This window comes from Mesoplodon mirus, assembly GCF_964341445.2.
Source record: "Mesoplodon mirus genome assembly, chromosome: 10".
In the NCBI taxonomy this organism is placed as follows: domain Eukaryota; kingdom Metazoa; phylum Chordata; class Mammalia; order Artiodactyla; family Ziphiidae; genus Mesoplodon; species Mesoplodon mirus.
In genome coordinates, this window is record NC_138986.1 from 7,789,301 (window position 1) to 7,933,479 (window position 144,179).

The 144,179-nt window shown below is 49.3% G+C and overlaps 1 protein-coding gene across 1 annotated transcript; it reads right to left on the reverse strand.

The window, feature by feature from the left end:
* Positions 1–2,252: 2,252 nt before the first annotated feature.
* IGF2R (insulin like growth factor 2 receptor) lies at positions 2,253–111,822 on the reverse strand. The gene is made up of 48 exons (XM_082633713.1): positions 111,474–111,822; positions 90,914–91,053; positions 81,364–81,479; positions 79,667–79,765; positions 74,038–74,170; positions 72,996–73,125; positions 71,117–71,222; positions 68,446–68,608; positions 68,137–68,311; positions 67,195–67,298; positions 61,634–61,798; positions 59,052–59,192; positions 57,792–57,932; positions 56,577–56,714; positions 55,846–55,993; positions 55,165–55,342; positions 54,374–54,489; positions 53,760–53,928; positions 52,027–52,206; positions 49,579–49,680; positions 48,324–48,425; positions 45,561–45,756; positions 42,635–42,805; positions 41,693–41,836; positions 41,437–41,612; positions 41,114–41,201; positions 40,445–40,660; positions 33,313–33,443; positions 32,957–33,054; positions 27,188–27,324; positions 25,859–26,049; positions 24,260–24,386; positions 23,414–23,533; positions 22,865–23,121; positions 22,380–22,598; positions 20,227–20,376; positions 17,938–18,099; positions 16,611–16,818; positions 16,130–16,276; positions 15,159–15,393; positions 14,331–14,467; positions 12,024–12,138; positions 11,150–11,296; positions 10,391–10,578; positions 6,477–6,663; positions 5,850–6,002; positions 4,804–4,873; positions 2,253–4,079 (listed from the first exon to the last, which is right to left on the reverse strand). The coding sequence occupies exons 1-48, from the start codon at positions 111,620–111,622 to the stop codon at positions 3,681–3,683; spliced, it is 7,464 nt and encodes a 2,487-aa protein (XP_082489839.1). The 5' UTR covers positions 111,623–111,822; the 3' UTR covers positions 2,253–3,680.
* Positions 111,823–144,179: the final 32,357 nt, after the last annotated feature.

Consider the following 144,179-nt stretch of genomic DNA (forward strand, 5'->3'; position numbering starts at 1 on the left):
GTCTCCCAGCCCCTGGTCCAGGCACACATCGGGGTGGCCAGGTCCTCCTGGGCTCTGATTGCAGAGGGCAGAAGCGACCAAGGCCCGTGGGTAAGTGCCAGCTGGGAAAGGCCGGTGCCACCATCCGCACTGGCCTCTCGGGTGATGGGCCAGGGTCCTCACTGATCTGGATATTTACATGATCTTGTGAGAACCCTCGAGTTACCCACGTGTTAGAGACAAGAAACCAAGGCCCAGGAAGTCAGTCCCTTGTCCACTGTCATGCTGATGGCTCTCGGCCAACTCTCAAGCAATCGAGTCACCGAAAGCCCCAGGGCCAGTGACCAGGGACCAAGTTTCCAGGACTCTTGTGCTGCCACTCAACTTGCCCAAGGGCCAATGAAACACAGATTTCACGCAAATATGCTTCTTTTGTTCCAGGACAGTTCACCCCAGGCCTTGGGACCTCCTGAGGCCTCAGAGGTAAGAAGAGAGGCTGGGCTCCCCTCCGGGAAAACAGAGAAGGAAGAGGCATTAGGGGCAAGCCCAGATCTGCAGGTGAAAACCCGGCCACCAGGGCTCCCGAGGTTCAGGTGACCCTCACACAGTGGCCTGACTTCACCACGAGCGGGCTGACTTTCCAGAAGGGCTGTGGGAGGACGGGCCTGCCTGCCACCCTGCGATCCCGGTCCCCAGAGCTCCCGCCCCTGCCGCCACTGGGCGTCCTCCTCCCAGGCTGTGCTGCAGTGGGGCGGGGACGGGTGGGCCGCGTCCAGGCTTTGTGCAGTGGGCCACCCCGGGTCCCCGTCCTTCCAGGAGGCATAGCACGCTCAGCTTCCCTTGAGAGACGCCGGCCCCAGGTCAGCCACGTTCATTTGGGGAAATAAGAAGTCGTGTCACGACATCAGAGTCGCGGGGATTCTCCAAAGCTGGTGAAGGGGGTTTTGTCAATCTAAGCTGGCCAGTACCTTCTGCTCCAGAGGCACACCGTCCCCTTGTGACCTGATCCCCTGGAAGGGAGCTAAGACCTCCATGCCCACTTCTTGAACTGGTACAGAGAGACCAAAGAATTCCTTCTGAATGCCCGGGTGGCAGTTGGCCTCCCTAAAGGAATCGTCGGGTGATCAGCCTATGTCAGAGGTTGGTGGAGAAATGGATTCAGCTGCATTTAGAATGTTCTTGGCGGAAGTCGCGTTTCCACTCCCCCGTGGATTTCCTGGGCCCAGGGTTTGCCTATACCGTCCTGACCCTCCACTTATCCCCATTCCTCCGCCATTCAATGGACAGTCTCAAAAAAGCGGGGGGGCTTAAAAAATTTGGTTAAAAGGAAACTAACTAGAATCTTAAAAGATTCTAATTCCTATTTGCTATCAGGGAGCGTTTTCCTAAACTACCAATGACCACAGCTGGCACGGGCTGTTAAGTCTGTTTGCAGGGGCTCAAGAGCCTGAGCAAAAGCTTCACGCACATGGTCACTTCCCCATCCCTCTGCGGCCGGCACGAGCTGGGCACCAGGGCAGGTGGCCCGAGGTGCAGACAGAGAACTTCCCCACCATCAAGTTTACCAACAGGGCCAGTGAGCACCTGCAAGTGCCCCTCCGGACAGAGAGGGCCTCCTGCGTCTTAGCAGGAAGGGAGTGGCTTGGAGAATATTCCCCTGGACACAGTGTCCGAGGACCAGCAACTCTGGGGTCACAATGTAAACCTTTATAAGACCCCAGAGTGTCCGTCTCAGGAGAGACATTGTAAAATCCTTAAAAAAAAAAAAAAAAAAAAAAAAAAAAAAGTCACCCCAATTGGAAATAATCAGAAACTGAGGAGGGAAGGATGCTAACTCTGAAGTCTAGTCTGACATTGTAGTAACTCTGTTTGGTCTGCTTTCACATTAATATCTAAGACGTTCTCATCACTAGTCAGTAATTTCAGATGGAAACCAAATTTGTGCAAGAGAACCCCTCCTGCCCCCATGTTAGCTTGGGCTGCGCACCAGGATGCTTTCTCGTAGTATGGGATCTGCACGCACGGTGGTTGTTTTGGTAACAATACCCTTTCTCGGAAGGAGGAAGAATCAGGTGTGGATGAAGCTGACAGAAGCCCCAGGGGCCTCGGGTGAGCACCTACACGCAGGGAGACTCCAGAGGGAAAGCTGATGTGCTGCTCGTGAAGGGTCGGCTGCCATCCGGACATGTACCAGGAGCCACAGAGAGGGCGCTGGGCTTGGCGACTAACCAGGCAGCTTTTCACTCTCGTGGGGAAAAAGCAGGAACACCCGGTTAATAATTTATCTTTTATTCAAATTGTTGAATACTTCATATTACAGTAAATTTGATTGAAAAAAAATGAGGAAAGAAATCAATTTTTAAAAATACACTCATGTTGAAATCAAATAAGCCAGCCAAATGGAGTACAAACCAAGGAACCCTGTAGGTTGGTTTGCTTTCCAGGATATGAATACCACTGAGTCTATATACAGTTCTATAATGGAAGAAAAGTCATTCATTAAACACTTCAAGAAAGGAGCCAACAGCCGGGAAGGACAGTGGTCTCGCCCTCCCGTCCTGCAGACTGAGAGGCCGGCCTTGGCCGACCCCCTCCCCACCCCACCCCGAGCAGGAATCCAGGTGCAACGCTAGGAGCGAGAATCTGGCCCACTGGCTTTCATGCAATTTCCGTGAGTCACGCACTGTGCAAATTAAGGCTTCTTATAGGTCGAATGGTTGATAAACACTTTCTTAAAAAAAAAAAAAAAGCACAGTAAAGGTGGTATCATGTGAACCTGAAGAGGTGAGACCTACACCCCCAAGTCCGGAAAAAAGTCTGACATCTCAACTCCATTCTCTCTCTCTCTCACACACACACACACACACGCACGCACGCACGCGCACACACACGCACGCACACACACACAAATCAATCTTTGGGTGGGTTGTCTGACTTCACCAGCTGGCGAAAGAAATACTGATTAACTGTGCTCTGTGCACCTAGGATTGAAGATGTCATGCAAAAAGCTGCAGCCGTTACTGACCAGAGGCAGACAGCAGGCAGACCCTCCAGAGCCCAGGCACTCGGGACCCACACGCGTGTGTGTGCACACGCACGCGCCCTTACGAGACAGAAGCAAAAGGGAAAAGAGACAGAACGGCAGAGTCTAACTTAGAGGACGTGTCGTGGAGCAGTTCAAAGCCTCGTATGACACCACCCGAGCACCCCGACAGCCTCCCCGCTGAGGGATGGACAGATAGATTACCCCCTGCCGGCAGGAACTAACTGTTGTTGTTGTTTTCCTTTTTCGCAAACCTGAGTAATTGTCAAAGTCAATAAATAGGAGGAGAGAATTAAATGCTAAAATATAATGATCAAATACCCTACAGGGCCTAAAGCAGCAAGGGTTTTCCGCAAATGCAGCCCTCTGTTCCGAGACGCGTCTGGCCCGGGCGCGCTAGGAAGCGCCCGGCGGCCACGTTCTATGCGAGGACTTGGGACTAAACACGGGGCCCCGGCGCCGCCCTCCGGCAGCTGGAGCGATGCCCCATCCCGCTGACCACAGAGAGCGGCACCCACCTCCTCACCCTCTCCCCCATCACCAAAACTCTTCCCTTTTGAAACAGTTTTTGTTAAAGGCAAAAATGATAGAAGCATCACGGAGTCCAAGTCTTATTTGGTTGGAGGTGCCGGCGGGGTCGCCGAGCGCACCCCGCGGTCTAGATGTGCAGGAGGTCCTCGTCGCTGTCGTCGTGGAAGGAGCTCACGGGCTTCTGCGCGGCCCGCGGCCTCCCCCTCCTGGCCTGCTCCCCACTCATCAGCCCCACCCGGTCGTCTGCTCGCTCCCGAAGTGCCTTCCTCGGCGGGGGCCGCAGTGGGTGCACGCCTTCAGCCCCGGTCCCTCTGCCCAGGTGCACTTTCACCTCCGGGATGGTCAGCACCTCATCCTCGCTGTCTTGGTCGTCCCCGTGCAGGGAGGTGAGGGCTTCGGCTTTCACGGACTTGGTAGTGATGTGGCCATTCTCCTGCCCCTCCTTCCCGGGCCTCGGCGACGGCAGCTGGATCTCTTCCATCAGCCACTCAGTTTCGTTCTCGTCCGCCTCTTCCTCCTTGTTCACCTGCCGGGACACAGCAGAGACCGTGGGTCCGCCTGAGACCTCGTCGGCCTCCTCTGCCCCCCTCCCTCCATGACCCACCCAGAGTCGGGGCCCTCTTCCCAGCCCACCGCAGCCATCACGGTCCTGTGTTCCCCCTCAGGGAGAAGCGGACGGCTGGCGACTGCCGGCTCCTGCTGAGACCCAACCAAGGCAGACGGTGTCAGGAGGCAGGAAGGCGGCCAGCGACAAGGCGACAGTGCTGGGGGACGGGGCCCTGTGCTCCAGGTGCCCTCGGGCAGCAGGGAGAGGGGCCGTGCGGGGGCCGCGCGGATGAGTGTAGTTGAGGGAAGCCTTTCAGAAAGCAGCTGGCAGTACGCTCAAGAGCCACAAGGGCATCCAGGCACCCTGGCCTAAGTTTCTAGACATTTATCCTAAGGCAGTCATCCAAATGCCAGAGGCACAGAAACTTTCATTACCATCTTTTTTTGTAGAATAGCCAAAAAAGTAGAAGTAAGCTAAATACTAAACACTGTAAGAAATTAGCTGCAACCACAATGAGAAAAACTTGAAGGAAAAAGAACAAAAAGTGTGTTCGGGTTAAGAGCAGAGGGACATTTTCCCTTTGTCCATTTCAAACTTCCCGCGATGACAGTTTCCTTGTAGTCACTGACCAACATCATGACAACAGTTCAAGCGCGTGCGTGCGTGCGTGTTGAGTCACCCAAAGACCTCAGCAGGGAATTACCTTTGAGTATTTGTAGGACACGTTTGCGCTTCTTCGACAGCAGCTGGTGAGCTTGCTCATCACCGTCTCGCTGGAAGGAGACCCAAGTTACTCCAGGCTGCAGCCGCGCCCCCCCTCCGGCTCCCGAGCGCCCGCTACCGGGAGGCCGCACCCCCAAGAGCGCGCGCTCCCTCAACCCACGACAGCCGGGCTGTAAACCAGTTCAGCAGGAAGAACGCTTTACAGCCAGACGGACGCGGCTCCAAATCCTGCTCCCCGTTGTCACGGTGTAAGAAAGGCCAGAGTGAGTGGCCCAGCATTTGTCCTCCTGCTTTTCCACGTCAATATGACGACCCACACCTTCCCGCCACCCCGGGGCTGCGCTGAGATTACTGAGCCAACGGACGAACGCAGAGCCGGCCCACACCCAGACCTCCTACCCCAGTGCTGCGTCCCACTGACAGCCTCCCAGGGTCGGGATGGCTGCGGTCAGCACTCCCCGACCCTCTCTCGTTTGCCTCTGGCTCCTCGGGCAGGAGAGAGAGGCAACAGGGAGCCCCAGAGCTGGACCACCCCTGCGCTCTGGACAGGGCTGACTACACACAGAGCCCTGCGCCTCATGCATGTGTGACATGAAATCTGCTGGATGGTCATGCTGCCTGTGAGTGACAAGACCTTTCACCAGCAAAGGGGAGCCAATGGAGGAGGTGGCACACCCGGTACCTGACAAATGCTCCCCTTTTAAAGGGCAGACTAGTCAGATGATCAGAAGGAAGTCAGCTCGTGACAGGTGTTTTAACTCTCTGTCCATCTGTGGACATGTGCAGAGAGCCACATCCTGGGAACAGGTGGGCCAGGCCAAGGCCCACAGAGCATCTGCCACGTGACCTGACAGGGTCCACAGCCCTCGTCAGACAAGACACATCATCACAAGGACGCAGACGTTTACAAAACACAGCTTTGGGGACCGCTTCCACACTTTGGCTGCTGATGGGCTCAAAAGAAGGAGCCCAGATACCGACTCTGAACCACCGGCCTGTCTCCCCGGCCCACTCCCCTCTGCTTACCGTCGCTCCTTCTTATGGAGCAGCAGGGCGAGCAGGCAGCCAGTGAGCGCCACCAGCAGCAGGCTGAGGACAGCGCCGACGGCCTGGCTCCGCTCTGACAGCCCCTGGTGTTCCTGCGCGTCGTCCCCGGCACTCTCACCGTCGAAGCCCACCCTGCGGGGAGGCCACAACACTCAGCCACCGCCACCGCCGGTGCCTGGCGAGGCCCAGCTCAGGCGGTGGCCCTGCCTTTGCAGCCCCACACAGTGAGATGAGATCCACCAGAGGTGGAGGACAACAGCGGACAAACCCCTCTGATGATGAGACTAAGGCAGGAGGACTAGGAAGGGCAATCCTCCAGCACACGACCCTTCATCACTAAGAGAACGAGAAAAGCCAAGCTCTGGGCAACACGCCTCCCCCAGGCCTCTCTGACCCCTCTGCAGGGCCCGAAGAGCACAGAAGCACTTCTGGAGCAAAGACTCAGGGACACGCTGGCCGCCCTCATCTCCCGGGAACACAGCTCTCTTCTCTGGGAAGAAACTGATCACAGCCCAGGTGATAGCTTCTCCGTCTCAGCAACTCACCTTGGGACAGCCTCAATGCTCCTGGAGTTAAGGGAACACCGTGGGGCAGGACCCCACTTACCCCAGAGGACACACGGCAGAGGTGTACCAGGAGAAGAGGTACTGGCAGTCGGCAGTCTCGTGGCTGAACTCGGGGATCCCGTCCTTCACCAAGGGGTCACAGTGGAAGAAGATGGTGGAGGAGACAGATTTCGTCTTGTCTTTTCCACACTTGGAGGAAGAGGCAAACACCACATCCAGATCGCCATCTGTCAACAAAGCAGGCACACACACAAGCACGGCACCATTACGACTGGTGTTTCAGTAGTGGGCCAAGTTCACCTTTTCATAGCCTGTGAAAAGTTTGCAGAGACTTAAAATCAGACGCAAGGGTCCTCCATCAAATGTCCCAGATGAGCTCTCACAGACTGCTCAACACACATTATGGGGCCCCTGCCCTAAGTCAGAATGTGGGAAAGACTTGAACCTTGCCCAGAAAGAGGTCTGGCCTTTGTCCTCAGCTAACAATATGATCTGGAGGGGGGCGCTGTCTACACGGTATCAATCCACCTGGAGACAGAGGTTGACCAACCAATCAACCAGCCAGCCAGCCAGCCAGCCAGTCAACCAACCCACCAGTCAACCAACCCACCAGTCAACCAACGAATCAGTTAACCTACCAACCAGCCAGTCAGCCAACCCACCAGTCAACCAACGAATCAGTTAACCAACCCACCAGCCAGTCAACCAACCAACCAGCCAGTCAACCAACCCACCAGTCAACCAACGAATCAGTTAACCAACCAACCAGCCAGTCAGTCAACCAACCAATCAGCCAACCAACCAACCAGCCATGCAACCTACCAACCGAGTGATCAATCAGTCAAGCCTACGCAATGAAGCCCCAATAAAACCTCTGGACACTGAGGGATGGGTGGGCTTCCCTGGTCAGTTCCTGAGCTCTTGGGTGTGCACTGTCACGTTTATGCTGGGAACATAACACGTCCTGATTCCACAGGGAGAAGACAACAGAAGCGTCCGGCTCCCTCCCAGACCGCACCCTACACACTTCTCCCACCGGCTGATTTTACTCTGTGTCCTTTCATTGTAATAAACTGTACGCATGATTAAAACAGCTCTCGGTTCTGAGCATCCATCTAGGGAATTATCAAATCCGAGGCAGAGATGGAGCCCTCTGAACTTGCAGCTGGTGTCAGAAGTGAGAGGAGCTTGTGTGGACTCTGCCTAGTGTGGACAACTTGGTGGCTGGAGACTCAAAACCCTCACGAGCGGCCACCACTGGAGCACCAGGGAGTGCAGCGTGCGCAGCGACACGCTTGGAGGGCAGCCGAGACCCGGCCCCGCGGGCTGGGCTCGGGCATGCCCCGCACGTCCTCACTCATAACTGGCTGAGCCATCACCCGAGTGGGCTGTCGCCCAGGCTGGAACGAGGGCACACACTGGTGAGCCAGCGAGGGCCCGAGGTGGCAGCTCTGGATCTCAGCCGGAGACGGGCTCTGCGGCTTCCCGCTCTTGCCCACTTGGATGCATGCAGACTCGTGAAGGGCGTTAAACTGCATTCTTCCTGAAGTGTGGACGAAGGCTTCAAAGTAAACCTACTTCCTAGCACTGGTGAATGAAGGCAGTGAAGACGTCTGAAAATGATTTCGTTAACCAAGAATAAATAAATGCGCGCACACAAGTGTGTGTGTACATACGCACACCCTGAAGCTGGGGGGCCGCAGGAGGCCAACTAGACTAGACGCAGGCCTTATGGACGCGAAGGTTCTCGCTCTAGTAGCTGGGACCCTGACCTGGGCTGTGGCGTGGAGCCTGACCGCTGCTGCAGGCACACCTGCAGCAGCGCCCCTGGGTGTGAGAAGGAGGGAGCAGGGAGCTGGGACAGGCAGGAGGAGGAGGATGGGGCGGGCGGAGGCAGTCCAGCGGAAAGGCCTGTGCATGGGCGGCACGGGGCCTGCAGGGGCTCGTGAGTAACCTGATGGCTGGGTCTGGGTGTGTTTGCAGAACCAGCCGCTAACAAAACGGGAGTCTGTCAAAATCTTCCAGGCTGTGTTCAAAAGAGCTTGGACTTTCCTTCTCTGCAAAGCAGTGGCCTTGGAGGTGTTTAAAGCAGCCCTTCAGTCAGTCAACAAACATTTACCAAGCACTACAGGGCCAGGCCCTGAGGACAGCACCTCAAGAGAGGGCCCAACCAGCCACTGCACGACTCCAGTATCTGACCCAGAATCACCGGAAGAGAACAGGGGACCAATGGGCTGACCCCATGACAGGGAATCATGGAAGTGAGCCAGACTGACCTGGCAGGTCTCTGCCCGGCCCCCGGTGGGCACTGTCAAGTGCAGTGATCAGCTCGGTACCTGAGCATGGAAACGCCCTCTTCTAGGCTGCACCTACTCAGGGAGCAGCTGCTCCCCCCTCCTCACCGGGAATCTCTCTCTCAGCAGCCCTTTGAGGTCAAAGTCAGCTGGTTTTGTAAACACATTTCATTGTTTAAAAAGCAAGTTCATTCACCTGGTTCAAAAATCAAATCATGGGGCTTCCCTGGTGGCGCAGTGGTTGAGAATCTGCCTGCTAATGCAGGGGACACAGGTTCGAGCCCTGGTCTGGGAAGAAGATCCCACATGCCGCAGAGCAACTGGGCCCGTGAGCCACAACTACTGAGCCTGCGCATCTGGAGCCTGTGCTCCACAAGAGAGGCCGCGATAGTGAGAGGTCTGCGCACCGCGATGAAGAGTGGCCCCCGCTTGCCGCAACTAGAGAAAGCCCTCACACAGAAACGAAGACCCAACATAGCTATAAATAAATAAATTAATTAATTTTAAAAAATCAAATCATGAAATGGTATATAATGAAAGACTAGCTGTTTAAAACAAAAGCACATGAGGCTGCCTCCTGGAAATATTCTTTCAAGGTCAAGAAGGAATTAGGAAAGAAATAAGTGAGGGCAGTTAAGAGGTACAAACTTCCAGGTGCAAAATAAATGAGTCACGGGTATGAAGTGTAGAGTGTGGGGAATATAGTCAATAATCATGTAATATCTTTGTGTGGTGACACATGGTAACCAGACTTTTCATGGTGATCATTTTGAAATAGCGTTGTAGGTTAACTGTACTTCAAAAACAAACAAACTCACAGAAAAAAAAGATTAGATTTGTGGTTACCAGGGGAGGAGGCTGGGGGGAGAGGGAACTGGATGAAGGTGGTCAAAAGGTACAAACTTCTAATTATAAATTAATAACAGGGATATCATATGCCACATGCTACACATAATTAACCCTGCTGTACGTTATATTTGAAAGTCATTAGGGGCGTGAATCCTAAGAGTTCTCATCACAAGAAAAAAAATTTTTTTTTTTCTTTTTCTTTAATTTTGTATCCATATGAGATGACAGGTGTTCACTAAACTTGCTGCGGTCATCATTTCATGATGTATGTAAGTCAGATCATTATGCTGTGCCCCTTAAACTTATACACTGCTGTATGTCAATTATATTTCAATACGACTGGAAGGGAACAAAGGAAAAGCTCCGTCAGCGCAGCGGAAGGCCCTCCCCTCCACACCCACCCGAATACCTGGGTCAGGTCTCTCTTTTCTTCTCATCCTTCTGACAAACACGAAACCTCTTACTTAGCCTTCTACAGTAACATCTGAGGTCTCAAAATAAAGATGTCTTGTGACAAAAACCAAACCAAAGGAAATTCCGGACGTGGCCACGCACGCCCACCTCACCACCTCTGGTTTAGACCACGTTTTGCTTGTTTGTTTAGGAGGTAAATCTCCCCTACGGTGAACCGCTCGGGTCTGACACACGCTGCTCAGTCCGCTATGACAAGCGCGTGTCAAGACACAGGATCGGACCCAGGGCTTTTGTGCTAAAACTGATCTGACGTTTCAACCACAGGGCATTTGTTCATGAAAATATGTTACAGTTCCTCCAAGGAAGTTAAACGTGGCACCTGGATGGAGAGAGTTACCTTGAACGTAGTATTTGGTTTTGTCCGAAGTCCCGACTTTCCTACTGAAGTGCTGGTCGTTGGGCTTCACCTGACAGATGTTGGCCCCGGAGCACGCGGGGTTCGTGGAGCTGGTGATGGAGGACAGCTGGATCTCGTACAGGTACTTGTCCCCATTCGTTCTCATGTCCCCAGAGGCGCTGAATCGCCTAAAGAGACAGAGAAGGTCGGGTGACTCCAACGGTCCTTCAGGAGAGCCCTTGTCACCTGGACCCAAAGCCCAGGGTACGGGGCAGGGCTGCAGGATACCGCCGAGGGCACCACCTGCCGTCTCTCCGTCCGACTGCCCACCCCTCCGCACTCTGAGCTTGACTGCGCTGTTCTCAGGTGCTGTGCCCCGCACCACGCCTGCTTCCCCCTGCCCAGGCACAGCCCCGGACCCTGAGACCCACCCAGAGACACCGCTGAGCAACTGACTTTTAAATTCACAAACTAGTAAGCCCAGAAGTTCCTCATCAAAACTTGTTTCAGAAGGTTCCAGCTCCAACCCCTGGGCGAGGGAGGAGGGGCGACTTTATTTTTACGCTCAAGAGAACTCAGCATCTTTGGTGTTACATTCAGTAGCTGAGTAGTGCTTGCCCTCTGTTTGAGCGAAATATGACGACTACCTGGAAACAGTAACTAAAACCCACAAACACTTGGGCTTCTTTATGTCTCAGCCCTCGGCCGGGGAGAGATCTGAATACGTGGCAGCGCCCAGAAGGAAAATGCTCCACTGACTTGAAATAAATGTCCCCGAGGCTGAAGCTCCTGCCGTTGGCCGGGTTGGTGATGGTCCCGTTGACCATCTGCACCTCCTGCGGCTTCACTGCGCAGGCTGCGCGCGAGTCCCAGCTGAAGTGGTAGGCACAGCTGTCCACGTCGAACCTGCAGGCGGCACACAGACCACGGTCACGGCCACCCTCCCAAACCAGAGGACGCCACCGGGCCAGGAGGGCGACTTACGATCAGGAAGATGCCCATCCAGCATATCTGCCATGTGAAAAAGCAGGCAAGCGCTTACATGTATTCTTAAAATTTAGAAACTGTGCAACGTCTAGAAGCTGGAAAGATTTGCTCCTAGATTTTTGAATATTTGCTTTACAAGCACCTCAGACTCTCCACCTGATTGAATCCTTTGACAACGCCTGGGTCTCCCCTTTCCCAAGCCCAGCTTCTGGAAGGAATCAGTCGGTTCACAAACACAGCAGCTCACACGCTCCCTCTGCTGGCCAAACGGTCCCCCCCAGCCCCAGACACGGAGCTGCCCAGAGATTTCCAGGATAATCCAAGAGCAAGCATCCCAGGTGCCACCGTGCCGGCCACGGGTCCCAGACAGGCTGCTTGAACAGCTGGCCTTGGGTGGCACCAATCAATGCCCTTTCGGTTACACTGTGACATTCAAAGCCGGAAGCCGGTGAAATCCTGCTTTTACACCTGTCACAGCCCCCATCCAGGGACCCCTCCCCATGAGGGGCAACCCCAGCTCCACCAGGCCACGGGTCTCAGCAGCCGGTGCCCCTTGCCGCCCCCAAGGGGAAACCATGGGGAGGAATTCCGATGGGGTCCTGGCACACCCTGTGCACAGCTCCCCTGGGGGACGCCATCCCCTCACCTTGTGAACGAAGGCCGGCCCACTGTCTTCGCGCAGGTCAGCTCGATGACAGCGGATGCCGTCTTATTGTCACCACACTGATGGCCTTTTGAATAAGTCACGATGACTCTGTCATCTGAAACACAAACGACTCAACTGATGCTATTTCTAGGGCATCGCAGGAGCCCCAGTATCAGAAGTGAAACCTGTATCACGAACAAACAAACGTCTGTGCCTCTGGAGACTCATTACGCGGGTCATCAGCACCGCCAAGCCTGGTGACCGTGCCCAGCCCGTGTCGCTGCCCACACAGCAAGAGGAGAACGGGGTTCAGACCCCAGCCGACCCCCGCTCACCGTCTTCTCACCTGTGTGGCCGGGAGACCCCCGCAGCGTGTGGTCCGGGGCCGAGTGGGGAGTGCCCAGGTGCAGCGGGCGGCCGGGGCCCCCCGCCGTGCGCAACTTCTGTGCCATTTTAGGCGCTTCCCCACCCTGAGCCTCCCGGGCAGGACAGGGCAGGCGCCAGACGTCCACCCTCCAGCGTGACACTCCACACACACAACGGCTCTGGTTTCCTCAGGCCCCCTGGCTCCACGTGGAGCTCTTTCTGCTTCTGAAGATGACGTGGTCAAAGAACCAGGGGAAGCCCAGCCTGCAGGGGCCGCGATAAGAAGGCCACGCTTCCAGGGGCACGTCTCACAGGGGCCAGCAACCCCGACCGGCAGCCGAGAGCTGTCCTGGGGGTGCCCGAGGCCAGCCCGGCTCAGCGCACAGACGGTGGCTCTCAGTCCTCCGGCCTGACCCTCTCACACCCGACCCACGTCCTTCGAGGCAGGGGATGCGGAGGGGACGGCACCCGCTGCCCAGGTGTTCTCCGGGGCGTGGCCAAGGCACGGGGACCCCTCGACAGGAGGTGAGGCCCACTCTCCCGGACCCACCGAGGCTCAAGGCTGCTCTGGGTGAGTTTGTTTTAAATATTGGGCTTTGGTGAAAATTTTGTAAGAAAGGGTTTCACAGCTTTCAAGAAAAATTCTTAAACTTCTGGAACATGGAACCAACAGGTATAGGTCTTGATGAAGTGCCCCCAGTCCCATACTAGATGGACAACACACTCAACCTTCCACACCTCCAGTTACCCAACCTGTGAAATGGACTCTAACACCTACCTGGGCCACTGAGGACTACACGTGTACATACACATAAATCACACACATACACACACGTATAAAGCCTGCTTGCCGGGGACTGTTAATTCCTGGGACAAGAGTCCATCTCTTCACCCCACAAGGTCACACCCCCTAAATGCTCGTGGGGGTCACGGTGACTGGCCTTAGATGGTCGTCCTGTTGGGGCCTAAGGGTAAGACCCCACCTGGTGTGTCAGGGAACAGGTTTTACTAGCTCATCTTTTCCCGAGGCTTCCATGTTCTAGTTTTTCTCACCTGGCTGTGGGAAACCGAGGGAGAGACGGGTCAAATATCCACACGTGAGGACGAGACAGCAAGGACAGACCCACCCGCAGCCCCTGTGCCCTTCATGGCGGCTACGACCAAGATCTCCAACGGAGGGCGAGCCGTGGGCCAGGAGGTCTGGCCACTCCTGCCGGGGGGTGGGGGTGACCCGCCCCACTTCCAACCTGCAGAGTCGGGGTTTTTCTCAAGGGTGACAGTGGTTCCCCAGAATTCCCCTTCTCCCTGTCAACAGCTGGAGTGGACATAGGCTCCCCGTGTTCTAATCAGGACAGCTCACGGACCCCCTCCAGCCAAACAGGCCCCGCGAACGTTGTTTCTTCCTTGTCCTCCCAACGCACCTGTTCCTAAACTAAGAAAAAACCCTGCCTTTTCCTTTTACATGATGAAAGAATCTTTCAACAACCAACTGCAAGATGAATTTTCTATGAAAACTATTGAGACGAGCTTCATTTTGCGTTTCCGAATGAAAACATTACGAAAATGTACCCTGAATCGTCTTTACCAGGTTCTCATGTCATGGTTCGGCTTCCCCGGGTGAACACCTGCATGTATACACGGAGGCTGGAGCCGGGACTTGGAGGAACCCTGAACGTTCTCCCCTCCTCCTGAGGACACATACCTTCCCAAGGTCGCCCACACTCTAGACACACAGACTAGGGCCTGCCATCTCGGAGGACACAGAGCAGTACTTATTCTGATGCTCCGGGAGGCGCCAAGTGTCTGAGAAACAGTCACTGAAAATAACACCTGGAGGCTTCAACCAAAGCCCGTGCTGACCCTCTGGTCACAGGAAGACACCTCCACCTTCCCGAATCTGACACGACACCTGTGACCAGGCGACAAGGGCCCAGGCCTTACCTATGACGTCCAGCTTCTGCGTGTGAACGAGCCCCAGGACCTGCACGTCGCCGGAGGGGCTCTTTTTGCAAACGCTGGCTCGTTCAGAGCAGTCCAGGGGCCCTTTGTATATTTTCTGACACAGATTGATGTAGTACCTGTAAAACGACACAGAGAGAGGCAAGGTCAGTGTCTGTCCTGCACACTCGGGGGCAGCTCCTTCCATTCCTTTCAGAAAAGGTAATCGTCCTGATAGCCAAGGATTTCACAGCACCTCTGGACGCAGCACTGAAACAGGTCTCTGGGTAAAGAAAGGCCAAAGAGTGGCTGGAGGCTGAAGAAGCGAGTGTGTCAACCAGGCACACGGGGTGAGCCCCGAGACTCGGGTGGTTTAGAGTCAGGACAAGCAGTGGCTCAAACCCCAGCAAGTCGTTCCCTCGCTTACGGCTGCTTAGGCCCTCCAGGTCCACGCTCCCCACTGCCGTGTGGACGGAAGGATCCCGGAGCACCTGGGGGAAGGCTCTATGCAGGGAGCAGTCAGCCCAGCTAACCCACCGCGGGCCAGCACGGCCTAGGGACTTCGGGCAGCAGAGCTGGGACGGTTCACGCGCCCCGGCACACGCAGCCACGGACGGCTGACCCTCACAAACACGAACCAAACCGAGACCAGTTCCACCAGGCCCACAGCTGACCAGCGGCGGCTTCTCTGGGTTCTGAAGGTTTCTGTCACCTCTGCTTCCAAACCACCCGCCGTGCGTCAGAGGAATGAGGCCATCCCGCCTTCAGAGTCTGAGCTAAAGCACCAAGCACCCAGCCCGCCAGCACGCGGCCGAGGTGGGGGTTACTCACGAGGTCCCGTCGTGGACAAAGAACCAGGAGCCGGTGAGGGAGGACAGCAGCCGCAGGTCGTAGGTCTTGTGCTTCTGGATGAACTTGCACTCCATCTTCTTCGGGGGGCAGGTGACTTTGGTTTTCCACTCAAACGTCACCTCGCAGCCACGGATTTCACTGAAGACCTGTGGCCGCCCCACGTCGGCATCCTCGTCGCACTTGAAGATAATCGCGGACGTCCGGTGGCTGTTGGCTGGGACAGCACACGGGACCAGTCAGACCCGGCCTGTCCCTCGTTCGTCCTGAGGCTCCTCCCCGCCTCCACTGCGCTGGCCCTTAGGGACCCTGTCCATCCCTGGCCGCTCCCCACGCAGCCCCGGCCAGGTCTTGTTGTGCTCCATTCACGTATCTCAACCCTAGATAGACCAAGTTCCCTCGGGGCACAGTATCTCCTTCTGCACTTATCAAGCTCACAATAATAGCGCAGTGCCTTGCAGACAGGTATTCAGTGTTTGATTAATGTGTGAATGACAATGAAAAATGAAAACAGTAACAATAAGATACCTGTAATTCATTACCTAAAAACGTGTCATCTGACAGACCAGGAGAAAGGTCCTGCCCTAACAAGCCTCCAAACAAAAGCTACAGTAGTCCCTGGTAAACTTAACGTTTCTAACTCCTTAATTTGTATCATTTTGCTCCCTGATGACTTACAAACGCTAAACAACTTCTCGTGCATAAGCTGACTACCTCGAACCTGCCCCTCACCTGGCCCCGCCGCGGTGTACGTTCACGGTTACGCAACACACCCCACGGAACAATTAAAGACGACTTTTCTTTATGGAAAAGAGCCCTGGCTAGAAGATTATACGCAACAGAATCACTGCCGTTTACGTGGACGTCCAGAAAGACCTGAGCACGAAGCAGGCCTCCAGCGGGTACAAGGCTACCTCACGGGCCTGGCTGGGACCTGGCGCTCTCCCACTTACAGTGTCTGCAAAAGCCCCACTCGTGGTCTCTGTCGTAGTTTGCGGTGGTCGCACACCAGAGCCTGGCCCTGCCCTCCAGAACACACTCCTCATAGCTCTTCCCGTTGAACACGAACGGGAACACACACGGGTCACCTTCCTCAGTTTCTGGAAAGAGAAGAAGTCTGCGTGACCCTGATTATCAGCACCACGTTGGCTGTGCCTTACCAGGCGCCGTCACCTCAAACAAGGATTCCCCATAGAAATGGTAACGGTCACCCTCCGCCAACATGGGGACTGCCAGGCCTCCCGGCCACAACGTGACGAGCAGTTCGAGGGCCCGAGAGCTCACACCCAGGGCTGTTAGGATGGGTCGTCCCATGGTCCGAGCCAAGGTCCCGGTGCCCGCAGCATCTACAGCATCGTTCCTCAGTTCTCTCTGCTACCAGGTCTAGTTTCATGTTTCCTGGGAACGTAAAATTCACCCCCTGCGAAGATTTACCTGGAGGACAATTATCTCCGTTGGCGTAACTCAAAATGACAGCTTCGTCCTGGTGTCTGTAATCCAGTCTCATCGACGCCAGCCTCCCGAAAGACACCCCCTTGCTCCCGGAGAGCAGACAGACGCTTCCGTCCTTGCAGCCTCCTTGGTCCAGGCCCGCAGCCGCGGTGCACACCCCGACGCTGTAGGTGCGTGAGTCTCGGGTCACCTGGAGAGACATCACCCCGCAGCCGTGAGGGGTCTCCAGGTGCAGGGGGCCGGCGCTGCGGGAAGCAGGCGCGTACGGGCAAGCGGCGGCTGGGTCCGCGGGCTGTGCCTGGGCGCCTTGGCGCTCACCTCCTCCTCTGGGGCCCTGACCCCCTCCAGAGGGCAACGCCCTGCCCACTCTCTGGGCGCCTTCCGCACCGAGGCCCTGCCCTCCAGTGGCAGCCCTGCTGGCCATGCTCCTGCGGGCCCGTGGGGGGCGGCAGCTGCGAGACCCCAGGCGGCTCGCCCCCCTTCCCGAAGCCCGCGTCTCCTGCCTGTAACCTGGGAGCGCCGAGGACTCAGAGCTGAGCGCAGAGCGGCCGCAGCCTGACCGAAGGGGCCTCCCTTGCCGCCCAGCCTCTGCAGGCCGCACCTGCTGTGCACCCGTCAGGAGGGCCTGCACCCAGGCACGGTCTCTGTTACAGCAGCCAGGCCGCTGGCACCTGGGCACACAACTCGGAGCTCACCGCTCACCAGCTGCGATCCCCTGGGAGGCAGGGGATCTCGCGGGCTCGGTCCACGGCCGTACGACTCAGCAACACCTATGTCACACGGACGTAGGCCACGGCCCCAGCCACGTAACGAACAGTCCACAGTGCTCAGGCCGGGGCCGGACCAGCCCCCTACACACCCAAACGTGTTCGAGTTGGGGGGCCCACAGCTCCCTCCCCCCGGCACCTCTGTGGTCACGCCGGAGACGGAGGGGGGTCCACGTGGCCTCTGCCGGCCCAGCCCCTTACGGGCACGTGGTCACACACATGTCCACGTGCGGTCACACACGAGCAGCCACCTGCTCTCCATCTGCGACATGAAGAGCCCCCTGCCCCCTCACTGGGCCACGGAACCCTCCAAAACAAAGAATCGCTCCGACCGCGAGGCTCGTCTCAGGTGTGAGCCGCGACTGGCTTGCACACCATCCGAGCCCTGCCCGGGACGGAGTAAGGCCGCCCCCGGCCACGCACTGCCTCGCGGCCACACGTCCTCCAATGATCGCACGTGCCACGCTGCGAGATGCAAGCGAGCATCAGAAAGAACCCAGGCGGTGGCCCCGAGATGGCGGGCGCCAGGGGAGCAGCGCTACCTTGAAGGTGCTCTTGGAGAGGCTGGACAGGTTGAAGCTGTAGTGCAGCTGCTCGTCCGTCAGGGAGCAGCCCTCTGCCTTCACCTCGTCAGGACACACCAGCGGGGTCTCCCACTCGAACACAAAGTCGCAGTCGCTGGTCCTCAGCAGCTTCGGAGTCCCCTGTTTTAAGGAAGGGCTCGGGCTTGAACCCACGCGGGTAAACAAGCACAGCGTCCTCCCTGTTCCCCGACAAGTGCCAGAGACACCTGACCGGGGGCTGCGGGCTCCTGCACCGCCTCCAGACCGCCAGCGGCACGGGGCGACCCACGGTGGGCCCTCTCCAAGAGGAGGGAGGCATCATCGTTGCCAGCGGCAAGGAAGCAGCGCTGCCCTCCAAGCAATGCGAGGCAGGCCTGCCCATGCCCCAGCTCCTCGCTGCCCTGAGGCCGTGGCCCTGCACCTAGAGAGGGACAGCATCTCAATGCTCCACGCTCCCAGCTCAAAGGCAGAAAGGGAGGGATCTTTAGACGTCGTGACAGAGAAGTGTGTGAAACCAAGACCCTCCCACTGCAAAGGACGGACGCAGGTGATTCTGTATGCATCTCTGATCCACCGTCTCCGGAAACTGAGGATGTTTACAGTCAGGTAGAGAAGTGACCGGGCATGACATTCCACAGGCCAAGTATCGTAGATAAATATAAATCAAGGTGCTTTCTCCCTCCCTCATTCAGCAACAGCCACAAAAACAGATGAGGAATTTCATTTTTAGCTGTAGCTGAGAATCTGTTTTTCTATAAATGTAAGTGAATAAAATATCTCCACTAAAGATAAAAAACACAGGGAAATAAAATCTCCTCGAAAATCTTTCCAAACTTGACTGCACATGCAGCGTGAGATACCGTTTCTAAAACCCCAAATTACTGATCACCCTTAGCGCACCGCTGCTCCGAGACCAGCGCAAGTCCAGGGGTGCCTGCGGACGTGTGTCCCGACACCCCCGCTTGCAGAGACAAGGGAGCCGATGATCACGGCTTCCCTCGCCTTGATCACTCAGGATTATCCTCACACCCAACAGTCTCTGAACAGGGAAAGGTCTGTCTGGGAGCTTTGGGGCTCTATATGCAGAGGCCCCAGAAAGCAATGGTTTGTTTCTCCCCCTTCCTCAATGACTGTTCTGTCTGTCCCTCCTTGGCAGGCTGCTGCCAGGCCACTGTCCAGTCACCCATCTGAGGCAGCCACAGCCCCCTCACCCTCACAAACTTGCTATAGGACAAGGAATCAGAATGCCATCTTACTGAGATTTCATGTTACAGAACCACGACCTTTACTTGCACTCCTTCAGCCACAAGAGCCTTAGAATTCATCACCTTCAGGGTTTTCAGAGGCAGTTCAGGATATGCGTTTGTCTTCACACACACACACACACACACACACGGTCCTGTAATCAAGTACATTAACACTTCTACATATTCACATTAGTTGTGACAAATACAGACCATAAGTAGCCCCAGTCCACTCACGTCAAAGGATTTTAAGTTTTTGGAGTTTTAGAGATTTCAGAAGCACAGGTAAGGGGCTGAAAGCCAGGCTGCCTGGAGCAAAGAGCTCTCCACTGGAGCAGTGGGTGGACACCCAGCTGCCCCTGCAGAGTCATGTGACATCAAGTGGCCCTTCGGAGTCAGTGCAAAACAGGGGCCACAATCTACCAATTTATCTCCCATTCTCAGAGGGAGGTCGAGAGAAAACTAACGCAAAACTCTTTATAAAATAGCACCTTTTTTTTTTTTAATGGAAACCAGTTCTGTTTTTTAAATGCATGTAAAACAAAAATCAATAGCCTCCTTAAAAGTAGATTGTACAAATTTGTTGTAGCTATTTTGATTCCAGAGGTCTTCTTTCGTTTGCTAACTTCCAAAATTTGGATTCTGTCCTGAGTGATTACAGCTGCCAAAACACCTGACTTCCGAATAAGATCACTAATGTTATCATTTCTAAAAAGAAAACCAAAGTTGACACTTTTGTATGTTGGTAGGCAAAGGTGAAGGCCACTTCTATGCTCAAGTGTTTCACATTTTTAAATTACAACAGGCCTCTGTGAGCAAAATCTGCCCTGGCACCTCAGGGTGGGCTTACTTATTGTTAAATTAACGGCTTTAAGTTATTCCATGCACCACTGGCATATCACGTGACGCAAGGCAGGCGTTGTGAACACAGGCATCCTTGGTCCGAAACAGGCTTTACGGGTTTCCAGCTCTGGTTCGTCGACCCACACCTTGGCTCCTACCTTGTAAACAGGCGCTCACTTACCATGCTCACACCCCTCTTACAATGAAAGGCGATCAGCGAGGTGTAGTTGAAATGCTTGTTCACCAGGCACGGAGTACTACTTTCAAAGTTCAAGTAAACCTCGTTAGCCATCGGATTGAGTATCGGAGGTCCTGTGACTCGGCCAATATCCTAAACGAAGAAAGAAGCAATGTTTCAGAAAAGTAATTTTTTACTCAAGTTAGTGGAGTAACGGCTAGCAGAGAACTGCAAAAATTACATGCCATCTGTTTCAAAGACGAGTAGCACCTAAAGACGCTGGGTTAACAGCAGCTTCACCTGACAAGTCCTGACAATGAGGCGCCACAAAGAAACCTAGTTTGCCAGTGGTTAGCAGTTTCAGTCCTACATTAATAACAATGGTTCTACTTCTACTCAGGGTCAATTTCTGACGATTCCAGGCAACAGGCATTTCTCTCCCCAGTTACCCCAGGGCGGCTGCACGGTCTCTGGCTCCGGCTGGTGGGAAGCAGGAGCCCACGTGGCTGCCCCGACAATGCCCCGTCTCCTGCCCAGCACTGCGCTCGGACAGCTGCTTCCTCGGTGGTGCCCACAGCATGGCCTCAGAGGGCACTGAGCACACGCGTACTCACTCCCCGCCATCTTCCGCAGCTTCGCACAGCCCCTGGCACACACTGGCTGCTCAGCAAGTGTTTTCGAGCAAATAAACATGCAAGTGAAAGGAAAGTGACCGGCCAGGAACGGTGTGTACGTACATGTGTGTGATGAGTATGCGTGTGTGTGTGAGATGAGTGTGTTATGAGTGCATGTGATGAGTGTGATTGTGTGTGATGAGTGTGCGAGATGAGTTTGTGATGAGTGTGAGATGAGGGTGTGTGATGAATGCATGTGACGAGTGAGATGTGTGATGAGCGCATGTGATGAGTGCGTGTGTGATGAGTGTGCGTGGATGAGTATGTGGTGTGAGATGCACGTGTGATGAGTGTGATGAGTGTGTGTGTGATGTGAGATGAGTTTGTGATGAGTGATGAGTGTGTGATGTGTGAGAAGAGTGTGATGACTGTGTGTGATGAATGCATGTGACGTGTGTGAGATGTGTGTGATGAGTGCGCATGATGTGCGCGTGTGACGTGTGTGTGAGATGACTGAGTGTGACGACTGTGTGTGTGACGAGTGTGCGTGTGATGATCATGTGAGTGTGATGAGTGTGGGTGACGAGTGTGTGTGATGAGTGCGTGTGATGAGTGTGTGTATGTGAACGAAGCCACAATGTGCTTTGTTCACCACTGTGGGGCATGTTAGGTCCACAATGACACAACATCCTCTCTAATTAGTTCTCTGATTAGAGAACTTCCTGCATTTTTAAAATCTGAGACAGGTAGCCAGATGGGAAAAGCAGACTGGATCTGTCAGCAAGTGGTTCACACCCAGGCTCCCCCCTGCACCACTGGAAGGGCTGACACCACGGCACTTCCTGCCAACATCTGGCTGCTCCAGGCCCTGCACCTGTCACGTAGCTACGCCTCTGTCAAGTTCACATCACGGCCAACTTCCCCAGCCCTCCCAACGTCTCTCCCCACCAACGCCACACACAACATCCAGTTTTTAAAAGGACGTCCAGATACCTTATGACAGGACTCACTGTGTAAAGAATGCAGACAAACACACCACTTTTGAGATGCATTTCAATAAAACATACTAAGAATCTGACAAAACATGACTGTAACTCATGGAGACAATGTTTAGAGTTCCAAATCTATACTGGAAGGCAGAATACTTAGCTATTAGCAAACCAGCTTATACCCTTAATTACAACTCATTTACCAAAGAACCTGCCTGCACTTCACAAGCGTTTCAATGACACAAGACCCGCGTGTCAGCCAAGAAACCAAGTTCCATCAACGTCCTTGAGCCTCCTGACCTGATACAAAACAGTGTGTTTACACGTGTGTGTCCACGTTTTCTCCCATAACTGCTGACAACCCTCATCCGCCGGCAGCTCGACGCACAATTCCTTACAGCCCGCCTCCCCTAGTGGACTCAGACTCACATAGTCCTGGCTCATTTCCCCATTCTTTCTGCCTGAAAACTCTCCAGTGAAAGCCAGAAACACGGCACGAAGGAGATTGTTAAAAATCTTGCAGGATGGTCTCCGCCCTTGGTTCCCTACTCACTACAGGGGCGCCGTTGATGGGAACTTTGCACACAGCGGCGCCGGCGGGACAAGGCACCCCGTGCATGGGGTTCAGCGGCTGGCAGATGTTGATGTAGAAGTCAGGGCTGGTGTCAGAGGCGTCGTCCTCGCTCTCATCGTACGCTTCGTACCCCCCGGTGCGGTGGATGAGGGGGGACAAGTCGATGATGGAGCTGCCGTTCCTCACAGAACATTCCGTCTGTCAAGCAGGAAACATGCCTCGTTGGTGTCTGCAATACGTGTCCTGACCACCAAGTCACTCACGACAATATAAGCTGAACCAAAAAAGCACGAAGGGTGGACCAGTGTCCCCAAATGCTTGGTTACCTAACATCGGGCACTTTGAACCAGGTACGACTGGGGCCCCAGGAGTGGATGAGAAAGGCTGGGGGCCCGAGGGAGTCGCAGGAGAAGTGGAGCAGGGCCCCTGGGTGGGCCGTGCCACACGTGCCCAGCCCGACTCACCACCTGCTCGCAGGCCAGGGGCGTGTGCCAGTACAAGAAGAGTGTGCACGTCTGCTTGTCCAGGGAGATGAGCACAGGCCTGTTAGTGGGCCCGGCCTCGGGCCTGCACACGAAGCTGATCACGCTCTTGTAGCTCAGGCCGGTCTTGGAAGGACAGGGGGAGCCGTCCTCGTACACCAGCTGCAAGACCTGGTCCACGTACTTCAGCCTCTTGCTCGCCTTGCCCACGCTGATCCTTGTCTGTCCGAAGCAGGCCCCTGTCCCAAACGCAGAAGGGAGAGTGGAAAACACACAATTATGGATTCAAACCACTTGCTTTCCGATGAGAATCTTCTGCAGAACCAGACTTTGAGACTCACAGCTAACCCTCTGGAGGGTCCCGTGTGGTTTTAGCAAATGTTACACGTCTAGTATTCCATCACGTGGCCACGAAGCCCCCAGACCCCAACCAGCCCACTGCTGCCCACGAAGGAAGGCATCTGACCTCTTCGCCGGAGGGACGCAGAGGCCGAGGCTGACCTCGGGGCCGGGAGGGCAGGCCGCACTCACCTACGCCAGGGGCACAGTTCTCGTTGTCCCCGCACACGCTGAGGTAGACCAGCCCCTTCTCACTGTAGGCGGCAGTGTACCCGGCCCTGCCGCTTAGAGAGCTCAGGTCAAACAGGTGTCCTGCTCGGGGGAAGGGATGGGGACACGGTGACCCATCACCGGCGCTCACACACAGCTCCCGCCAGCCGTCGGGCCTCCTGATCCCTCGTCACGTGCCACTGCCCCCCTTCACTGACGTGGCCCCCAAAACCTTCCTGACAGCCAGAAAGTACCCAGGAGACAGCGGCTCAGGGCGTCCTGCGCCTGGGCCACAGCGGCCACGGCAATTCCAGTGGGGTTGGGAGGGCCCGCCGGCCTCCCTCCCGCTGCCAGTCACCCACCCCCAAACCTTTCCGGGCCCAGAGCTGAGATCCTGTGGTTTCCTCATTGCCCCACGTCAACTCTGAAAGGAACAGGAGGCTGACTCCAGCTCCGCCAGCCTAGAGCTTGGGACCAGCACCCCAGAAACAGGAGTTACGGGGAGCACGGCTTTCAGGGAGGTGCTCAGTCTCTTCTCCACTGAAGAACCACAAGTCAACAGGACCGGGCAGATCCAGCAGAAAAGGCCAGACGCGCACCCACAGGACAGGATGCTGCTGCCCGGGGTGCCTACCCCCCAGCCTCACACTGGGTCTCTCACCGCTTGCGCGCGTGCACACATGTGTGCGCACGTGCATGTGTGCCCACGTGTGTGCATGTGTATGCACGTGCACACATGTGTATGCGTGTGTACCTGCGTGTGTGTCTGTGTGTGCACGTGCACGTGTGTTGAGGGTGTGGGGATGGGTGGCCGGCAGGGTCCCTCACCCGTGGAGGGGTTGGTGACCTGGCAGTCGTCATGCACGTTGCTCTTCACAGGGCAGGCAGCGGCCGTAGGCCAGGAGAAGGTGTACTCGCAGTCCTCCACGGCGCTGAGGAACATGGGCCTGGAGTTCTAGAAACAAGCGAAGGGCACACAGCTGCTGCCAGGGTGCACTCCTGACGCAGGGAACAGCGCCCACGGGTGCCAAGCAGGAGCTCCCCGGTGATGCACCACAAGCCCGTGACACACCCGTCTCGGTGTCTTCACGGGACGAGGGCAGACTCGGGAGAAGCAAAGGGTCAGGGTTTGCTCCTGAGATACCCCTGGGGGCTTGACACACACAGGGGGAGCCAGGGCCGGAAATCCACTCGGGGGACAGGGACGTTTTCCTACAGCTGAGGCTTTTAAGGTGGGGTCGGGGACAGGGTGGCGAAGGACGCTCAAAGGGCTACTGTGAGGCGCGAATGAGGAAATAAATGACAATGTCCTGAAAAACGGAACCGACATCCGTGACGATGGACAAACAGGAAGACCCTCAGGGAGAGCTAGTCATGACCTAACCCATCCCTCCACCACCTGGGCTAAGGCTCCCTGCCTCTCAGACGTGTCTCGTCCACACGGCGAGGGTAAAAGGGTAAGGTTCGTGCAGCAGCGCCCTCCTTCCCAGACAAACCAGCCCCCGGCACCCGCGTGCAGAGCCCTCCACAGACCAAGCAGCTCTGCCGTGAGCCTCTCTCCTCAGATACACAGCTGAGCGAGTCTATGGGGGCCCAGGAGTCCGGACCCCAGCAGCGCAGGGGTCCAGGCTCAGCCTCTGCACAGCCTCCTGAGGGGGAAACCTCAGCTGCCACCCCGTCAAGGGGGCGGACCTCAGGCCCCCTCGCCACGGCCAGCCGCACGCAGCTGGACGGTGGTCCTCTGTCCTGACACCGAGGATGGGGTGCCCTGGGCCAGCCTGACCTCACTCCCAAATTTCACCAGGCAGCACACAGGCTGCACCTTAATCTCCGCGGCAGAGATGCTCCCGCGGTGAAAAACAGTCCAGAGAAACCACTGATTCAGCCCCCACCTGCTGCACTACGCGTACCAACCCGTCAGGGGAGGAATCATCCAGAGATGAGACGAGACCCCAGTTACCAGGCACCAACCGCATGCCAGAAACGGTGCCCGGCGCTTCCCGCCTCCTCTCTCTAACCTCGTGGCAACTTGGCAGCACAGGCTGAGCTCGTTGGTAACAGATGCCCCGTTTAGGGAGGCTAAGTGACCGAGGTACACGGCCAGGAAGTGGAAGAGCGACCTTGGAACCCGGTCTGCCCGACCTTCTGCTTTACCCAAGTGCCTCCGTGAAGACCAGGGCAGGTTACCAAATATCAGTTCTCTCTCCGGCCTTCAGGGATCTGAGTCAAACTCCAAAGAGAACCACCGAATCCTGGAGCAAGAACTGCCAGGGTGGACACCCCGGGGCCACGGGCCCGAGGCCACGCCGCGCATGCCCTTTGTTAGGCTGGGTCACCCCGAGCTCTTCAGCTCACATCCCAGGAAGCGAGACATCAGTCTCGCTGGCCCTGGACTCGCACTGGGGCCCAGACAGCTGTGTCACTTACGACTTGGTTCTCGCTGCACGAGAAGCGGATGGTGGTTGACTTCTTCCGGATCCGGTCCGGACACAGGTCACCATCGACGTACCTCAGCAGAGCCATGCCCTCGCTGCCCTGAGGGCCATCCCTCACTCTGCCCAGGTTCACGGGCTTGGAGCCACCCAGCAGACACACGGCCGCCTCCGGAGGGCATGGCTCTGCAGCACAAGCAGAGACAATTAGGAGTGACGTCAGCCCCTGGCCAGTCTAGGACTTAACAAGGGACATAATGTCCGGCACGCGACAGAGTTGATTCTAACAATCACTGCAAAAATATCAGCGATTTCTTTCACTAAGTCAGATGCCAGTGACACCATGAGTTCTCACTCCGTGAGACGCTGTTTGACCACAGATGGGTTGGGGGTGAGCATGGGGTGTGGGGAGAATTCAAGGCAGAACAGCCTCAGTTATTTCTGATCCCCAAACAACATGAAGCTGAAACACCCAGATTACGCCCATGGGACATTTTAAATGGCCTATATTCACATGCTATCTTACTTTAAGAAGTCACCAAGAACTGTGCCAATTTCCCAGTCCCCGGAATGTCCGAGTCATCTGCCCTGGGTAAAGAACGAGTCCCACTTCCTGGATTAATAAGAGCCTCGGTGTCACCAATCTAGCCCGCATACAAGGCAAGGGCAAGTGGGCCATGGCCTCAAACCACGCAGAGGAGAAAACTAACTTTCTGGGTTTAAAAAAAAAAAAAAAAAAAAAAAAAAAGACAGGAACAGCACCCGCTCTGAGTTGAGCCAGACGAGAGGCTGCCTCGGTGAGGCTGTGTAAAACTCTAAGAAAACGGGACAAGTCTCGTCCCCAGGATCCCAGGGGGCCATGGATGGCACCAAGGTCTCCATGGGTTGCTGCTCCCAGCTGCACGGGCACAACTGAGTTCTAGCCTCATCACTGGCACCAAGGGTCTGGGTGCATCTTAACAAGACCCCACCCACTCTGCACTCAAAGAATACAGAGGGCACATACCCAGAGCTCCATTTCCCACCCTCCTATCTCCTGCCCTGGCTAAGAATTACCTGCCACGGTGATTGTTTCTACCTACCCTCCAGCTCCCCACATTCAAACAATGGTTATAATGCTCCCAACAGAGCCTTCAGCAGTGATTTACCCTGGACCACGCCAGGGATGGGTCATCAAGACCCTCAGATAATTCCTCCTGCTGCTTCTTGGCAAAACCACTCATGTGTCAGAGAGCAATGCGCCATCGAAGAATCCGTTCTTACTTCCTCTTCACCCATAAATTCACTACAAGCCATGAGCACCTCCGCCAGAGACCTCACTCACCCGAGCCGGCCTGCGGAGCCAGCGACTTGCACACGTTGATGAGGTAGTGCTCAGTGGCTCCCGTCCTCGTGACGGCTTCCCAGTTGTCACTGTACCTCGACAGGGATGAGAGATCGAAGGTGTTCCCAGCCCCGTCTCTGAAGGAAAGAAAGCACCACGGTGAGGTTCGGCTGGATTCTAACAGGGTCTAGTGCTCCGACTGCAAAGGATCAGTATAAAGGCAGAGTCTACTCCTGACACCCTGGGAATCAGACCCTACCAGGGACAGAACTCGACACTGGACTCCCCCAAATCCAGGCGGAATCAGCAATAACACAGCTTGAGTTCAGGAAATGTCAAGCCTTAGCTCAACAAAATTATGTATTAACCAAAAAAAGCCAAGAGTAAGCGCCTGTCCTGCTCAGGCCAGTGAGAAGACAAGGGTACACAGACAGCTAAGACACGCAGCGCCCAGGGCAGCCCGGGCAGGCCACCAGCTGTCCAAGCTGGAGGACACCAGCAGTCACTGAAATAAAACAGGCTGATGTTGACCTTCTCAAGTAAAGGATTACTTACTGCATGAACCCCAAGTAGGGACTGACACTGAGAGCCAGCCCTACGCCAGGTGCAGAGTTAATGGTAAGAAAGACAAACACTCCCTCTGCAGGGCGCCAGATCCAGGTGGAGACAGAGGACAGCCACAGATGCCACTTCACCAGGCGGTATCCTCAGCACATCAGAGGGGACTGAGAATCACCCATTCATTCAAAAACTACATGCCAACTGGGGCTATTATGTTGAAGGAAAGAGATAAAAATTGCCCATTTTATGAAGTCTGCAGAAGTCACAAGGTAATATTATAAAACGCATAGTATGTCAGATGGCAATTAGAGCAAAGAGGGAAAAAAAGGCAGGGAAGTGGGTATGACGTTTGGGAGGGGAAAGAGGAGGTGAGATTTTAGACAATGGCCAGAGAAGGCCTTCCTGAGGAGGCCACCTCTGAATCAACTCAGAAAGACGCGGAAGAGCCAGCCACGCGGGGACCCGGCGAAGCATAGCACAGGCAGAGGCAGCAGTGGGAGCAAAGGGCCTGCGGTGCAGGGAGCCTGGCGCGCTCGCGGGAGAGCAAGGAGCCCCATGTGGCTGGAGCAGACCTGACGTGAGGAGTGACACAGCAGGGGCCGAGGGCGGCATCACGTGGAGCGCTCCAGCCAGGAGAGACAGGGGCTTCATCGCATGGAGGGGTCTCGCAGCAACAGCCTGGCCGACGTGCAGTCTCACGGGGCCACTGTAATCACTGTGCGGGACTAGCCCAGCGTGGGTCAGGGGACCCCTGAGGGGCCACTGCGGCGATGCAGGGGCGAGATGAAGACGGCCTGAGATAGGGAGGGAGGTGCTTCCAGAAGAGAGGACTCTAGGTATTTTGAAAGTTGATGGACCATAAATGGGATGAGAGCGAAAGGATGGAGCTGGCATTGATACCGGCCTATGTGGGAGACACAGGTATTTTTTTGCAAAAGCAGGTCCTCAAGAACTTCATATAATGGACCATCTGATAGAGACTTATTGTAAATGGTTAAAGACCTAAAAGAAGAAACTTGAAAGTATAATAAAAGAAGGGGGGTAGAATGGAGGGAAGAAATGATGAATTAGAGTACCAACAGGGACTTCCCTGGTGGTCCAGTGGTTAAGAATCCACGTTCCAATGCAGGGGACGTGGGTTCGATCCCTGGTTGGGGAACTAAGATCCCACATGTCCTGTGGGGCAACTAAGCCTGCGCGCCGCAACTACTGAGCCCGAGCGCCACAACTGGAGAGAAGCCCGCATGCCGCAACGAAGATCCCGCGTGCTGCAGCTAAGACCCGACACAGCCGAAATAAATTAAATTTTTTTAAAATTAAAAAAAATAATAAACTGTTTCTAAAATAAGTTTTAAAACAGAAAGAGTACCAAACAGAACTCCTAGCATGAAAAGGACCGTCATGAAAATTAAAAAGGGAACAGTCAAAACAGCAAATTAATTCAGCTGGTAAGAGAACCACTAAGTTGGAAATAGGTCTAAGGAAACAGAATACAGTCCAGAAACAGATAAATAAGATATTTACAAGACATGATGAGGGCTTCCCTGGTGGCACAATGGTTAAGAATCCGCCTGCCAGTGAAGGGGACAGGGGTTCGAGCCCTGGTCCAGGAAGATCCCACATGCCACGGAGCAACTAAGCCCATGCACCACAACTACAGAGTCCACACGCCTAGAGCCCATGCTCCGCAACAAGAGAAGCCACTGCAATGAGAAGCCCATGCACCGCAACGAAGAGTAGCCCCCGCTCGCCACAACTAGAGAAAGCTCGCGTGCAGCAACAAAGACACAACACAGCCAAAAATAAATAAATGAAAAAAATAGTTTTTAATTAAAAAAAATAATAAATAAAAGACAAGGTGGATAGAATAGGAAAGCCTAAGATATGATTAATACAAGTCCCAGAAGAAAAGAGATGGAATAGGTTAGAGGCAGCCTTCAAATATACAATCACTGCAAATATTCCTAAGTGAATAACAGACATTCATCTTTAGCTTAGAAGGCATCAACTTCCAAGCAACATAAATAACAAAGCCATACCTAACAAATCAGACTGAGACTGCAGAACAAACCAAGAGAAAATATACAGAAAAGGTAGGTTATCTACAAAGAAATGAAAACAGGACGGACGGGGGCAGATTCTCTAACAGCAATACTAAGCACCAGAAGATGGTAGATTACCTTCAAAGTGCTGACACACACACACAAAGTATTCACCTGGAATTCTGTACCAAGCTAGTGACCATAAAACTAAGCCTTTTCAAGTAAAGACCAATATTTAACTCGACAGAGTCTCTGTTCGAACCACCAAGCAGTGTGACTCACAGTGCGACGTGTACCCAGGACCAGTCAGCAACCGTGGAAGGAGCCAGCGCCACAAGATGAACCAGTAACGGACACTGGTTCCTTCGTTGTCCCTAGTGCAAGGTGACACAGCTCTTCACCCCATCGGAGACCAGAAGCAAATAGTTTGCAAACCAGCACTATGCATAGCATTATACTGAACAGAGTACTTAAAGAAAGAGAATTAAGTCAAAAGCAAGGGGCAGAATGCAAAGAGGAAGAGTAAGCCAAAGAAATAGAGACATCTCTTTTCCTCTTCAAAAGAAGAACTTTATATAGTCAAGCAACCAATGAATATCGTTTAAAATCAAAATAATGACTTATTCAAGAGGTAAGAAAACAAGTCAGAACGAAAGCACTCGACCACAATACCATGGAGGTGGGGAGAGAGTGTTGGTGCCACAACATTCTACGTTATTTTATTGTTGGAGAGATGGGTATAGTTACTAACTTTAGCCTTCCATTAAATCAAAAATACATGTTTAAGGCAATCATTAAAAGAAAATGAATTATAATTCAGGAAATGCATGATGAGATTTTTTAAAAAGAAACCAAAAAATTATAATTAGTATCCTCAGAGATGATTAGAAGGACTTATTTGAAATTCACAATAAATATCTCCAAAGGATAGCTGATTTTCTAAAGTTCAGAAAATATTCCAGAATGGAGTAAAAACACGAAAACAGAATATGAGCACTTAACTTTTCCACCAAACATACACAATTCTTGTAGGAAATGGGACAATGCCTTCAAAACTGAGGGGAAATTAATTTGAATCTGTAATCCTACTACAGCCAGTCAGATTTAAGAGCAAGTTATAGGCATTTTCAGACAATGCATGGGTTCTCTCCCATCCAACCTCTCTAAAGTATAGGAGGATGCACTCTAACAAAACAAAAAAGGAAGCCAAAACAAAGGACATGAAATGCAAGCAGCAGTGGATCCAAGCCAGGAGTGATCCCCAAATGAGCTCTGATCAAGTAGCAGAAAACACACGGCCCAAATCCGAACTGAGACGTTCCTGAAGGAGAATGGTGATTATTCATAGACACGGCATCGTGAAGAGCCCTGACAGTCTGAGATACAATGGGAAGGCATATTATTCTGCCAACAATAAAAGAGAAAGACAACGTAAAATGCCAAGATCTAAAACCTATTCAAGGTAGCTATGTTCCAAATATTAAGCAAACTAAATGTGGAATGATTTTTGGAGCAACTTATGAAATAGAACAAATGGGAATCTTCTGACCTGAACACTAAGCCTACCTTCCTTCAATAAGAGGAAGCTAAGAGACACAAGATTATGTCATTTCTCTGCAGATCCAATCAGACCATGTGATTTTGCAGCAAATGATGTTGATGCAATACTGTCAACGCCGCTTATTCGTTTTTAATTCTTTAGAACCACCCTCTGAATAAAGTAGGTAAGACCATTAGAGTTCCCCGGCAGGATACACATGTTCTAAACCTTGGCAATGCACCAGCGACAGCTTGCTGGCATTGAAGCAGTGGGGAGGGTCAGCAGAGGGAGAGGCCATCTGAGGCCCTCATCGTACTTAGTGGGAAGTCAAGAGATGTCGAAAGGTGATGAAACAAGAAACAGAGCTTAGAGTAGATCATCCCATATTCCAAAGGCGGCCAGAAGAGGAAATGAAAATGGAACTAATGAAAGTGGGGCAGGGGAGAGGGGAGAGGAGACCAGAATTACATTTCTGGTGTCTGAAGACAGAGTCAACCGATACCATCTGAGGTCGACAAGCACGGGTATATTGATCATTCAGAGTCATGCAAGGCTCCAGACAGAACTATAAGACATGGTAGAAAGTGGGATGAGGCTGAGGTGGGGGAAGCTTACTTCATCTGACACAGTTTTCTACACTTATGAATTCATACAATATACACGCGTAAGCTTTCATTTTAACTGATTCTTCAGTTAAGGATAAAAACTGGAAGGAAACAGGGAAATGATTAATTTTTCCCCAGGATGGAATGCTGTAACTCAGTGATTCTTTTCAGGCTGGGTCCTCATGAAACAGAAATGTCAGCATGTCCCTTAAATATCCAGAAATGTGTAGACCCGTGAAACCAAAATCTCCAGGGATGGAACCCAAGATGTGTATTTTGTAACAGTTCTGAGGGTGACGCTGATGAAATTCACACACATTGAAGACCTCCACCGTATCTCAGGAGCTGCCAACCACCTCATTTCAAGAGCCTACTTGAGCCACAGGTAACAGAACAAAGGAACCGGTGATGGCAGCTGGGAACCTGCAGGGTGGGTGTCACCCCCTGGCGCTCTCTCCAACCCCTCCCCCCAACCATGCAGCTCCACCATCTCCCTCTCCACGTCTTTTTCACCAGACACAGGCAGCATCCAGGGCGGAGCAGAGGCCAGGGGACACCCTGGTCACTCCAATCCACTCACACCCATGAATCATACAAGGTTTCCTGTTTCAACTCCAGTCACTTCCCTGTACCTTAACACAAGGTAATCAAAGAATATGAAAGTCGTGAAGGATTTAGCAGTTACCCTAATCCAACTCCTCAGTTTAACATGCAGGAACTAAGGCTTAGAAAAATCACCTGACTAATCTAATCCTGTCCCCCGCCCAGCCACTAACTTTTTCTTTTTTTTAATGTTTATTTATTTATTTGGTTGTGCTGGGTCTTAGTTGCTGCATGTGGGCTCCTTAGTTGTGGCATGTGAACTCTTAGTCACAGCATGCATGTGGGATCTAGTTCCCTGGCCAGGGATCGAACCCGGGCCCCCTGCGCCACCAGGGAAGTCCTCCAGCCACTAACTATTAAAGCAAAATATTATCAAGTACACCTGACTGCCCCAGGGTCAACACCCGCATCGACTTACTTGAATGAGCACTCGGTCAGGTCGAAGGGTGGGCAGGCATACTGCGTGTGCCACTCGAACAAGTAGGAACAGTCAGAAGTCTCCTGGAGAAACACCGGCTGCGGAAGTGGAGAGACGCGTCCGTGAAATGGGACATGTCAGATAGTCGGTGCTTTAAGGATGCAAATAGTAAGGGATGGGCCTGCTCGTTACACTCTACACAGACTGATCAAGGTGTGAACACAGTTTCTGTAAATAACGTACTTAAACTAAGCTGACCAGGAAGTTTTATGAGACTTAAGAGCAGATTCACTTTGTAAAGACAAAGGCAAAGGGGTGAGGGCAAAGCGGCCCCCTGTTGCGTTGAGCACACTCACCGCCTGGGTGCTGCGGTCACAGTAGAAGATGATGGTCGTGGAGCGCTGGTACACCTTATGGCATGTGTCCCCACCGGTGTAGTTCATCTTCAACACCCCATTCTCATAGGTCAGCTTCTGGGTAAGGAGACCTGCTCAAGAAGCAGCCAGTTCAACAAGGATCAGTTCAGGAAGCCCCAGGCTGGTCAACACAGACATGGTGATTCACACACGCTGAACAAACACAAGACCAAGTGTGCCTGGCCTACTGGCACTGGACCACCGGCTCCGTCACATGACACCGTAGAGACCGGAATCAGTCCTCCTCTCGCCCAAGGCTGCGACCTTATAGACTAACCACGGGATCAATGACGTACAGAGACCCCTGGCCTGACGAGCTCAGAGGATGTCACTTCCTCTTCGTAGCCCCTCAGGGAGGCCCATGTACTCACCCCATCACCTACTTCAACTTCTTTCTTAAAGATTCTTAAACTTATCATCATTTGCCCAGCTGCTGAGACAGCGTAAGGACCAACAGCCTGTCTTATACATTTTACAGCCCAACCCTACATGAAATGTGTCCCCTTTGTCTCAGTTCTAGAAAGTACTACCTCAGAACACCCATTAATAGTCCAGTGGGTCCCAAAGTTGGAATAAAAAGAAGACATATGATCTCAGAATTGGTAACTCGTACTGCTAAATAAGAATGAAATAAACACTAACAACACTTATCAGTACATGTCACGGTGACAAAAATCAAGTGAAATCAGAAACATCATTGGACGCGCGGGGACGGGGGGGAGGGCGGAGGGGAGGGCCGGGGGCGGAGTCACGATAGCAGGGTGGGAAGACACAGAGTTCGCATGTCCCCACAACTAAGGCGCCTGCTGGACGCTGGTGGGGGACCCTAACACCTAAGGAGATGGGAAGAACCCCCAAGCAAACTGGTAGGATGTGGGGGGCTACGGGGATTGGAGAAGTGGAGACCTGACAGGACCAGTGCCCCTGAGGGGTGGCTGAGGTGGGGAGGGGCTCCGATCAGCGGGGAGCAGGCCCAGCGTTTCCCCTGCCCAATCGGCCGGGGAAGTCTGCCCAGCTCCCAGACCGGGTCCTACACCCTCAGAGGTCCCCTCCAGGCCGGATTGATCCTAGGGACATAGGAGGGAGGCCAGGAGAGAACAGAAGAGGCAGGAGGGAGGTGGCTCTCCAGGACCAGAGGAGCTGGAAAGGAGCAAGGGCGTTTGCCCTGCCCACTCGAACCCAGGAAGGCTGCTGGGCTCCCGGGTGGGGTCCCCCGCCCTATGAGACCAGGGGCGGGAGGCACGCCTGGGCCCCTTTTGCTCCCTGAGCCTGAGCCGCACCCCCTACACCCCCCAGGGCCTTTTCCAGCCCTGTGGGTACCGAGCATAGGCCCCACCCACCACCCAAACCTCACCCCTGCTAAGGCCCCGCCCTTCACAGCCAAGGCCTTTTCCACCTTTTTTTTCTCCCCCTCTGTTTTTTTTACTATTGTGGTTCCTTTTTACCTTCCAGTTGTTTCATCTGTATTTTTATTTTTATATTTTTTCTAACATATCTGTTAGTTTCCTAGTCTAACTGTATTTTTTACTTTGTTATTGTTCTTTTTTTTTTTGCCACCCCTCACAGCTTGCAAGATCTTGGTTCACAAGCCGGAGGTCAGGCCAAAGCTCCGGCGGTGGGAGCTCTGAGTCTCAACCACTGGACTAACAAAGAACTTCAGACCCCAGGGAATATTCATCGGAGTGAGGTCTCCCAGAGGTCCTCATCTCAGCACCAAGACCCAGCGCTACCCGACAGCCTACAAACTCCAGTGTTGGAAGCCTCAAGCCAAACAACCAGTAAGACAGGAACACAATTCCACTCGTTTAAAAAAAGGAAAAAAAAAAAAATGAGACAGCAAAAAAGTATGTCACAGATGAAGGAGCAAGGTAAAAACCTACAGCATCAAATAAATGCGGAGGAAATAGGCAATCTACCTGAAAAAGAATTTAGAGTAATGACAGTAAAGATGATCCAGAATCTTGGAAATAGAATGGAGGCACGGATTGAGAAAATACAAGAAATGTTTAAGAAAGATCTAGAAGAACTAAAGAACAAACAGAGATGAACAACACAATAACTGAAATGAAAAATACACTAGAAGGAATCAATAACAGAATAACTGAGGCAGAAGAACAGATAAGTGAGCTGGAAGACAAAGTGGAAATAACTGCTGAGTTGGAGAATAAAGAAAAAAGAATGAAAACAATTGAAGACAATCTCAGAGACCTCTGGGACAACACTAAAAGCAACAACATTCGAATTATAGGGCTCCCAGAAGAAGAAGAGAAAAAGAAAGACTCTGAGAAAGTATCTGAAGAGATTATAGTGGAAAACTTCACAAACATGGGAAAGGAAATAGTCACCCAAGTCCAGGAAGCACACAGAGTCCCACACAGGATAAACCCTAGGAGAAACACACTAAAACACATATTAATAAAACTAACAAAAATTAAATTCAAAGAAAGAATATTAAAAGCAGCAAGGGAAAAACAAAAAATAACATACAAAGGAATCCCCATAAGGTTATCAGCTGATTTTTCAGCAGAAACTCTGCAGGCCAGAAGGGAGTGGCAGGATATACTTAAAGCGATGAAAGGGAAGAACCTACAACCAAGATTACTCTACCAAGCAAGGATTTCATTCAGATTCGATGGAGAAATCAAAAGCTTTTCAGACAAGCAAAAGCTAAGAGAATCCAGCACCACCAAATTAGCTTTACAACAAATGCTAAAGAAACTTCTCTAGGCAGGAAACACAAGAAAAAGACCCACAAAAACAAACCCAAAACAATTAAGAAAATGGTAATAGGAACATACATATCGATAATAACTTTGAATGTAAATGGACTAAATGTCCCAACCAAAAGACACAGACTGGCTGAATGGATACAAAAACAAGACCCATATATATGCTGTCTACAAGAGACCCACTTCAGACCTAGGGACACATACAGACTAGAAGTGAAGGGATGGAAAAAGATATTCCATGCAAATGGAAATCAAAAGAAAGCTGGAGTAGCAATACGCATATCAGATAAAATAGACTTTAAGACTATTACAAGAGATAAGGAAGGGCACTACATAATGATCAAGGGATCAATCCAAGAAGAGGATAATAACAATTATAAATGTTTATGCACCCAACATAGGAGCACCTCAACACATAAGGCAAATGCTAACAACCATGAAAGGAGAAATCAAAAGTAACAAAATAATAGTAGGGGACTTTAACACCCCACTTACACCAATGGACAGATCATCCAAACAGAAAATAAATAAGGAAACACAAGCTTTAAGTGACATAACAGACCAGATAGATTTAATTGATATTTATAGACCTTTCCACCCAAAAGTGGTAGAATACACTTTCTTCTCAAGTGCACACAGAACATTCTTTAGGATAGATCACACCTTGGGTCACATATCAAGCTTCAGAAAATTTAAGAAAATTGAAATTGTATCAAGTATCTTTTCTGACCACAATGCTATGAGATTGGAAATCAATTACAGGAAAAAAGTTGTAAAAACCACAAATACATGGAGGCTGAACAGTGTGCTACTAAATAACCAACAGATCACTGAAGAAATCAAAGAAGAAATTAAAAAATACACAGAAACAATTGACAACAAAAACACAGTGACCCTATGGGATGCAGCAAAAGCAGTTCTAAGAGGGAAGTTTATAGCAATTCAATCTCACCTCAAGAAACAAGAAATATCTCAAATAAACAATCTAACCCTACACCTAAAGCAACTAGAGAAAGAACAAAGAAAACCCAGTCAGTAAAGGAAAGAAATCACAAAGATCAGAGCATAAATAAATGAAATAGAAACAAAGAAAACAGCAAAGATCAATAAAACTAAAAGCTGGTTCTTTAAGAAGATAAACAAAATTGATAAACCCTTAGCCAGACTCATCAAGAAAAAAAGGGAGAGGACGTAAAATCAATAAAATTAGAAATGAAAAAGGAGAAGTCACAACTGACACTGCAGAAATGCAAAGGATTATAAGAGGCTACTACAAACAACTATATGCCAATAAAATGGACAACTATGAAGAAATGGACAAATTCTTGGAAAGGTACAATTTTCCAAGACTGAACCAGGAAGAATTAGAAAATATAAACAGACCCATCACAAGAAATGAAATTGAAACTGCAATTAAAAATCTTCCAACAAACAAAAGTCCAGGACCAGATGGCTTCACAGGCGAATTCTATCAAACATTTAGAGAAGAGCTAACACCCATTCTTCCCAAACTCTTCCAAAAAATTGCAGAGGAAGGAACACTCTCAAATTCATTCTATGAAGCCACCATCGCTCTGATACCAAAACCAGAAAAAGATATCACAAAAAAAAGAAAATTATAGAACAATATCACTGATGAATATAGATGCAAAAATCCTGAACAAAATACTTGCAAACAGAGCCCCACAACATATTAAAAGGATCATACACCATGATCAAGTGGGATTTATCCCAGGGATGCAAGGATTCCTCAATATATGCAAATCAATCAATGTGATACACCGTATTAACTAAGGAATAAAAACCATATGATCTCAACAGACGCAGGAAGAACTTTTGACAAAATTCAACACCCATTTATGATAAAAACTCTCCACAAAATGGGCATAGAGGGAAACTACCTCAACATAATAAAGGCCATATATGACAAACCTACAGCAAACATCACTGTCAGTGGTGAAAAACAAAGCATTTCCACTGAGATCAGGAACAAAACAAGGATGTCCACTCTTGGCACTCTTATTCAACATAGTTTTGGAAGTCCTAGCCATGGCAATTAGAGAAGAAAAAGAAATGAATACAAATTGGAAAAGAAGAAGTAAAACTGTCACTGTTTGCAGATGACATGATACTATACATAGAAAATCCTAAAGATGCCACCAGAAAACTACTAGAATTAATCAATGAATTTGGTAAGGTTGCAAGATACAAAATTAACGCACAGAAATCTCTTGCATTCCTACACGCTAACAACGAAAAATCAGAAAGAGAAATTAAGGAAACAATCCCATTTACCATCGCAACAAAAAGAATAAAATACCTAGGAATAAACCTACCTAAGGAGGCGAAAGACTTGTACTCAGAAAACTGTAAAACACTGATGAAAGAAATCAAAGATGACATAAACAAATGGAGAAATATACTATGTTCTTGGATTAGAAGAATCAATATTGTGAAAATGACTATACTCCCCAAAGCAATCTACAGATTCAATGCAATCCCTATCAAGCTACCAATGGCATTCTTCACAGAATTAGAACAAAAAATTTTACAATTTATATGGAAACACAGAAGACCCCAAATAGCCAAAGCAATCTTGAGAAAGAAAAACAGAGCTGGAGGAATCAGGCGCCCTGACTTCAGACTATACTACGAAGGTACAGTAATCAAGACAGTATGGTACTGGCACAAAACCATAAATATAGATCAGTGGTACAGGATAGAAACACCAGAGATAAACCCATGCACATATGGTCACCTAATTTACAAAAAAGGAGGCAAGAACATACAATGGAGGAAAGACAGCCTCTTCAATAAGTGGTGCTGGGAAAACGGGACCGCTACATGTGAAAGAATGAAATTAGAACACTCCCTAACACCATACACAAAAATAAACTCCAAACAGATTAAAGACTTAAATGTAAGACTATAAAACTCTTAGAGAAAAACACAGGAAGAATACTCTTTGACATAAACCACAGCAAGATCTTTTTTGACCCACCTCCTAGAGTAATGGAAATAAAAACAGAAATAAACAATGGGACCTAATGAAATTTAAAAGCTTTTGCACAGCAAAGGAAACCATAAACAAGACCAAAAGACAACCCTCAGAATGGGAGAAAATATTTGCAAATGAAACAACAAGTCAAAGGATTAATCTCCAAAACATACAAACAGCTCATGGAGCTCAATGTCAAAAAACCCCAAACAATTCAATTAAAAAATGGGTGGAAGACCTAAACAGACATTTCACCAAAGAAGACATAAAGATGGCCAAGAGGCACAAGAAAAGATGCTCAACATCACTAATTATTAAAGAAATGCAAATCAAAACTACAATGAGGTATCACCTCACACTGGTCAGAATGGCCATTATCAAAACTCTAGAAACAATAAATGCTGGAAAGGGTGTGGTGGAAAAGGAACCCTGCTGCACCGCTGGTGAGAATGTGAACTGATACAACCACTGTGGAGAACAGTATGGAGGTTCCTTAAAAAACTAAAAACAGAACTACCATACGACCCAGCAATCCCACTACTGGGCATATACCCTGAGAAAACCATAATTCAAAAAGAGTCATGTACCACAAAGTTCATTGCAGCACTGTTTACAATAGTCAGGACATGGAAGCAACCTAAGTGTCCATCGACAGATGAATGGATAAAGAAGATGTGGTACATATATACAATGGAATAGTACTCAGCCATAAAAAGAAACGAAATTGAGTTATTTGTAGTGAGGTGGATGGACCTAGAGTCTGTCCTACAGAGTGAAGTAAGTAAGTCAGAAAGAGAAAGACAAATACCGTATGCTACCACATATATATGGAATCTTAAAAAAAAAAATGGCATTGATGAACCTAGTGGCAGGACAGGAATAAAGACGTAGACATAGAGAAATGACTTGAGGACACGGGGTGGTGGGGGAGGGAGAAGCTGGGGTGAAGTGAGAGTAGCATCGACATGTATACACTATCGAATGTAAAATATTTAGCTGTGGGAAGCAGCAGCGTAGCACAGGGAGATCAGCTTTGCGATAACCTAGAGACATGGGATAGGGAGGGTGGGAGGGAGGCTCAAGAGGGAGGGGATATGGGGATATATGTATGCATACGCTGATTCACTTTGTTGTACAACAGAAACTAACACAGTATTGTGATACAATTATACTCCAATAAAGATTTTAAAAAAATCACTCACACACTGTTTTACAGGAACACAGCAGACATTCCTCCTACTCAGGAAAGTTATAATCTTTAGATCTTAAATCGTAAGATATAATCATAACATCTTAAATGTGGAATTCCATTCTTTTGCAAAAAGAGAAGAAACAACCATGGTACCTGCCACTCTCTGAAATCCGTGGGGTCCCCGCTTTGCCTGACAGGATGAGATGACTTTGGACTTGTCATCGGTCGAGCAGACACCTGAAGACAGCTTTCCACAGACCCGGAAGTAATAGGTATATTCGCCAGCGCTCACAACGGTGTCATTTAGGCCAAGAGGCTTCAGGTCATACATGTTGCCATGCCTTGGGTCTCTCACCTCACAGTTGTCCCCTTCAAGAACACGAGAAGGGAAGGGCAATTACACACACTTATACCTTGAGGCAAAAGTTCTGCACTTTTAATCAGCTAAGTACTGTCTTCAAAGAGGCATTAAACATCACTTCCACGTTCTCTCCTTTTGTCTGTATACATAAGACAAACTGCCTGGCAAACAGCTTTCTCGAAAAGCTTACGTCACAGGATGAAGATCCACTTAAGCAAAACCAAACCCCACATTCATATTCTCAAGCGTGAGATGCTGAGAGTCCATCAGTCTGGGCTGGTGAGGAAAACGTAGCTAGCAAAGTGAGCAATGGAGTGGAGTAAAAAAAATCAAGGATAAGCAGCTGTCCGCCCACTAATGGACATTTCATGATCACGCACGGGGTTTCCCATCTAAGATGCTGTTAGAACAGCCCCTACTTCACACATTCACCAGCATCAGTGAGCAGGGCCGGGTCTTACCTTCCACGCGGACGACGGGACAGGCTTCCACGGTTCTCCAGACAAACACATACTCACAGTCGTCCAGGAGCTGAAAGGTCGGGGATCCCTACAACAGAAACCAACAGCTCGCTGTGTTCTCATTTATTTAAAAAATGAGTCAAATGGTAGCTAGAACTAATACCCAGCTTTTAACCTCCACGAGAAAAGTACATGGCACTTATGAAACACATCACATCTGGGGGGAAACAGCACATTCTAGTCAAACTCCATGGCAAGTTCTACATCAGACAGAAGACCTGGAAACTGGAGGGGCGTGAGAATGAGGCACGACAGACACGCACCGTGGTGTGGGCGCACTCGAGCGTTATCCTGGTGGAGAAGCGCTGGTTCCCGCACTTGTCGCCGTTGACATAGACAATGCTCAGGGACCCGTTGGCGGCAACTTGAGGACTGACCTGCACGACGCCCAAGTTCCAGCTGTTGTCTTCCGACACTAGGCAGGACCCCACTGCGCTGCCTGGAAGGGCCAGGAAAGCCGATGAACTTGGGGGTGGGGGGAAAGGCAGGACGAACTTGAGTCCAATGCTCGGAACTCACCGTAGCAGCCGGGAATGTACGGGAGAGGATTGCAGACACTCAAGTAGAAGGTTCTCCTTTTTCCATCAGCCGAGGTGTCAACTGCAGTCCAAGGCTTCCTGGCTTTGCTTAGGCCACTCAGATCATACTCGTTCCCAGCGAGGTCTGAAACACATGAAAACGCTGGAAATCCCTGCCTTCCTGGCAGCTTTGGGCACCGCCTTTCAACCCCAAAGACCAAGGATGCACGAACTTAACATTCATAACAGGGACTCCCCTGGTGGTGCAGTGGTTAAGACTCTGGCGCTCCCAATGCAGGGGGCCCGGGTTCGATCCCTGGTCAGGGAACTAGATCCCACATGCATGCCACAACTAAGGAGCCCGCCTGGCACAACTAGGACCCAGCACAGCCAAATAAATAAATAAATAAATATTTTTTTAAAAAATAAAAACATTCGTAACAGAGAAATGACGAGATCCACAGGACGCCGAGAGGCTTCTCCTACAGAAACATACACCTGCCCTGACCCTCAAAACCTCCATTACAACAGGTGTGGAGGTGAGGCTGGGGGCCACCACAGAGAATGAGGGCTGCTGGAGACCCGGCTCAGCACCCAGGTGCACCTTACGGAGCTTTATCCTCTCGTTCTTTTCCTCTCTTACACTGTAAGAAGCTCTGACCGTGTACTTGATTTTTTTCCCCTAGTTTTCTTCTCCGTTCTTAACCAGCTTCTGATCCCAAACTATAGCTCAAAACCATCAATTATGTATCGAGATTCTCTGCAAGAGAAGCTTTACAATTCTAGTATCATTCAAAGAAAATATGTAACACATATATCATGCTGCCTGTAAAGTAAAACATACAGTACACAAGAGACACACGTGCGCACACACACAGACACACACGCAGGCAAAGACACACGCTTTTGACCGGCCTCTTAATTCCTGGTCCCCCGGCCTCACCCGTGACCTGGCAATCCACTGGAGAAGGTACACAGGCCAATGCAGTTTCAAACTCAAAGAAAGTGTCCCGGATCCCCAGGTCAGAGTCAATGTCTTGATGCAGGAATCTGGGGGTCCCTGGGTAAACGTCGTCATTGCAGGTGAAGCGGATGATGAAAGCATCAGCCCTCCCTGGGAACAAGAAGACCAGACTGTAGGAAACCACAGCGATCACAGTGCAGCCGTACACGCGCGTGGCACCAGCAGAGTTTGCCCGGGAACGAGCCTCCAAGCCACCCTCTAAGACGATCACGGCGAAGCGCCAGGTCTGGTTCAGGGACCCAACCTGAAGTACAAAGTGGCCATGTTCACTGTGATAGCGACCCACGTAAACCGTGAACCTGGTGTCTTGGCATTCTTCTATTCCAGGAAGTGTGCAAATGCTATATCCGTTTATCCATCCGAACATTAGAAAAATGTCACTCTCCTTTATGGGTTTATTCGACAATATCTACTAAGTTCCTACTACACACAGGAGTGAAAGAAACAAGAAAACCCGCCCTACTGGGAGCTGACACACCAGTCCAACGCCCAAGTAGTAAGCAAATTAAAGGCAACCCCTCACAAACCAGTTGGAAACAAAGGAAAACGCAGCAGGGACGGGGCCTAAGAAACCCCAAGGGTGGTGGGGAAGAGGCATGGCAGTTTCCAACGCAGTGGCCGGGCTCCCTGAGAAGGTGCCATCTGAGCCCACCCCAAAGAAGTGAAGAGAAGAAATGAACTGCCTGGCAGTCTTGAGGGGAGAGCACTGCGGACACAGGGAACAGCAAGGACGAAGGCTCAGGTGGGGAGGACCGGTGAGAGCGGGCCTCCACAGCTCCAGAAGCAGGAGGTCAGCAGGAATGAGCGCTAGCACAGGAGCGGGTGACCCCGTCAGAGGAGCAGCCAGCATCCCTCGGCCACTGCACAGGGCTGGCTGCTACTCTGGACGCACGTGGAGCCCTGGGGGGTCTGAGCTGGGAGAGATGTCGCCCAACACTTAAAACATCGCTCCGACTGCCCAGGTGAACACAGGCCACTGGGGTGGAGTGGGGAGGACGCAAAGCAGGACGGGCAACGCGGAGGCTCCCGCAGGGGAGGGGACCACGGGCGGGTGGTGAGCGCCGGAGGCTGCACTAAGGGAAGAACCCTAGGGTCAGCAACACGTTAACCCTCACAGGGGACCAGAAATGCCCGGCTAATACAGGAGGAAACTGAGGCAAAAAAGAGGGTAAGGAGCAAGTCCGGGGCAGCACGGCTCTAAGGGCTGGTTATACATGTGCTGCGCCCCTGGGGTTGCCGGTGCCTAGATTCAAACCCAGCACAATAAATGTCAGAGGCTGTCAGCCACACGATTAGGGCCCCCCAGAAAGCTATCTATAAATGCCTAATCTATTTCATTTTTAAACCGCACTCTGGAACTGGAGAGCAGAAGAATGATAAACAAGAATGAAGCACGCTGCTTTCTGGATACTGGAGTGAGTGAGCACCTGACTGTTCTGACCAAGAGTTGAAGAACTTGCCATCTGTAAAGCGAAGGATTACCACTCCCCCGGCTCTACTAAGTTCTCCTCCAACCAACTAAAATTATCTCAGTCTGTGGTCCAAACCCTCCCCGACAAATGATACAGAACAAGATCAATTCCCTTTCTAGGGCAACCCTTCCAGGATCTGAGAGCAGCCCCCAGGCCCCATGTTTTCTGTCCCTGAAGTTAAGAAGACCCCAGTTCTTAAAACCCCTTCACAGGAATCCTGAACTCATCCCTCCGAGCCCTAGGAGTTCCCTTCCCAGCGTGTTAATGGATCCGTCAGCTTGAGCGTGACGCACAAAAGGAGCCGATGACCGCAGGCTGTCACGGGTGCAGGAGGACAGGGTCATTCCCACTCCCTTCTGGATACTAAGCTCCTCTGACATCGACTCAGACATCCCACATATTTTCCGCCCCACACATCACACGACTGCCCCCTCCTGAGTCCATCCCGGTGTGGTGCAAAGAGCACAGGTTTAGAAGTCAGAAGGCGTGGGTTCCAACTTCAGCCCTGCTGCTCACTGGCTGTGGGTTTGACTGCACCTCTGTGGGCCTCCGATCCTCAACGCAAAACAGAAACGTGTTAGCCCGCAGAGCCAGGATGAGGATCGAGAGACCTGGCTGCCAGCCCTGGCTCCGCCCAGCGCTGAGCCAGTGACTCTGTCCAGGGCTCAGGGCCTTCCGGGGCCTTCGTCACCCGTGAAGCAAGAAGGTGGCTAAGCAGAGGGTGTGAGCGCAAATGAGGTGCACGGGGTTGGCGGAGAACCAACCCACTAAGCGCACACAGCACTCCACACGGGACCGGCACACACGGCGAGCATTCACGACGGTAGCTGTGACTCCACCACCACCGTCCTCCCGAGGCCCTCAGACTCGGCCTTGCACCTTATGACACCAAAAATGGCAACTTTCAGTTTACAGTCACAGCTGCAGGAAGGAGTAGAAATGTGAACCCACTGGAGATGCAAAACTGTATTTAAAGGTACAATAAAGACTGAGTAGAGGAACTGGCAAAAAGAAAGACATTTAGGAAAAAACAAAGCTGACTGCTGTTATCTTCACCCACCGCTTCTTCAATACCTGAAACACACAGCACAGAAGGCCGAGCGAACACACTCCTATCAGAGGAGCCGCTGGAGGTGCTGGGGGAGGACGCCTGGGGGCGGGCGCAGCAGAACCTAGTGGCCAGGCCCCCTCCGGCCGCGGGATGCTCTCAGGCCGCTGGGAGAGCACACCAGAGGCTGGGCACGTGGGGCTCAGAGGCGGGGAGGGTGGCCAGGACTCAGAGTCTACAGGCACTCCCGTCACATTCTGCAAGGTTTACAGTCACAGAACCCCCAGGACACCGGTTAGCTGCAAGCACAGGGACGTGAGCTCACCTCTGGGGTGGGAAGGAAGCCCCGTGTAGGTCAGAGTTATAAAGCCCTCGGTGGACAGCTGGAGGCTCTTCTCCAGTCCCACCAGCCTTCCTGGCTTCAGATTCTTCAGCTCTTCCGTCTGGGTCTCTGCCTCACAGCCGGATGCTGGCTTTCCATCCAAGGTGCCACAGACGGGCATCGCGCCGCACACGTTGAACTGCAGGCCAGACAGCGAGAACCACACACCAACTCAGGCCACGTGACTCACCGCGAACATAACCCCGAGCAACCCAAACCCTGCCCGGCCAAACAGCGTTGCCTGCTTGTTATCCAAACAACTGCATAATTTGTTCCTTATTAGGCAAATGACCAACTTTCCATGCCTGGGCAATTAAACCCTGAAGCTAGCACATAAAGCAAAGAGCAAAGTCCAAACGGCAATGCCCATAAATTGCCTGTAAGGCTTTATTTATACAGCCCTGTATCTCTAAATGCATGAGACACATTGCATATAACAATGCAGCATGTATAAGAGAGAGACTATACGTAGGCAGAATTTTACAGTATTTTTGATTATATGAGGAAAAGCATATATGGTTGAAGTCACATTAATTAAAAGTAAATATAATGGGACACCCCTGTATTTCTTAAAGCTGTTGATACCATTCGATTTAAATCCAGTGGTTGATATAATGAAGTAGGATACGCTCTTCGGTACGAGACACAGAAAGGAAAGACTTCTCTACAACTGGTATGCGTCCGTGGACGACATATAAAAAGTTAAGAACCACCTGTACAAAGTATTTTTCCTTCAGACCAAAGTTTACTACTTAAGAAATGGCCACTTAAGACTACACCCAGGCAGGTGCTCTGCAGCCACGTGGGCTGCGTGGTCACAGAAGTACGTAGTATGTAGGGGCAGCTGAGCCCAGCAGGGCCAGGTGATGAGGGAACAGTGCCAAGCAGCCGGCTGGTGGGCGGTGGTGGCCTGAGAGCCCTTCTGGCAGCACAAGGGCTGTGTCCTGACTCCGAGGAGCCTAGACACCCACTAATCAACTCCGCTTCCACTTGCATCGTCCACAGTCCGTCCCTGCTGTCCGCAACTGTGCACCTGCCGCCTCCCGCCCCTGCTACTGCACGGGCACAGCCTTTCTGGCCTGCTTCGAGCATATTGTCTACGGGGTCACCTCTTCCAGTATGTCCCCTACAGAGTTCCTCTTTGCTGGCATGTTCTCCCTGGGTTCGCCGCCTCTGGCATGTGCTCTGTGGGACTCTCCTCTTCTGGCATGCTCCCTGTGGGGCTCAACAAAGTTCCTGTCTGCTTCTCACACTCACACAGACAGCCAAATATATGTCACCTATGATAACCTGTTACAAGCCAAACTCCAGAGCAGCAACTTCTGAGAGGGGGTGGGGAGAGGGAGGGCTGCAAGCCACCGTGCTGCTGAGTGACGAACCCCGTCAGGTGCCTTCTGGCTCTGGAACAATCCGCAGGCCCTCCCGCATGCGCTGTGCCTGCAAAGTCCCCTTTGCAAAGTGCTATGACATTCTCACCCCAACTTCCTGCTTTCAAAGGGTATTCTCTTCTTCCACTGTGGATTTTGCTAGAAGAAGTTAAACCTCAATAAAGATTTTTAAAAAGCTTTCTCCCTATCTAGCAGCGCTTAGTTTATGACAGAACAGCATTAAGTGGAGATTTTCCTCCTCACCGCTCCAGACACCCTGTCAGGGCCGCCCATGAAGGAAGTGCTGTCAGAAGATCCCGGAGCACTGCCATCGGTCGTCTCCCTCTTATAGGCGAATATAATTTCCACTTGGCCAGTGGCTCTGAAACCCCAGTGGGCATCAGAGCCACGTGGTGCCTTGTCAGAACAGACTGCTGGGGCTTTGCTGTTGGCGCAGTGGTTAAGAATCTGCCTGCCAATGCAGGGGACACGGGTTCGAGCCCTGGCCCGGGGAGATCCCACATGGCATGGAGCAAATAAGTCCTTGCGCCACAACTACTGAGCCTGTGTTCTAGAGCCCGTGCGGCAGAACTACTAAGCCTGCGCTCTAGACCCCGTGCTGTGCAACAAGAGAAGCCACCGCGATGAGAAGCCCGGGCACCGCAATGAAGAGTAACAACTAGAGAAAGCCCGCGCGCAGCAACGAAGACCCAACGCGGCCAGAAATAAATCAGGAAATAATTTTTTTGTTTGTTTTTTTTGCGGTACGCGGGCCTCTCACTGCTGTGGCCTCTCCTGTTGCGGAGCACAGGCTCCGGACGCGCAGGCTCAGCGGCCATGGCTCATGGCCCCAGCCGCTCTGCGGCATGTGGGATCTTCCCGGACCGGGGCACGAACCCGTGTCCCCTGCATCGGCAGGCGGACTCTCAACCACTTCAGGGAAGCCCCCCTTTTTTTTTTAATAAATAAATTTTAAACAAACAAACAATCCAGGCTGCTGGGCCCCACCCACAAGACACTGCACCTCCTGCAAGCTCCCAGGCGATGCCCACGCTGCTGGCCTGGGACCACCACTCCAGACGCATGGTCACGGGTTAGGAATAGCCTATTTTCTAAAGAATGACACCCTCACATCTGCACCATAACAGGATGGGGCGACGGTTTCACCTCATTTCCCCTTCAATCTGGATTTTCTCATCTCCTCCTGGGTAAAAGCTGCCATCACAGGGCCCTGGGCAATTCCTGAGGGCACCTGCCTCCCCTGCAACCAGCTGCAGGTGACTTTCACGCATCCTCCCATCCTTTCAAGGCAAATTGGAAATCATCACACAAGCCTTACCACAAAAGTCTTCCCGATGCCGGAGACCACATATCCTTGGGAACTGTTTAGTGGGTTCAGATCAAACACATACCCACTGTTGGGGTCCCTGATGGTGCAGGCCTGCAGGAACAAAAGAGGCAAAGAGGCACATTCAAACCTGGTCCATGAGAACATGGCAAAGACAGAGCAGCTCCAAAGCCTGCCCCGTGTGGACTGCACTGACGCTAAACCCCGCCCGAGAAGCAGCCCTGGGAGAGCTCATGGCCCCTTCCAACACCGCATCTGAAGCACTCCAAGTGGGACACCAGCTCAGAGATGCTGACCTCATCTGAGCTCCTAAGGCTGCTTCATTTACCTGAACAAGACCACTGCTGACCCCCAAAGAAAAGTGCGGAACCGTAAGAGACCCAGAAATAATTACCTGTCTCTTCCCCTCTTCTAGGAGGGATAACGAGCCCCCCCTCTTCCCCCACTGCCTCGTGTCTTTTTTCCACCCCACCCGCCATATGCAGAGAATGGAGCAGTGGCCACAACCTCAGAAAGCACTGCCAGCGGGCCAGGGCGGCATGCCCCGACTCCCACCCTCCCTGGGTCCCACAAGCCCGGGACCCCGCGCCGGGAACATTCATCTGGGTGAGCCTGGGCTCTGCTGCCTGATGGAGCCCTGAAAAGGGAGGGAGGGAGGGAGGGAAATCCGTCCCATCATAAAGAAAAACACCCCGTGCTGTGAACACAAGGTGCACCCCTGGGAGGGCAGAGAACACATCTCAGAGCAGCTGGCTGCCACGTTCTGCAGGCAGGGGTTCACCCGAGGGCAGGAGCGCGTGCCAAGGCCGAAGAGCGGCACGAGGCCAGCACTGCAGCGGGCGCAGGGCTGAAGCAGGGATGTGGCTGGAAGCGGAGCACTAAAACCTTAAACATCACGTTAAACCACACGGGCTGTGTCCGACAGACGACGGGGCACGTTTTAGGCATGGTCGTGCTATTGAAGCACCCTTCTCTGCGGTGACGGAGAGCCCAGAGCCACTGCCACGCTGAAGGGACAGTGATGTGGAGAGAAAGGAAGGAAACCAGAGGAAAACTGAAGGTCCTGGGTCTCGTCCCGGGACTGGGAGCCGGGGCTGAGGGAGAGGTACGCGGGATGACTTCCAGATGCCTGCTGTCGAGGCGGAGGAAATGCAGACGCTGTAAGGGATTAAGCAGCACAGGGGGAGGGGTGCAGGGCCGGGACGCCCGGGTGGGCATGGCCAGAGGCCCGGGACCGCACCCGTACCTGGTCTGTGTCTGTCGTTACTCGGATAGGACAGGCAGCCTCCGTGTTCCACAGGAAGCTGACCACACACTCCCAGCTGAGAGAAAATATGGGATGGGTGCTCTGAAAGGACAAATCCGGGATAAGCGTCAATATGAGAAAATGGAACTGGCTCTAACCAGAAGAATACTTGCCTGATAAATAAAAAGAGCTAAAATCTATGGATTACCATGGGACAGTGCTAGGCTGGGTGCTTCACGTGCCTCATCTGATTATAACTTCATGTCCTCAGCGTTCCTACCGAGGACATGTTCTTGTTCCCTCTTACACTCGGATGCTGGGAAATTCACCTGAGGTCACGCCAGGAGTCAATGGTAGAACTGGGATCCAAACCTAGGTCTGAGTCCAGTCCACGCTTTTGAAAACAGTTCTACACCCAGATGCAGGACAGGAGCCAGAGCCAAAGGTCCCCGTGCACAGGATCACAGCCACGCGAGCGCAGACACAGGCGAGATTGACCTATGGGGTGAGGGACCGGCACGGGGCGGGCGAAATGGACCGGGAAGGGGCTCCAGGAGGCTCCCGGGCTCTATCTGCAGCCGTGGGTCTAGTCACACGGGTAGGCTCATCCCGCTGTGAGTCACTGACCATCTGGGCACTTTCCTGGGTGTGTTTTCAATAACAAGTGTGATGAGCATTCCTCAACTGAGCCTCAGGACAACCTCTAGCCGCCCTCTGTGTACAGATGAGCAAATGGAGGCACGGAGGAGGTGAGACGCCCGCCCAGACGCACGGCTGAAGGAGATGCTAGGCTGTCCCGCAGGCCTCACCCACCAAGCGCCCTCTGATCTGAAGTCCCCACCCTCTCAGCCGCAGTATCACCAACAGTGAACTGAACACACACCCAGCCCTCTGCCTCACCACGCGGCTGTGCAAAGTCCTGGGACTGCGGAACCCCCCGGGACATGACCCTCACTCAGTGTTTCCTGGGCCCATGAAATGCGCCACCCCCTGCAGCACCGCTGAGGGATACAGTAACAACGTGCATTCGCTCTGGAAACTGAACAACCCTGTCCAGATAGGATGTCACAGGAAAGCTGAAAAACTAAGGGTCCGAGAGAACTTCCTGGAACTGTCCACTATCTCCGTGGCAACGAGACACCACAGAGGGGAAGCGGAGTGGGATGAGGCCCAGGGAGGGGACACCCGGACGTGCCCAGCAGGAGGCAAGGGCCGAGGGCTGAGGGCCGGGCTGGGCAGCCAGCATTCCTTCCTGGGACGGAGAGCAGAAATCGGGAAGCCGACTCCGGCTTATCAGAGTGTGTGTTTACAGCTCAGTTATGCGACACTTTCCTTGCACAACTCAGGCTGTGCTCAGCCAGCTAACATTTTCCTTCCCTTATCAGAGTGACCTTAAGCTCTAATGACATTATCTCTTGGGAAAAACTCGTGTGCTGGCAAAGGACAGAGAAAACTTGGCGTCTGCAGGACGCCTAATATCTAAGTGACTGAGGCCCCCTGCCTGCGGAGAGGAGTGGACACACCGGGCCGGGTTCTTGTCTACGAAGTGAGAGGACGCTGTAGCAGACCCTTAAAAAGTATAACCAGCCCTTGGAAATAATCTGTTTGATAATAAACATGAGCTCTTTATTATTCCCACTCAGTGTTCATCTAAGAGTTTGGCAATTATCCAGAAAAACATGTGACCCAGGTATAAATGTAAAGCTCCAGGTTAAAAAAAAAATCAAATTAAGTTTAGAATAACAAAGTTCTGGAAATGGACACCAGTGATGCGTGCCCAGCACTGTAAATGTACTTAATGCCGCTAAACTGTACATCTAAAAATGGCTAAAATGGTAAATCTTACGTTATACATCTTCCACCACATTGTTTTTTAAAAACCAATGGGGACTATTCCCAATGACCCCGGAGCATTTTTATTTGGAGTTTTCTCTTCTGTTCTGCACTGGCTGAGGAACTCGGGCCCAAGTGCAATCTCCATCACCTTCTCCATTTCCCAGCCTTGATTTTTCATTCCTGCTTCTCTGACATATTACACACACCTCCCTCCGTGTTCACCCATTGGCCTGAGCTGCACCCAGCCTCAGTCTCCTCATCTATGAAGTCTGCTGTTTGGACTGAACCGTCTCTAAGAACTATTCTGCAGCCGTGATCCTCAGATCACCAACTCACAGGAACTATCAGGCAGGGCGGCGTCTGTACCACTCAGAGACAGAACTCAAGTCTACAGAAGACCATACAGTGTACGTCACAAACCAGCAGTAAGAGATCAGGCTTAAAGTTGAGAAAGGACAGCCACGAAAGCACCATTACCGTGCTCCTGGCCTCCTTGAGTTTGTATCACATGCTGACCTGAAGCAGAATTAAGATCAACCTTTGTCCCTGTGAAGAGACACAGAGGAACCCAAAGCAACCAAGGTCACAGGTGACGAGCGGCGCCTTCCTTACCAGGCTGCCCCTGGAACAGACGAGGTGGATCCTGGTGGTGTAGGTGGTCCGTCGCCCATCGCTGGTGGTACAGGCTGAGCCATTCACATACTCCAGGAGGAGGCTGCCGCTGTCCTCCACCGTGGGGCCCGTCTTCGCCACCCCCAAGTTGCTGATGGAGACGGTTTCAGAAAATGAACCCTGCAAACATGCAGGTCCGTTATGTTTCCCTCTGAAGAGAAAACAACTGATTTCCTCATTACTAACACAGTGGATTCTCATTATTCACAGTACTTGTGTTCTAGAAACTCGCCACAAATGCTGAATTAGTGAATACAGAACCACCGTTCGTACACAGAGGGGAAACACAGTCAGCCCTCCGTGTCCACAGGTTCCACCTCTGCAGGTACAACCAACTTCAGATCGAAAACATTCAGGGGAAAGAAATTCCAGAAAAAACAAAACTTAAATTTGCCACCAGCATCTATTAACATAGCATTTACACTGTGTTAAGTATTATAAGTAACCTAGAGGGAACTTAAGAGTGAGGATGCGTGTAGGTGTGTGCAAACACTGTGACACTGTATATAAAGGTCTTGAGCATCCTTAGATGTTGGCATCTGCCGAGATCCTGGAACCAGTCCTCTCCCCACACACCAAAGGGGACGACTGGAGGTACCTAAATGTACACTTATGTCGCACAGACTGTGATCTTGCATCCTCAAGATCCTGGTAGATTCTACTTTCTTTATTTTACAAAAGAGAAAACGAGGTTCAGACATGCTAAGTGACTGATCCAAGGCCACCCCACTAACGGGCATCAGAGGAAGGACTCAAACCCCGCCCACCGGGCCAGGAGCCAGGAGCTTCTGGCACCGCACCGCCCGCCCCTTGTGTCTCCACCCTCCCCTTGTGTCTCCACCCTCTGGCCATCTGGGTAGGAGAGCTGAGACGAGAACGCAGAGCCACGTCAGGCCACTCTGCGCACGTCCACAGAAGACCGTGAAAGCACCCGGTACTGATCTGGAGTTCCAAATCAACATGAGCAAGTAGACAACTTCGCAGATACAGAATCTGTGAATAATGAGGACTGACTGTCCTTTGAGGCCGTTGCCCCGACAAAGAGCACGCGCGCGTACGTACACGTGCACACACCGCGGGGCGCTCACCCTGAACCACCAGAGAGCGCTCGCCAGCTTCCTTTAAAACACCTCCAAGCTGCCGTGCAACAGAAGCCAGGAAAGTACATTCCCGACATGCTATTTTTAAAGAAGCACACATACCTCTTTATTTTAAGACGCACCGTGTACACGGAGCCCAGGGAAACATACCAGAGCTCCGGCAGTAACTGCATTCCATCGGATGACAAAGCGCAGTCTGCACCCTGGCGAGAGCTAACGCTTGGATCTAGTTCATCCACAGCAACTCTACCGAGCAGGTGGCCCCCTAATGAGTCCAGAAGTAAGAGCTTTTGGAAGCAAAAACTATTCTTTACAGATGTCTGCTGCTCACCCAGAGACACTTCCTCTGCTGAGTACTGTGAGCACAGGTCCCCGACACCCAGGCTTTTTAAAATTTTAAATCTGAACAATGACTCAAATACGACATCTGTGGGGGGAAGGAGAATTCACCCCGAGGCCCCTCTCCCACTCAGAGGGCTTCTCGTCAGCAGCCAGGCCTGCTTAGACCTGATAGTCCCGAAACAGCCCCCTCCACCACCAAGTCCTGGGCTCAGGAGGGGACGGCAGACTCACTTGGTCGTTTTGGTACTTCATCTGGCAAGCGGACGCGTACCGATCGCAGCCCGGCACTGGGTTCAGAGGTCGACACACATTTATGTAGTACTTCCTCCACGTGCTGTGTGCCCCGGCATTGTCCAGGGCATACCAGTTTCCTCCACGACCACCCTCGGATTTTGCTAGACTGAAATTTCAAAGGGAAATGCATGCTTTTCAAGCTGACAGATTTCGGTCCTACGATTCATTTCTAAGCAGTTAGAGAAATACTGAAGGAAACATGCCCCGCCCACCAAACTACCAAAGCCGGCACACCTCTGTTCTCGACCTCACTAAATGCAGCCCCCGGCACACCTGGAACTGGCCCCGCACCTCTGCACCGACAGGCATTGCTTTAAATGATGCGGTGAAGACTGAGGCTTTGCTGGGCGAAGACTGGTTAATCTCGCACAGGCTACAGGACCATTTCGCAGAACTCGTTCTGCTTAAAGCTCCCCACCTCGGTCCTGTACCGAGAACTAACGTGATTCCCTATCATCGGCTGAGTTGCGTGCTCACCAGCAGGGTCTAATCGACCTCAGTCAGCCCTATCTGGACTGGGGCCAGGCCAAGGGCTGGCTGACACGCCTCACCTCGAGAGATCGTACTGCTCCATCGTGGAGGGGTCAGTCACCACACACTCCAGGGGCTCCTCCGGGCAGGCGTAACTGCTGTACCACCGGAAGTTGTAGGTAGAGTTATCTTCTTCCTAATCTCAGGACGAGGGCAGACGTGGGAGGGGTGGCAGAGAAGAGTGATTGTTACACACAAAGCCGGCATTTCTAAACAGACGGGGCACAAAGCCAGCCTTTCTAAAAAGACGGGGCATTGTTTTCTAAATAAAAACCACAGGAAAGTTCACTTACTTTGCCCATCCCCTCTCATTTTATTAAAAGGAAGCTTGCCCAGCAATAAATTAAGATGCAAAGCTATCCTCTGTTAAACGGGAATATGGGATGGTTTTGATGCTTTTGTGTGTTTTGTACCCAAAACCAACAGTGTCATGGGCTGTGACTGAGGTGTACAGCCCACTGAAGCAACAGCTCAGAAAATGAATACTGCCCATGTCCTCTGGCAAATCATAGGAGATGACGATTTGCCCAGGAAACCAGACTAATAATAGCTCTCCTTCTAAATAAAAGGTCCCAGGACAGGCTCCTGTGTAAGTCCTGGGGAGCCAGATAACTTCACGGTTTATCCCCAGGGACCATCCCAGCTCCCACGTCACCTACAACAGAATCTTGTCTCGCTCCAGAAAAGTCACAAGCCCTGTCCTGACCGCTTTTTTCTCTTCCCCTGCCTTTACAAGACTGACGTTCTCTCCCTCCTTGCCCCCGTCGCTCTGCAGACACACACGCGGGCACACACACAGCACAACCCGTACCTGATATTCAGGGAAACCCACTCCAGCATCTCGATCACAGAGAAAGGTGAGCAGCGTGGATCTTGGCGTGTGCCTTTCATTATTATAGGGCGTGCCATCTTTGTAGTTCAGCTGGATCATCCCGTCATAATATGAAAGCTTAGCATTACTGCGTCCCAAGTTCCAAGACTTCTCACCACTAAAACAAATAAACAAATGTCTCTCGGGAAAGATACCAAGACCAGAAGCTCTGTGATGCTGCGATGCTGAAGGAAGCGCCGGGGACAGTGTAGGGGGTGGCAGCGCCGGGACCGTGGTTAGGATCTCAGCGCAGCGGTGGGGCGAGGGCAATCCCACCCCACACCAGACCCAAATCCACGCTCAGCGCGGCTGGTTTAAGGCACAGCTCCCTGGACTAACACAACGCTGAAAGGAGAAGCGTGTACTTAAGTCCATCTAACAACTGAGAAGTGCCGACTACACAGAAGTGAGGCGCTGCACGATTCCACTTCCTGTCCTGCTCCTTCTCTGCGAAACGAAAACCCCCAGCAGCATCCTCTGGTTTTCAGTCCAGGTCTTCCCAGAGTTTACACACTCGTCATAAAGCAAAGATGTCAGCAGACAACACACCTACTCCAGAATAAAATACCTGTGAGCACGAGATACCTAACGGAAGACCGGGAACTGGGAACAGTCACTTGCCTTTTTGACACCTGACAGGCTCCCGTGTCCGGCTGGCAGGAGCCCACGGACACCGCACCACACACGTTGATGTAAAACTCGTACTTCTCCGTCTCAACTTTGTAGGCACCATTCTTCTTTGTGAGAGGCGACAAGTCAAAAGAAAACCCTAAAAAAGAATCAAGACCATCCCAGGTCAGTGAGACCACAGCGAAGAAGAGCCCCCTCAGCTCCTGGCCTCCAGGAGAAGCTCGCGGCCAGGCCTGCCCAACGGCTGGGACGGGAGCTACCAGGACCGCCATCACCAACACTTTCCCCTTGGAGACAGGTCCCCCATCACCACGCCCCTTCTGCCGCATTCACCGAAGACCCACGTCAGAGCCCAGAACTCTGGGTGAATAAACAACCAGTGTGTTCAAAGTGGGACAACCACAATACAACGGCCGTGAAAAGTCAACGGTGCTGGGTTTCCTGGCCAGAAATTCATGTGAAAAGCCTTTTCAAACATGATCTACTTCCTGTGCTCCTCAGGTTTTGCGATCAGCAAACCTACCTCGACTTTGAATATGACAGGTTTTTCATTATCTCAGATAAGCCTGAAACACCAGATTTTCAGAGTTTTGGTCAAACAGTATTCATATAATTCGAACACAGATTATCTCTGAAACACTCATAGAAAATGTTAAGAACAAAACAAAAACAAGCTAAGCAGGTGCAGGCTCGCCTGCCCCACGAGGCGCTCGGACACACACCTGCCTGGGAGTCGAAGACGGTGCAGTTGTCCCCCTCGGTCCTGGACAGCACGCAGGCCGCCGCCGTGTACCACTCAAACTCGTAGAAGCAACCGTCCACCCCAGAAGTTCTCAGCACTGGGGCACTTTCTAAATCACCTGCCAGTGGGGAAGAAAGACCCATCACTGATCCGGTCTCAAAAAGCTTCCCCTGTTCTAAATACACTCCTACAAATGCCGATCTGACGCCCCTAGAGTGGTCAAACCTTTGGAGACAGAAAGGACAAGGCTGGGGGCCAGGGCTGGGGGGCAGTCTGTGTTTAATGGGGACGGAGCTTCAGTTTGGGAGGACGAGAACGTTCTGGAGATGGATGGTGGTGTAAACGTATTTAAGGTACAATGTAAATGTAAGGTGCTTAATTGCCACTGAACTGTGCACTCAAAAATGATTAAAATGGTGAATTGCATGTTACATCTATTTTATCGCAATTCCTTTAAAACGATAAATCTTATATCATGTGTATTTTACCACTTTAAAAAATTAAAAAAACAAAACAAAACAAAAAACTGTCCTGGTCCTTGAACTTATCCCACAGCTGGGAATTTATCCAAAGGAAATTTCCCAACAAGAGGTAGAGAGGATATGTCACAGCACAATCACCAATACTGGAAACATGCTATTAACCCAACAATAGGGAAAATGCTTAAAAATAGTAAAACCAAGCCATTCGCAACAAGGAAGCCCCTAACAGTTATAAACACAACAGTGAAACCTAAAAGAGTCTTCACAAAATACTATGTTTTGAGGAACATAAAAATGTGTGGATCTGCATAGACCTTGACCCTGAAAAACAAGGTGCATTGTGTGTATCGACGCCGAGGTCACGGACAGTGTTTTCAAGCACTTGTGATGCTCCCCCCTCGGAGGAAGTGGAGCGGCCTCCACAGCAGCCTGCACCAGGCCTCAGGAAGAGGAAGCCGTGCCAGGAGCATAACTCATCTGGAAAACTGCAGCACGACCCCCCTGGACGCCATATGGTTTCTCCATCGCTGCGCTGGGGCTGGGGAGGGGGGTCGAGTCCGACGGACCAACACTAATGCTTCTGGAGCCTCCGCGCTTGGCCCGAGCCCACGCTGCCTCGTCACCCAGGCAGGGGCCGGCAGCAGACCGAAGACTAAAGAATGCGGCTGCCGCTGGGGAAGCCCACGAAGGCGCCGCGCGTTTGTAACGTGTACCTGGCTTGCACACGAGTGTTATATTTGTGTGTATTTTCGTGCCGCCACACTCATCACCATCTGAGTAAGAGAGCTGAATGTGTCCTTTCTCTCTTGTGGGAGAAGAAAGAAATTTGCCCAGATTTTTACTTCCGTCCTTATCTGGAAAAGAGAAAAGAAAAGGGAAAAAAACAGGAGACGTGATTAAAAATGATAATGACACAGACGAAGAGGGACCAGAAATGAGCCGAGACCCCGCAGGTGTTCGGAGGGTCAGTGGGTTTCTCTCGAGTGACAAGTTTGGCAGGGCAGTCAGTGGCAGCCACACTGAGGACCCCAAGGGCACCTTCAGGCTTAGGAGGAAAGCCCGAGAGTGAATAAACAACATCCTCTGAGGGCACAAGAGGCAGAAAGGCAAGAACGCACGTCACACCACCCGGAAAACAACACTGTTCCCCCATTTGCGGGGCCCTCAGCTCTCCTGAGACACGAGGCCTGTCGAAACCGAGGGGGCAGCATTTATTTGTCCCATGACCAAAGCAGAAACTAATTAAACCTGTTCAGCCAGCCAAAAACGTGACCACTTATTTCTTGGTTCAGTGAACTTTTACTGAAGGTCTGTCTCAAGTCCTTCTTAAATAAAGGCAGGGACATGGCTGGACCTGCTTTTAAAAGACACACCACGCAGTCTGAATCCTGGGAGAATTCCTAAAATCCAACCTGGGTTCACAATCCCTCAGCTAATGCTTGTAACAGATTCCAATTACTGTCACCGCCTGTCGTTTTCCAGGGGAGTCTTAAGTGACAAACAACTAATATGCTATAAACACTTACATCCAACTGAGAAGTCGCAACCAACACAGTTACAGCAAAAGGAACCCAAGGGGTCCAGTGCTCTCACACGAGGCTACGAGACACCACTGGCCTGAAGCCGTAATGCTTGAACAATTCCAGGCAGAAAGGTTGTTAAAAATCAAAATCAGTTCTACACGAGCACGGGCAATGCTCCTCCACAGGTGACGGAGCGGAAAGGTAACCAGTTCCCCCCACCCGCTGCCTCCCGTTTCCAGTGAGGCCACATCAGAAGGCTTCAGCCAACTTCAAGACACCCGAGTGCACCAGTTCCCTACATTTGAGTCATTAAACTCTTTTCTTCACCATCCTTTATACGCTGAACCCACAGAAAGGAGGCTGAGATAAACCACAGGAAGAACTTCTAATTCACTCCAACCTGGGTGCAGCCGGGCTCCGCGTTACCTACAGGCACAGGGCGTCACTCACCCACAGCGCACACGGCCGCGTCCTCGGGGCAGCCCCTCGCCCGGCCCTTCTGCAGGACCCTGTGGCAGATGTTAATGAAGAAATGCTTCTTTTCTGGTTCCCTCTGGCTGCCATCCACGGCTTCCCAATTCTGTTCCAGTTCTGTAACCAAAAAAAAAAAAAAAAGAGTCTTCCAGCCAAAGGCAGTGATTATTTCTCTGTGAGTCACACCATAAATGGTGATTAAGCGGAAGGTAAAGGCCTGAAGCTCACCAGGCCTGTGGTTGCTAGACATCAGGCACTCACGTTTCTGGACCCAGCAGGCTGAGGGCACACAAACTCAGTGAAAATCTCAAGCCTGTCTTGAATGTGACAGAAACGAGCCAGCCCCGAACAGCTCCTCCGAAGAGGCTTAAGTGGGGGTGGGGGGGCTGCCAGAGGATTAAACAGCAAAATTCTCCCAAGCCCCAAAGTCTGAAATCAGAAACTGAAAAGCAAAGCCAGACGCCAGGCCGGACTTGAGATGCCACTGGTGACGCATCTGCCTCCAGACCACAGATAAGGCAGACCTGGCCCAGGGCTCAGTGCTCAGTGCCCCCGGAAGATAAACAAGATACGTGTGGTCCCTTAACTCAAAGCGTTCATGACTCAGTCGTGCATGAACAGAAGAAAATCCGTGGAAGGTAGAAGGAACACAGGCTGAGAGCAGACAGCAAGTCAAAGGCGGACCATCCCCAAACAGCCCCCAAAGGCATCACTGGAACCGCGTGGGAAGGTGGACACACAGATAGTGAGGATGCGTCTTGTGCGGACTGGACACTGGGGTTTAAAAGGAAAATCCCGCATCGCTGGTAACACAGCGACTACACACCGGTGTCAATAACCGGGAAGGACTCACGGCCGACCACGCAGTGAACAAGGACAAACACTGTCCTGAAAGCTGTGGCTGGGTTGGGGAGGGCTGAAGAGCGTTCAGGCAGGAGGACTTCTTTAAACTATCAGGGAAGGATGTGAGCTCTCACCTCACAGCTTCCTTAGATATCTGGGTGCAAACGCTACACAAATAACCTGGGTCCCAGAGAACCGGAGAGGTGGCCCAAGTCGGCTGAGTACGAATGCATCTCTGCATCCTCGCAGATCCTAGGATCTGAAACCACCACTCAGTTTACTGTAAGAAAATTGGGGGGCGGGGGTGTAACTTGCTCAAGTAAACACAGCTGGATGCGGCAGAACCGGGCCTCAAACCCGGGTCTGAGTGGAGGTGAGAGCTCTTCCCGCTCGGCAGACAGAAATCCAGCCTCTTGGCCAGGGCACAGACTGTAACCACGGCACCTGCCCCAGGGCTCAAAGGTGCTGAACCAGGAAAGCACCGAGACGGTTATTCCCCGGGCAATTCGCTGCCCGACAGCATCTATAGTGGGGCTCGTGTTCAAAGGAGAGCGTTCCAGCACCCCACGAAGGAGGAATTCTCCTTCTTATGTGATGCTTTCCCAAGCAGCTGGGACTATGAACACGTGAGTAATCGTTCCAATAGTAGCTGGTGACTACGTGACTTCAGGCCATTCTCCGTCTTGTGTATTATTCCACTTTACAGAGGCAACTTGCTTCTATCTATGCCCAATTCCAGGGCTGCTAAAAGGGTGAAACTAGAAATCCCCACCTAGATCTGGTTATCCCTGTTGGGTGGCCCCACGCTTTTTGTTCAGTCTTCTGTGCCCCCTGCTAAATTCCAAGGCCCGGGGGGTAGGGGTCGTGCTCGCCGGGTTTTGCTGCCGTATCCCCGACACCTCATCCAGCCCCCGCCAGCAACAAACACTCCGCAAGCCTTGGTTCACAGGACAAATAAATTAACCTCCACGGGTCTTCACCGTGAGCCAGCCCCTGTGACAGGTCCCACATCCCACCTCCTTTCAGCCTCACAAAAGAATCTGAGGTTGGTCAGGGAATGCAAATCCTGATTTAGAGACAGGAAAGAGGCAGTGAGACGGGGCGGGGGGCGGGGGGGACGACATACACCTGTCAGCCCAGGTGTGCAACCCTCTGGGCCTCACAGTCTCTGTGTTAAGTGGGAACACTGCCTGCTGGAAGGCTGTTCTAAGAGCTTAAACTCTTTTTAACTGAGCTGTGACTGACACATGACACGCAGCGGTTGTAGGTGTACAGTATGATTTGATGTATGGATATACTGCGCAAAGACTGCCTCAGCAAGTGCACTTAACGACCATTACCACACAGAGGCGCCAATCTTCGTGGGGATTTTGACAACTTTTAAGATGTACCCTCTTAGCAACAAAAGTTTAAAAAAAAATTTTTTTTTCCTAATCACAAAGCACAAGGCCTGGCACACAGAAGGCACTTGGCCGTTTTTACTGAACTACGATAAGATGAGCCCAAGGTATTCCAAGTAGAAAACAGTAACGCCGACCTCAAATTCAGATATCTCGCCTCCTGATCCAGTGTCCTTTCTGATCATTCACACTGCTCCGTGAGAAGCGGGGAAAGGCCACGATACAGTTAGTTGACAAGGAAAACAGGAACAGCATCTCCAAACGTACTCGTGGGAAAGAGGCGAGAGAACGTGCTCGAGCGGGCGGTGGGCCTACCTGAGTGCCGGGCCAGGGCCGACAGGTCGAAGCGCTGCTTCCCGTCGGAGACGCCGCAGAGCAGAGCCTCCTTCTCGTCCACGCAGGCATACTTCGTGTCCCACGTGAAGAAGTAGGAGCAGTCCACCTCCCCGGTGAACACGGGGGCCCCTCTCCCGTTGTTACCTGTGCCGCATCAAAAGGAAGAAAGCACCCATGATGTGACCAAAACCCAGGAACGCCCCAGGAGCAGAGACAGCAAACAGGCCACCCATAGCAGCTGTGCAGGCAAACAAGTTCCGGGCTCAAACCCAGAGATCAGAGTGGCTTTACTGCGCTTCACACAACCTAAACCCTGCAGGGCAGGCCTGTGTCCCTTTCATCTCGGTGGGATGGTCTCAAGAGGACAGAAGCCTGTTTGCAGCGGGGTGGGAGCCCCAGGCAGCGCCCGGCTGCTCAAGGGCTGCGGTCGGTCTCCGAGAGGCTCATAAACACCAAGCCAGAACAGGGAGTCACCCAAAGGGGGGCAGAGATCAGGGCTCCAGTTCCAGAGGAGTGCCACTGGCTTAATGATGTGAGTGTGAGCAGGACAAGTTCCCCAGGACTCGCCCCTAAAATGAGCACGGAAGAGGGATACGGTCTGCAGCCGCTCCCAGCTGAAGGGCGCTGAGGTTTAGTAACCTCGCCCCGAGAGGGGCCAGCATCCCAGATCCTGGGGACTCTGGCACGCGTGGGTCTCTGACACCCCACTCCAATCAGCTTGAGGGAGCCCCACGGGGTTCTCAACCGTGAGCCCTCCCGGCTCAGCTCCGCTCTGCAAGCCAGGCCTTCATGTGCGGCTTCCGCGTCCACGTAGCCTGGGATTCGGCAAACTCTGCTGACTTTTCCCGTGCCAGAGATTCTACCCCCTCGCCTTTCCGAGCTAGTGCACCGCTGGCACTTAGGTCCGTTTTCCGCCCCTTGATGGTTTAACGATCCTCCTCTGGACCTCCGACGTGATTTACCTTTCTTGGGGTTTAGGGCCCTGAAGTGCACATTGTTCTAACGGAAAGGGAAATAAGATTCTGTACCAAGGGCGAATGCTGTTTCAATTGCAACTTCTAGTGACTCTTTAATATTACAAACATCATAATTATAACACCAGCGACAGCGGCTAAGGCACACGGAGCACGAGCTGAGGCAGGCACCATGCTAAGCACCGAGCCCTCCACAGGGGCTGGATGCAGAGAACAGGCTCTGTGTTAGGTACTTGACATACATTCGCGTATTTCAACCGTGAGATCCTACGACACAGGGACGCTCTTAGTCCCATTTTGCAGATTTAGGGGGGCTAAATAATTTGCCTATGGCTTCACAGCTAGAGGGCAGAGGAGCCAGAAATCAAACCCAGACGGTCTGGCCCCGGAGCCAGACTCATAACCACAAGGCAAGACTTTCCTGCGCTACTGTGTGTCTTTGGTTTGTTTTCCTTTTTTTTTTTTTTTAGTAAGTCCTCTAAGCCATTCTCTTTTAAGAACCAGTGCTCCCAACGTCCCTTCCGACAGCACCCGCTCTAGCTGGGGGTCCGCCGTGCCCTCCACCGAGGGAGCAGTGAAGCTGCTTCGCCTCTTTTCAACATGCTCCCCACCCCTGCTCCTTCAAGCTTTACATACAGTTTAGTCCCATTGGATTGGTATTTCACTGTTCAGAAAAGATCTGTGTTTCCTGAAAACTTGATGCATTCAGTGTTTTTCTTTTACCAGATAAGTTTACAGACGATTAAATAATACTATGAATGGTTCCAGGGTCCATTCCTACACAGGAGCTACATTTGCATCTGAAACTTACTAATGATCTGCTGGGGGAGCCCATTTTAAATAAAAGGAGAGCCCATTTTAAATAAAATTTAAATAATCACTGGCATGCACCCTACCTGCATTCTTATTTAATTCCTCGAAGAATTTTCAGAGAATAGTAAAGGAAGTCTCCTCACTACCAAACCACGCTGTTTATTTAAACACAATGGCCTTGCCTTCAGGACCGCTATGCCCTACGGTTTCCACCCACCAGCAGGATGAGGATGACTTTCTGTAATCTCTCCATCAATCTCAATCCTGAAAGCTTCCTGGCTCTCCAGGCTCCAGCACGTTCCCCAGCACACCCTTTACGTGTCCTGGGGGTACGTGGATTCTGCGCCAGCTGAAGGCAAAAAGTGGACCCTCCCAGTGAAACCAAGCTCCTGCCTGAGCAGCAGGCGGCTGCCCCATCCCCCCACCGGCTGCCCCAGCCCCCCACCGCTCTGGGACAGAAACCCATGCTGCCTGCTCACCAAACCGGTTTATCTTTCCCTCTAGGCCCACGGCTAAACTGCACTTCCTGCCTCACTGCCTTTGAGGTTGGGCCATGCCTCTTAGTTCTGGTCCATTAAAAAAACTGCTGTTCCCATTCTGCAGAGTCCTTGGAAGCCACGTCCACAGACAGCAGCAACACGAGGTGGAAAATGCAAAGGTCCCCAGATGACCACGTGGAGCACAGCCCCCTAACGCCTGCACGGAATTAAAGAAAATAAGTCTTCAGCGTGATCATGAGTCACCTGAATCTGTGGACAGTTTTTTACTGGCCTATGCTAACACCCCTCTCCTCCCCGCAAAACGGTCTAATGTCCTTATGTGACAGCATCACCAATAATCAGGTATCACATTACATCAAACTAGATATACGTTATTGAAACAAATGGTAAAATATATATATATTATGGACAAAAAAATAAACTTATGCACCTCTGTGTCTTGAAATGCATGAAACCCTAGATTCAGAAGCATAAATAATTCCTGGAGATCCAAGTTGAACTATAAACCACATTTCATAATATTCCATAGCCAATCAACACCCAATTCAACATGCAAAAATACATTATTACATTGAGCCAATAAACACAGAATCCACCAAGGGGTTTTCTCTAAAAACTCTAAATTCAAATTCAAACAAGGTAATAATGAAATAACTTTAGCGTACATAGAGTATAGTACCTACAGTTGGCTCCAGATCACAGAGCTAGAGGAGTCTTAAATATTTCATAATCCAGCTCCAGCCTGAGAGTAGGCTCAAAAACATCTCAAGTCTCTGGATCTGGTCTCCGTGTCCCAATCACAATGACATGAGTCCTCAGGATTAAGGCCCTGGCTATTAGTTTTGCCAGGCCTGATAATGGCCCTGAGGTTACGTGAAGGAATGTCCTTTCCTGCCGTTTGGGTGGAGTGTTCCGATCCACTGGTAACGTGACAGAGCATATAAATATGAGGCAAGTTTGGTGAAACATTAACGGCCGTTAAGCCTGAGTGGTGGGTGTGTAAGTTTTCACTCTAACGTTCTTTCTACTTGTATATTTGAACACTTGTATGACAAAAAGGAATAAAGGAAAAACAAATGGCCTCCCCTATTTTTTCCCGCCTCAGCCCCCTTGGGCTCTAGCTTCCTGGCACGACTCCTGGATGTCCATCCCTCTTCCCTGGGAGCCCCTGACCACGGGCCCTTCTCAACATCCTCCTCGTCTGCTGGGATCTTTCTGGATCACTGTTCCATCCTCCCAACATGCCCAAATGAGATCAGTGCATTCCCAGAGATCGCAGCCAAGTCATTTATAAGAAGTGCAGACAGACCAGGGCCAAAGGAGGTGGCGACAGGACAGAGGGAGCCTCAGCCCACACAAGTCGCCCACCGCAGAGCAGCCCAGCAGCAGGGGAGTCGGGAGACCCGGGCGGCCCGAGCGCCTGAGGGTCTGGGGACTTGGGATGAGACGGAGGCTGCATTTCCCAGGGGCCTGGACACAGAGTAGAAGGGGTGGACTTCAGAGAGGGTCTCCTACGAGCCTGGAAGAGGTGAGGATGACGGAAGAAAGATGGAGAATCTGGGGAAGGCAGGGTGGGCATTCAAACCAAAGGGAGATGGATCCAAAGGCCACGCCCAAGCCAGATGCACGGCCACCCCTGCTTAGTCCCTTCACGCTGATCTCTAGATAAAGTCCAGCTCCTCCGCAGGACACACGAGCTTTGCACAATGTCGCTCCACCTCTTCCTTAGCCATGGCTTGGACACCCAGCTCTGACCTGCTCACAGCTACCCAAATTCCCACCTCTGCGTGAGCTGTTTGTTCCTCCTGCCACAGAGACCAGCCCCCATGGCCACACGGCTTCTGCGCCCGGCTTGCCCCTACTGTCCTGCAGGGCTCCCTCACCCAGCACCTCCTCTCAAGTGCCTCGGTCCTCGGGGGCACCCAGACCCCAGACCCCTGACCTCAGTGCCTCCCTCCTGATAAAGGCCCAGGTGACAGACCTGGCCAGGCACCCGCAACCTGCCCGTGTCCGCCTGCACTACGGTCATCACCGCCCTCACCTCTCTCTCTGCTTCTGGTGTGTAAATGCCCGGGGAGCTCTCCGCCATCACAGCATCCCTAGGCTTCGCAGGGTCTGAGCAAACAGGTACTAATAAAATGTGTTCAACGCATCAACTGAGAACATGCCTCCAACGTGGGCTCGGAGCGCACGTGGCGGGGGAAGGGGGCTGAGAACAACGGTGACGACGGCCGGCGGAGCCAGGAGTCAAGGGGCGTCCTGCTGTGAGGTGTCCCTCCTGCTTCAGCCCAGGTGATCCTCTGCCGGCTCTCCGGGCAGGTGACCAGCGCTCGGCGGTGGTCGCCACCCCTCCTGCCTGCCTCCACCACCAGACCCGCTTCTGGAGCACAGCTCCCGTCACGCACAGCTGCCTCCCCCAGGCCCCGCAGTGAGTCACGCAGGAACCTGCCCCGTGACCAGATGGTTAAGAGCTCTACCATAGAAACGCACAAAACAAACAGTGAGGGGCCAGGAGACCCTCAGGGGTGGGGCGGCCGTGCGAGGCTGTGCCGGCTGTGCGGAGGGGGCCAGACCCAGGCGGCTCCCAGACCAGAGCTCTGTGCAGGGGCTCGGCCGGCTTGCGGGGCACCTGGGGTCACAGCTTGGGGATCCACTGATGGGGCGGCTCTCTCACGATGTTGGGATCCCATCACCTCTCAAGGGATGCAAACCGTGCTCAGAATCTCTGAGATACAGACGGCAGCGCGGCTCTGTGAAATGCCAGTGCCACTGTGACTTCAAGGTAGCCTCTCCGAGTCACTCAGAAAAACCAAACATTCTACTTAAAGTTGCCCTGGGGTCTCTCGAGATCCCCAAATCCCACCTCTACAGCAGGGCCACCATTTGCAAAAAGGGTCACCTAGAAACTCATTTCCTAAAAGAAGAGTTGTTTAGTGACAACCCATCAGAAGGTGGTGAGTAAACCCAGACTGCCGGCTATGAACGCACTCCATGATAGCAAAAATTCAGGACAGAGAGGCTTTCCCAGCGAGCCTGATGTTGGGCCCAGTCCCCAAACAAACAGAAAACGGAAACAAGACGTGTGTGTCAGCCGTTGGCACGGCGGGGTGGGGTACTCCTACCCGCTACGACAGAGGGGGCCTCAAAGGGGCCATGTCTGCAGGAGGACGTGTGACCACCCCACTCAGCGCTCCACGTTTCCACGGACCCCGCCCACCCATGCAGATACATGGCTGACCCAGGGCGCACTCACCCGCAGTCTGATTGCACTCGAAGTTGATGATGCTCATCCGCTGGAAGCCGGAGCTGCATGCATCGCCCCCGAAATATACCAAGGTGAGGTCTCCGTCTGAGTACCTAGGTTTTTGTAATACACACACGCAGACGTTTGGTAGAACCAAGAAAGAAACTTGAATCTTTAAACATTTCTACAGTAAGCCTTCGCATACCGTGCACAGATCAGCACCGACACAGAACAGCGAGCCCTCTCATCGGCTGGGGAAGAACCGTCTACAGGAAATGAATTCCGAATGGACGGGCTTCTCGTCCTCTTACTTCAAAGTAAGAACTGGCTGGGGAAAGGCACTGACGGTTTTGCTAGGACCGTGAGGACTCTTCCGCTCTCATTTTTGGATTTTGTACAAAATAAGTCATGCCCAAGAAGACACAGCTTTTCCAGCAACTGCCATAAAAAGTCTGACCTGAGGGATCCTGGTCCCTCAGGTCAGAGACACTACATTTTGATAAAGCTTTTGTGAAGGTAACTACCGAGGTAAAGGTCACGAGAATTGTGATCAATGCGTTTTCCTAGTTGTTCAACACTTGTGTGTGATGCCAATGGTGTTTCAGATTCTCAAACCGCCAGAGAAAAATCAAAACTCCTCGGAAACGTAAATTGTAAACTACAAAAGCCAAATCAACTAATGACACAGCTTTCCTACAGTACGGTTCCCTACAAACAACAGATTATAAAGCGAACCATATTAAAGAAACATTCTTACTGTAAAGCCAGGAAAAACATCCACCTGGTCAGGGACAAACGGCACTTGCCTGACTCATGCAGGAAAATCATGCCAGCTTAACTGATTTCCCTGTGCTTTGCGGAAAATGGAAGGAGAAGGAAGGCAGGGGAGTATGTTATGTTTCACAGAAACACGCACGATGCACTTAAAGTTAACGTGAAGGCCGTACGCACCGAAGGGTTTGATTCTGGAGCTTCCCTGCCACTTTGACTTGAGTGTTATCTGACTTCTTCACTTGGCAAACTGCAGCATCTTTCTCACCACAGATGTGTGCTTCAGTTCCTCCACAGACATGCAAATGAAAGACATATTCCTCTCCCTCTGCAGTATAGTACGAGGAGTTTGAAGCTGAGGAAAGGGGGATAAACAAGAAGAGGCTCTGTTACGCATCAAACTTGAAACGCCCACCCCCGGGCAGGGGGAGCTCGGCCCCTGGACTCTTATTCCCTCTCCCACCTCCCGGCCCCCAGCCACCCACTCACCTCCGAGCTGGCTGAGCGGCTGGAGGTCAATGGCAATGTCGTGCTGCTCGCTGCTCAGAGAGCAGCTCCGACTTTCCAGGTAATCCCTGTGGCAGGCGTACTCGGTGATCCACTCGATTTCAAAGCGGCAGTTGGATTTCGCCGTGAGCTTGGGAAGGGTGCCCTATCATGAACGAGGTGAAAGGAACAGAATTACTTCTTTTCATGAAGCTTAAATGCAGATGTTTCTATGCTTCTGAAAAGCCAAAGGTATGTTATTGGGGTTTGACATTTTTCTGTTTCCTCCGACTGCATTTCCTTGGAACCCTTCCAGTCCCTTCCAGAGTCATACGCAAGCGTCAGCCTGTGAGCCCGCCCTGAACACGGTATCACCCGCCCACCACGCCCCTGGCAAGCAGTCATGATGTGTGAAGGGCCTGTGGTCCATGTACTCCTTTCAGTCACAGGTGAATCACGGTATCACCCACCCACCCCCGCCCCTGCCCGCTGGGTGGACATCACTGAGCCTGCATGCATCTGGGGAGATGGTCCCTAACCCCTTTCCACGGGAACGTCCATGGCTCTCGGGCACACTTCACCCGTATTCAAATCTGTTCCTGCCCCTGGGTGAAGCCAGGGTATCACCCACCGCAAACCCGGATTCTGGGAAGGATGCCATGAAGTCACTGTTCACTGGGGTGCAGTGCCATCTTCTAACCTTCCCTGGGAGAAAACGGCTCACTGGCCTTAGCATCAGGAGTAGCTGTGCTGATTCCAGGCCCCTCACTCTGCAAACGTCTACTAAGCACCTGCTACGTGCCAGGCACGGGACTAAGTGCCGGGTTTACCGTCACATGATTAGTAAGGTGTAGAGCTGCAGTCCAGCCCTGACTACTGACTCAAAATCTATGCTTTAACCCCTTGGCTCAGAGCAGTCAGACATGCATACAGTGATGTGGACCAAGTGCTGAGTGAGAGAAGCTGGACACCACACGCTGTGTGACTCCACTTGTGTGGGATGTCAGGAAAGGCGAGACAGAAAGGTGGTCCACAGCTCTGCCAGGGCTGGGGGGAGCAAGGGGGTGATGGCAACCGGGCACCAGGCTTCTCTGGGGTGACGGAAAAGTTCTAACACGGACCATGGCGATGACTGTGCAATTGTGTTAGTACACTAATAACCGTTAAATTGTACTTAAAACAGGTGTATTTTTATAGTACGTAAATTCAATAAAATCCTTTTAAAAAGATCTGTGTGGCAAGGTGAATGTTTCCTCAAGTTCCAGCTCCTAAAAGCATTCAACGAGCCAGTGGAAATTCTTCAGTAAACCTTCAAGTATTAGGGGGTCCAAGCCCACGTCACCCAAGTTCTTCCCAGGGAACAGTCAGGCTGGAAACAGAACCCTTAGCTCCACTGACAGCCACCAGCCCAACGGCCTCGCATCCCATGGAGAACAGAGGGGAACTCTCCATTCTCTCCCTCGTGAGAGTGTGAAATGATTTCTCACTGAATGCAGCCCAAGTAAGAAAGGGAAACACTAAAACCACTGCCGGCTTAGAACATCTCATCAGGCTCAAAAGATTTTGATTCACATCTGTAGGATGGATAGTATAAATAAACAGTCCTCAGTATCACGTTCAGGACTAACGCTGATTACTGGTCAGTCGGGTCTCTGCTGAGCTGACATCACGCGACCCTAGAAGTCTGGGGACAACAAATGGAAAGCTGGCTGGACTGCACTTCTGTCTCCATACACCACCCCTACACACGCGCACACACACACACACACACACACAAAACAGGCCAGTTGCCAGCCAGAAACCAGAGCAAATTCCACGTTTGTTTGGGGGGAGGGGAGGACATTCTTTGGCAAAAGAATTCAGCTCCTCCTACTTCATTCTACAAGGAGAAGGCAGAAATAAATTGGAGGAAAGCCCTACCCTTCCTCCCTGGGGATGTCTCCCCTCATCAGCACGGCATCTGCGAAGACACTTAAGCAGCAGTGGACCGGTGAGACACCACTGGGCACGGGGCCCAAGGACACCCCAGACGCAGGCCCTACCCTCAAGGAGTTTACAACCGCACTAGAATTGAGTAAACAGCCAGAGGACAGGGTAGTCAATCTGCCTGGGAGAGTGCGAGGGGGGAGGGGGCGGGGGGGGGAGGCAGGCAGGCGACGGGGTGACACGCTCCACTCTGAGTTGGCAGGAACCTCCCTTCTGGCCCTAATTCTCCTACACTGGTACCCATCCCCGGAACCTCAGCTGCTGGCCCGAGCCATTTCTGCCAGGTCTACATACCATCTGTACTACTCCTTTCTTACTATGTTTCTATAAACCAATTGGCTATTTTTACCTTGCCTCATCTGAAGCAATAACAGATGTGAAATCACAGGTTTAGGATGATACATACAGTCTTTTCAAATATTCATTCCAACCAGCATCGCTCTACAATTTTTTACAATCTGTCTATGAACCACTTAATATCTCACTTGACCCTTGAACCGAACACCATTCTCTTAGCATAGACACCCCTCCGGGTCGTTGAGAAACAGCAAACAGCAAGCCAAGCACGTGCGTCTGAGTCCATCCCGGGAAGCATGGCTGCCACCTCCACGGAGGCATCTGTCCTGCACCAGCCCCACCCTGACTTGTGCTCACGCCACTGGGGCGTCCTCTCAGACAAGCCACTCACCTCTCTGCGCTCCGACGGGCAGACAAACGTGATAGTCACTGCCGGGCTGTGACCCTCACAGAAGTCTGGATGAACTGGCCCTTCTTTCACATAACTCAGGACAAGCCTGGAGGATACACGTCGAGAAAAAGAGGGTTAGGGTTACAAAAGTACAAATTACATTCCAATTAGTCTGCTGCCTGAGCCTTCAGCTCAAGCTTCTGTTCTCCTTTTCCCCGGGTGTGCGGAAAGGGAGAACAGAAGCTTACAATATGAAAGAAGCCATAGTACGAAGTAACTTAAATTTATTTCCATTTGGGAAAAAAAAATTTTTTTTCTAAGTAAACTTCAATGAGTGCTTAAAAAAGATAAGTAGAACAACCAACATATAAACTTAAATACTAAGAAAAGCTGTTTGAGTACAACAAAAAAGATTATAAACAATCGAACAAAACAAAACAAACACAGCCCAGCCAGCCAACTGCATTTCAGCCCACAAGGCTACACGACCACTTATTCTCTAAACGACCACTTCTCAGGGCAAGTCAAAGATCTTTTCATTTTTTTTTTTAAGCCTGGAGACAGCCCAGCGCGCTGGCGACACGGCCTCCCGCGGCCAGGCAGAGCCTGGAACCGCCCACGGGGGTGCTGGCCTCGTTGTGGGTTGTGGCCGCGGCTCGCGGTGCACCGGCCACAGGACCACCGAAAACAGATGACCTTCCTTTCCTCTGAATACACGCTTAGGCTTTCGCTCGACGCCCACACTTTCCGAAGTCGTCTCTAGCCCTCCCAGTAGGGAAGGACACCCATTTATCACTTAGGACGGTGCGAGAGGCTGAACTGTGTCCCCGCAAACTTCGTATGTTGAAGCCCTAACCCCCAGGACCTCAGGATGTGACCGTATTTGGAAACAGGGCCTTGGAAGAGGTGAGTAAGTTGAGCTCACTGCTGTGGGCCCTAATCAGACAGTATGGGTGTCCTTATAAGGAGAGGAGATCGGGGCACAGACACACAGAGGAGAGGCCGTGAGGGGACACGGGGAGGTGGCTGTCTACAAGCCGAGAGGCAAGGTCTCAGAAGAACCCGCTGACAGCTCGGCCTCCAGAACTGAGAGGAAGCAAATTTCTGCTGTTGAAGCTGCGCAGTCTGTGGTACTCGCTGTGGCAGCTCTGGCAAACGAATACAGACGCACATATAGAAACCTCTCAGATGTTTTTAAATTTAGGTTAGGCTCCAGCTCTTTCTGGGGACAGAAGTGTGATCTATTGCACACGGTGACACACCCCTAGTTCCAGACGAGAACAGGTGCAGCGAGGCGTTTACCAAAGACTCCTGCAACAGGGAGAAAATCAAAATCCTTGATCCGAGTTCAGGATGTGGTCACGTGTGACACACTGGAGAAAAACCTCTCCCCGCCAAGAGAGGTACAAACGCATGAGAAGAATGTGTGTAAGCAACACAGCTTATTAGGAGAAATGAAACATCCCCACCAGGAACTAAGGAGCGCCCCCTCGTCCCAGTCGGGAAGCAAACTCTGCACCCAGAAGGGCGGTGGCAAAGCGGCCCTCCTGTCACTCGCCTCCAGGACGGTGTTTTTAAAGAACAGATAAAACCACAGACATAAAACCAACGTCACAGGTGACAAAGAGGGAAGATACCCAAACGCACCTTAAGGTAGGTGGGACTTCATGAAGTGGATACCCGTATGGATATGGGCTGGATCATGACATACGTTTTCCTGCCTAAGTCACCAAGCCTACATGACTCAAACAATGACCAATCACTTTACAAGCATATGCGAAGTAGCAACTCTGCAAGCCCTGTTGAAAAGGGATATTCTTGCAACTCCCTGAAAAGCCAGGCTCTTGCTGAAGATTACACGTGCCACCAGCAGACCGACCTGTCATTGCTCACGAGCTTCAGTCCCTCCTTGGGCCGGCCGACGTCGAATGCCCGGCCCCCTCTCACCAGGCAGGCGGCAGTGCCGGTGGGACAGGAACGCACCTCCGGACTCGTGGCCCGTAGCGCCCCTGTAAAACGTGTGACACTGAATCAGAGAATGCGTCAAGTGTAGCAATCACACTTAACCTTAGGTCCAGGGTCCCTTGTAAAAATTATCAAATTTTTTTAAGTCTCCATAACTGATATAAGGTAGCAGAGGTTTGGAAACCAAGAAGAGTAGGATCACATCCCATCCTGAGACCCGGGGCAAGCCAATGACCGATCTGAAAGTGGAAAATGGGAACAGATTTCCTGCTCTGCAGGGCAGCCGGGAAGTGAGGGCGAAACAATGTAAGATGCTCACCCTGTCCCTGGTACATAAGAGGTGCCTATAAAGAGGGACTAAGACGCTACTGGTAGTTAAGGGACACAGCCCTTCTCCTAGAGCTACAGGAACCTTAGAATCACCTACAGACAAGAAAATGCAGGGTCTCCATGGAGTGGATTGGTGGAAAGGTGAGTAGATTCATGGAAACAACCTACGGACAGCTCTGGGTTCGAATCTTAGATTCACCCCTTTCTGTCTCTATAACTTTGGTCAAACTACAGACGGATCCAATTGCCAGGGCGCTACCTCACCAGTTTGGGGGTTTCCATGTCTCCTCTGCCCCGGCAGCTCTCAGCACCCCCAGTACCCAAATCAGCCAATTCTCCCCTCATCGTGAGAAGGAAGGTTTACTTAAGAATCCTGAAACCCAAAGCATCTGGCAGGCAGAACACGCTGGCATGGCCAAGGGTCAGAATGGACTTTGCGATGGCATCAGAATTTCCTGGGGGCAAAGGGGAGGGGTTGTGCAGAGAGCATCTTTGGGGACAAGCTTTCTTAGGGGCCCAATAGGTGACAGGGTTATCCACAAAGGAATACGGTGCAAGGGCAAAGATACTGAAGCCTCCAGAGAAATCCTTCACCATCCCCACCCACAACGCCCCCAGACTCAGACCTATGTCTCTGCAAACGTTGATGAACAGAGAAGTGTCCAGGTCAGAGTCGTCCACCAAGTAAGCACCGCTGATCTTGATCAGTGGGTTTAAATCATGCTTCTTGAGCTCCCTGTCAAACACGTAGCACGGCACCTAGGAGAGACAGGAGAGAACACAAGTCTTCGACACACACCTTCCTGGGGGCCGCAGGCTCAGCAAAGCCTATGCCCCACATCATGGGACACCCGTCTCCACGCCTTAGGGTCTCCGGGCCGCGAGGTCCCCTGATGACCGCAAAGCCGAGGCCGACAGGGCTCCGGCTGCTTCCGCCCACCTGTTCCCTCCCAGCCGCGCCATCCCTGTCCCCCCCTGGCGTGCTGCCCTGCCGCCGCCCCTCACACACGTCCTCCCTTGTCCCCACACCCCCGCGGCCACCACGCCGCAGCCCTGCAACCAGCGCAGACGTTCCCGCCTGCCCACCGTCACTGTCCTCTCTCCCTCTCCGTCACCCTCTGCTGGACGCAGCCACTACCCACTCTGACCCCACTACCAATCTCGGCCTTCCCCCCGGCCGCAGGCCAATGGCCTTCCCCTGCCCAAAACTCTTTCTTCACTTGGCTGCCTGGCCTCCAGGGGCTCCTGGGGTCCCTCTGCCCACAGCCTGCTTTCTCAGCCTCCTGGGAATGTGCCTCAACTTCCTTTGAACGGACCCTAAATGCAGAGGTATCCCACGGCTGACTTCTCAGCCGCGTCCCTGTCTATGCTCATTCCCCTGGTGACCTTGTGCACGATGCACTAGATACCCGCCACTGGCTCCCAAGTGTATGTTTCTGGCCGTGACCTCTCCCCGCAAGCCCAGACTTCACAGCCAACGCCAGCAGAAAAGCGGTGCTCACGGGCAGGCTCTGCAGACAGAATGCCCGGGTCCAAACTCCGGGGCTGACACTTAGTATGACCACAAGCCAATCGAGCCTCTGTGCCTCGGTTTCCCCATATGTCAAGTGGGAATAGTTATAGTAACTATCGATACTTCATAGGTTGCTGTAAAGACTGAACGAGTTCACACACGTAAAGATCTTGGTGCGGGTGCTGGTGAGTCAACGTCAGTGTCATTTGTTGTTATTTACCGTTGTCACTTCGATACACAGAAGCATCTCAACTTTAGCATATTTAAAATAGGCCTTTTTTCCCCTCGACACCGGCTCTCATCCCAGCATTCCCCACCTCAGTAACACACAATCATTCAGCCCATTGCTCAGGGCCAAACTATGAAGGCCACGGAGAACCCGCACGTTCCACATCCAAACCATCGGCAAGTCCTCTCAGCACTTTAAACCCAACCCTGGATCGGCTCCTCCGTTACCACCTGTGTCCAAACTGATATCACCTCTCGCCTGCAACAGTCTCTTTTAACAGGACCCCTGGTTCCAGCTTCCATGTCCCCTACCCCCAGCCAGTGTCTCCACAAGCACCAGATCAATCCTTCTAAAATTCCACTGGGTCACATCACTCCCAGCTCAAAATCCACCAGTGGCCTCCCATCACACTGAGGGTGAAATCTCAGCTCCTCCACGGTCTCCAACCTCGGGGACCCTCCACGCAGCCACGCTGGCTTCTGGGTGCAGTTCAGCCCCATGGAAGCGATGCTACCTCTACCTGGAATGATTCCCTGATAGCCCCACGGCTCTCTCACTGCGTTCAGGCCTCAGGTGAAGTGTCACCTGCTTAGTGGGGCCACTTCTGACATCGCCAGCTCTCTTCTTCTTCACAGCACTGGTGTCTATCACCAGGCACCCCCATCTGCTAACCTGAGTGTAAGCTCCCGCAGGACAGGGGCCTTGTCACTGCTGTAGCCCTAAGCAAGGCTTAGGACAGTACCCAGAACCTAACAAGGGTCCGTTAAACACCTGTTCACTAACATGAAGAGAAGTTCCTCCTCTGGGCCTCTAGCTGGATTCTAATTTATGAGCACTCTCTCATCTCCATGAATGAATGGTCTTTTATTTTTTTTAAAGTCAAGGAGTATATCAAATCACATTATACACTTTTAAGTGTATGCAGTTTTATTTGTCAATTATACCTCAATAAAGCTGGCAGGAAAAAAAAGGGGTGTAGGAGGAATGTCAAGGAACCCATTACAGGTGGCAAGACCCTGTGCTTTCAAAGTTCCACCAAATTCGGAAGGCAAAGCATTCAAGCCCAGAGATGTGCCCCCACGTAAAGGCCCAGATCACCCAGTCTTTATGTGAAACATCCCCATATCATTCTAATCACCTCAGCCAAGGAATAATCTAAAAACTCATGTTCTCTGCAATCATTTCAAAACAGTTTGTTTCATCACTTCCTATGGATAATTTTCCTTAAACTGTCCTTTAGAAAACTGCAGCTATTCACAGGCAGGTCCATTTACAAAAGTTAACTGCTTAACGTTAATGTTTAGCTTTTAAATGTTTCTCGGAAAGATGCTATCAAACCCGCAGGAATGCGCTGACCCACTAACCCTCTTCCCCTGTCCTGTGTGCAGAGACTTCGTGGAGCGCAAACGGATGGAACCCAAGGACATTCGCCCCCTCGGAGCCCCAGGGGGGCACCTGAACTCACTTCAACCAAACCCTTAAAGCAAAGTCTCCCATTGCCTACAACGCTGACCAGAGATCCTGATGCCAACCAAGGAGGGCGAGCATGGGCACAGAGCAGGTGAGGTCAGGAGGCCAGAACCACGCCTGGCACTACGTCCTGCAGAAAGGCAGTGGAAGTGCAAGAAAGGGAGGACTGCAGACCCAGAAGAGGTTCTAGTAAAAGTAACCCACGTCCATAATCCTGCGAACCTAAAGCTTGTCAACCCCTAGCAGGATAATACAGAAAGCATGAACTCAACTCAGCGGGGCAGCAATTCAAGGAAGGAGACAAAGAAGCAACTCTCCAGCTACAAAATAAAGAAGAGGGAGCGGGACGGCACACAGCAGGAGGGAAGAGGGGGCCACGCTCCTGAAACTAGCTCCATGTCACCGAAAGGCTTGAGGGCTTCCAGTGAGCCACGCCTGCGGACACCCAGCTCAAGGCCGTGAGCAACTTCTGGCTGTCTCCCGACTCCAGGAAGGAACAGGAGACACGCCCAGTGCAGCGCCCCCCAGAACTGGAGGGAGCATCGGAAAAACAAGCAAGGCTCCTGGGGAAAGTCCTCCCACTTCCTGCTCCCCCGAGCAGAGCAATGGAGACATTCATCAGCGCAGGAATGCAGCGGCCGGGGAAGGAGGCTGGTGCCAGCTCCCCACACTGCACACTGAGTCACCCTTGTTAACGGTGTACGGCTGTACATTAACCGTATTTATGTAACTCCGGTAAGACCACTAGCTTGCCAGTTCTGCATTCTCTGTGTTCCCAAGAGTAGGAATGGTAAGGGATGTACACCCACGAGCTTTTACAGAAATTATGATCTAAGACGACCCCACCAGAATCCACTGAACAAGCACCACACCGGTGCGTTTAAAAGGCACTTTTTGGAACCACCGTGTTCTTTGCCCATCACACCATTTAAATCTGACAAAGCCAAACCAACAGAAGAAATGGGGAGATATAAATAAGGTGTGGAAATCAAGGCCACACTGCCACTAAACCAAATCTAGGTTTTTTTTAAAGGAATGATGAGCGTTTCTACATTTCATATAATTTTTGAAGTTATATCATAGCCTGTAAGGTTTAATCAAATCCTACTGAAGACAGAGAGAAGGGACCGTGCTTTATAGTCACCTGCTAGCGGTGACAGCTCTGCTTTTGCAGCAGCCTTCATGCTCTCTGGTTCTTCCTGTCTAATTCAGCTACACCTAAGGCAGAGCGATGCCCTCCATACCTTTGGTCTATGAGCTCCATGAATGCAACAACCCTTTCAAAATGTAATGAAATTCCTAATGCTTAGCCCACAACATGCCCTCAGTAAATGAAAACTCCATGAATAAAGCCCAGCTGCCAACCAGGCCCAAAGAAATGATCACTGGGAACATACCAACATTCCTCCTGCATCTTTGGATCAGCTTAGCTTCTAAGAGAAGTTAAACGTCACTTCTGAGAAAAACACAGACCGTATCTCCCCGTTCCCACCCCCCAAAAAGACTTAGAACAGGGGTCAGCACACTTGTTCTGTAAACATGTTAGGCTTTGTGAGTGACGTAGGTCTCTGCTGTGTATTCTTCTCTGCTTTCTTTTTTTACAATCCTATAAAAATGTAAAAACCATTCTTAGTTCTGAGGGTGTACAAACACAGGATGTAGTTTGTGACTTCTGACCTACAGCACAAAGAAAATCAAAAACAAGTCACTATTTCTTTATTTCTTTGGGGAAGCAATTATTCCCTAGGTGGTGGGAAACAACTGTCAGTTCAGCAAAGCAAGGTAAAAAGAACGCTCAGTTAAAACAGGAAAAGTGGGTGTAATAACTGTCAGTTGGAGAATCAGGGCCCAAGGGAAGGAAGCTCCATGGGGCCTGGAAGGCCTGGGGTCTCACAGGAGAGCAGAAGGTGTCTGGCACTGTGGTTCAGAGATGCTTTTCCTGCCGTTAACTGTACACCGGCAAACAGTTTAAGCTAAGTTTCAAAATGCAAAGTTTAAATTGGACACCATCTCCTACTAAATATCGGTGTCATTTCATTAGGCCTCATTTCTTTCCACGCTTTGAACTTTCTTCCCATTGAACATTCCTTACACTCACGGAGGCAGCATTCCGACTGCCTTTTCTTTTGTAGATTGCCACATCTGAAGAGTCGGTGATAACTTACTATTCGTAACTAAATTCGTTTTTGTTTTTGTTTTTTAATCTCCCGCTCCCTCCTCCTCCTCCTCCTCCGAATCCCTAAATTCGGTTTTATCTCTTAAGAACAAACATCTCTTTTTGCCCTTCTGAAATGACAACACTTTAGGTCCTCAGCAGAAGTGACTGATTACTCTCATCTGTCAGTTCCTGGTTCCTGAGAGTCTTTGAACTCAACCCTTCAGAACAGAAAACTAACAGAGAAAAGTGAGAAAACTCAACCCATGAAGACTGTTGTCTGGGTGGACACAGGAAGTCACCTTTAAGACCCGGGCTGGTGGGGGTGGGGAGGCGGCAGAAGAAACTGCCCTCCGGCACCAGGGAAAGTCAGAGGCTCTAGGCTAGGGAAGAGGGTGCTTCATCGATCACCAGGAACACGTGACCAGATACCAGAGAAAGAACGGAAGTAATGATGACAGTCGTCTAGTCTCTGAGGTGAGCTGGCAAAGAACTGAAGGGCCAGGCACACCTGACCTGGATCCACAAGGCGTCCAGAAGCCACCCCAAGGCTGAGGAGGTGCCATCTGTAGGTGGCATGATACCTAAACCCAAGCTCGACTTGTGACTTAGCTCTTGAGTTGCATGGCATCAGAAATCAAGAACTAACCTGCTCTACACAAGTGAGCCATTCCATTTCCAGTCCATCCTGTGTATTTAAGATGCCCTGTCGTAGAAATAAGAACCATCCAGGACAACTTAACAATTAAATCACATGGTATCTCTGCTCAAATGGAGTTTGAAAACCACAAAAAGATTTCTACCCCAAAAGGTTGGCATCAGTACTTCAAATCCTAAAGCTCCCAGAATGTATTTCACAAGCATGTAACCTTGAAGGGCCCTTGTTACCTCTTTATTTGCTTTAAATATGTCTTTCTTGCAGGCTGCAGTTGTCCTCCACTCGAAGTAATGCACACAGTCTGTTGCAGTTACAAATTCGGGAGTTCCCTATTTAAAAAAAAAAAAAAAAAAAAAAAAAAGGAAAAATAAGTTAGCATACTGCATATTGTAAAGTGTTCTTTTTCTTTTTTTTTTTTTTTTTAAAGTCAGAAACAGTGAAGGCTAACGAAAAATTTTAAACCAGCAGCGGGAGGTGGGGAACGACACACAACTGTTTTAGTTAAACAAGGTCATTAAGAAGTTCCCAAACCCAAAACTTCTGAGACAAAAGCTTCATAAAATCATGTTGGAATTTGGCTATAAATGATCCAAAACTGTTCTACTGCCCCAACTATGCAAGTACAGTAAGCTCATGGGAAGTAATCTTCACTGACCTCCCACTCTCAAACTCCAAATGTTCTCTGAACCAAATGCCAACAAAACCAAAGCCAGAAAATGTGACCTCATGCTTCCTGGAAGCCGAGGGAGGAGGCCCATCTGGACCTGACCGAGCTCGTACACCAGCCTTGCTCAGACGCCCCTGCACTTGAGGGCGGCCCCTCCCAGCAGAAGAGCACCAGCGAGGACTCTGAACTGGTCAGCCACAGTGTGGCTGGTTGATAAGACATGGCGGGGACTTACCTCTGTGCGCCCATGTGCAAATCTAAAGAGTTCTGTGAATTCTGGTTCTCACAGGGTGAACACAGAATTCTTGAAGACAATTTACTTAAAATTCAAACAACAAGCTAGCTTATTCTGTAACTCAGACCTCCAGATTTCATACCACTGCAAACAGATTTTTTCCCAAGGTTTCAACATGGGCAATAGTGCAACTGATAGGCTGGTCCAAAGTTAACAATATAAGTTCTATTTTTAAAGTTCTTCAGACAAGACAGTATGGCCCTGAAAATGCAACAGTCACAGTACCAAATTCTAAAAATGATATTTCAAAGCAATCTGGTAACTGCGTAAGTTTCACTCAACCTGATTTTTCTGAACACGGATTCTTACTCTGATTAGAGAACATTCACAGGGTTTGTACACAAATTGCTTTTGCTAAAAGCTAGCAATCATTTGCTGAGAGCCCCTTTCTAAACACTAAAGATTAAAATCAAAAAATCACATACAATATGCAGATAGTGAGAACACAAACATCATGCTTTAAACAATTAGGTCCCATTTCAACACTAGTAAGACCCCAAAAGTTGGGAACCCCATTACCCACTGGCCAAGGCTTCTTCTAGATAGATGTTAATATGTTCCATTTAATGTAAATGAGGACAAATGTTTAAAACAATAAACACACTGCCTTGAAAACTATCAAAATAAAAGGCTGGGAGAAGAAGTTTCAGAAAGAAAAAAAAAATGTATGCCTGGAACATAAACATTAAACAGTGCTTTGAGTTTAAACACCCTAATCTTTACACTGTAGTTTTACACAGGATGTGGGTCAAGTTTCACTTAAACCTTGTAACTATAGGCTTAGGCTTTGTTTACTTACTGGTTCTTAATGGTGACGGTAATTAGGCTGGGGTTTCTGTTCATCTGTTTGCTCGCGTTTTTAATTTTGCTCACTTAGCTGTCCTAGAATACCCGCTACAGCGAGAAGGCCCCAAGGACAAACATTTTTAAAAGAAAGATTATAAAGTGCCTCTGTGTGGACTCACCAAGGTTTTCCCACATAAGAAGGTGATGCTACTCTGGATTCTGTGATTCAGCTCGCAGATCGCTGGTGTGCTGAATTCCAGGAGAGATCTGGTTGTATTCTTAAAATGAGAGTCACCTATTCGGAAAGAAAAGAGCATGAACAAGCCACAAAACATTCATAACCATAAAGCTATTTCCAAGCATGAGCAGATTAAACATGGCACTATAATTCATTTGAAAGCTTACCAACTTACAAACTGCCCCTTCCCCAGAATTCTCCATCTCAGGAATGGCATCCCCACACAGCCAGCTGTTCAAGCCCCAAACACATTGCACTCAGTCCTATCTTCCTCTCACCTATCACATCAGAAAGTTGTATTGCTTCTACCTGCACCTCAAATGCATCCACCTCTCTCCTTCTCTACAACTACTGAAACCACTGTCACCTCTCACCTGTATTCTGGCAACAACCTCCTAATTGGGCCCCTTGCCTCCAACTCCTGTCTCATCCCTCACCATCCTCCCTTCCCCATCCATCTTGCACCAAAAACATAAATCAGAAATATATAGCTCGGCTGCTGAAATTCTTCAATAACTTCCCATCATACATGCTATAAAATCAAAATTCTTTAGAATGGTCCATAAGTACGGTGATCACTTCTCAGTTTGCCTGGGATATTACTGCAATAAAAAGTCTCTATAATATCAATATGATGGTAGTTGGCATAGGAACAAATAAACTGACAGACTGTAACAGAGATCAAGACACCAGAACAGAGAGCACACAGACATATCTATGAGTCAAACTTTGATATACAATAGAAGTAACGTATCAGGTCAGTGAGCAAAGAGACTGTTCAATAAATGAAACTGGAAACAAAATGGCAATCCATACAGGAAAAAGGATAAAAACAGAATTCCTACCTACCACTGTATACAAAAATCAAGTCTAAATGAATTAAAAGATGTAAACATCAGAAACCAAATTTTAACTCAGTAAAAGCTAGAGTTATCTTTTAGATCTTAATGTAGGAAAATACTGAAGACTCAAAAGCATTAACTACAAAAAAAAATAATAAATGTGGCTTATTAAATTTAAAAGTTTATATTCATGAAAAAATAGCTTAAGGAAAACTATTTAAGCTATTTTTAAAAAATAGCTTTAAAAAGTTTAGAACAAGTTATAAACTAGGAGATACGAAGAGCTGGCAAAGAACTAGCATCAAGAAGATATATACTCACACACAAAAACAAAAAGTTTTTTTTATAATTCTAGAAAATAAAACGAACGACGTCTGACAGAGAGAACACGCTGAGAGGAGAGAGAAGGAAACCCACACCTAGTCACCGTATGGTGATTCTAATATCAAAGGCAAAGATAAAATTCTAAAGCTTCTGGAGGGAAAGAATTGATCACATGCAATAAATAACTCAATATAAAATGGACAAGACTTGATCAGACAGGAGAAAAACACCTTCATAAATAAAGAGGTGTTCAACATCACTGGTGATCAAGACCATGCGGCTTACCAATTCCAGCCATTCTATCGACAAAAATTAAATACCAAATGTGGGAGAAGAGAAGGTCCAGAGCTCTCCTGTGTTGCTGGTGGAAGTGTGAACTGGTACAATCACTGCATAAGTGGGCATGGCATTGTGTCCTATCATTGAACATTCATGTACCCTAAGGCCTAGCTTTTCAACTCTTAGGTAAATACATAAGCGAAAGCCATAGACGTACACATGACAAGAAACATGTGAAAGACCATCTCGTGTTCTTCACACTAGCAAAAACCTGGAAAAAGGGACTCCCCTGGTGGTCCAGTGGTTAAGACCCTGCGCTCCCAACGCAGGAGGCCCAGGTCCGATCCCTGCTCAGGGAACTAAGACCCAGCGCAACCTAATTAATTAATTTCTTAAAAGCCTGGAAACAACTCAAATGCCCATCAGAAGAGTGGACAAATTAACTTTGGTAGATCTACAATATTACGTAGAAATCAGAGGAATAAATCACAGTGAAAGATAATATAGTTGTTTTTCAACAATATAATATTGTTACCACTTAAGTCCCAAAAAATTACACACAGCGTGATACATACTTTCTATTAAGTTAAAAACACCACATACAGCCAGACATTTGAGAAAGAGAGACAAACAGACTCTGGGAAAGAGAGGAAAGAAGAAAGAAAATGTTCAAATACAGGATGTGAGCGAATGATTACCTCCAGTGAAGAGAGACAGGAGGATGGAAGACCACACAGACAGTGGTTATAGTCAAGGTCCTAGATTTTGTTAGAGAAGGGGTTCGTTGCATTATCCAAAACAACTAATTAAAAAACAGAAAGAGGTTACTTTACAGATTGATGATGAGTGCGTGTCATGACCTCAGGATTACAACTGGTCCAATTTGATAAATACGTCAGAGATCTTTGAGAGAGAGAGACAGAGAGCAGAAAGGGTAAAACTTAAGACGCCAATGGAGAGCGGATAATGGCTTTCAGACCCACAGCACCATACCAACAACAGTACAGCGGTTCTTTCTCCTGCCTGCCTACGTGATTCTGCCTGCCAGAATCGTCCTTCTCTGCCAGAAACTCCAGGGTTCTGTTTGAAAATCTTTTCTCGACCGCATAGGCGCAGATGCCCTGAGGCGGCGGCGGGACCGAGGACAGCGCCCGTAGCCCCGCCCACAGTGGGCGTGCCTGGGACCGGGAGAGAGGGTGGGGCTTCGACGCGCCCTGCAGCGCTGCGCTCCGGGATACACGGAGGGCGGGCTAGGCCGGTGGGAAGCGGCGCGCAGCGGCCAGGAGGGGGCGCTCCTGGGCTGCGGGTCCCCCACCTTAAAGACCCTCCCCCCACGCCTCCTGTCCCCCCACACGGCGGCCCCATCCGGCCCTGTGCCCAGAGCTCCTGGGGGCTCCTCGTAACTGCTGGGTTCGCCCTGAAAAGAAAACGAGGAGGGCCCTGGCCTCAGGCCGGGAGGGATCCGGCAGACCTCTGCCACCGCGGCGCGGGGCACCGGCATCCCTCAACGTCAGGCCCCATCGGCATCGCGCCCGCCTGTCCACCTTGCCTTCTTCCTCTGCCCGCTCCACCTGGCGGCCAGGACCGACTGCCGACCCCGGCACTCGGAGAGAGGCCGCAGTGCACCGCGGCAGTGAACCGCGGCAGACAACCGCGGCAACCGGCCAGCCTGGCCGTCCTCCCCGGACGAGAGCCGGGCGAGGACTGCGGGGCGGCGGCCAGCACGCCAGGCCCACGGCCAGCTCCCGAGGACGGCGCCAAATGGGCTGGGCCGCGCTCGCCGGGCCCGCCAGACCGCGCCGGGTCCTCCAGACCGCGCGCCGGGCCCGCCAGACCACGCTCTCCAGGCCGGGTCCGCCAGACCAGACCGCACTGGCGGGGCCCCACCAGACCAGACCGCGCCGGGTCCTCCAGGCCGCGCTCTCCAGGCCGGGTCCTCCAGACCAGGCTGCGCGCCCCAGGCCCGCCAGACCGCGGTCTCCAGGCCGGGCCCGCCAGACCAGGCCGCGCTCGCCCAGGCCCGCCAGGCCGCGCCGGGTCCTCCAGACCGCGCTCTCCAGGCCGGGTCCGCCAGACCGCGCTGGGTCCTCCAGACCGCGCGCTGGGCCCGCCAGACCGCGCGCTGGGTCCTCCAGACCGCGCGCTGGGCCCGCCGGACCGCGCCAGGCCCACCAGACCGCGCGCGCCAGGTCCTCCAGACCACGCTCTCCAGGCCGGGTCCGCCAGACCAGGCCGCGCTCGCTGGGCCCGCCAGACCAGCCCGAGCTCGCCGGGCCCGCCAGATCGCGCCGGGTCCTCCGGACCGCGCCAGGCCGTGCGCGCCCGGTCCTCCAGACCACGGTCTCCAGGCCGGGTCCTCCAAACCAGGCCACGCGCGCCGGGCCCACCAGACGGCGCTCTCCAGGCCGGGTCCGCCAGACCAGGCCGAGCTCTCCAGGCCAGGCCGCGCCGGGTCCTTCAGACCCTGCGCCCCGGGCCCGCCAGGCCACGCTCACCAGGGCCCGCCAGGCCGCGCCGGGTCATCCAGACCGCGCTCTCCAGGCCGGGTCCGCCAGACCAGGCCGAGCTCGCCCGGGCCCACCAGATCAGACCGCACTGGCGAGGCCCCACCAGACTAGACCGCGCCGGGTCCTCCAGGCCGCGCTCTCCAGGCCGGGTCCTCCAGACCAGGCCACGCACCCCGGGCCCGCCAGACCCGCCCGACCGCGGCCTCCAGGCCGGGCCCCCCAGACCGGGCCGCGCTCACCTGGGCCCGCCCGACCAAACCGCACTTGCCGAGCCCGCCAGGCCGTGGCGGGTCCGCCCGACCGCGGTCTCCAGGCCGGGGCCGCCAGACCGCGCCGGGTCCGCCAGACCACGCGCTGGGCCCTCCAGACAGCGCTCTCCAGGCCGGGCCCTCCAGGCCGCGCTCGCCCGGGCCCGCCAGACCAGGCCGCGCTCACCCGGACCCGCCAGACCCGGCCACGCGCTACCGGCCAGGCCCCGGGAGGTCCTCCCGACCCTGCGCGCCAGGGCGCCCGCCAGGCCACGCTCGCCCGCACCCGCCAGACCCAGCCACGCTCCGCAGCCCAGGCCGCGCCGGGTCCTCCCGACCCTGCGCGCCAGGCCCGCCCGGCCGCGCTCGCCCGCGCCCGCCAGCCCCGGCCACGCGCTGCCAGCCAGGCCGCGCCGGGTCCTGCAGACCCTGCGCGCCAGGCCGCGCTCACCAGAGCCCGCCCGACCAGGCCGCGCTCCGGGCCTGCCAGGCCTCGCCTGCCACCCTCGCCGTCCGCGGCCGAGCCCAGCCGAGCTCGCAACCCGGCCTCGCTGAGGCTGCCGGGCCTGGCAATCGCGCCTCCACCTGCTGCCTCGGGGCCCAGCTCGCGGCCGCCGGGCCTCCTCAGCACCTCGCTCAGAGCCTGCCAGCCAGGCCGCCAGCCCTCTCCGTGCTAGTCTCCGACGTGCTCCAGCAAGGAAGGCCTCCCTCGCTGTCCACCCTCCCTCCTCTATTGTATCGTCTTTCGACGTGTGCTGTTCACGTGTTATTTCACCAAATTAAGAGTCCCCTCTGTCCAACTTTCCCCTACAGCCACTGCCGCACTTTTCCGCTCCTCTTTACACGAACACGCTGAGATTTCTACTCTCGCTTCTACCAGACACTCCCCTCCCCTTGTCCCCTGCACGGGCTGTTCCCCCAGAGCCACGTGACCCACTGCTTTTCGGCTTCAAGTCTTTGCTCAAATGTCACTTTCTCAGCGACACTTACCCCAGTGAATATTCCTGAACACACACTCCTGAGACCCCCAGCACTCCTGACACTCCTTTTCTTTTTTACAGCATTCCTCACAGTCTGATATACCACTGAGCCATTGTTTGTTCTTGTCTGTCTCCCACGCCACTAGAACGTAAGCTCCATGAGAAAAGGGAGTTTTGTCTGTTTTGGTGACTGATTCAAATATTTGTTACAAATAAATAAATGAATATTAAGTGTTGGCTGTTTTAAAAATATTTATATATACATATATCTGTCATGGTGTGATTTAACCAAGTAAATCAATAAAGTATACTAAAATTTATTGAACTATCCCCATAGTTAGGCTGTTTCAGCGTATTTGCCACGATTACCAATGCTACAAGTAATGTTTTTGTACAAAAATCTATGTACAGTATTAATTCCTCCATTGTTGGTAAGATTACAAAAGTACATTACGGGAATCGAAGTTTTAAAATTTGACGGACAATGCCAGACAACCAGGAGAGACTATAAATGAGATGAAAACATGAGTTATACCTAAAAATCCACCAGATATCATCTTAAATATCCAACAGAATTATATAATTTTAGAAAATGAAAGCTACAAGAGGAAAAGGTATTTTCACATGTTAATAGGGACACAAAATTCAATCTAGTGATCAACCTGGATAGCTGTTGTAGATTTCTGTGAGTGAGTGCACACAAGAATCAGACAGTAAGTATCATCTGAAGTCAAGGGTCAGGCTCCTTAAGAGTAAATGAAGTCACATGACCGGCAACTACAATTGAATTCACTCTATCCTACACCCAGGTCACCTATAAAAAAGCCAGTCAGAATCCCAGGCTTTGGTGGTGAGTAACCTCACGTAACATCCTTCCTTAGTGGGTCTGCTACCTTGGTTAAATGGGCTGGTAACAGCCTTCATGAAGTGGACACCTAGTTTTTAACCCCCAGAAAGATTAATTAAATGAAAACCATGGTATTAATATTTAGGATTTTAGGAGGAATGTGAAAATATTCAGTATTTTTACATACTGGCAATGTCTAATTTTATAACTAAGCAATTGATTTAGAATTGTGACAGTATTTGAACAACTAAGAGAACTTCAGGTTTATCATATTTCTACATTTAAACTATTAAATTTTTAAGAATTATTATTAGTCCTTAAGTTTTCACTGTCAGATCAGACATCTGAAGTACTTTAAAGAGAAATCAAATACATAAAATGTATAAATCACTTTAAAATGTGAAGATGATTCAATTCAGTTGTAAATGGAACCAAATGGTTGTTCACAGACCCCATATAAACGACTGCTAAACTCTGTTAGATTTATATATGTAACAATATAATATCCTTGGCCTAAGGAAGAACACAGGATTTTTTATCAAAAATAATGTAATATTATTTAAACCAAAGTTGAGGTCTTAATATTTGTTTCTAAGTACAAAAACTGCCCTTGCGGGCACTATAAAACTCACATCAACAATGATCTTCCCAGAAGGGTTACAGACAACCATCTTCCTATAGCAATGTATGAATGTGCCCGCTTCTAGGCTCCTTGCCAGTAGCCCATGATTCAACCATTCAAACTTCTGCCAATGTGACTGAAGGAAAACTAGACTTCATTATTGCTTTGATTTGCATTTATGCCTGGCTTACTAATGAAGCTGAATGGACCATCTGGATTTCTTCTTTTGTGAATTGCCTGTTCTTAGACTTTGCCATTTTTCTACTGGGTTGTTTTTCTTACCATTTATTAAGAGAAATTCCTACCTCCTCCAGATTAAGTTTCTATGTTACTAGGTTTTTCCCAATGTTCTACTGTCTTTTTACTTTTAACTAATCCATAATTTCTGTTACACAATATGAAGGAAAGGTCTAACGTTGTTTCCTAACAGATAAACAGCTTAATTACATACAAATTTTAGGTTATGCGTTAAGTTCTCGTATGTATTTGGATCTACTGTTATACTAACTCTTCTGTTCCTCTGATCTGCTCCCGTTTTTGTGGCTATTTTAAAAATTCACATTTTTTTTTTCCTTTTTGGGAAGTTCATGTTAGTTTCCAGCTGTCCTCTAAGAGTCAGGAGTTCAGGTTACCCACCGTAGTTCCCATATTAGCTCTACAACTGTCTGATGTGACCCTGTGACTAGCAGAGCAAGAACCCTGAATAAATCGACAGGCTCTGCAGCTGGCCTGACAGCATTCAAATCCATAACCATGCAACCACTGGCAAGCTGCTTATCCATTTAATGCTTCAGTTTCTTCATTTATAAAATGAGGGAAATGAGATCATCTACTGCAAAAGTTGTTGAATGAATTAAATGAGATAAGACTACTTAAAAACGTAACACCTGGCATGTAAGTGCACACCAAATTTAGTTTTTAGTTATAAAACTAAATTTACAATAACAAATTTAGTTATTTCTACCATACAACACGAATTAGCAAAATTAGATCAGGTTCAAGATTATCTGTGATGATGTTAATGTCAGGCTCATTCGCTCCTAGTCGTGTACTTTCCTGAGCTGAAGGACAGGGTAATAACCCCTAGTGCAGAAAGTACACATCAGCTAGCATACCATTCTCTCCCTCAGGGAGTCTGAGGCCCTAGGAAAAGTATGTCATGTGTGTCTGGGGGTAAAATGAGATTAGAAACAGCTGGTTTATATCATCATCAACTAGCAACAACTCATCTTTTTAACTCTCCCTTTTAACCAACCCTTTCCTAGTCCATCAGGCTCAGCTTTCTAAAAACACATTCTATCAGATTACCTCCCCCATTACCATCACAAAGAACCTATAACAGATCCACTACCTACCCCAGAAAATATCAACTCTCCTGCCTGGCTTTCAAAGCTGACCTGACTTGGTCATTCTCAAATTTTGTGTCAACCTCACAAATCACCCTCCTAGTGACTTGTGTGCATCTGGTATACATCTATGTTACATTACACTATACTGTACTACCACAAACTAGAAGACACACTTTCATTAGCCAAAAATACTATAGCCAAGTATTATAATAAAGTCAAGAGGAAAACTACTTTTCCTCTTTCTGAAAACCTAAGTAACGCTGGCCAACAGGCCCACTTGTGGCCTCTCTCTCTGAATGGTCAAAAGATCCCAACCAGGAAACCGGGGATCTCATTTCTAAGTTTTTTAAGTATATCACAAAGTAATAAAATTTGGTCCAAGAGTTCAGAACAACCTGGTGCTTTCTCAGATCTCTACCCAGGGCCTCAAATCCCTCTTACCGTCTCCGTGTTGGAAGAGAGGGAAACCAAACACACGCTGGACCTGAACAGGAGACCTCCCAGACCTCACTCTTCTTACTCTAAACCATTACTTTCTAAAAAGCCCCTTTTAACTATGCTTAGGAATTTCCATTCAAGATGAGAGATGGAGCTACCAAAGTAAGCTGCCCCTCCCAACTCCAAAAACCTACAGAGTTCCCTCTTCTCACTGCTACACTGTCCCCGGTCACACGCTGTCTCCACTTCATGACTGACCCTCACCATCAGACCTCACCATTGAAAATGCCTTGGTCAAAAGGTCACCACCCACCGACATCCATGACATCACATCCAAGGATGACACTGGCTGCTTTTATGTCTGCCCTACGTCTCTTTAGGCATCTGCCCCTTTCCCACTCCACGTAACTTGGTAGGGCCATCAACCACCGGGATTACCCTGCCAAAGGAAAGGGATACTGACAAAAAAAAAAAGAGGGCTTTTGGGGAAATGAAATGAGCCCTACCTAGGAAAGAAAGGTTTGTGCTTTTTCCTCTGGGATGGGCGGTCCTTAGGACTATTTAATTTTTAGTGTAAGCTGGGCGGTCCTTAGGACTATTTAATTTTTAGTGTAAGCCCAAAACCAGTGACCGTCTTTGACCCGATGTGAATACAGACTGCCTGAGACTCAAACCACCACAGAAGGCAGAAAGGTATAAGGGGGAAGGGAGCTAGGTACTAGAGGAAATGAGGTGAAAAGAGGGAGAAAAGTAAAGACAGGGTTTAAGAAAAACATGAGAAGGCAGATCCATGTAGAAAACGTCCTTCTATATCAATAAGCACAAACATGCATAATTCTTCATAATGATTGCACAGTATCCGCTAGATGGGAGTAACCTAATCTGGTCTCAAATTGGACGTTTAAATTGTTACCACTTTTAACTCCTATAAAGCATAAAATGCATATTATGTATCATAAGCATATATAATTGTATAGACAGCTGTATATACATAGAGTCATTTTTGCAAAATTGGGATCCTGCACATCCAGTAATTTAAGGGTAGTTTTACTTACCCACGGAACGAAAGCTGTTTGTCTTCAAGTCGTGCACACAAACAGCACTTGATAGTCCACACTGGGCAATATTCACATTTCCACAGATGTTGATTTTATAAAGCATGTTATTTTTGGTATCAACAGCTTCCCATGTATAACTAGAAAAGAAGAAAAGCAATTTGTCACCGTCACTGATCTGCCGATAATTAAACTTCTCTCTAGTTTCATATTCAAGCCACAGTTGCTTAAGATTACCATAACCTAGAAGATACACTTTCATTAGCCAAAAATACTAAAGTCAAACTATGTTAAGTTGAATAGAAGCCAGGGCAGAAACCACTAAATACCACCTCACTCTGGTTCAATCCACCCTGAAGCAGCCTCAAGACTCCATGAACACTGAAATACTTAAAATTCTACCATTAATTTAAGAATATCAGCTCAGAAGTCTAAGTCATTGCTCAAGAATCATGTTGAATTTTAAGATAGTGACCTTTCCAATCACACTGGAATGCTGGAAAGCCAGATGATTGTTTTTAACTTCATCTTAATTAAAAACTAGTTATGGCATGAAAGACAGTTCTAGTTCTGGTTTTACCTTTTACAGCTACAGTTCAGATCTGAACTGACAAGGTGAAGCTGTGCCATGAGGCAACTGATCCAAAATCAGACAAAATTTACTTTAGGTTGATTCAATGTATCAAGCATTCTACATGCATTAAAACTTGCTGTCTGTTCAAACCTCTGGCAAAGTAGATATTGAGCAACTGCCCATGAACCAAAATGCACACTTGGGACAAAACACAGTTGACCCTTAAACAACATGGGTTTGAACTGCACGGGTCCACTTCTGTGTGTATTTTTTCCCCTAAGTGCTGTACTGCCATATACCGAACTGCATGATCCACGGTTGGCTGACTCCACAGAAGCAAACTGCGGATGCAGAGGGCGAACTGTAACGGTCTATGCGGTCTACGGCCATACCACCCTGAACGCGCCCGATCTCGTCTGTAACGGTCTATGCGCGTTTTCGACGGGGGTGGGCAGGGTGGGGGTGGCACTCCTAACACCCACAGTGTTCAAGGGTCACCGGTAATGCGCTGTCAGTCCCGTCATAAAAATTCTTCTCAAGTCTCCACTCTTCCCAGGGAAAACGTTGTGTCCATTTTGTAACGCCTCCTCAGCGAGGGCAGACAGGAAATGAGGAAAGAAAATAAAAAGCTCCCCGCAAAACACAAGGATACATTCATGCAACAGTATCATTGAAAGAAAGATAAATCAAATCAGACTTGCTTCGGCCAGGCCTATCCTGGAATTGTGGAGGGCCTGGGTGTGAGGCCCTGAGGTCGCTAAACCCTAAGTGCTTGAGTTATGTGTCAGGAGTACCCAAAGCAGTACCAGCTGGATGAGAGAATGCACTCCCCCAGGAGTCCACTTACCACAGCGGTGACAAAACCCCGGGCAACACACCCCTCCCTGACCAGAGCCCGCCTCCCCAGAGCCCCGCCCAGCAGTGGAGGAGCCCTAACACAGGGTTACTGGCAGGCAAGGAGCCAAGCACTCTCCTGAACCCAGGTCTCAGGACCCATCCATTCCACCTGCCAGGAAGCCAAGGACCTGGGCACAGTCAGCATGCAGGCAGGGCTGCTCCCCTGGGAGTTCTGACAGCCTCGAAGTGCGAGAAACCTGAAAAACGGGCTGGGGTGCTTTGGTGAGGGCCCAGCTGGGCTCAAAAGTAGTTACCACTGAACTCAGCTTCTTCATCGGTAACACCTTAGAGATATCGCCCAGAGTCAGGAGAGTTACACGGCCCTAGAAAATGACCCAAATAACACCAGGCACAAGAAAATCATCCATCAAGGCCTGTTTCTTTTGACCTTCACTAACCTTCATTCATTCGCTTCACAAAATATTTTAAGTACTTAGTGAGGAGTACAGCGATGATCAAACAACAATCAGACCAAAAAACCCCTGCCCTCCTGGAGTGTATATTCCAGGGGAGGACAGACAACAAACAGGTAAAGAGATACACAGGAAAATTCCATCTCCTAACACGAGCATGCTTTCACAAAAACAAAAGAGCGGAATGTGATAGGAAATGACCCAGTAGTTACTTAACGTTACTTAATGTCGTTGGGGAAGTCTTTTGCGATCCTACTCACCCTGGGGCTTGAATGACAAGAAGAGCAACCCAGGGGGAGATGCGGAGGGCAGAATATCCAGCAGACTTACTAGCCATTTTGAGGTCCTGAGGCAGGAATAAACTTAGCACGTGGATGGAAAAGAAAGGAGCGAGGTGGATAAAGAGACCGGGAGAAGATGACGTCCAGGAGATGGGGACACCTGGTCACACAGATTAAAGGAAGCAGTTTTGATTTTGTACTTGAAGCAAAGAAAGGCCACTCAAAGACCCACTCTGTGGATCTTTCCTTAAAGATTTAAGCCAGGGTCTTCATGGGCAGAGGATTAGTAAACTTTTCTATTAATTACAGTTAATTAAGGAAAATCGTGAATCTCTTACTCAGGACCCCTAAGCTTTTCCAGGATAGCAGACATCAGATTTAAAGCCAAATTTAAAGCAATGGCACCATTAAAGTGTTCCAGAATCCTAAGAACATGAGAGGCGTGTGAAGGTATTTTAGAATGAGTGAATGAGGAGGAATCAACTCCAAAGACATCCACGTGGTTACTGAAAATGCTACGCTTTTCTTAAAACAGAAACCCACTGCTGTTTTTTGCAGAGGTGATAGTTAAATAAGCTAGAAGGAAAGTGCCTGTGTTTGTGGAGCAGCAAAGAGATGGAAAAGAGTAAAATGCGGGAGGTTGTCCTGATTATCTGGAAAGCAGCGTTCCTAGAAAAACGTTGCTCTAGTCAACTATATTTCTTTTCTCTATTTGTATCTCATCATATTTTCTTTCTGTCAAGATTTATCAAAATGATAAGCAGTGGGCTTTCCTGGTGGTGCAGTGGTTGAGAGTCTGCCTGCCGATGCAGGGGACGCGGGTTCGTGCCCCGGTCCGGTTGGATCCCACATGCCGCGGAGCGGCTGGGCCCGTGAGCCATGGCCGCTGAGCCTGCGCGTCCGGAGCCTGTGCTCCGCAACGGGAGAGGCCACAACAGTGAGAGGCCCGCGTACCGCGCAAAAAAAAAAAAAAAAAGATAAGCGGTTATCAGATTAAGGGGTGAGGACCCTGTGAAAGTACGTGAGTGCTGGGTTTCTTCAGGACTTTCATTTAACCACACACCACAGGGCAGCAACTCACAAATCCAAACTGCAGCAAAGAGTCCTTAGTCATCTCCCTTAAAAATGGAGAAAGGGCATCTGCAGGCTGTCAGGGCTTGAAACGCTTGGATTCCAATGGACAAGTGTTTGCTTTAAAACAGATACACATGCCCAGTGCCTTGTATCAATAGGAGCTCAGGGATAACCATTCCGTTGAAATCATCGATCTGAAAACTCATGGAGCACACTCCAAAGACTACGGTGTATCCTGGTACGCCCCCAGTTAGATTCAGGTATCATCTAGATAAGCTTTCACTAGTAGGAAATATTTTTTAAAGATGACTTCATTAAACTTGAAAATCACAGAAATATCTGATATCACTTTTTAAGAAAATTACATGTTTGGAACTAGATGATTCTACACTCCTTGCCAGATTGAAGGCCACATTACCAGAATGGCCTAGGCTGAAACCATTCTTTAAATTTATGCTAAAGTTTTAAAGCACCATGATCATATTCTAGAACCAGAGAATGGATACAGAAACAATAAAAGTACAGACTAAATAACATTTAATGATACATTTAATGAATAATAATCTTTTCTCCAAAAGTTTTCCACTAGAAAATTCTCTGCGATAAAGTGAACCTGTACAGCCAAAATGAGGAAACCCAACAGTATGATTTATCTAAGAGCCAAGCAACTGAGACCGTTCAGCTGAGATTCCCAGAGAAGTCTATATTCTAAACTACGCTTTTTGGACCTACACAAATAAAGAGGAAAAAAAAAACTAACAGGAAAAAATGAGACCAACATATTAGACCAAAGAGAAAACTAAGCTGTAATGTTAAAATTTTAAACTTTTAGCAGGAAACAAACCGTGGAATAAAATACCTGCAAGTTCTGTGGAAATGTAGTCTTCATTCAGATACACACACACACACACACACACACACACACACACACACACACACACACACACACACGAATGTTTTAAATACATCTGCGCTACAAGCATCTCCTGCAGCAGGATAGGTATGAAAGCCCAGTGGGCATTTTCACCAAAACTCTGACACTCATATCAGGTCAAGTCTTCTTCTAAAAGACACTGTGGTTCTATGCTGTCCTCCATCTCATCTGTGAGAAACAGGATGCAAAGAGGTGGCGCAGAAGAACCACAACGGCCGGAGGAAGCGGGTGGTCCACAGGGGCATCACCCAGAAGCCCCGCCCACTTCCAAGTCTTGCAAAATTCAGTTCATATCCTCTGAGGAGGCAGCCTAATCCCGGTTAGAAATGTTCTTCTGGACACAAAACCACCTATGTTAGAACCCTGGCTTTGAAAATTAGCAAAAGCAAGCAAGATCCTTGCCATTCTTACCTCATTTTCCAGAGTATAAAATGCCACTAGCCAATGTCGCCCTCGCCCTCTTAAAAACTCCAAATTCATTTCAAAGCAAACCTGACGATTAGACACATGGATACGCATGCAACGCCCCCCGGACCACGTGGGCTGGTCCCTGCTGCGTCCTAAGCTCTGATGCCAGCCCTCCTGGCATTTCCCACCACGCATCGCTAGATCTTCTTAGGTGTCTGGCATCCCCAACTGCCCCGTGGTTCTGGACAGGAGTGTCCCCTGCCCCAGAATGACATATGGACATATATATGGACAGAATCAATATATGCTGGCAGGTTGGGAAGGAAGCCGGTCAGTGAACTAAGAACGCGTCACAGCAAACTCTCAACCACAGGCGCTGACGGCCACTCAGCAAGCCACCCAAGCACCTCACGCCATTAATCAACTCTCCCGAATTCCTCTGCTTCAGAGCCAAAGACTCCAAGGCTCAGAGAATTGAAGCCCCTTGCCCAACATCACACAAGTATGAAATGACAAGGCCAGGCATAAGCCAGGCCTGTCTCAGCCCCACAGGCCAGCGCTTACACTAAGGTAAACTGCCTCATTTACTTGCAATTTTTTTACGTTTTTTTTTTTTAACTTTTCAGAAAATATTTACTTTCAATTACAACACTGAAGCTGGCAAACCATTCCAGGAAACTTTACAGTTTAAATCTTGTCACAATAGATGCCCCTAAAATGGCAGACCCAGGGCTTCCCTGGTGGCGCAATGGTTAAGAATCCGCCTGTCAATGCAGGGGACACGGGTTCGAGCCCTGGTCCAGGAAGATCCCACATGACGTGGAGCAACTAAGCCCGTGCACCACAACTACTGAGCCTGCGCTCTAGAGCCCACGAGCCACAATTACTGAGCCTACGCTCTAGAGCCCGTGAGCCGCAACTACTGAGCCCACGTGCTGCAACTACTGACGCCTGTGTGCCTACAGTCCGTGCTCCACAACAAGAGAAGCCGCCGCAATGAGAAGCCCACGCACGGTAACAAAGAGTAGCCCCCGCTCGCCGTAACTAGAGAAAGCCCGCGTGCTGCACCAAAGACCCAACGCAGCCAAAACTAAAATAAAATTTGAAAAGTAAGTTTAAATAAAATAAAATAAAATGGCAGATCCTGTGTGGCCTGTCGATTTCCAGAGTGAGTGAATGCATCTGAGCACGGCCCCTAAGGAGAGGCTGTGACCTTTGTGAAGATCCAGGCTACCCTAAGTCAAACTGATCAACAGATGAGACACTTTTCTGAGCTCAACTTCTTGCCTAAGTTTTCAACTTCTGCTACTATTTCCCCCCATCCCGTCCAGTTCTGCTTTCTCTTTCTCACACTTTGAATTGCCACACACCAGAGGCACTGCCTTCAGCAACCTGTCTTCCCTCATCCAACTCGTTTCCACGGAAAGAATATCAATTCCCTCAGCCCCCTCCTCCCCACGGGCTGCCCTCACCTCACTTTTGTATCCAGGCCGGTTGAGAATTCCACTAAGAAGGAACACATCTATATTGTTTTCCCCGACTCAGATTCACACCCTCCTTTAAAAAGACTCCTGAGCTCAGCAGAACACTGCCCTCCGAAAACCTCAGCCGAGAGTCCAATAGCGTCATCAGTTAACTGAGAAACATCCTGCAATCAAACCATCGAGCCAGCAGGGAACAGGGCAGAGGACAGAGGTCACACACAAGGCAAACCACTTTAAGAGATGTCTTATTTTAAAGTGAGTTCTGGAGACTTCCCTGGTGGTCCAGCGGGTAAGACTCCACGCTCCCAAGGCAGGGGGCCCGGGTTCGATCCCTGGTCGGGGAACTGGATCCCTCATGCACGCCACAACTAAGAAGCCCACATGCCGCAACTAAAGACTCAGCTCAGCCAAAATGAATTCATTAATTCATGAATTATATTAAAAAATACAAAAATAAAATGAATTCTGTGGCTGAGATATGCCCTGGAGGTGGACAATCCATCTCACTGTATAAGGTGAGCACACAGGCTGTCGTTCCCTTGGTTAAAGAAAACTTGAGACCATCTGCCCCTGACTGTAATCCCACCGCCTCTGCCGAAACTACCCTGGACGATGGCAGTCAGTCTGCGTCTATCCATTTTAACCTCCTTTGGTTTACATTTCATAATATCCTGAAAGGTGTTGGCAGATCACCAATTAGAAGGAAGTACACAAGTAGCATGCTTGTGTCAACCACCCCAGAGACAGGAAGGCACTTCTACTTTCCCAGTCCTGTTCAGCAAATGCCACATTGAGAACGCAACCTGGTCAAAACGGGACCACGCTAGAGGCAGCAAGGAAGAAGCAAGTCTAACCGACCATCACAAGTGCCCAGAGATCAGAAAGCTTCATGAAGAGAAACACAAAGCCATCTCCGCTGAATGCGGTGCAAACGTCTGTCCAAAAGAGAGCAGTCAAAAGAAAAAGCCGGGCTTCCCTGGTGGCGCAGTGGCTGAGAGTCCGCCTGCCGATGCAGGGGACACGGGTTCATGCCCCCGTCCAGAAAGATCCCACATGCCGCGGAGCGGCTGGGCCTGTGAGCCATGGCCTCTGAGCCTGTGCGTCCGGAGCCTGTGCTCCACAACGGGAGAGGCCACAACAGTGAGAGGCCCGCGTACCACAGAAAAAATAAATAAATAAAAAGCCAGAAGGCTACAACTAGACAATTATTCTCAACTATGTGACACTGGTGTGTTAATGTGACACCTCTCAAGTTTTCATATATTATCATCACTGAATACCTGCAAAACTGCAACACCTTGCAAATATAATTTGGGGTTCTTTCTAAATTTTTAAAAGAGCAAACATCTAAAATGAAGTATATAAAGTCCCACTATAAAATGTACGGTATGCCCAACCCCTCAAAGAAAAGGAAAAAAAAAAATCTTAGAAAACCGAGTCCCTGGGACTTCCCCAGCGGTCCAGTGGTTAAGACTCCAAGCCTCCACTGCAGGGGGTGCGGGTTCGATCCCTGGTCAGGGAACTAAGATCCCACAAGCCACGTGGTGTGGCCAAAAATAATAATTTTTTAAATTGATAAAATATTTTTAAAAAGAAAACTGAGTCCCTTCCCTCCAGAACAGCTCCATGAACCTTCATCCTGTCCTTTCCTCACATGTTGCCACACGGCCACACTCTTTTGAAATCTTAGTTCCCCCACGCACCGTGAGTCTTGGGGTTATGGTAATGGCCATGTGGCTATTAAACACTTGATTACTGGCCTACAATCATTGGTACATAAAGCAGGACAGAGGTACGATGTGATCAGTAGCAAAATCAGTAAGCATGTATGAATCTATAATTTGGTTTCCTTTTTAAAAAAAAAAAAAGTTGGTGATATACAAGCTAAACTCACATAGCATGGTCACTGGCTAGAGGAATGTTTTTCTGAATCTAGAGTGAGCAGCAAATACCAAATTTGGGGGACGAGGGGAATGCAAAGTCTTTGCAACCTGAGCATCAAAAAAGATTTCTCTGCTTCTGGCCTGCATCCAAGTCCTCTAACAGAATATTCAGGAAACATCTGGCTCAGTACTGTCCCTTATCATCATCAGATAGTTTCTCAGCTCATACCTCCAGACCACCAACCTTCAAAATCTGCAACAGTCTCCTAAAATAGGAAGAGGGGAGGGAGTGGTGGGAAATGGCAGAGGGAAAGGTCATGGAAAGAGGCAGGGTTTCCAAAATGGACATTTGCAGCAGAAATGTCAAGAGCATAATGTAACCACTGTTGTCGATAACTTTTTGCTGCCGACACTAAGAGAGAAAAATCTGATCTGGCCCCATAAACATGCACCCTGATCTGGCCCAATAAATATGCACCCTGATCTGAAGGCCGGGGGACACATGAGTTTGACACAGCATCATGGCCAAAGCTTATATAGGAAGTACTTCACTTCCTATTCTAAGAAACCCACAAAGCTGTGGATAAAGATATGGAGCCAGCAAAAAAAAAAAAAAAAAAAAAAAGCAAGGAAATGCCAGACTTTTAGTCTCTGGTTTTCCCTGGTAGTTACGCAGGGTCTGGGAGCAGGAAGCCAGTGTCTGGAGAGGGATCCGCTGGAGGCGAGGCTCTAAGTCAGCGTTAGGGCCCGAGGCACCAGGGGGTTGGCAGGGATGCTTTTAAAACCCGCATCATCAGTGAGTGACCAGGAGAGGTCACGTGAACTAGAGGCAAGCTCCCCCAGAAAGGTGCCAGGACGACGGGGGAAGGAGCCCACACACCTGGGCCTGAATCCTGCCCCACCCTGACCAGCCCTGTGGGACACACTTAAGCTCTCTGAGCCCCGTCTTTCCAGTCTACAAAGTTGTCTACCTCACAGCCACAGCGAGGAAAACCAAGACTGGGAACACGGAGCTTTTGAGACTATTACGATCTAAGCTCTCACCTGGATCAACAGCAGGACTCAGACTGCCTAAAAACTGAGTTCACCAACTTACCTTGGCGAGTCCATCCTAAAGGACTGTCACATGACACTGCCAGGCCCTGGAGAGGAGAGGGAAAGGGACGGGGGGCAGGCCCTTGTTTGGGGGCCATCTCCAGGAGCAGCTCAAGACAGAGACCGGGGGCTCTGGACACACACGCGCTCACGCACACACACACAGAGATACGCACACACACCAGCCACCTCCTGGGACGTCTCAGAAGACAGAACAGGCACTTGGGAGCACCCAAGCCTGCACCATGCAGCCACCAGCTGCCACCAGAACAGAGGTCCGATGAATCGGAAGCTTGTGGAAAAGGATAGGTCATACTCTCCCTCAAGAGGTTTCACTGCACTGCAAGGCTGGGCTTCTTAGTAAATCGGCAAGTGCCCTCCACAACAGAAATCTACCACGAAGGACCGGCCTGTCCTCCCTCTGCTACACCTGCTGCATTTTTGTTCCCATCAACTCTATGGTACCAGGATGCAGGCCAGGATTTCAACCCGAAACCCTGCTCGCTGAGGACCTTTTTAAAATCTGGATGCTCTCATACTTTGTTCCTCAAATGCAGAAAGAAGGGTTGAATTACAGGCTAAACCTCCTCCTTAATTATATGGAGGTCGGAATTCAACTGCCTTTAACGTCAACCCAGCCCATGGCAGAGAAATCAAACCTTAAGGCTCGGTCCCCTCGCAGGCCATCACCAATGTCCCCCAAACCCTCCCAGACCTGGTACCCTTCCTTCGGAGCCCTCAGTACAAGAGAAAGTCTGCCTTCCTAATTTCCGGGCAGTCAGCTCAGCTGGTTAGCTCGCGATACTGATGAGGCCGCTCTCTGGGGGGAGTTCTTCACAAAGGCCAGTGATGTGGTCACAGGAGAAAAGTCTCTGCTTTCAAGATGCTGGGGTCATACAACTCAGAAACCCTAACACCCAGCTGGGGACCGGAAGCACAGTGCCACGTCAGCTGTCACCTTCCCGCGTTCATCTAAAAGAACAACTATATCCCCCCACCCCTCCCCAAGCACTTTCCCTGAATGACCTGCGAACACTGTCACAACCTCCACCCAATCCCTCCAGGCGGTCCCTAAACCTGCTTCCCCCACAACCCTGCCCATCTCTGAAAATGGAACTCCATCCTTCCAAGTGCTCAGACCAAAAACCTAAGAGTCCACCTTTCTCCTTCTTTCCTTACATCCCATATCCAATCATGGGCAAATCCTATCAGCTCCACCTTCAAAGTATACACAATCTGACCACTTGTCACCACAACCCTGGTCCAATCTGTTATAACTTCTTACCTGGTCCATCAAAAATACCAGCTTCCCCTCTAGGTCACTCCTGTGCTCGAAATCCTCCCAGGCTCCTGCCTCCCTCAAAATAAAAGCCAGAGCTGTACTTTTTCTTTTTCATTTTTTTTTCTTGAAGTCTAGTTGATTTACAATGTTAATTTCCGCTGTACAGCAAAGTGATTTCAGTTATACGCACACATACGTTCTTTTTCAGAGTCATCTTGATAGCCTGTGGGACTTGGCCCCCAGCTAATCCTCTGCTAAACATTCCTGCCTTCCACCCTCTCCCTTGCTCATGGTGTTCCAGCCACGTCAGCCAGCATCCCCCCCGGAACACTGATACGTGGGTCCCTCTGCCTAGAACACCCTTCCCCTGTTAGACGCGCAGGTCTCCGCCTACAGCAAGACCTCGGGACAGTGCACCCTCCATGAAACAGCTCCACCCACAGACCCTCTCCCCTGCCTCAGTCAGCCTGTCCACCCAAGTGTCTAACTCACACGGCCCCCTGTAAAGGATCCACTGTCAAAAGGCAGAAGAGAGAGAGTCTTGTGGGCTTCTCGCTTTGTTTTGTGGTAACACTCCTCCGGCAGACAGCAGGTGGATGGGCCTCAGAGGACACAGAAGGTGGCTCAGTGGAGGCGCGCCCTTGTCACTTCTAGGAAGCCACCCCTTCAGCACGTCCATGCTGGTGGTTTGGGTTTCTGTTTGCAGGCCAGGGGTGAGGGGCCAGGAGTGCTGGGGAGTGGCTTTCAGTACAGAACAGTGTTTTCTAAATGTCTAACTGGTTTTCAACTAGAGAGAATCACACAGATGGCAACAAATTAATGTCACACACGATCGAGACCCAATGGGCCCTGGATGAGCTCTCCGTGTGCGCTCCGCATATTTCATCACCACACACACGTATGTGCGAGGAATATTCACAGCATTAAAGCACAAAGGCTCTGATTTAAACGACGGCTCCTCCCAGGCTGCCGCCGGCAAAGGCCACGTTTCACTCTTGCCACATTCCTTCGTCTTTCCCTGGTCCCTCCATATCCTGAAACAAAACTAGAATTGGTACTTTCACGACCTCTGATTTCCTGCAACTCTCCTGGCCCCCAGTGAACAGTGACACGTGCAGGACACTGCTCCCTCGCCCTGGGGAAGCTGCCCTCCACAGGTTCACCAAAGGATCTAAAAGCAACAGCAAAATCCCACTGAAGGTCTCTGGTCGATCTGAGAGGCAAGTTTCATGCTCCCAGAAACTAGAGGGACTGGGATCTCCCCACCCTGCACACAGGCCGCCCCCTCCCCCGCGCTGGTTACCATAAGGACAGAAATAGGCGCGTGACACACTGCTTTGGGCACCTCAAAACCCCAGCAGCAGCAGCAGCTGGTTCTTAAGTGGTACAGCAAAGTGGAGCTGACGAAGGACTTTCACATCCATCCCGCCGGCCCGCATTCTTGCACCCGCTCCCCACCTACAACAAACGCCCCGGAACCCAGCACCCACCCGCTCCAGGGAAGCCGGGATGGGAGCCCCTTCTGACCACGGACACCGTGCCGAAGTCCTCTGGGCCTTGAGGGCCCCTACGAAAGACAAACAAGGAGGCTCTCTCTTCTCCCCTGGATGGTGGACTAATGCAGCCACCACAGGAAGGAGGGCGATGCCAAGAAAACGGCAGGAAAGGGCCTGGGGCCGCCTGACATATGGCACCTGGCGCCCGCCCAACCCTACACCTCCTTGTGCAAGCGAACTCGAGTTGGGCTTTCTGCTACTCAGAGCTAAAGGCATCCTGAAGGATACATACCTCGCAACCACAGAATTCTGGATGCAAAATGGACCCTGAGAATCACACAGCCCAGTGGTTTTAAAGCTTTTTTAAATGATGGAGATGTTTCTTTCTCAAAAGGACTCTTACATGGAGTGCCAATGGCTAGAATGGATAAAGACGGAACGCCCTCTGGTTGAGGCAGAAAGCCCTAGGCACTAACGGAGAAGCCGGGGGTTCAGAGTAACCAGCTAAAAATATCACTGACCTAATGCAGAGACTCAACATATAGAAAGAAAGCAATCACTGCCGTCACCACCATTTGTGAACACTGAGGATGGCCAGGCACTTGAACGCACTCTGGTTCTCATACCACACTAAAAACATGATTAGCACCCTGATTTGACACAGAAGGAAACCAAAACTCAGCAGATCAGTAACTGTCCACATTGAAAAGCAGGACAGTTGACTTCCAAAACTTCACTCCCAGCCCTCTTGCGGAGGAAACGGAGATCCAGAGAAAAGAAGTGATTTGCCACACCAGCACAGTAACCCAGCTCTCCCAACTCCACCTGCAGGCAGCCCTCACTGTACCCTGCCAACCGCAATCAACAGAGATCCAGCAGCTGTCTCCAAGCAGGAACAGGGCTGGGTGTGATACTTAGGACAGAAAAGCACCTCAGACCAGCCACACAGACACACCAGCCAGAGGAACGCCCTGCCCATCCCCCGGTCTCCCCCCAGCAACTTGCAGCCAAGCTCCAACAACTGCTCCCAGCTCGATCCTGCACAGCTGCACAAAAAGAGGCCACAAATGTCCCAGAGAAGGCTTACTGCAAAGAGCACGATCAAGAAGCACCAGTCGTCACAAGGGCACCAACACCATGAAAATGAGATGACAAATGCCAACAAAGAAACTGGGCCCAAGGAAAGAGAATTAATAGAGCAATCAGAGCAGAACTTCACAATACATCTTCCAGGGGATGAGGAAAGCTGTGGCATCCATGAAGAACAGGCAGCTGTGAATATATATCAACTCTAAACCTTGTTGGAATTTTTTTAAAAAACAGGAAAGTTGAAGAGCTTATGAACAACAGGAGAATTGCTAGCCTGGGAGACAGAACACAAGACATTCTTCTGGAGCCCTGACCAAAGTGGTAGTCAGACACAAAGTATAAAAGAGAAACCCAGCAGGGCAAAATATACGTTATGATAAAGAACGGCTGAACAGCACAATTAATGAAACTTTGACCCAAGCAGAGAACATTTTTTCCAAACACACAGAACACTATTAACTTGACTAGGTGCTAGGCCACAGTTTCACCACATTTACTGCCCACAATGCGGGGGGGATTCCATTTACCTGGGGAAAGAAAAGATTTTTAAAAATTAGTGGGTCCAGGAAGTTTAAATAGTTAGAACTTTTGGGTACAAGAAGGAAATATTTAGAACTGAAGGATGAAAAAACTATGTATCAAAACCTAAGTAGGGTTTCCCTGGTGGCGCAGTGGTTGAGAGTCCACCTGCCGATGCAGGGGACACGGGTTCGTGCCCTGGTCTGGGAAGATTCCACATGCAGCGGAGCGGCTGGGCACGTGAGCCATGGCCGCTGAGCCTGTGCGTCCGGAACCTGTGCTCCGCAACAGGAGAGGCCACAACAGTGAGAGGCCCGCATACCGCAAAAAAAAAAAAAAAAAAAAAACCTAACTAGCAACACGGAGCAACTAAGCCCGTGCGCCATAACTACTGAGCCTGCACTCTAGAGCCCGCAAGCCACAACTACGGAGCTCACAAGCCACAACTACTGAGCCGGTGCGCCTAGAGTCCGTGCTCCCCAACAAGAGAAGTCACCGCAATGAGAAGCCCGCACACCACAACCGAGTGGCCCCCACTCGCCGCAACTAGAGAAAGCTCATGCGCACAGCAACGAAGACCCAATGCAGTCAACTATAAATTAATTAACTAATTAAAATGCTAGTTCTTTTGAAAAGACTAAAAAGGGTAGAAAAGTCTTTAGTAAATATGTTAAGGGAAAAAAATCAGGAATTAAAAAAATGTACCTACAGATTCAGAAAGTATTTCCAAAAGCAAATATGTAGCATGCTACATATTTATATGTGAATACATAATTAAAATGACAATTTCCTCAGAAAATATAATCAAAATTGGCTCAAAAAAAAGTACAGAATCTTAATAAACAAAGTAGATGAAATGGAAACCATAATCAAAACTCCTCTTCCACTACATTCTACATCCACAAAGGCACCAGGCCCAGATAGTTTTACTAGTGAGTTCTACCAAAATTTAAGGAAGAGAAATTGTCCATCCTATACAAAAACTGTTCCACAGCATATAAAATACTAAAAGCTAACTGGCTCTCTCCACAAAGCAAACATTCTTCATACTAAATTCAGCCAAGAATAGTACAGCAAAGAAAATTATAGCCCAAGCTCACTTAAAAACACAGTTGCAGGGCTTCCCTGGTGGCGCAGTGGTTGAGAGTCCGTCTGCCGATGCAGGGGACACGGGTTCGTGCCCCGGTCCGGGAAGATCCCACATGCCGCAGAGCGGCTAGGCCCGTGAGCCATGGCCGCTGAGCCTGCGCGTCCAGAGCCTGTGCTCCGCAACGGGAGAGGCCACAACAGTGAGAGGCCCGTGTACCGCCAAAAAAAAAAAAAAAAAAAAAAAAACACAGTTGCAAGCCTCCTATATAAAATATCAGGAAATAGAAACAGATCTATTTGTATTTCACCTTTTCCTCACATCATACGTAAAAATTAACTTGCAAAATTCATCACAGGGCTAAACATAAAGTTAAAACTATAAAACTTCCAGAAACAAACATAGGAAAGAATATTTTTGACCTTAGAGTAGACCAGTGGTTCTCAACTGGAGGTAATTTTGCCTCCTCCCCACCCCCTGGGGTCATTTAAAAATGCTGAGGACATTATTGTTTGTCACAAATGGGGGGAAGGGTTGTTCCTGGCATCTAATGGGTGAGACCAGGGGTGCTCTTAGCAATGCTAAGGACAGGCCCCACAACAAAGATTTATCCAGGCCAAATGTCAAATGTGCTGAGGGTGAGAAACCTTGGTACAGGCAAAGATTTCTTAGGCTACAAAAAGCACAAACAATTACAAAAAAAAAAAAAAGATAAATTGAAGTCCATCAAAATTAAGAAATATCCTTTCTTCAAAGGATATATTAAGAAAATAAAAAAGTAAGCCAAAGACTGGGAGAAAATACACATTATACATACCTGAGAAAGGACTTGACCCATAATATATAAAGAACTCTTAAAACACAGTAAGATGACCTCCAAAAAAGTGTGTTAAGGGATGACAAGGAAAAACAAAAAAAAAATTTTTTAAAGAATCAATACAAAAGACATCCAAATGGTTGATAAGCACATGAAAGATGTTCATCATTAGGCATCTCAATAAATACAAAAAACGATGTTCAACATCATGAGTCAGCAGAGATATGAAAATTAAAACCACACTGAGATACCATGAGACACGCACTAGGATGACTAAAATTAAAAAGACCGATAAGATCAAGTGTTGTTAAGGATGTAGAAACACTGGAACCTTCACACTGCTGATGGGAATACAAAATGTCAGTATGACAACTCACTCACTCCCCATTCACTGAACAATCCCACTCCTAGGTATCAAAAAAAAGCGTATGTCCACACAAAATCTTATACACAAATATGCACAACAGCTTTGTTCATAATAGGCAAAAACTAGTAACATTTAGATTAGTCTTGGGTCAAAAAGAAAATCAAAACTAAGACTACACATTATTTAAAATTGCAGGACTTCCCTGGTGGCGCAGTGGTTAATAATCCACCTGCCAATGCAGGGGACGTGGGTTCGAGCCCTGGTCCGGGAAGATCCCACATGCCGTGGAGCAACTAAGCCCCTGCGCCACAACTACTGAGTCTGTGCTCTAGAGCCCGCGAGCCACAACTACTGAGCCCGTGTGCCACAACTACTGAAGCCTGCACGTAGAGCCCGTGCTACACAACAAGAGAAGCCACCACAATGAGAAGCCCGCGCACTGCAACAAAGAGCAGCCCCCGCTCCCCAAATCTAGAGAAAGCCAGTGCACAGCAACAGAAACCCAACGCAGCCAAAAATAAATAAATAAATAAAACTGCAAAAAAAAATTTTTTAATAAATAAAATAAAATTAGCAAAAATAAAGGGAGAAGGACGTTTGTTGCTGCCTCCCTGGGGGGAGCAGCAGTAGCCAGCGGTCTTCTGGATCTGTTCCGTTGGTGGTGTCTCCACTCCAGCGCTGGCCCTTCCCAGTTTTCCCCTCTGCTTAAGAAATGCCTAAGGAATACTTGGAGAATAAATGAATCCTGTGTCACCTTGCCAGGATTAAAGGGGAGGAGACACCATTGGCATAAATTCAGGCCTCTGTCCCTCACTGGTCATGAGCCAGCTATGAGGAAGATACAAAGGACCCACAGGTATACCAGATCTCAGCTACCTCCACCTCCATGACCAGTGGGGGCACTACCAAGAGGGCTCGTGGCTGGGACAATAAAAAGGAAAGATTAAAGGAAAAGGAGAAAAAGAACAGTGTCTGCAAAGGAACAAGCTCCTTTCCACCATCAGTCCCAGTTCTTTGACCCTTATGAATTTTCTCTGCCCAGCACAATTCAGTTTTATATGCCAAGATCAAAATCAAGATGAGACATCTAAATTATTTTACTCGACCCCATCTTTTAAAAATCCCTCCGTGAAACACTGATAAAAGACATGAAGCCCAATCAGGAATTCATTTCCTGGGAATCTGTCAGGATGCTGTTCTAAGAATTAAAGCATGTGGCCTAACATACCCCTAATTAACAATCTTGGGCTACACACACTTATTGTTGCAAGAAACATACACAAATGGATGTGGTCCAGGTTCAACATGTGGCCTAAATTAGGCATATAAGCACTATTCCTTCAGAAAAATCACAGGGAAAAAAAATATCTCCTTAGAAACATCAACTAAACCAACCTCAACTCCCAGCTGGCTTCATTATTCTCTTGTCCTCAATGTAACAAAAACTTTCCAGTATTTATACCCAAACAGTTGGGGGAAAACTTGTTCTGAATAAATTTTAAGGTATTTAACTACCTAAATCAAGCCAGCCCAAAGCGTTACTTTATAACTCGTACAAACTGTTAGAACCGCACTCGTTAAGAACGTTCTTAACACCAAAATAAAGGGTGGAAACTAACCGATTACATACGTAAGATGGCCTTTTACAAAATGTATCTCACACAGTAAAGAGTAAAGCTACGGACAAGTGGAGGGCCTTCTGGTCACTTTCGTGACGCTGAATGGCTGCCCTCTGCCCCCCTCACCTCTTGCTCTCGTGGGTCCTGCCCCAGCGACCTTTGGACACCCCTCACCAGCACAGCACTCCTTCGGGCCCCAGGCCCTCCATGCGTGCCAGTCCCACGGGCAGTCACACCGACCTCTGGATTCAAGTGCTTTCTTTCTACTACACACCACGTCCCGAAAAATAGGTGAGTAATAAGAATCACCGACTTTTTCCACAGCATAGGACTCACGTGGTGCGTCAATCCTTGTGAAGCTTAAGAAACACACAACTGAGGCTCTCCAACGACAAGCGCTAAAAGTGCCGAGAGAGCAGATACACTTTGGGAAACTTGCCTTTGTCGTCCCCGCTTCCCCTGTCCAGCTCTCTCCACAGACACAAAGATATTAAAGCTGCTGCTGAGTCAGTTGCTTCGCTGTTGCCTTCATCCCCGCCATTAACGAACTGCAAGGGGACAGCCCCCTGCCCACCACCCTCACCCCAGGAGGTGTCAGAGCCACACGGGTGCCCTGCAGGCAACCCTGAAGCAGGCCCAGACCTCCCTCGTGTTGGTCCTGAGGGACTGCAGGTGAAAAGTACCCTCTCAGGTTCTAGAGAGCTGGGCTTGGGAGGAGAGGTTGTTTTCCCGGAAATCCAACTCCCTTTTCCAGTGACACGAGAACTGCCTGCCAGGGCTCTAAGCTGATGCTGGGTGGCATCTGGGCACCCCAAACCTGCGCCTGAGGGGATCTGGAAACCGCGCCAGGCACCAAACCACCAGGAACAGGAGAATCTTCCACGGAAAAACATGTTTCTCATTACAAGCAACCAATTTACAAACATTTGGAACGTGACCCGTTGCCTATGGGGACTGCTACCACCAACAAGCTGCACAAACAGCAACAGGAGAAGTCTGCTTTTCACACTCACAGAGAGACCTGGGGAGTTATTTACAAGTGGACGCCCAGAGGTGGAATAAAAGGCAGCTGAAAACAGCCGGCTTTGGTGCTACTTGGTAGAATTTTTCAAACTGCATTTAGAAAGACGTTCAGCCCATGTTCCCATTCAAATATGTGCTAGAGTTAAGGGATTTTTTAGCCAGTGTTACCTCATTCAAGAAAACCAATTTTTTTAAACCCCTTCCCCAAGGGTAAAAAAAAAGAAAAAAAGAAAGAAAGAAATAAGTCTTAGTAAGTATTTAAGCCAAGAAATCCATTTGAAACAGGAACAAATAAAAAGAATTCACTTTGCAGGTAGTGGGTTTGAAGTGTAGATTTTTAAACGCAGCTCTGGGGAAGTCTCAAGGTGAAACCACAGAGCAGTAACGGGAAAGAAACGTGCACAAGCCCAGCTGTGACCTGCCTGGGGCTGCGGTCCTGAGGAAGGCTGGCAGAAAGGACCTAAACCAACGTGAAAGCTCTCCTATGACCGCAGAGGGCACATGCTAAATGCATATCCCCTCAGAACACCGTGGAGCATTTCCTAAGTTATGCCCATGTGTGACCATGAGGCGAAGCATTTCAAGATACAACGGCCATTTCCTACTGGACCAAGAGGCCGAAGTCCACCTGGAGATGAGGTTCATAAACCAGGTTCCAGGCGCTGGGACGACTACCACCCTAAAGCAAAAGTGAGGGCCCCTGCCGCAGCCACGGAGTAGGGGTCTGCCCTTGAGGCCAACTTTAACCTCAACTATTAAGAAATCAATTCCAATTTGCTAACAACACCAAGACTTCAACACCACTAACCCAGCTGAGCTAACTTCTCACAGATGCGTTTGGTCACAGCAGCCATTATTCCAAAACTTCCTCCTTTAAAGGTCAGTTGCAGCTTGACCTTGTGTCAGCTAGGGCCCTTTTCTCTGTAACGGGGGCTTCCGTGAGTAACCATCTTATGGCGGCTAACTGGCCCACGAACTTATGTACTGTAAACTCTCCCTCCCGCCCCGCTACCCCTTTCCAAAAAAGGGAAAAGAAAGAATACGGGCCTTTCCGTTTCGATTGCGAGCTCAGCCTTACTCTCCTCAGAGTAATACTTTCTCCAAGTTCTGAATTCAGGGGTAATAGGACCATCTCTGATGCCAGGGAAGAATATGAACCCCATCAACGCTACCACAAACTCAAAATTCAGCTCAAAGTGGGCTAAACCTCACTTCATTCTGCGAAGTAACTTGCTAACACCAGGGGTAACTGTTGACTGTTCACTAATCTTTCAGAACTTTTCATCCTTTTTTTTAAACCAAAGTTTAAAACATAAATAAAAGTTGTATTTTCCATCATCCTAAACAGTCCAGAGAAAGTTGGTTAGAAAATTCTCGGAATTGGCAGTTCCCCAGCCCCAGGACTCCCGGCCATGGCAGGACACTAACAGCCCTCATTGGGACGTGCGATTATACAATCATGGTTCCCAGAGCAAAAGACTCCACTAGAATAATCCACCCGGAGACAATGACATCATGTGAACAACTAGACAGGAAGTTAGGCTCGGAGAAGTGAAGGGTGAAGTCTTGAAAGCCAATACTGGATGACCACCCTCCATTCCCCCGATCCAAAAAAAACCCCAAAAAGTCACCTTCTGCAGAAAGGCTACTTTAAAGGAGAAATGGAAAACCCACATGGAGGAAAGCAATCAGCAAATGAAACCAAACCCCCCCCAACTCCACGGCCATTGGTGCGGGTGAGTCTTTCCACACTAAGGGCCCCCTCCAAAGCCCCGCTGGTGGAACTTTGAGGAAAACGTGGAGTGGGAACAAAGCAGAGCGGTAGTTCCTGCGTCCTCCAACTTTCGCAGGCACACCGCTGAGAGGGCAAGCGCTGGGCGTGAGGTGGCCGCAGTGTGTCACCCGGGCGGGTGGCGGCGGCCGGCCGCTCGCACACAAAGCCACCCTGGACTTAGTGACAGCCACAAGTGGTCCGACGACGGACCCCAGCCAGCGCCGGGCCGCCGGAGCCCCCGCGCCCCCCGCCCGCGCCCATGACCCCCAGTCTCGTATCCTCCGCCACCACGCGGGCAACTTTCCCTCGGGGACGGGCTGAGCAAGCCCGGACCAGAGGCGACTCGGGTACCCCGGCCCCTCCCCCGAGCGCCCCTGCCCCCCACCCCGCCCGCCGTGCGCTGGGGCACCGCGACAGAAGCCTGCACCCAGGCGGGCCACCCACCTGCACAGCTCGGGGAACTCGGCGCCCTGGGTCCCCGCGGCCCCCGGGGCCCAGACCAGTAGCAGCAGCTGCAGCAGGAGCAGAGAGCGCGGCGGACGGCCGGCGGGCGCGGGCCCCAGGTGGGCGCTCCGGCCGGCAGCGGCCCCCATCGCACCGGGCCCCGGCTGCGCGGCTGGAGCGGAGCTAGCGGCGCGCGGCTGCCGGGGGCCGCGTTCGGGACATGGCTGCGCCGCCAGGGCGGAGGCGGGGGCGGAGGCGGAGAGGAGCGCGAGGAGCTAGAGCAGAGCAGGAGCCCGAGAGGCGCGCGGCTTGTCTGGGCTCAGCTGCGGCCCCGGAACGGGTCACGTGACCGCCGGGCGGCACCGCCCCCTCCCCCGCCCAGCTCACATGACTCGCTTGTTCAGGTGATCCCCGCCCGCCGGGCTCCGCCCAGGCCCGGTCACGTGAGCGTTGCACGCGCTGGGTAGGAAGCGGCGCGGTGGCCTCGCGGGCGCAGGTGTGGGCTCGAGGCCTGCGTCCCGGCTGTTGCCACGGCGGGGACCCGGCCACCGCCTCAGTTTCTCCCAGCGCGCACTCTGGGTCGCGATGTGGGTGCTTCCCAACTTGGAGTCTCCGTTTCCCACCCTCTACCGTTAGGGAGGGGAAAATAAGGCTTAGACTTAAGCTGCCGTAAATGCCACCGCACAGCCCTGTTATTTCGGATCTTTGATGAATGGGAACCCACTTTTCTTGCCCTACGGAGGTAGATCGCGGAGCCCTACACGGGGCTTTCCAACCATTGCCCAGAAGAGCTTCTCACAACCTTGTGTAACAGTGTTATTTCCCAAGCGTGGGCTTCCTACAATAAGGGAGGGCGGCACCAATATAGGAACTTGAAATATAAAGGAGGCAAAAATGTAACTATAAAGCGAGTGCCACTCAGCAAAGCTTTATTAATCCCTCTATTCAAATATTTTATTAAACCCATACTATGTGACTGACTGAGCTAGGCACAATGAAAATAAGAAGGTAAATCCGAAAAGACATGAACTCAAAAAGTTTACCTTACAGAGAATAATCTGATTATTATACAGAATAATCATGATGGTAACCGCTCATCCTTTTTAATGCTTACTCCATACCAGACACTGTGTTAGCACTTAACATGCGTGAATCCAGGAACTGTGTTATAAATGAGGAAGGGAGGCACAAAGATGTTAAGTAACTTACCCAAAGCCACTTTGATGTGGCAAAGCAGGAATTCAAACACATACAAGTATAGCTTACATTTATTGAGCAGGTAATTATGTGCCAAGTACGGTTTTGGTGCTTTGATTTAGCTCAGTTAATCTTAACACAATCCTATAAGAGATGTATCTTTATAGCACCCATTTTACAGATAAGGAAACTGAGGCACAGAGAGATTTAAAAGCTTGCAAGTCACACGGCTAGTAAGCGGAGAAGCCAGGGTTTAAGCTCAAGCTAGACAGTCCCAGAGCGTGTGGCTTGGCCATGAAGCTATATTGCCAAAGAGGAATATGGCCCAAGAAAGGAAAGTTGGTGTGATGGCTCAAAGGGCATGCTCAGATGTCCAACTGTGGGCATCATGAAAGGGTTCATATTTTGCAACTCCAGAGTTATAATTGATACAGGCAAAGATCTTCAGTGGAAACTAAAACCATCAGGTGAAAAATAATTGCAAACCGGAATATTCACTTTGTCGCAAAGGATATTTCCCTAATAAAGAAAAATATATCTTTACAATGGAAAGGTCTGGTAGAACCACCTTTATCATGAAATTAAAGTTCATATCACCAAGATTTGGTAAAACTAACATTTTCTGCTTCCTAAAATGATGCAATGAAAAATACTGCTAAAGGATAATATTTAAAAGAGAGTATAATCATGACTCAGATGCAGGTGTAAAATGAACATGTGTCAAAGATAATACTTAACTCATTAATGTCAGACCACTAACATGTTCCAACTGGTTCAAAAGAGAATCCAAAGACAATCCAACACATACACGTGCAGTCAGGAATGCTGAAGTTAAATTGCCTAATAGATGGAAGATTAGTCAAGGCTCATAGGTCCAATGGATGTCAAAGGAACAAAATTTGCATTTCTAAAGACAAGAATCCTAGACATTACCATCAGTATTCCACAATTTAGAGAGTTGTAAAATAGCTCAAAGATAATGAAAGGCTCAAAACCCCATAGAATCAGCTAAAGCACAAAGTTGCATTAGACAGCATCTAGCTTTCCACTGAAGTTACCCAATAATTTTTTTGGTCCATTTCAAAGTCTTTCACAATTTCCCCCTGTAGTACACAATATCACTTATGTGGTGTTATTGCCAAGATGTTTAACCTAAATCTAATAAAAAATAAAACTATCAAATCCAGATTGTGAAACATTCTACAGGAAAACTGAACTGGACAATTACAAAATGGCAGTGCTCTGAAAGACTTCCCCCCTTCCCTCCTCCACCCCCCACCCCCCAAAAAAAGCAAGAGTAAACAACAGACTGAGGTCAGATCTGACCAGGTAGCTGTTTTATAAATAAAGTTTTACTGGAATGTAGCAGCATGCACTTATGTATTCCTATGGCTGCTTTTGCCTACAATGGCAGAATTGACTGGTTGCAACAGAGTCTAAAGTATTTTACCAACTGGCCTCTACAGAAAAAGTTTGCCAACCCTTGTTCTAGATCAGTAGTTATCAAAAGTGTGGTGCTTGGACCAGCAGCTTTGGCATCACCTGCCAGCTTGTTAGAAATGCCAATTCATGGGCCTCACTCCAACCTGTTGACTCAAAATCTTTGGAGATGGGCCCCAGAAAATTGTTTCAATAAGCTTTGTAGGAGATTCTCATACACATGATGGTATGAGAACCACTGTTGCAAAAGGTGAGTGAGAGAATTCCCAGGTCTCTGGAGAGTTCCTGGGATGGGCTGCCAAGTGAGGGTCCTTGGCTCCACTCAGGAAAGAATTCAAGAGGGAGCCATAGTAAAGTGAAAGCGAGTTTATTTAGAGAGATACACATCCCATAGACAGAATGCAGTCGTCTCAGAAGGTGAGAGTGGCCCGGGGGTGTGGAGGTGGTTAGTTTTTATGGGCTGGGTAATTTCATAGGCTAACAGGTGGGAGGATTAATCCAACTATTTTGGGGGAAGGGGTGGGGATTTCCAGGAATTAGACTACCACCCACTTTTTGGCCTATTACAGTCAGCCTAGGAATTGTCATGGCGCCTGTGGCTGTGTCCTTTAGCATATGCTAGTGTATTACAGTGAGTGTATAATGAGGCTCAAGGTCTACTGGAAGTCAGATCTTCTGCCATCTTGGACATAATTGGTTCTAACCAGTTCTTGTTGTATCCTCAAGGGGCTGTGTCATTATTTTAATGGTTGTGCCCTGTCACCTTCCCTCTTGTCTCACCACTGTCTTAAATTAAAGGAAAATAAAGAGGCAAGACAACAAAATGTGATGCATGACCCTTAACTGGAGCCCAGATCCCTAAAAAGGAAGGTGTAAGGGACACTTGGGGATAACTGGGAAAACTTGAATGTAAATTGCATATTAGATACTCTAAAGTCAAATGGTAGAGGGCATAACTCTCCTGTATTTCATTTAAATTTTGCAGCAAACCTTTGAGAAAACAGAGACTTGGAAATGTAGCTCAAGACCCCATGTTATGGGTTGTATTATGTCCCCTAAAAAGATACGTTGAAGTCCTAATCCCCATTACCTTGGAATGTGACCTTATTTGAAAATACGGTCATTGCAGGGTAATTTTTGTTAGCTACAGGAGGGTGGGCTCAGTCCAATATGACTGGTGCCCTTGTAAGAAATGGTGTAGAGACACTGAGACACACACAGAGAAGACGGCCTTATGAGGATGGAGGAGTGAGGTATCTGCAGGCCAAGGAATGCTTGAATGAAAACCACATGGGAACACAGAGAAACAACTCTGGCCAAAGATTGCACTAAATCCTGGGCTTATGGAATGTGCTCCTTCCCTCAAGTAGTTTATGATTTAGTAGGGGAGATAGTCAATTTTAATATAAGTTTGGAAAAATTGTATTGGGGTGAGCTCCTACAGGATCTTAAATGGGGACCTAAGAAATTTAGATTTAATTGGATATAAAGTGAGGAACAATAATGGCTGATAAAATACTACCTATTAAAAAGTCACTGTGTCAAAAACCATTCCTGTATTTCATGGTTTACTCTTTATAGAATCCTCTGAGCATAGTAATCCTATCCACGCGTAAAACATGAGAAATTCAGGTATAAAGAAATTAAATACCTTCCCCGAGGTCATGCAATTAGTAAGAGCTTCATTGTGAATGATATGATCTAGTATGAAAGTCCAAGATTTTAACTCATAAACTTCCTTCTCATTGAAAGGTATGGACCATGAGAGAGAGAGAGGGAGAGTTAGTTCACAGTTATTCTTCAGGAAAATCCATCTAGCTGCAGGATGGACTGAAAGCCACTTTAATAAAAGCACCAGAACTAAAGTGACAAAAGGGACAGTGGAAAGGCTTTTGCCCTTCCCCAGGAACACCTAGTTCCCACTTGGTTAACACCCAGCCAAAAGTAGAACTCAGGTCTTGTGACTCTGCAGGGCACTTAGGTGCCCAGTGACCACCTGGAATAGCGGCGGTGGGAAGAGAGGGGGCATGGGAATAGAGATGGATGTAGTTGGCTACCTTCCCGCAGGCATTGCCCATGCCCTCGTTTGCTGGCAAAGCCCACCTCCCACTAAAGAGCTAAAGATGTGAGACCCTTGCAACACAGCCTTTCTTACAATGGAGAGAGAGCATATGCCCCAATCCTGACCGTGGAAATTGATGGGAAGTCTCCTGAGATTTTTCTGCAAAATGTTTTTCTCTCCAATAAGTGATGCAAAGGAATCCTCTCCCCCAAACCCCACTTATTTTTTTTTTCCTGGAAGCAGTACTGTCTGTATAAGGCACTTGTAGCTGCTACAGCCCCTTGTAACTCCAAGGGAAGATATGGCCAACACAGTGGGAGAAAGATGGAAAACATCAGGATCATTGGTGACGTTGCTGACCACTTCACCAAAACCATAGAACTGGCCAGTATCTGATCATTCACTTTACGACATGATAAATAAATTTGCTTAAGCCATGTGTGTTAGTTAATAATTTATTGCCTCTCAGCTCCAAGTGCACCCTTCAATATATGCTCTTTTATGAACAAAGGGATTCTTGTAAGTAGTTCTCTTTACAATGAGCATGATGTTAAGCTTTCTGAGCGTAGAACACGCTCTGGAGGGAAATCTCAAGAGAAGAGAGTTTCCTGCTGTTTCCAGGACATCCACACCACAGGTTGCTGACTGCCTGCCCCCCTACCTGCATGCCAGAGGGTGACCAAATGCAACTACAGACCAGCCTGGCTATACTAGGGAACTTCTCTGCTATTCAGTGAGCTGAACCACACCTTCTCCAATGAGATCTAAACCCCTTCCAAGCTGGTCCTCCCTTGGTACCAGCCCTAGGGTACCACATAGAGTTCCTTTATATCTTATAGTTTCTCTTTTGTCATAGTTAATCATTTTCCATATTGAATATCCCCTGTTTCTATCCTCTGATTGGATCCAGACTGCTACACCATGTTTTTCTGGCTTTTGTATTCCTGCAGCCCAAAACATACCAACTGACAACACAGTGCAACGCTTAGCAACTGGTTGGACAGGACAGACTGAAGGCGGCAGTGAAGATTAAGGTTTCTAGATTGGAAAGTGATACCAAGAACAGAAAAAGGGAACAGAAGAAGAAAAATGGATTTGAAAAGAAAGATGCTGTGTCTTTCTGTGCAATAACTAGTCAGGAATACCCAGGGGAAGGTGCCCTGCAGTCACTGGTAATACAACACTAAACAGAGCTGGGAGTAATTACAGGGGAGACAGTTGGAAAGACAGGAGCATTGGTGATGGGAGGGGTGACTGGACATCAGCAGAGTGGATGAAAGAGCCCAGGGAGAGAACAAGATGGATGCTTGGTGTATTCGTGATCTACTGGAGTACGATAAATTACCTTAAAGTGACAATCATCAGTTATTAATTCTCACAAGTTTCTGTGCGTCAGGAATTCAGACAGGGCCCAGTAGGGAGGTCTCCTTTCTGCTCCATGACTTCTGGCCCTCAGCTGGAAGATTCGATGGCTCAGAGCTGGAATCATCTGAAGGTTCATTCTCTCCAATGTCTGATGGTTGGTGCTGGCTGTCGGCTGAGACCTCAGCTGGAATGCCTTGCATGTGGCCTGAGCTCCTTCAAACATGGTGGCTGGGCTCCAAGTCAAGCAGAGAGAGAGAGAGAGAGAGAGAGAGAGAGAGAAGGGGGAGAGAGGGGGACTCAGCTTGAAAGTCCCAGAACACTGGTTTGGGTGTGCGCTCTTGGTCAGGGCAGTCACTCGGCCCTGCCCAGATCCAGGGGGAGGAGCCCTGGACCCCAGCTCTCAATGAGCAAGTGGAAGGAGACAGGTATTAAGGTGTGGCCATGTTTGGAAAATGCAAAGTGCCCCTTTGGGGAGCACCATGTTTATGGAGAAGAGAGAACAGGCCAGAAAAGAAGCAGAGACATGGAAAGAAAACTGAGGGGATTCATAGGAGCCGAGGAAGAGAAAGTTCCTGTGAAGTTCCCCTTGAAAACTGTGTGGAGCTCATTATGAGACACACATGTGAGAATGAATGGTGGCAGCTGCATTGTGGCAACTCCAGCAAGAATCTCACTTTAGGGCTTCCCTGGTGGCGCAGTGCTTGAGAGTCCGCCTGCCGATGCAGGGGACGCGGGTTCGTGCCCCGGTCCGGGAAGATCCCACGTGTCGCGGAGCGGCTGGGCCCGTGAGCCGTGGCCGCTGAGCCTGTGCGTCCGGAGCCTGTGCTCCGCAACGGGAGAGGCCACAACAGTGAGAGGCCCGTGAACACAAAACAACAAAAGAAAAACTATAATAGGACGACTGGACCATCATCTTTCTCTTCTGTACTCACTCTCCACAAAATGCGTAGCTCCATGAGACGACAGTAAAGTTAATTCAACAAACACACATCGAACATTTAGGTTTTAATTAACACTGTACTCAGCACTAGGGATGCAAGGAAGGCACAGTCCCTGCCTCAAGGGACTCAGAGATTTAAGAAGAAAGAGGAGAAACCAACGATTTACTACTTAGTGTCATAAGGAGGTAGGCAAGGACTTACAGGGAGCTAAGGGAGACAGAATTTCCTCCAAGAGGGATTCCCGAAGGAGACAATTTGAGCTGATTTAGCCAGAACACAAGTCAGACTAAAGGATTGGGGATGGGGTGGGGAATTGGGGAGGGGAGGTGCTAGTGAGGGAAGCTCAAGCCAGATTTTGAGGAACTTTGTGCTTTGCTAAAGAGAGGTAAGTCGGAAAGAGAAAGACAAATACCATATGATATCACTTATATATGGAATCTAAAATACGACACAAATGAACATATCTATGAAACAGAAACAGATTCACAGACGTAGAGAACAGACTTGTGGTTCCCAACGGGGAGAGGGGTAGCAGAGGGGAGGATTGGGAGTTTGGGGTTAGCAGGTGCAAACTATTATATATAACATGGATAAACAATGAAGTCCTATCATAGAGCACAGGGAATTATATTCAATATCCTGTAATAAGCCATAACGGAAAAGAATGTGAAAAAGAATATATACATATGTATAACTGAGTCCCTGCTGTACAGCAGAATTAACACAACATTGTAAATCTACTATACTTCAATAAAAAATAATGATAATAATAATAAAGAGAAGGGAAACTCGGGAGGATTTTTAGCTGAGTAGCCACATAATCAGATTTTTATTTTAGCCAGATCACACTGACCACCCTGTGAAGGACAGGTGTAGGGGTCATGTGAGGGGGACTTACTAGAGGCAGGGAGGCTGGTTGAAAAGACTGTAACTTAACCCAGTGCTATGGGTTGAATTGTACCCCTCAGAAAGATGTTAAAGTCCCAATCCTCAGTAACCCAGATGTGACCTTACTGGGAAGCAGAGTTCTGGCAGATGCAATTAGTTAAGATGAGGTCATTCCGGAGTCGGGTGGGCCCATGATCCAATATGACAGGTGTCCATATAAAAAGAACATCATGTGAAGAGGCAGACACACACGCCAGGAGAACACCAAGTGAAGGTTGGAGTTATGCCACCATGAGCCATGGAACTACCGGAAGTTAGCAGAGACGCCTGCAACAGTCCCTTCCCTAGAGCCTTCAGACGGAGCACGGCCCTGCCAATACTTTGATCTCGGACTTCCGGCCTCCAGAACTATGAGATGATAAATTTCAGTTGCTCTAAGCCACCCAGTTTGTGGCACTGGTTAGAGCAGCCCCAGGAAACTGATCCACCAGGGTAGAATGATGAATGTTCACGTGAAGGCAGCAGCAGTGGGAACAGAGAACAGAAAGAAGTGCAAACTCATCAGCATGCCAGGGACCAGCTGTGGAGGTTGGAAGAGAGAGAGAGAGAGAGAGAGAGAGAGAGAGAGAGAGAGAGGAATTAGGATGATTCCCAAGTTTCTGGTAGGATGGCTGGGTATTTGGTGATGCCATCCACTGAGAAAGAGAAAGTCCTCATAAAATGCAAGCTCTGTGACTGTTTGCTCGTGCTGGATCCCAGGGCCAGAACAGTGATTGCTCAGTACCTAGATACTTATTGAATGAATGGAAAAATGAAATGAAATAGGGAAAAGAGGAAGAGTGTCTTATATCTATAATACACACATAGATATTTTCAACATTTCCCCTTACCTCATCAAGTTTTTGTTTGTTTTTTATTTATTTATTTGTTTTGGCCGAGTTGGGTCTTTGTTGCTGCGCGCGGGCTTTCTCTAGTTGCAGCGAGCGGGGGCTACTCTCCTTTGTGGTGCGCGGGCTTCTCACTGTGGTGGCTTCTCTTCCTGCGGAGCACAGGCTCTAGGTGTGCAGGCTTCAGTAGTTGTGGCTCGCAGGCTCTAGAGCACAGGCTCAGTAGTTGTGGCCCATGGGCTTAGTTGCTCCACAGCATGTGGGATCTTCCCGGACCAGGGCTCGAACCTGTGTCCCCTGCACTGGCAGGTGGATTCTTAACCACTGTGCCACCAGGGAAGCCCCTCATCAAGTTTTAAAAGTTCCATATAGGGCTCCCCTGGTGGCGCAGTGGTTGAGAGTCCGCCTGCCGATGCAGGCGACACAGGTTCGTGTCCCGGTCCGGGAAGATCCCACATGCCACAGAGCGGCTGGGCCCGTGAGCCATGGCCACTGAGCCTGCGAGTCCGGAGCCTGTGCTCCACAATGGGAGAGGCCACAACAGTGAGAGGCCCGTGTACCGCAAAAAAAAAAAAAAAAAAAAAGTTCCATATAAATATATATTTTTTGTTTAGCCTTATTTTCAAAGTTCCCTACTGTCCAGATTTTCTCCCGCATACTTACTGTTCCCTCCCTTTTCCTCTTCCCTTATTCTAAGGTGCATATTTTCTTTTTTTCTTTTCTTTTTTTTTTTTTTTTTTTTTTTGCGGTATGCGGGCCTCTCACTGTTGTGGCCTCCCCCGTTGCGGAGCACAGGCTCTGGACGCGCAGGCCCAGCGGCCATGGCTCACGGGCCCAGCCGCTCCGCGGCATATGGGATCCTCCCAGACCGGGGCACGAACCCGTATCCCCTGCATCGGCAGGCGGACTCTCAACCACTGCGCCACCAGGGAGGCCCTAAGGTGCATATTTTCTAATCCAAGAAATCAGAACTGTGGTCCCTTAAAGAAAGTACACTTAGAGATGCCACCACACATAGTAAGTGCTCAATAAAAGCCACTATTGTTATTGTTATCAGAATAGTGAGCTTGTACTGCTCTGAAAAATCTGGGCCATGTAGCTATCATACATTCCCCCTTTTACTTCCCTCCTCCTCACGTCATTTGACTTCTTACTTAGTCTCCTTCTTTGTCCTTTGTTTCATTGCTAACCCTTCATTCTGACCTGCCTGCTACTCTATCATGAATCTTTTGACCTAATATGAAAGAAATGTGTATGTTATCTATTGCCGCTTAACAAATTGTCCCCAAACTTGATGATTTAAAATAGCAATAAGCACTTATTATCTCCCACTTTCTGTGGGTTGGCAGAGAAGTTCTGGCTCAGTGTCTCTCTTAAGGTTGCAGTTGAATGTTAACCAAGGTTGCCATCACCTGAAGGTTTGATGGGCTGGATCTGCTTCCACTGTGCTCACTCACGTGGCTAGCAAGTTGGTGTTGCTGTTGGTGGGAGGCTTCAGTTCCTCTCCATGGGGCCTCTCCACAGGGCTGCTTGAGCATCCTCACAGCACGGTGACTGGATTTCCCTCAGAGCAAGCAATCCAGGAAACCAAGATGGGAGTTGTAATGCCTTATAAGGCAAAGCCTTAGAGTTACATACCATCAGTTTGCCCATATTCTATTGGCCACGTAGACCAACACTTATATAATGTGGGAGGAACTACACAAAAGCGTGAATGCCAAAAGCTGAGGGTAACTGAAAGTCATCTTGAAGACTGGCTGCTACAGAAAGGCAGAGGGGAAGGTGAGGGGCTGAAGAAGAAAAGGTGGAAGGGTTAGTGAATGCATAATCAAGGAAAAGCAGATATCAGAGGTAAGTCTTTTTTGCGAATACTGTATTCATTCATTCCACTGTTTTCTCCTTCATTTAAAAAAAATTTTTTAATTGGGATATAGTTGTTTCACAATGTTGTGTTAGTTTCTACTGTACAGCGAAGTGGAGTTCCCTGTGCTATACAGCAGGTTCTCATTAGTTATCTATTTTATACATATTAGTGTATATATGTCAGTCCCAATCTCCAAATTCATCCCATCCCCCTTTCTCCCCTTGGTGTCCATATGTTTGTTCTCTACATCTGTGTCTCTATTTCTGCCTGCAAACCAGTTCATCTGTACCATTTTTCTAGATTCCACTCTCCTTCACTTTTAAAACTAATTTTTTGTGAATAAAGTTCATCAAGGTGACATGAATCAACCTTTCATCTATGTGAAGTTATTTTCTGAAAATCTTTAATTTTATTCCCAATGGTTACTGACAAATTTTATTCCTGTCCCAGTTGTTTGTGTTTTTTTAATGGCGTGTCAAACTTATCATGATGAATTATAGAATTCAGTGTTCTCATACCCCAACCTATTTCTCTATTTATAGTAGCATGTGAACTTGTTGTTCCTAAGAATTGAATTTGTCATTATGGACATATTTATTTCAGCAGGCCTATGTCAGTGATGCTCTGTACAAAAGGCTGCATTGGCACACCTCACAAAAAATGCAAGCCTATCCCAAGAAACTCTCCCAGTGGAACTGGTAGCAGAGAGAGCCTTGGGCATCTGAGTTATAATCCAGTCTCTGCCTCTTTGACTTTGGAGGTCATTTAACCTCAACCACACTTTCTTCATCTAGAACCAGGGTCAAAAACACTCCCTTAAGACCAGATGGTAAATATTTTAGGTTTTGTGGTCTCTGTCACAACTATTCAGCTCTACTATTGTAGCATGAAAGCAGCTATAAATCTACGTAAGCAAATGAGCATGGCTACATTCCAATAAAACTTTATTTACAAGGACCGGCCATCAGCCAGATTTGGTCCAAGTGTTATATAGTCTGCCAACCCAGATCTAGAAAATGGACACATGCAGAGGATGTTGTGGTTGACTGCTTGATATCTATTACATCCCAGCTGATTAGTCTGAGCCAGTCAAAGATGTCTATCTCCTGGGCCGTATTAGTTCAAAAATGGTTATGACTAAGCCATTCCATGCCAGTGATACACAAGGAGAGGGTTATTGAAGGCTTCTGGGAAATCAGCATCCTTGCTCTTAAGAAAATGCTGCTGCACAAATTAGTCTCTCTCTCTCTCCCCAAGGTATGAACAGGGAATCTTATAGGTCTAATCATCACCATCAGCCATCCTACCAGCCTTAGAGAATATTTGACAATGCAGATGGCCAAGAGAAGCCTTTCTCTACACTTCTTTGCATGTGAGCTAAAAAAAAAAATGTTCAACTTCTCTTTATTAGCTCTAAATTGGGTCATCTGTTATTTCAGCTAAAGGCATCCTAAGTGAAAACCCCATTCAAAGAGTAGTTATGAGATCTAAATGTGATAGCAGTGTGTGTGACATGGCATGCAAATTTTTCAATATAAATCTCTGTCAATATGGGTATTGGTAAGATTGAAATAATCATCCAAATCCTCCTACAGATCATCACTGGGTCTCAGTCACATTGATTGTCTACACATGCCTTTGACACCCTTATTTCATTAAAAATGAAAATCATCATCTCTCTTGAATAATTTTTTTTAATTGCAAACTATCACTTCTCCTAGCTTGAGATACCCAACCAACATAAGAAAGACTTGGTGGAAAGAAACCAACAGCGATTATTAGCCTGTCAAAATGATGAGGTAGTGGCATCTGCAAGAGTGGGCGAAGGTTCTTATAAAGCAGTTTCTTTTTCTTCCTTCCTTCCTTCCTTCCTTTCTTTCTTTCTTTCTTTCATTCTTCCTTCCTTCCTTCCTTTCTTTCTTTCTTCCTTCCTTTTCTGGAAAACAGCAATGGGGAAAGTTAAGTTTGAGGAATGTGGGACTAGCATCAAAAATCATCTTCTTGGGCTTCCCTGGTGGCGCAGTTGTTGAGAGTCCACCTGCCGATGCAGGGGACACGGGTTCGTGCCCCGGTCCGGGAGGATCCCACATGCCGCGGAGCAGCTGGGCCCGTGAGCCATGGCCGCTGAGCCTGTGCATCCGGAGCCTGTGCTCCCCAACGGGAGAGGCCACGGCAGTGAGAGACCCGCATACCGAAAAAAAAAAAAAATCATCTTCTTTCACTATCCAACTTCTGCCCCTGAGTAAATAATTACATACTAGATCTGACTAGCCCTCATAAGTAATATTCTCTAGTATCAAAAGGGTATTAATGGGGACTTGTGGTTATTTATGAAGATCAAAAAGTGCTGAGAACATTATAAAGTTAAAATGCTCCCTGTCTCATTTTCCCTCCCTCTCTCTCCACTCCCCCTGGAGACGGTTCTCTCAACTAGCAGTATTTTTTTTTCTATTTCTTTTTTTATCTGTCCATGATGACCCAGTTCCATGACAATTTGAAATTTGAAACGAAGTAATGAAGTAATCCAGTACAACATTTCATAACTTATATTGCTGGCAACTATGTCCTTGGTACAGTATTTGAGAGATGGATAATAAATAGCCGTTCTCATTGATCAAGAACTTACAGTATACCGAGTGTTATACACGTACGGGGTTGACAATCATTCACCTTCACGACAACTCTGTAAGGCATCATTTTCTTCATTTTACACATGAGCAAATGGCAGCTCCTAAGAGAATAAAGCGACTGCCTAAGGTTGTAGAACAAGGGAGCGGAGGGGCCTGGAGTGGGATACGGGTCTGTGAGATCTCAGAGGACGCTCAGGGAGAAGAGGCCGGTGGGGAAACCATGAGAAGTATGAGCAGAGCTCATGTTTCTGGGGCGCTGCTGGCTGACGGTCAGCTCCAGAGTGGACAAGCCACATTGGGGTGGCAGGGATCGGGACGTGCCCATTGCACACAAGCAAGGAAAGGGGACAACAAGCTGCCCAGAGGTAGTGAGACCCGCGCCAGCCCCTGGACACATCACGGCTGCACGGCTGCCCGGCTGCCCTCACCCCCAGGACGCCTGGACCGGGCTCTGAGTGATGATGGAACTGGGGCTCAGCTGAAGTCCAGTTTCTGATCCCAATTCCAGTCTTTCTTCCTGGAATCCTTCCATCTTGCCTTGCAGCCCAGCACAAACCCTCCTTCTCTATGATGGCGTGGTGGTTCCCTCCAGCCCAGTGGCGCCTCCACTCTGAATGCCAAGGACACTCCTCTTCCTTGGCATTTGCCATGTACTGACTCACTCATGTCGTTAGTTAGCTTCCCATGTGGAGGCATTTATTTCGGTAAACTCAAAGGCAGGGGCTGTATTTTATTGATTTTTTGTGCCCACATATTATTTTTTGTGTCCTCCACAGGATCTAATACAACGCTGAAAGGGAGCAGAATAGGCCGCCCCAAAATGTGGATTGTTTTGAGCCGAAGGCAATCAAAACCCAGCAGATTCAAGAAAACCGTTTACTTTTCCCTTAACTACCTGAAAAAATTTAGTTGGGGGCCTGGACATAAAGAGATCTATGATCAGAGATGATTTTTTATCCTAAGGACCTACCTGTGGCAGGACAAACATCTAATTACCAAACACCTGCTCTTCTCTTGGCCTGTGAATCCCCCTCCTCCCCTTGGAAGCCCCAGACCCCATCCCATTCCTTAGCTGAGGATGGCATATAAGCCCCAACTGCCCAACTTGTCCTGTGTCTCACGTCATTGAGCTCCCATATGTATGTAATTAAAATTTTCTCCTGTTAATCTGTCTTCTATCAATTTAGTTATTAGACCAGTCAATTTACATATTAATTTTTAGATCAATTTAATCAAAGAACCTCGAAAGGAGGAAGGGAAAAGTTTTTCTTCCCGACAACAAGAAGCACGTAATAACATCCTCTTATTTGATGTTGAATCGACCTGGTGAGAGAGACTGACTGGTGACATAGGTCTACATGTCTGGGCCTTTTCCCATAGGCCCTTGAAGGCACAAGGGTGTTTATGGGATGTACTATGGTTTTGTGGTTAAGCATCTGGGCTTTCAAAAGGCATCCTGGGTCTGAAAACTTGTTCTCCTCTTACCTTCTAGCTGGGCCATCTGGATGACTAACTTAACCTCTCTCCACTTTAATTTCCGAATCTGCAAAATACAAATAGTAATTAGTGGCTAGAAAGTGCCCACCACTGTCCTGACAGAGAACTTCCATGTGCTCCGTATACATTCATTGCTTGATAAATAGTATACGTGTGGTGACGGTTTTTAAATATCAGTGACCAAATCATGTGTTGAATGCACATGAAAAGTTAGACTAAGAATTAATAGAAAGAAACTTGACATTCAGCTGTGCTGCTCTCTTTCTGGACACCTGCTCTGGAGATGTATTTTTAATTTCTATAAAATGAGAACCCTCTTCTGTTCCACACTGTGCTGTGACTCTTTCTTTGGACCGTAGATTGTAAACTAAACAGTACTAATGGAGTGTCCCTCTGTGCCCAGAATTTAGTTCTTCAGTGGTATTCATCAGGGACCCAGGAATTATTTACATTTCTCTATATCAGCGGTCCTCAAAGTGTGGTCCAGGGACCTGAGCCCTTTTTAAGGTGTCCATGAGGTTAAAGCTACTTTTATAATAATACTAGGATGTATTTTGCTTTTTTCAGTCTTTCACACATGTACAGTGGCATTTTCCAGAGGCTCCCTGAGGTGTGATGATGTCAGATTGCTCAGCTAATGGCTTAAGGGTTTCACTGTGTTTTAAATTTTTCTCAGTTTTAATATTGAATACGGTAAATATCAGTAGATATAACCCACATTTTAAAAAAAGTACTTTGAGTTCCTCAATAATTTTTAAGAGTGCCAAGGAATCCTGAGAGCGAAAGGCTCAGGAACCCCAGAATTAGATGCTTTTGCACTAGTTTCCAAGTGCAGTGTGTGACGTCACCTCACCCACATTCCTGCATCAGCCACCTTACAGTCTTCATTGCCTCTGTTATAAAGCCACGGGAGCAGGGGTGAAGATTCCCTTTGATTTTAGAATACATATTTCTGGTCTGTTGAAAGAGGCCCTGCCAGCATTCTTGTTTACAATTACAGTTGCAAAAAAAGCAACACCCTCTCCAGTTCCAAGCCTACAGATGTTCTCATGGAATAAATCAATCCTCCTTGTAGCTTAAGAAAAACGCACACCATTACAGGCTGCTACTCCAGAAAATGGTCCCGGCAAACCAGCTGTTCTAAGTGTCCCTTTGTTCTGCATTTGATTTTCCACCTTGAACGCTGTGCTTTGCTTTAAGCAATTCTGCTCTAGAGTTTGTCACATAGCTCCACTGAGCAGTTCTTATAATGATTTTCTGTTTCCCAAGAGTATGCTATAGGCATTGTGGTTACAGAAGTTAGAATAGGCCAGCGGGGTGGGCTAATTATACATAGGGACTGTTGCTTCACGCTATCCTGTCCTGCAGACTCAAGGCAGATGGTGTGATTGTTCACACAGCAGGGACAGATTTGCCACCAAAGGGACAGGAAATCTCGGCAGGAGGCACCCAAGTACCAGGGGTGTGTCGCTCATTGACCTGGGCATCCCGCCAGCAAAACTTTCCTTTTTGGACAATGAGAGAGACCGCTTGTATGGGCTCCACCAAGGCTAATTGAGCTCTAATTTGCCCGAACTTTGGAACCTGCTGGCTTTAGGCTAAAAAGAGAAATTAGACACCTTTCAAGAACAAACAGCAAATGCACATTCCCTTTTAATTACACTGTCTAATCGCTTACAAAACAGGATCCTTCCTGAGTATAGCCCCTCCGGAGATGACTATTCAGTAGACAAAGTAGATCTTGAGTGTGTTCACAAAAGACAGCTGCTTTCTTTGGCTAGCTGTTGCCATTAATCAAAATTTATATGGAATGGCTAGTCTTTGCCAGAACAAGAATGTAATCAAGATGACCCTGAAAGGTTGAGAAAGGTTAATAGACTGAAATAGAATTCATAAATTCCACTCATATGCAGAACTAGTCTCCAAGTGTCCTTCATACATTGAAAGAAGGTCCCTTACTTAGAGGCACACACAATATAGTAGGTCTACAAATACAAAATACAAGACAAATCGCAGTTCTGTGTGTCCCCATCCCTAGGGCCACCCCAGGCCCAGCCACCACCTGTGCTAGCCTACCGCAGCCCCATCTTCTGCTGCTAGGCGGCAGCCACTGGGACGTTTTAGATGTTTAGAATGTTCTAGAATCAGATTTCAACACACTCGCTGGTGAAGTTCTCTCTCAGCAATCCAACCCCACTCCACCTGAAAGCTGTCCTCTGGTAACGTGGCCCATCCTCCCTACCGGTGGGCCTGAGTCACCCACTTGACCCAGACCAGGAACAGCAACGTTTGCAAATACTTATCTCTTGGGCTCAGGAGCCGTTGCCTGGGGGCCCTGAGGATGTGAAGACTCAGATGCAGAGTTACAGAGCTGGCTTAAGCTCCCAGAGCTGAGATAAAATATGACAGGAGCTGAGGAAGCAGAGAGGAAGCCGGGGTCCCTCCAAGAACGCCGGATGTGGGCCTCTGGCAGCCTTGAGTCTGAAAGAGTCGGAGAGACCAGCCCCTGGTACCTTTGTTGATGATCAGCACCCTGTTGCCCCCCAGTCCGCTGGTTCTGGTTGAGTCATGCCTGTGCCTCAAGACTTCCCAGTCTATTGTCCGAGGGCCCAGGTCACTCCCGAGTCCCCTAATGTGGAGGACAGAGGTGCTCGTGGATGTGAGCATCCTGAAAGTGGGGTTGGCGGGATGAAGGGAAATCTGACTTTTGACCAAGGGCCTAAGTGGAACCAGTTTTTACTCTCCCCAACCAGGTGGAATATCGTGACCCTGTTACACTTCCCAGGACTCCGGTAACTCTGCCTTCAGAGTGGAAGCACGTGGAAACACAAGAGCCATTTCCCACCCAAAAGGCTAAGCTCAGCCTGCAAGTGAGAAAAAGGCAATTGTGAGTCACCCATAATTTAGATGCTGGGAGGGGTCCCTGGGAAGGGGTCCAGCATCCCATCTCCTGGGCTGACTGCTGGAATGGGAGAGTACAGCAAGCGTGGTAGAAATCCCAGGTAAACTGAAGGCTGCCCGGCCCCCAGGAACTCATCCTAGAGGCTGCAAACCCCCGAGACAATTTCTGCGCCCACGGGGCCCCTGAGTGGTTGGGCAGCAGTGCTGAGGTGCTCAGGCAGGTGAGCCTTTGAGAAGCTTCACAGGGGGCAAGGCAGCAAGGAAATGGCCAGAGTGGCCAGGGGTCCTGGGCTCTCCCGATTGGGACAGAGACCAACTAAGATGGCCCGGTGAGGGTGGCCTTGCAGGACAGTGTACCTCCTTGGAAGGTAGTGAGAACAAGATGACCAAGGACCATCGAGCACCTCCCCGCCCCAGAACAGTAGGGGACCCTCCCCCGAACCCCGACACCTCCCAGGGAGAAAGGACAAGGGAGAGAGGTTGGAGAGGATCACCAATTAACCAAGCAGTTTCCCAAAAGGATCTGTTGTAAACCAGAGGCAACTGGATCATGGCAAGGGGAAGTTCTCCTCCTTCAGAAGAAATGACAGGTTGTCAGCTAAGCTGAATTCCATTTTAGAGAAGTCACATTTCTGCGCACCTCAGTTTGTGGATAGAGAAATTTATGCCTGTTATGAGGTCACAGCCATATCCTGCTAAAAGAGTATCGTTTCCCATTGCACTTGTAAATTACTCCAAGCCCTGGCTTCTGGCCTCCAAGACCATGAACCTGTTCCTCGTCCTCTGGCTCCACCTCTCCCCCGCACTAACCTTTTGTCCCACTGGCCCCCTTTGTGAACAGCGTGATCGCTCCTTCTTTCCTGACTCAGGCGTATGTTTCTATAGTTTCTTCTTCCAGAAACTCTCTTTCCCACATCAGCAGAGGAAACTGGCGCCTTCTCAAATTCGGAGAGGCCAGCTGCAACCGTGCCAAACAGTTGTTCTCGCCACACCGTCTTCTCTATCTCAGCCTCTTTTCTTTTCTTTTTTGCTCCATACATAGCATTTCATACTTTATTGTCACTTATTTAGTTCTGGTAGGTTCCCCTACTAGACTGTCAGCTTGGTGAGGGTAGGGATTTTGCCGCAGTGGAACCTGTAGTCCTAGCACAGCACCTACATATAGTAGGCACCTACCAAATATTTGTTGAACAAATGGATAAATAAGCAAACAAATTAACCAGCATCATTAAGGACTCCGGAAAGTGCACTGGAAGTTCAAGGTCGGAAATGACTAACTCTGCTTAGAGGATTTTAGAGAAGGTTTCACAGAAGGAGCACACCGTGACAGCACGGGAGAGAAAACCAAGGCTGTGGTCAAGAGACGAGAGTGCGAAAGGCACAAATACGCTAGAAGAAAAGATCCAGAGAGGACAACAACACTGACCGCAGCTTTAAAATTCTTCCATATTAGAGGGGCTTCCCCGGTGGCGCAGGGGTTGGGAGTCCGCCTGCCAGTGCAGGGGACAGGGGTTCGGGCCCTGGTCCGGGAGGATCCCACATGCCGTGGAGCAACTAAGCAAGCGGGCCACGGCTGCTGAACCTGTGCCCTACAGCCCTTGAACTACAGCTGCTGAAGCCCGTGCTCTGCAGTGGGAGAGGCTACCGCAGTGAGAAGCCCCCGCATGCAGCAATGAAGACCCAACGCAACCTAAAATAAATAAATTTTTAAAAAGAATTCTTCCATATTAGAAAAGAAAGTGTTGCCTATGATTTGGAGGAGGGAGGGGGTTCTAGTATAAGAGGGATGCCAGATCGTATCATCAGTAGGAAGAGGGGATGCTAGAGTGTTATCAACCAGGTCAGGGGATGCTGGAGTGTATCAATAGGAATACAGCATACCCAGCCTTCAGCTCCCCCATTGGTGAGGTTCTAAATGGAACAATGTATCCAAATTATAACGTCATACTCCATACACATTGCTGATTTGCTAATGAAGACCCTGGAGAGAGCATGATAAATGATAACAAGGTGTGAGAAAATGGAGTGGATTATCTTTAGCCAGAAGAATGCTGAAAAATAATGATAATACAAGTGGTGTCTTTTTAAAGAAGAAATTTCGTATTTACAGAAGAGATAAATGAAGTCAATTATTTCCTTACAAATTATTCTTTTAGTTTCACCACCAACAAAATGTCTACTGTTTGCTGAATGAAGAGATGATCTTAAACACTGCTAAGATTTGGTGTGTCACTTTATATTCATTCTTATCTGAGGCTGAGTGCATGCTGGATGTGTCAGGAACTGTGGCTGCCTGAGACATGGCTCTGTACAATGTGTTGGATCTCTGTCCAACGTGTCAATCTCATTCCAGAGAACTCTGTGTCATCAACTCCTGACAAACCTGACATAACTCGTGTGACCATTCTGGGTTGTTGTAATTCTTGACTCAAGGAAAGAAATCTGAGAGTGTAATTATTCTGTGAGAACTCGTGACTGGTATATGTATACTTTTTGGAAATGTTTTTCAAAATTATAATACATATATGAAACTCCTAAGGACCATGTGTCCCCAGACTGGGATATGCTGCTTCAAATATTAACCCGCCACCCCCACCTCCTTAAAGACCAGGCACCTTCTTACAACTCAATTATAAAAAGACAAATAACCTAATTTTAAAATGGACAAAGGAATGAAATAGGCATTTCTCCAAGAAAGATATACAAATGGCCAATAAGCACATGAAAAGATGCTCAATGACATTAGTTATTAGGGAAATGCAAATCAAAACTACAAGATACCACTTCACATTCACTGGGATGGCTAAAATCAAAAAGGTGAGATAACAAGTGTTGACAAGGACACAAAATAGCACAAATTATGTAATTCCATTTATATGAAATGTCCAGGAAAGGGAAATCTATAGAGAAAGTAGATGAGGGGTAGCTTAGGGATGGGGAGAGGGATGGCGGGGCGACAAGTAGCTAGAGAGTATGGGGTTTCTTTTTGAGGTGATGAAAATGTTCTAAAATTGACTGAGGTGATGACTGCACATATCTGTGAATATACTTAAATACCATTCAATTATATACTTTACATTTTTTGAATTATTTTATTTTAATTTTTACTGGAGTAAACTTGCTATACAAGGTTGTGTTAGTTTCTGCTGTACAATGAAGTGAATCAGCTATATGTACACCTATATCTCCTCTCTCTTGGACCTCCTCCCCCCCATCCCACCCATTTAGGTCATCACAGAGCACTGAGCTGACCTCCCTATGCTATACAGCAGGTTCCCACTAGCTATCTATTCTACACATGGTAGTGTATTTATGTCAAACCTAATCTCCCAATTCGTCCCACTCTCCCCTTCCCCCTCTATGTGTACATGTCTGTTCTCTATGTCTATGTCTCTATTCCTGTCCTACAAATAGGTTCATGAATTATAGACTTTAAATAGGCAAAATTGTATGGTATGTGAATTATATCTCAACAAACCTGTTTAAATAATAATTTTTTAAAAGACCAGGCAGCCTATGGAATGGACTTAGAGAGGTTTTCCAACGCACATATTCCGGATAAATCACCTTTTTTTTTTTTTCCATATCTGTTCTTTCTTTATTTTTTTTTAAACATCTTTATTGGAGTATAATTGCTTTACAATGGTGTGTTAGTTTCTGCTGTATAACAAAGTGAATCAGTTATACATATACATATGTCCCCATATCTCTTCCCTCTTGTGTCTCCCTCCCTCCCACCCTCCCTATCCCACCCCTCTAGGTGGTCACAAAGCACCGAGCTGATCTCCCTGTGTTATGCAACTGCTTCCCACTAGCTATAGGTTTTACATTTGGTAGTGTATATATGTCCATGCCACTCTCTCACTTTGTCCCAGTTTACCCTTCCCCCTCCCCGTGTCCTCAAGTCCATTCTCTAGTAGGTCTGAGCCTTTATTCCCATCCTGCACCTAGGTTCTTCATGACCTTTTTTTAGATTCCATGTATATGTGTTAGCATACAGTATTTGTTTTTCTCTTTCTGACTTACTTCACTCTGTATGACAGACTCTAGGTCCATCCACCTCACTACAAATAACTCAATTTCGTTTCTTTTTATGGCTGAGTAATATTCCATTGTATATATGTGCCACATCTTCTTTACACATTCATCTGTTGATGGACACTTAGGTTGTTTCCATGTCCTGGGTATTGTAAATAGAGCTGCAATGAGCATTGTGGTACATGACTCTTTTTGAATTATGGTTTTCTCAGGGTATATGCCCAGTAGTGGGATTGCTGGGTCATATGGTAGTTCTATTTTTAGTATTTTTAGGAACCTCCATCCTGTTCTCCATAGTGTCTGTATCAATTTACATTCCCACCAACAGTGCAGGATGGTTCCCTTTCCTCCACACCCTCTCCAGCATTTATTGTTTGTAGACTTTTTGATGATGGCCATTCTGACCAGTGTGAGGTGATACCTCATTGTAGTTTGGATTTGCATTTCTCTAATGATTAGTGATGTTGAGCATCCTTTCATGTGTTTGTTGGCAATCTGTATATCTTCTTTGGAGAAATGTCTATTTAGGTCTTCTGACCATTTTTGGATTGGGTTGTTTGTTTTTCTGATATGGAGCTGCATGAGCTGCTTGTATATTTTGGAGATTAATCCTTTGTCAGTTGCTTCGTTTGCAAATATTTCCCCCCATTCTGGGGCTGTCTTTTCATCTTGTTTATGGTTTCCTTTGCTGTGCAAAAGCTTTTAAGTTTCATTAGGTCCCATTAGTTTATTTTTGTTTTTATTTCCATCACTCTAGGAGGTGGGTCAAAAAGGATCTTGCTGTGATTTATGTCATAGAGTGTTCTGCCTATGTTTTCCTCTAAGAGTTTTATAGTGTCTGGCATTACATTTAGGTCTTTAATCCATTTTGAGTTTATGTTTTTGTATGGTGTTAGGGAGTGTTCTAATTTCATTCTTCTACATGTAGCTGTCCAGTTTCCCCAGCACCACTAAGTGAAGAGGCTGTCTTTTCTTCATTGTATACTCTTGCCTCCTTTACCAAACATAAGGTGACCGTATGTACGTGGGTTTATTCATCACCTTTTCAAACCAGGAACACATTCAACACTGTGGCCTCTAAGTGACCAATGCAATGCTGTGCAAATAAGAAGAATTCAGTAAAATAGTTGATTAAAAAATGAGCAGAAAAGTAATATACTTTGAGTGAGTATTTTCTGTTTTTCCTAAGAAGACTGAGTAAGAGGGATAAATGCCAGGAGGAAGCTTTAGGTTAGGCGTTTGGCAAAAATTGCCTAATGTGAAGGCTTGGACCATATAGTAGAAGAATCTGTTGTGGCCTATTCATTATAAAGTTGAAAATCAGTTCAGTCCAGGAAGGGCTCAGTGAACTTTTCTCTGGCAAGAATTAAATGATTCAACCCCCCGGTTTGCTGTTACCAGCCCTTGACTTTTCCTCAGCTGTGGTAAACAGCATGGAAAGCCAGAAGTATCAAAGAATCAACAACCTAGTGGGAGAGGCAAAAATAACACTGCCTGAGCAATTAAAGAGTAAGACCTAGCCTATTATTATCATTCCCTATATTTGGGGAATGAGGACATCTCTCTCTTGTTTGTTCAAATAATCTTTCTCTTCCCTCTCTACTCTTCTCCACCCTTAATAATTGTGTGGTTTGGTATTTTAGGTAAATGAAAATTAATTTCACTTCAGGAATTCCACAACCCTGAGACAGAGACACCTTGAATTATCTAAAAATCAGGGCAAGAAACTCTAAAACAGAGTGGAGGTGTTTGATGAACAGGAAAGGTCCATGATGAAAATGCCATATTATTTGTGATACACTTTGCTTAAGAGAACATGCTTTACATGCTAATGGAAAAGGAAGTATCATACAACATACAGGATAAAATCCCAAATGTTGACAAGCACGCAGTGTTTGTTCTAGGACTGCCCCAGCTACTCCCTACCAGGCTTGTCTGGGCAGGAGGAATCACGTTTCTTCTTGTGCCTCTTCTTGTTCCTTAGAGAGGAGCCTGCACTCCCCACAGGGAGCGCTCAGGGGACACTTAAAAGGGAGCACAGCTGTATCCCTGTTCTGAGTCCAAACCACAGGCTAATAATGGTTCAACTCCTCCCAGACAGGAAACCGGACTCATTCTGAAGAACATTGCACGTGGAACATACTTGGTAAAAGTTGGACGGATGAATCTCTAGAAGGATCCTGGATCTGGGGTGGGGGGGAGGGTGAGAGGCCCTGGTTTCCAGAGAAGGAATGCTTCCCTTGGGGCCACAGTGGCCACCAGATCTCCATGTGCCAAGAGATAAGCTGGCAAAAAAAAAGGATTCTTCATGCCAGCGGGGGGGAATTGGCCCTGGTCATCAGGAGAGTCTGTCCTTCCACATGGGGGTGTCGAAGAACACATTTACACACTGGTGGTCTTGATGTTTCCCTGCTCAATTCTGATGGTAAATAGTCATCATGTGACAGCCACAGCCTGAGAAGGGCATGATGACCAGGATTTTCAACCCCTGGAGATGAATACTTGGGTCATCCTACCAGGAAGGCTGCCTAGACCAGCAGAGGTACTGGCTGAGTGGCAGGGGAATCTAGAATGGATGGAAAAGGAGGGGGGGACGATGAATAGCATGTGACCTTGAGCAGACCAATCTTCCTCCTGTACGTTTCCCAGGGAAAGAGACTGACCAGAATCCTGGAGTAGCTGTTTCCAGATGAGGTGAACTTAATATATGAAGCAGTTGTGCAAAAAGTGGGCTGTAGTGGATGATGGTGCCCTGCCCACTTTCCCCCTTCACATTCTAGGACACTAGTTTCCCCAGATGCAGGGGATGTTTACTGCTGAAGGCTCACAGCTGTGTTCTTTTCCGGGTGTGGTCCTCAACTGAAGGGAGATGCCCCACCTGAGTGACATCCCCTCTCCAGGGGCAGCCCCCAGCCAACGACTAGTTAATGCAAAGTTAAGAAGATTCCATCCCCTTACCTCATTAGGGACATCACTGTGTATCCTGGTATATATTTAGCAACCAGTTCTCTGGGAAGAAAAGCCCTGGTTTGTAAAGTTGGGCGATTTCCATGCTGTAAATACTCCCACCCACTGTGGCCGATTTCCAGATCAAGCTCATCACTGAATGAGGAGCTGCAGGGAGATGCACACAGTCACCCTCCACGAGCCGGTAGGAACCTGCCAGCCACACCTCCGCATACCTCGTGAAGGGCCATCCCAGACTCAGAGCTCCTGTGGCATCGGCTGAGACCTGCTGAAACCACATCACATCTCGACGTCTCCTCCACTCAGCTCTGCTTCCTCACTCCTTACAGGTGATGGTCCTGAGCCTCTCACAAGCTCACAATCCTCCACCGCAGAGTCTATTCCTGGGGAACCTGCACCGTAACTGCCCCTGGGACTCTGTGTCCTTGGGAGTCTGTCCTTGGCTTATTTTCTCCTCACTCCGTAATCTTTCCCTGGGCAACTCCGTACCCTCCTACCGCTAGCCATCACCTCTGAATCAGGTGACACTACTCCACTTTGGACTTCAGGAAAGAAGTTTCCAGATCCCTATGGAAGTCAAACAGATTTTGCTGCTCCTTAGAACTCGACACGTACAAGCTCATTATCTTCTCCCGAAATCTGCCTTTTCTTCTGCATCCTCTTTCAGCAAAGGATTCAACATCTTCTCAAAGGCATATACTTTCAAAACAAAATAAACCAAAAAACTCAGAAGTATCTTTAACAGTTCTTTCTCCCTAACTCTTGGCGATCCTCTAGTTCTCTCTCTCAAAGTCCGTCCCTTTTCTCACATTCTGTCTCCACCTTACTTAGGTCCATAAGAGCTTTTGCCTGCACTGTCTTAATGCCTCCAAGAGTCCCTCTGATTCTTTTCCCTCCACCTTCCTGCCCACACTGGTCCACACCAGCAACATCCAAAGTAGCTAGGTCTAACAGTCCAGTAGGAAGCAAGAAGTACAAGGGCTACTCTATTATTTTAGTCTTTTCCTCTTAATATATGCCTTATAATTTACATGTTATATCCATAAATCCATAAGCTTTTCTCTTTTATAAATAAAATACTTTTAATGGAATACATGCTCACTTTTTTTGTTTGTTTGATTTTTAGTGGTACATGATCAAAAAAGTTTGCAGGTCACTGCTCGCCACTAATCCAGTGACCTTTCTACCTCACAGATCCTCTTATGTCCCTCCTGTATTTGGTGACTCCCTGGACTCAGATGTCACCTCCCTCATTAGACCTCCCCCAGTTTCCCATGTCATCAACTTCCTTCCTCATTTATCCAGAGATCCTCACATGACACATACATTTTGGGGGTTTGCCTTGTAATATAGAAATTTACATAAAATATTGTTATTCTCTGGTATATTTTGACCTCGTTGAGGACAGAGACTGTATATTTTCCCCCAGAGCCTTGCATATAGGAAGATCGATGTTTGTTGAATGAATATTTTAAGGATCATACACCTCAAAGACTGACCTTTTTTTTTTTATTAGTTTCTGCTTTATAACAAAGTGAATCAGTTATACATATACATCTGTTCCCCTATCCATTCCGTCTTGCGTCTCCCTCCCTCCCACCCTCCCTATCCCACCCCTCCAGGTGGTCACAAAGCACCGAGCTGATCTCCCTGTGGTATGCGGCTGCTTCCCACTAGCTATCTACCTTACGACAAAGACTGATCTTAATGATATATTTTACACTTAAATAACCTATCTTTCATAGAAAGCATAGTGGTAGTTAATAAGACACTGTGTAGGATTAAACAGTCATCCTTTTCAGGAAAAGTTAGTGCTCCCTGACAGCCGTTAGGTTACTGGCCACAGAAACGAATTCACAGAATGTTATTACCACCAGGTGGCAGGATGACATTGCTCTTCAATTTGTATTTTTCAACTTGAGTTCTCATCCAAAACATTATTAGTCTCCCCGTTAAGCTACCTTAGAACACATCATGTGTCCCCAGAAGAAAGTGGAGTTGGAGTTCATTCTACTCCTGGGTCATCCTCACCCCTTTCTGTTGAGCCCTGACCTTTGCAAAGGGCATCAGGTCACAGGTAACACCGTTCTCCTGAGCCCATGCTGTGGGAGGTTCTGACCTGGCAGGTCTGGTCTCTGCATGGAGAAGTCTAATGCAGTCATCTCGGCTGCAGTACCTGTGGGGTCAGGGCACCAGGGGGCTTCTGCTGGCAATTTTCCCTCTGTACCAGGCACCTCCTCTCAGACCCCAGCGAGCCAGGCAAAGGATAACCTTTGGAGATGCTAACACAGGGTGCCCCCTGCATGTCCCTGTGTCCACATTCAGTCACAGGGTGCCCACCCACATGGCTCATCATTGGTGTCCTGCATCACACAGAATGCAGAAGCAAAAGAGTCAGTACTTGGCTTTGAGTTCTGAGAGCCTGGTTGTAGGTACGTTTTGAATGTATTTTGGGGAAGAATGCAACAAGGTGCTCTGGTCTTCCCCTTTCTCCCCCAAACTGGATAAAGATTCCCAGATAGGGCCTCTCTGGAGAGAAGAGCCTTAAGTGAGTCGATTATGCTGGAAACCTGGGCCCTGACCTCTCCATCCCAGAGAACCCCCAGATCATCTGGGGGACGATAAGACCAAAAGGGCAAAGTGCCACCTTTCCTGTTAGAGCCTAGAGGGGCCAAGAGCCCAGGCAGAAGGACAGACAGGGCCCTGCACACTCCAGCATGACAAAATAAATGTCATTTATCAAAGACTCGCCAAGTTCTGGGCACTGTTTTAGTTCTGACTTATTTGATTTTCACAACCACCCTATGAGTTAAATGATTTTAATCCCTATTGTTTTGGGATGTGAAAATGAAGTTTTTGCCTTGCTAGGAAATGGTGGGGCAGATCTTCACATCCAAGCAGTCTCTAGGCCCATGCCTCTAACTTCCGTGCCAATTGCTTCCCTGAATGGGGCATGAGGAAGCAAAGGAACAGAGCCTGCAGGGGGCTGAGGTCGCACGAGCTATGACTCAACCATGAGCCGCACCACTTGTCCCTCAAAGGCCAGTCAAGACATCTGATGAGACCTCCACCTCCACCACGGCCCCCACTTAACCCTCCAAAATTTGGAAGTTGGTCTGGGGAAAGGCACTGACCAAGTTGATTTCTACTCTCCAGTGGATTGATGGCTCCACACAGAAATTAAATTCAGTGTCAAACTCCAATTTAAAAAAAAAGAATTAATTTTAAAAAAGTATTTATAAAACAGAAACAGACTCACAGACATAGGAAGCAAACTTACGGTTACCAGAAGGGATGGCGGGCCGGGGGTGGAGAGATAAGTTAAGAGTTTGGAATTAACATATATACACTACTGTGTATAAAATAAACAACAAGGACCTACTGTACAGCACAGGGAATTATATTCAATGTCTTGTAATAACCTATAAGGGAAAAGAATCTGAAAAAGAATAGATATATATGTATCACTGAATCATGTGGCTGTACACCTGAAGCTAACATACATTGTAAATTAACTACACTTCAATTAGAAAATAGTTAAAGAAAAAAAAATTCAGTTATCAGAAAAGTAAAGAAAATTTCCAATTATCCAATTTCTTGCACATCTGGCTTGGTAGACTGAGATTCATGTCCAGTAGAATAAGGGAAGGGAAGAATTCAAGCCCATGCCGAATACCTGCTCAAGTCAGGCACTCTTCATCATCAATACCTTAATCCTCCCCACAGCCCTCGAGAGGCTGATGACCTCTCCACGTTGACTGAGCCAGGATCTAAGAGAGCAAGTTTACAAGGCTGAGACCAGTGTGAGGTGGAGCCAGGATTCAAATTCAGATCTGTCCAGTGGAAAATTGCAGGGCATTTGCACTGTGCCAGGAAGCCTTGCTATTAGAGGTCAGCACATCCGAGGCAGCTGTCTTCCAGGTGAAGGATGAAGGGAAGGCTCTTGGACATGCCAACCAGCTGGTTCTTCTCCATCCCCTCACTCCATCGTTCTGACTGAACACAGAAAAGCCTCTTCTCATTCCGTATGAGTGATTCCTGGTTTGCAGCTTTTGGCACTGGCTTATCTCTGATTCTGATAAAGGGAACTCTGCTGAAAAGCTCTTGGCAGTTGTTCAGTAGAGGAATTTTGAAAACTTCAATAGCTTTATTGAGGTATCATTGGCATGCAATAATTTGTACATTGACAGACAATAAACTGTCCATTTGAAGCAGACAACTTGGTAAGTTCTGATATATGTACACGCCTGTGAAACCGTCAGCACAGTCGGGATGGTGAAAATATCCACCCCCCTCCAAAAGCTTCCTTGTGTCTCTTCTCTGTAAACCCTCCCTCCCTCACTGCTCCCCTCAAGCAACCGCTGATCTGCTTTCTGGCACCCCAGATTAGTTTGCATTTTCTCGACTTTACATAAATGGATTCATATAATATGGACTCCTTTAGACTGGATGTTTTCACTCAAAATAATTATTTTGGGATTCATCCACACTGTTACATGTATCAATGGTTCGTTCCTTTTTCTGGCTGAGTAATATTCTATTATACCACCGTTTGTTTATCCATTCACCTGGTCTCTCTATTCTGTTCCATTGATCTATTCATCTATCTTTCTATCATTGCCACACTGTTTTGATTACAGTAGTAGAATTTAAGGTGGGATGAGAAAATGCTTTAAAAATGTCCCTGAGGTCCATTCCATGCAGGAGAGTCTGCAGTTTCCTCTTTCTTTCCCAGGACAACGAAAAGCCTGTGTTCTCCTCCCAGAGGGCAGCAGGGTCCACCTTTTGCTTAAATGGTCTTAGAACAGTTGCCACACAGGTTGCAGCAGAGAATATTCTGGGCTTCTGTGGAGAATATCAGTGTGGGAAACTGCAGAATATTGCCCCATCATTTGCTCCTTGCTCCCTAAACCAGCACCTGAGCCAAACTAAGAGCAAACCCAGTGACCTGGTGCAGCCCCTCCCCCAGGCAGGGAGGAGCATCCTCCTTCAGGAACGAGCCCTGCTGGTGTTCCCAGCACGGGGTCACCCAACTGGACACTTGCTAGCAGTTTCTCTAGAGATGTGCAGATGGTAGGAGACTGAAATTAGCCATTAAAACACAATTTGAGAATGTTATAGAATCCATGGCCCTATCTCCTTTCCTTCCCTGTCCCTCTTCCAACATCACTCCCAATCCCTCTGCTTTGAAAATTGTGAGCCAGTTATGTACTAAAAAGGAAATAGAAAAAAGAGGCTGTCTTTCGTCTCCCCACACCCTCCGGGCACGGTACTGACTCTCTGTGTCAGCTTCACGACTGCACGCTGCAAAGCTTTGAGCCAAAAGGGAAGTAGTGTCTCTGGAATCTCTCCATACTATCTTCACAAACTGTCTGTAAATATAAAACTATTTTAAAATTAAAACATTATTTTTAAAAAGTCAACATAGTCATTTGAAAGGGAAGTTAGGGAAAGGGAAGATTTACTAAAATTGCTGAAAAATAACACTACAGTTCTAAAAAGTAACCATCCTCTTTCTTTTCATCTTCCCAACTGAAAATTGACCATTAACCTTCCATCTTCCAGATACTCCTCTCTGATTGGGTATTTATTTCTTCAAGCTGTAAGATGGTCCTTAGATGCTCCAGGAAGCAGAAGCCTGGGTGTGTTTTTGTTTCTCCCCCACCCTTCTGGATGAAGACACCCGCCCATCTGTTACTCCCTCTCCCCAGTGCTGATTGTGTCATTTTTCCTGGTTTAATCAGAGATAAGTAGAACAGATATTGAAAGCCTCCTCAAAGGAGAGTCTGGAGATGTTCAGTGCTCACAGAAGGTATGAAAGCATGGAATTTAAACATGAGAACTTCAGGCTGTTGTCATGGTCACCACTGTTCTTGTGTAATAAAGATGGAGGACTTAAAAACATCCATTCTCTGTGCTGGGAAGCAGGGTTGACAAGGCTGATACTGAAGAGTATCCCACTAATGGGATAATCCCACAAATGGATAAAGACAAAAACACAGGGTCTATCACCCACTAACACCAACCTGTCTCCTGGTTACAGCTTTGCCTGGGAGGAAGCCCATCCAGTAAACACAAGTGTCTAAATGAAAATAGAGTGCCTGGAATCTGACCCTGACAATACACACTACTGAGTGGAATTCCATGAAAGGCAGGTCTATCTTGGACCTCAACACAGTTATTACTTAAAAAAAAAAAAGTCACAAGGAGGAGTTCGGGTTCATACTGACCACTGCATAGTATGTACAAGGGCAGCATCAGTCTGAGACTTTTAGGTACTTACCAACAGAACAGGGAAGGTGTTAGATACTCATTCACAGGTCAAGTCAATCCTTCCCTGTGTGAGCCCTGTGTAAGAATGTGTGAGCGGCCCTTAGGTGACCCCCAAGGAAGCCCACCTCCTGGGGTTCATACCTTTGTGTGATCCCCTCCCCCTGAGTGTGGGCAAGACCTGTGACTTGCTTGTAACCAAGAGAGCATGGCAGAGGTGATGGGATGTCGCTCCTTGATCAGTTTACCACATATTGATAAGATCCATCTTGCTAACAGACATGCTGGACACTTCATCACTGGCCTTGAAGAAGTTGCTGTGAAGTCAAGGGCCACAGTGAGCAGCCCAGGAGACAGAGAGTCATGGGTGCCTCTATTTTCAGAGAGCAGCTTCCAGCAAGAAGCCAAAGGCTTAGCCCTGTGACAAGAAGCAAATGAATTCTGCCAACCACCTGAAGAAGTGTGGGAACAAGTCTTACTCAGTCCCGGCCGACACCTTGACCACAGCCCAGGCTAAGGACCCAGCTAAGCCATGCCCAGACTCCTCACCCACAGAAACTCTGTGATGATGAATGTATGTTGTTTTAAGTTGCTAAATTTGTGGCAGTTTGTTATGCAGCATTGCTGACTGATACAGGGGATGAGATATACTTTTGTGCCTTAGCCATTTTTACTTTAACATAAAAATTTCATTCCTAGGAGGTCCCTTCATGCTATGAGAAGCATCCTTTCTGATTCCTTCCTGCCACAGAAGGGATCCCCAAATCCAGGCTTCTGTTGGAGCCCCATCTGGAAAACATGACAGTGGAAGAAGGGTGATGCTCCAAAGGAAAGCCAGGGTCCCATGACCAGAAGAAAAAGGAAACAGGAAGTGAATATCCCCAAAATAACAATTGCCCCCCTGAGAGTCCAACCCACTTAATTTGACGGAGGAAGAAATAGGCCCCAAGCGGTAAATGGCTTCCAGAGTCCACACCCCATGACAGGGTCAGAAGCAAAACCACGTTTTCTCATCTGCAGTCCAGGACTCTTATCACTAGAGCACATTGTATGACTCATGTTTTTGGATGATCTTATTTCTCTGTTCCTTTAACCTATTTAGGCATATTTATTCAGTGAGAAAGCATTAAAATCAAAGTTAAATAATTCGTGAAAAGTTGAAAAAACCCAACTGTGGAATCAGACTCGTTATTTGGAAGAGAAATGCCTATTTGGCTGCACTTTTAAAACATTTCCAACTGGTTTTTGCATGCTTGGGACTTTGAATTACTCCCACAATCAAGAACAGCGGAAGAGCAAACATGAACCTGTTAAAGAAAGAGAGAAGAGAGAACTAAGCTTTGGCTTCTATTTCTCTCTCTCTCTCTCCTTACACGCAAAACTCTTGGGGGTCTTTTCATATAAAGAGATGGAAATGTAGGCTCTCTCACTGGAAGAAAGCTTTGAGCTCACAGAGTCAAATGCCCTCCAGTCTACATAACTGAACGAGTAGCTGCAGGGCCAGTTTGGTGCTGAGCATCCTGTGGGCTCGGTGGCTGAGGTCCCCTGCGGGCTTCCTTCCTTCACCACGTGATTTCCATCAAGCCCACCTGAGATGCAAGAGCACCGGGAGCTTCCAAAGGCAGCAGTAGATGTGAAAGAGGCTTCCTGAGACCGGAACACAGCTGCTCACTGCCCCGCAGTGGCCCTGGTGTCCCCAGAGCGGCTGCATCGTGGACCGGAGCCCTTACGAGCAGCATGTCCCTGGTCAGGCCCTCGG

Excerpts from the sequence above, each read along its gene's own strand:
- IGF2R (XM_082633713.1), bottom strand. The coding sequence starts at position 111,622 with ATGGGGGCCGCTGCCGGCCGGAGCGCCCACCTGGGGCCCGCGCCCGCC. Across the intron at positions 68,609-71,116 it reads GCCCGTCGGAGCGCAGAGAG|GGCACCCTTCCCAAGCTCAC; the intron begins GTGAGTGGCTTG and ends CGTTCATGATAG. Across the intron at positions 4,874-5,849 it reads CTCCATAAGAAGGAGCGACG|CGAGACGGTGATGAGCAAGC; the intron begins GTAAGCAGAGGG and ends GTCTCCTTCCAG.